This window comes from Gasterosteus aculeatus, chromosome 4 (genome assembly GCF_964276395.1).
Source record: "Gasterosteus aculeatus chromosome 4, fGasAcu3.hap1.1, whole genome shotgun sequence".
Lineage (NCBI taxonomy): Eukaryota > Metazoa > Chordata > Actinopteri > Perciformes > Gasterosteidae > Gasterosteus > Gasterosteus aculeatus.
Window position 1 is genome coordinate 4289627 of NC_135691.1, and position 126723 is coordinate 4416349.

General features: G+C 45.7%; 2 protein-coding genes across 7 annotated transcripts; one reads left to right on the forward strand and one right to left on the reverse strand.

Moving 5' to 3' along the window:
- Positions 1–230: 230 nt before the first annotated feature.
- Positions 231–88283, reverse strand: htr4 (5-hydroxytryptamine receptor 4). 5 transcript variants are annotated; one of them, XM_040174730.2, is made up of 8 exons: positions 87839–88268; positions 62256–62334; positions 44994–45107; positions 39534–39734; positions 28910–29063; positions 24872–25437; positions 14211–14310; positions 231–4203 (listed from the first exon to the last, which is right to left on the reverse strand). In XM_040174730.2, the coding sequence occupies exons 2-7, from the start codon at positions 62321–62323 to the stop codon at positions 14247–14249; spliced, it is 1167 nt and encodes a 388-aa protein (XP_040030664.1). In that variant the 5' UTR covers positions 62324–62334; positions 87839–88268; the 3' UTR covers positions 231–4203; positions 14211–14246. The 5 variants fall into 5 exon arrangements, with proteins under 5 accessions (XP_040030664.1, XP_040030662.1, XP_040030663.1 ...); XM_040174728.2 differs by lacking the exon at positions 14211–14310; XM_040174729.2 differs by lacking the exons at positions 14211–14310; positions 87839–88268 and adding an exon at positions 71036–71123.
- Positions 88284–108151: 19868 nt separating this feature from the next.
- lman2 (lectin, mannose-binding 2) lies at positions 108152–113970 on the forward strand. Of its 2 annotated transcripts, none has more exons than XM_040174634.2 (8): positions 108152–108569; positions 109694–109812; positions 110099–110216; positions 111067–111149; positions 111780–111941; positions 112037–112151; positions 112282–112401; positions 112578–113970. In XM_040174634.2, exons 1-8 carry the CDS (start codon positions 108434–108436, stop codon positions 112736–112738), a joined length of 1014 nt encoding a protein of 337 aa, XP_040030568.1. In that variant the 5' UTR covers positions 108152–108433; the 3' UTR covers positions 112739–113970. The 2 variants fall into 2 exon arrangements, with proteins under 2 accessions (XP_040030568.1, XP_040030569.1); XM_040174635.2 differs by lacking the exon at positions 111067–111149 and adding an exon at positions 111211–111290 and having other exon boundaries at positions 108340–108569.
- The last annotated feature ends 12753 nt before the right edge of the window (positions 113971–126723 follow it).

A 126723-nucleotide genomic window follows, 5' to 3' on the forward strand; every position in this document is an offset into this window, starting at 1 on the left:
GAGCAGATCAAAATAAAGAAGTCATAAAAATGGTTATTTGACATGTGATTTTTGATTAGTAAAAAAGGTGGTGCTGAGACGGTGTAAATGTCTCCACACAGGAGAGAGAGAGAGAGAGGATTAACCCGGGTTCCTCTGAGTGAAGAGAGCGATTTAACAAGGTTTTTATCTTCCCGCCGAAACCGAGTGGGTCTCTGCTACCGGAGACACAAAGACAGTCAACACCGGGATTATCACCATGTCTTTAATCTTTAATCAGCCTTCATCAGAACTGTCACATAGCAACAGAAAAAAGTCAAACACATTTCAACTCCCTGAAAGAGAAGCTTTTTTAATGTTCTTTTCATACATGAAAATACCCATTTTGTTCCGTCAAAATAAATACTGAAGAGTTTTATAAAAGTTTTTTTTTTAATTTTTACTCCTTTTTGGACCATTTGCAGGAGTTTTTTTTCTTTATATACACATTCATGTTATAAGCTCCAAAACATAAATGAATAAATAAAAAAACGATGGAGGGCAGAGAAGGAATGACACAGACTTTAGCACTTATGACTAACCGTCCAAATCCTGAAAATAAGGGTCCAAACTAGTCCTGGATCCTGTGCATGCAGTTGGCGGTACTCCTTGAATGTTTTATGAAGTAGGATCTAAACAGCGGCTGCATCCCAAAAAGACGGGTGACATGTTGTACAAACATAACACGTCTTTCCCATTTTGCAAATAAAAGAGGCAAAGCGGCCGCAATGAGAACTTCAGGGTGCAAACTCACCTGCGTGGTCACATGAAGTTTACCATTTGAAAAAAGTTGCGCTTGTGCGAAAAAAAAAATGAAAACCACAACATTGACGATTATTCCGGACAAACCCCTGATTCATTCGCAGGAACATTGAACCATCGACTACAGGAAAAGTTTCTCAAAAACAAAACAAAAGGTTATTCCGGAGATGAATTGGAAAGAGGATATTTAGGAGGCAGAAGGCTTTTAAAAGGCTACAGATTCTGCTTAAGTAAAGAGGAAAAAGCATTTGTCTCCTTTGAATTGAAAGCAGTCCCCCCCCCCCCCCCCCCTGTCCTAAAGGACCTTCAGTTGATCTGCATCAGTGGCTCTGGGCCACAACACACAACACTTCTCAGATGTCTCATAACTCGGGCGATAAGATCGATCTTCACTTTTTTAAATCTGGTGATATGTTTAAAATTTTTATTTTTTTGCCTCACTAAATTTGTGATAGTGGGCGAGCTTGATTTTTCAAATTATTAGACGGTTGGGTAGCCGCTCCCCCCCCAGACACACACACACACACACACCTCCACATGACAATGCACATACACACACCGCCTGGCATTCGTGCACAGATGTCATGGAAACTGCGGCTGTGGAAGTGGGCGGCCATCGAACAGCAAAGTGGGGAAGAAGCCACAAAGTCTCCTTTTGTACTTCTGGAAAAACAACAAACAGACGTTTGTTTGAAAAGAAAATTGTGGGTTTAAAGAAGCTGAAAACATGAAGGTTTGCTTTAAAAAAAGGCTGAATATGCAACCTCCAAGGACTGAACATCTCTGTGGAGTTTCATTTTGTTTGTATTCTGCAGAAAGACGTGATGCTCAGGAAGGACAGAGTGAAGGACGCAAGGAAACGACTCCATCGGTAAGCTTGATCAAAAGACTCGGAAGGTCGAGCAAATTAAATCCGGGGAACGGTTTTCAACGGTGAGTAATTTATGATCTTAAGATACTTTTAGATACAAATTGTAAGTAAGAGGGAAACGAGAAATGACCATCTCATACTTTTTAATCTACATGTTTTCACTGTAAATATTTAGTATCTAAATATATCAGACTACCTTTACTAAATTGATAAACCATAAAAAAGTGCTTGTGCTTCATTTGTGGAGGTCACAGATCGAGCGCCGTGAACAACAAAATTATTTTACGAGTCCATCACACAGCAGGAAGAAGCTTTCCACTTTCTTTCTGTTCTTTGTTGCTTTTGCCTGTTGACATTCCAGCATGTGGAAGGAACGATGCATTTTCAATTAGCAGTCGAATTGACTTCACAATGTTCGATGAATTACAGCGTGTGAAGAAACAGGCTCCATGTCTTCACCATCTTTCTCCGACTCTTTAGGAAACAAGCTCTGGATCTCAGAGGGGGGGGGGGGGGGGGGGGGGGGATCGGCAACTAAACCGAAAATCGCTGGCGATGTCGGGTTATTACGTTTATTGGGAAAACGACGCCGCCTGAAGCCTGCAGGAGGTGAACGACCCTCCGGGGGCAGAATGCGTGTCCCTCAAACCGCCTGTGAAGAAGACTGCAGCGTCTCTCTGTCTCGTGTGTGTCTGGAGTACTTGAAGCCTCAGACTGGATATTTTCGGAGAGATGTGACTTGCTCAACCGGGTCAACGGGCTCTTCTCTGCAGGGGTTTGTAATTAGCTCGTCCGCCCAACGTTTCCAGTCGAGAGCTTTTTGGGCTCGTCTGTAGGTGCCAGTGGATCAGTGATCAGTGCTCAACAGTGTTTGTGTCTGATTAACTGATCTGAGAGTTTGTTCCTATCGAGCTCCTGTAGGAGGGCTCCCCTCCGTTGCTGCGCCTGCTGTCACTGTTTGTAGTTCGTAGCTGCCGTCTGTGTGATGACTGTGTGATGAAGAGGGAACCAGCTCTGCTTTAGAGCCGGGATCGTTTGAGGAACCTGCAGGAGGACGCCAGAACCAATTAATGCAGACAGAAGACCACAAAGGGACTGGCTTATGATAAAATGACCAAACATTTTCCAGCATGTTGTCTGTTCCATCGGTGGATAAGGAGAATTTCAACAAATGCAAACAAGGGTTTCTAAAAAAAAAAAAAAAGCTTCCTTAGCTTTGTTTCTGGAGTTTGTAATCTTAAATTGACAGTATTCTGAGATGCGTAGTTGTCACTGAATAGAATACATTTGCGCATTTGTGCGTAAAAACCCTAAAAAGTTTTAAACATCAGTTTAAAAATGCTTTTGTTTAACTGATCTCTTAGGCTCTACCGATTGGAGAGACGCCATAAGCAGACAGAAGTGTGTGATCACATCCAGCACGTGAAGTTGTGTTTGTGCACCTTTTGTTCCGCTTGTGTCCTCCTGCTGTTTTGCGTTTAATGGCGCTCGACCATCAGACAAATGCAACTGAGTTTCATAAGAAAATAGAAGAAAGGACACGGATGGGGGGGGGCAAAGCTCGGGATGATGGGAAAAGGGCGTCTTCGTACATGCAAACGTCACATGATGACACACGCAGACACACACTCAACCTGCTCACACAAAGAACTTTAACATGTGATCACACAGGCTCGTCAGCAGCGCGCCTCACTGTCCTCACAGCGTGAATCCCTCAGCAGCGGCTTGCAGGAGTCGGGATTCTCTAACTTTTTCCCTCACGGAGCCTCGAGGAGCCCGGAGTGCGAAATAGCTGCCTCGATAATAATGCACTTTGACAGTTTGGGTTAAGGGATTTAACGCAGCCTTGCAAACACACTTTCCCTTTCAGCTTAGCGAGGATTTATTAAAGCTGCAAAAACAACTTCGACCTGGGAGACGTAAAGGTTCTTTGATTCGGTGACAAGTCTAAAGAAAGAAAAAAGTGCGACATTCAGCAAAATGCATATGATTCTAACCGCTTCCCCCGAATATCACTGGTTTGAAAAGTTTTTCCCCCACTTTGTTCTGACTTTGTACTAGGAAACAACAGGGAGCGTGACATAAGAACCACCGACAGCTCCGCATGTCACGCCATATCAAACAGCTTTGGCAACGTCAATCCCGCCATTCAATAATCACGTCTCGTGCGGCCTGCGGGTCTGTGCGGGGCGGCAGGCGGGCGCCATCGGAAAGACAGAGAAGTGGTTTGGTTCCAGTCCCTTGGGCTCCTCCCCCTCCCTCCCACCTCTGGGGACCACAGGTTTGGACTGAATTTTGAAAAAGTCACATTCCACGCCTGGATCCCCCCGCCCACCTCCACCCTCCAAGTCCCACAGGTGGTCTGTTGTTCTTGGGGGATCCGCTGCGTCGGGGGGCGTGTGGTTTGGGATGAGCGGGCGGGCGACGCCGGGAGAGCCGAGGTGATCGGAGATGTTGACCGAGGTCACAAGCAGGACTCGTGGGACTCTCCGACGGCGGGCAGAGACTTCTTCTTCTGCTCCGAGTGGTTCCCGTTCTGAAGGACAGAATACCTGAGAACAAAAAAATAGAATTTAGAAAATGGAGATTAAAGATTTAAGAGTAGAAAAGACAATAACAGGAGAGATGTCAGTATGTGCACTAATTTATTAGAATAGATTAAAAAATGGAAAAATAAAAATAAAAACTATTAATGCCAAAGTTGTTGACTTTCTTCTTAAACTGAAATAAGCTTTTCTTATTACAAATAAACAATTAGATTACCTATTGGATTATCTAATGATTGAATTGTGACAAAGAGGAAAACGTGGTCTTCAGTTAGATGTTGAAGCGAAAACGTTCATGATTCATATCTACTTTGTTTGTGCGAAGCGATTCTAATATGACAGAAAGCTCAACGGAGCAACGTGACACAGAGATGTTTATCCGACATGTTGGTCTGTGTGTGGTGGATACTGCATGTGCACTGAATGATCAGCCACATCATGTGCAGACATGTCTGTGTTTATGAACACGCGTGCGCGTGCGCGCCCCACAGAGGCCTCACCGCCGGCTAAAACCATTACGAGCTGTTTACACAAACACCCCGACCGAACACACTTCCTGCTGCCAAACTGCCCGTGAAATCCACCTTCCAGACGGCCTCCGACATTTAGGGATTCTCAGAAGGAAACGGGCCACAGCGGAAACACCAAATTGCTGCCACATTGCGGCGCTGAACCCTCGGCCGCGGCGTGTGACGTGGAGGCCGCTCAGGCTCGTCGGTGGCAGGCGTGTAAAATTATAAATACATATTACAAATAGTCAATATGTGTCTATTTGTGTTTTTGAAACGTGGAATATACCCAGTATTATTTGTAAATTAAGATTTCTGTGCAAAATATTGGCTTTTTCCTACACTCCTGACCTCGCAGTCACACAACGAACGCGAAAGGGAAGCCAACGCTTCCGTAGAGATGCTACACGGGGATGTTTAGCTAGCTAGTTAGCTACGCGCTAACGGCGTATATGGGCTTGATTGTGTTTGGAAGTGGAGGCAGCAATAAACTCCGTTAGCATCGCTACTCAGCTGCAACGTTTCCTCCGTACTCAAAGTATTATTAAGAACATGAGATGATGATGAAAGTATAATAAACCAGAAGTTTAAAACTCTATTTCTCCTCCATGTTAAAAACTGAACGAGAGGATGAAACCTCAACATGTGAAACTAAACGTGTACAGAAACATCCAAAATAAAGCCAGCCTGTCGGGTGATTTTCATACTTTGCTGAAATGAGGTTTTTCCGCAGGACATGTGGCCTCATCCACTCGGTGTTTACTCGTGGTCCTGTTTGTACACAGCTGAGCCAACAGGGCAACTGGCAGAGCCGGAGACAGGACGGAGATCTGTTTAATGAGGCCAGCGGGGAGGAGGCACAGACGGCCCGGATCGCCAGCAGACTAAACATTCATGCATATTCCGGCCAGCAATATGGCAAACACATCATCTGTGTGAAGTCCCCTCGAGCGAGGCGGCGACCCTGACGTCCGAGGGAAGCGTGGGAAATGGGCGCCTGATGAAGGTCAATACGGTGTAAACTGCTCCAAAATAACAGAGCGTGAATGTAGTTGGCAAAGTACAAACACCAAAGCTGAATAATAACATTTCGCATTTGCTTGTTTTTTCGCCGTCTTCGGTTTCGTTTTCCTGGAAACTGGATGCAGGATTCCTTACGAATGCAGCTTTAAAACACGTGAATTGGACCCGAACAGAAACGCACCAAAACCACCCGGTTAGGATGAAGCTCAACACACGAGAAGGTTGCCCTAGTTTCTGTGGAATTAATGAGGCATAAATGAATAAAGTTAGTGATTTCATCATTAGCGTTAGCGGTCTCAGGCTTCAGTGTTTGACCTCCCAGCGCTCAGCATGAGGACTTCCCAGTTCTCTGACTGGATTACCAGGATTAACCGGAGAACTGACCTCCTCAGAAGAACTGATACCGGGAAGAGCTCGGCCTCGCTGAATGATGATGGTTTGTAAAAAGTCAGTTAAAAAACACAATTCCCTCGCAGGAGATTTACGAAAGGGTTCATTTACAGTTGAATACTTTAATAAGCTTGCAAACAATACAACTTTTGTCCCGGAACAACAACCGGAATGTGAAATATTTGTCACCCATCCTCTCCAGAAGAGTCCCGGTCCCTCACCCTCTCTTCCGTCCCTCTCATCACACACTCGGCCTCCCCCTCCCTCTCCACTCCTTCTGATGGTCCCACTCAGTCGCTCCGTCTGAAGTTCTATAATTGATCATCACGATCAGGAGGCCATTTCCCTCCTCTTCCCTTCTTTTCTTGAGCTCCGTGTTCGGCTCGGTTTTTGAAACCCGGTCACCAATCTGCCACAACAAGCGAGCCACTCGAGGCAAACACTCGCTGTGATGCTGATGTGAGGGGGAGGTCGGGACAGGAAGTGGAGGAAGAAGACTTTGAATAGGAAAAGAGATTTCACGGCAACACAGAAAGTTTGGTTCCAGCTCAACAACGAGGCGGGAGGAGCACGACCTTCCAGGACTAAAAAGTTTGCAGTTTGTTTCCAACCTCCAGCTCCAACCCAAAAGTGCAAAAGTAAGCGAAAGCATCCCGAAACAAATTAGGTGTGTGTCATCGCCTCAATTACAGTGAGAGGGAGTTCCTGCCGGTGGGTAATTTGGGGCGAGGACGGGCGAGCGGGCCCGACAGAGGAGAGGCAGAGATCATTCAGGACGACGAGGGAGATTTAATGTTTGCGATCTTGTGGCCCCCGCGAGTTCTTGGCCGTGTTCCGAGTCACGACGTCCTTCTGCACGAAGCAGCTCCAGAATAAGATACAAATTAAAACTCTCAAAAGATGTCCAAGCATCAACGTTAAGGCAGTGGGGGAGAGCTGCGGCGAAGAGGATTATTTCAGGCACATGAAACGATGAATGGCGGCGGCCCCACCTTCCCTCCGTGAGGACCCAACGACCAGCCTCCCCCAATGAGCCGCGTGGGGTTAGAGCTCCTCCCTCGCTGCAGACAAACAGCCTCCTTCCCTTTTCCGCCACAGCGAATCTCAAGCTTAGTTTTCAGAGAGGGGGGGGCGGTTAAGAGTGTCCGTCACAACCCTGCAGCGAGGCCTCTTGCCGCTTCGCACCGGGCCGCCTCCCCCAAAGACGAAGGCTTCCATTCAGCCGCCTACTGGGGGGTATTTTCCTTCATTTTCTTCCTCCCCGATAAGAGTTTTTTGGACCCATGAGGCCAATCGGAGCAGTTCTGACAGCGCAAAAAACTTAATTCGAAACGGACCTGGCACTGATAGCACAGGCGCTGCACAGTCAACGTCATTTCGTTTTAAAACACAAGGACAGGTGTCACTCTGTTCAACATGTCCCACTTCTGTTTTCATCCACTAGATCAGAGGCCTATTAGCCCTTTTCATGTCAGGCAGCATGTTGCGGTCTTGGAGGTGGGGCCTTCGCCTCTCGGCAGCGGGTCAGCCCGCCTGAAGAGGGTTTTTTAATCTTTTCTGTTGGAAGTAGCCACTCAGATGGAGGCGGACGGAGCTCACAGCACTGAGAGCACTGAGCCTGAGCCCTGAGCATTAGAAGAGGCTTCGGCCTGGACACGGGCACTCAGGCGTGAGCGTGAAGGAGGCCGGCGGCCTCTGGGGAAGTCAACAGAAACACACACGCGCGTGCGTGATTGAGGGTTTGTGCGCGTGTGTGTGTGTACTTCAAGCAACACACCCTGCACTGCTGGCTCTCAGTGGATCAGAGGTTTGATTATTTCTGGATGACTGACGCCAGCGACACGCCATTCCACAGCAAATTGCTTACATGTCTGGAATAAGGAGATATTGCTACTGTGTGTGTGTGTGTGTGACAGCAAGTGCACATCGTGTCATGTTGCGTATTCTAAGAACTCAAGTAGGTTTCTGTGTCAGACTATGAAAGTAGTGAGTCCATTAAGCTTCTCAGGTAAATAAACAGATGTTTTATTGATACTAGACATACTTAGAACATAGAGCCCCATCAGACACAAGTACCGAGTCTAATGGTCCACTTACTTTATTTAGCAATCACATAAACTGTAGCCGATCTAACAAAGAGGATTATGTCAAACCAAAAGGTGCGAAAAAGGTTTTAACCCCAAAATAGTGAAAAAATAATAGAATAAATAAAAATCTTCCAAATTCTAAACCCAGAATTGAAATGAACTAAATTTGAATTCAAACATCAGTCAAGTTAGAAACCATTGTTTGTCGTCTCTATTTGTGGTGCCACGTCAGTCGGACAAATGAGATCCTCCGACATCGAGTAAAGATGTTTTTTTTTGTTTTTCACATCGACTCTCTGCCTGCAACACTGTGCGCGAGAAGACTGCACAGAGCTTCGCACAGAAGAGCAATCGTCAGCCCAAAGAACTAACGGGGTCAAGGGTCAAGCAAATCAATGAGCTGCTGTTTGTGCACAAAGCCAAGATAATTTGTGTCTGCAGTTGCCATTAATGTGCTGTTAATTTTAAAGTGGTGGAAAGTAATATTATAATGTATAGTATTTAGCGAAACATATTTTGTACTTTTATATTTGAAGAATGCGATATTGTACATTTTACTCCACAAGGTACTTTCTTGTTATTTTTCTTTAATGTTGAAGTTTCAAACACACCCTCTTACAGTTACTGTAGTATTATTAAGCATCTGACTCACCTGCTCCTCAAGCACACAGAAGATACACAAGAGCAGACAAAACTTGGGCCCAATTCTAAAAACATGGCTCCTCAGCACCAACAGTCAGAACCTTCACAAGCTGCCTTCAAAAGTACTCAACTCAATCCACAATTAGCAGCACATCTCAACATAGCGACGGCTAACAGCGCTAACAGTGTTTACCTGAGTGAGCCACTCTCGCGTGCACCAACATGGACTAAATGCACGCTCGCGTGCACCAACATGGACTAAATGCACGCTCGCGTGCACCAACATGGACGAAATGCACGCTCACATGCACCAACATGGACTAAATGCACGCTCGCGTGCACCAATATGGACTAAATGCACGCTCACGTGCACCAACATGGACTAAATGCACGCTCACGTGCACCAACATGGACTAAATGCACGCTCACGTGCACCAACATGGACTGAATGAATAAATGTCAGAAGTGACTCAGTTGGTTTGATGCTCGTATGATTACCTAATGACTCACCACGGGTCATGTGACAGCTTAAGTCAATGCTGACTTTTAACTTCACATGCAATGTAAAGTCTACACTGCGTACTAGCTTGTTTTAATCGTAAAGATAAATGCTATGATTCCTATCAAGTTGCGAGTTGAAATGGCAGGACTGAAAATCTCCACTGTACAATCTGCTTCACAGACAAGCCACCATTTATATTCGTGTAAACACTAGTGTTTGCCGTGGTGCTCTGGGGACTAAAGCCCATGTTTACTGGGGACAAAAACCCGCCATCAGCTCCGCTGTCGAACCCCACAGAGCCACGAGGAGAGGCCGACCAAATCCTCTACAGATGGCCGCCGGTTCGCCTCGGCTTTGCTTGCCAGGAGTGGATCCCTAACGAGTGGACATGCACACAGAACTGTCAGAAAAACAACTTCTGCTCAGCGGAAAGAACCCTGCACGTAACCAGGACGAGCACCAATCGAAAGAGGTACACAACGCAGCACTAATAAGGCCACTCATCCTTTAAATCAACAAAATGTGACCTCAGAGCCCTTATATTTAGCTAATAAATATTTAGTTAAACCCTAATCCTGAAAATGAGCTCAACCCTTTTGTAATCATAGGAGGTCACTGTCATAGGAGCAGAGGCTCATAATTGATAAACTGCTCTTATGGACGAGAGCAGTTGAGCTGAAGCGGGTTTGTTTTCCAGCGAGTGAACGCAGGGACATCTGTCTCCACTTGGACACACGCTGTCCCTCCGCCTCTGTCCCCACAGTCTAAGCGGGACCAGTTTAATCTGACCCCCGATGTCCGCCTGTCCCTCCGTCTGTTTCCAGCTGCAGGGAACGAAGTGCTCACAGCCGCCAGACAGACGGATACGAGTCAGTTTGGGTTCATATGAATAAGGAGGATTAACGATGATTAACAACGTCACCAGCGATATTACTTATTTTAACAACGCTCGTTATTAACGGAAATAACATTGCACACGACGTTGGCTGATGACCTTTAATACTATTTAAATACCACAATTAACACCACACAATTCTTGTTTTCACCATTATCGGTATTTATAATGAGCAGATTAACTTTCTGATAAACACCAACGCTTATCCTGCCGTACCTTTACAGGAGAAAACTCAATTTAAGGTCCTCGCTTTGGGTCTGAGTCACGCGTCATAATGAGCTTAAGGAATTTGCTCAGTTGTCATGGAGATGATCTCCAAACGAACAGCAACAAGTGGGTGCATCTCCTTGACAACAGAACAAACTGTCTGAGGAGGAGCCTGTGAACGGGAGAGAAGCTCGTGAGCTGAGATTGTGAAGTCAAACCATGTGTCTGAGGGGCTTTTGGCTTTTCTAAATATCCTTCACTTGGAGTGTGTATATGGGGCGGCACGGTGGTGTGGTGGTCAGCACTGTCGCCTGTCGCCACACTAGCAAGAAGGTCCTGGGTTCGATTCCACCCAGTGGCCTTGCTGTGTGGAGTCTGCATGTTCTCCCCGTGTCTGCGTGGGTTCTCTCCGGGTTCTCCGGCTTCCTCCCACAGTCCAAAGACACGCTCTGGGGATCAGGTTGATCGGGGACTCTAAATTCCCCGTAGGTGTGTGAATGGTTGTATGCATCTGTGTAGCCTTGCGATTGGCCGGCAACCAATCCAGGGTGTACCCCCGTCCCTCGCCCCAAGTTGGCTGGGATAGACTCCAGCCCCCCTGTGATCCTCCGCGACCCTGTGTGCAGGATAAGCGGTTTAAAGACGATATATATCCTCAATATCCTCAATTATGGTTCAGCCCAGGTCTCTGTGTGAGACGCGGTGGCAGCCAGGAGGAGGGAGATGGAACATCTTCTACCTGAGGGAGGATTACCCTTCTGCAGCGCAGACTCCCAAGAGACCAAGCGGAACTATCTTCACCCGAAGCTCAGACAGAAAACGGATCTTCCCTCTCTCCTCTTCTCCTCCTCAGAATCATGCAGCTGAGCAGCATTCAGGGAACCTTCACAGTATCTCCGCGTCCACTGCTTAAAATCCAATGTCCGAGTGGAACCCACAGTGGCAACAGCGGTATCCACGGCAACACGCACAGCTCTAAAGCACACGTTTTATCCGTCGTTATGGCATCTTTAAACAGGTTTTCTGAAGAAGAACAGAACAACTGAGAACTTAAACATGTCTTTACAATCAAATTAAGTTCTATTGAAAAGATAAACAAAGGGGCAAACAACGATTGTTTTTCTTTTTGAAGGAACCGTTAATTGAAGGACTGTTGGATGGAGAAAAATCTGATGATAATTACGTGTTCCTACATTTCTCGCTGTGATGAACTGTATTCCTTTGTTGATTGTTTGAAGAAAACAAGCTTTTAATTCCGGCCAGCTGTTTTAGGGGTTATCCATGAATAATTTCTATAATAATTTAATTAATTATTAATTTCTATAATAATAGAAACTTTGCATCGATGTATTTGTTTAGGATTTTGCTCTACCTTCATCCCTTTTGAATGGATGTCCCACTGTAAGACCCCTAAATGCTTGTTAAATGCAGATTGTCTTTTCAGAATAACACACACACACACACACACACACACACACACACACACGCAGCAGCTGTGAGCCACATATGGATTGTTTATGCTGAATTCATATGGTGTGTGTTTGCAGATGTCAGCCAGATGCATCCGTATTGTTTATCGCCGTCTTTCATCCCGGCAGAGTTGAGAGACGAGCGTGTGTTTGTCTTCGAGAAGGACGGACGGAGGAACAAAGTCACGGAGGCAACAACCCACACCGATTCGATTAGGAAGTGAAAATCCGTCCTGACCAGTTTGATGTGGCCTCTGATTGAGAACAGCTCTCTCGCCGCCGACTGCAAATCAGTCTTCCTGGAATCGGAGCGACGGAGACACCGATGGCGGCCGACGGAGCAGTTGAACCTGCAGAAGATGGGCTTTTTGTTCGACATCAAACCGCCGTCTGGTGTTATTAAGACGTGACCTCAGCAGGCCACTAAACGAGCAAAGTCAACATGCGTAAAAAACACACAAGAACGTTCAGAAGAAAGGCTCCTGCTGTAAACTGGACAGTATCGTGTCCCAAACGGGAAATCTATCACGCACAAAGAAATAGAACCTCGGCGTGGTTTTGCTCTTTGACATTTAACTGTCGATGAACTCAGGGTGGAGGACTCTGATAACATTTCACATTTCTGGCACAAAGACACGTGAAGCGCTCAGCACTTTCCTGTGAAGGCGAAGAGAAGGAGAGGACCAACGCTCGCTTTGTCTTTCCTTCAAACATGCTGCGTGATGTTTCATTCATCCACAACAGCTACTAAGGCGTCACTGTCACATCCACGAACCGGGGAATCTCCTTCTGATCGGGCTGTTTGTCTGCGTGTCCTTCTCACACCTCCAAAACTCTCTCATCCACTTCACGATTGCCGGTTGTGTCAAACTCGCTGCAATTTGGACACGCAGCGCATTCAGAAGGTTCTTTGAATAAACACATAGCAGCAGTGGGGAAGCGGAGCTTCTGCTGCTGGATGCTGGGTTCAGAATTCAAGGTGGTTTCAGGCAGGTGGCTCAGAATGGCATGAAGTTATCGTTATGTTCTTATTCAGCGTTACCACCAGCAGAACGCCGAGAGAAGACGTCCTCCACGGGGGGCGGCTGGTCTGTTGAGTGCACACGGCAGTACCATTTAAAGAGCTATGACCACTTCACACTTATAGCTCTGAAAATGGCGCTGCCGTCCACACCGATTGCAGGAGGCGGAGTCTTTGGCGCGTCGCTCGCGGGGAACATACGTGCAGAGAGGCGGAGAAGTCAACACACATTTTGGGCATTTGTGTTCTGCAAGTCAGCAGAAAGTCTGCGGGATGAAAGAAAACTGGGTGTTCTCAGTGAAATTTTAAGAAACTTCCTGCTTCCTGTTGATCCTGACAAATACCCAGCAACTCTTTCTCCACTTCCTACACTCATTTTCAGTTTTATCAACTACTTACTAATTAATAATAAAGAAATGACGCATTTTGAACATGCATTCTCTTTCTTTTTCCTTAAAAAAAAGCCTCCTTTTTTGCCAGCGTGTTTTAGAAGGAGGACAAACGAAGTAGTGGCAGCGCTGCTTTTCAAATCAAAAGAGGCTCACAAATGTTCTCACGCAACGTTGTCTGACAACAAGCCCTCGTGTCTTCTTGCTTTCCATTCAGCATTTGTCCCTGTGGGAAAACGAATGGACACACGCGCACTTCAGACGGATCGGCCGTCAGATCCGCGTGGTGGAAAATAAAAGCCTCTCCGCCGGCAGACTCATCTCCACCTCTCTTCTGCCGCGTGTCGCAGCGACTCACAAACAGTCAAGGAAAAACATTATTCATGTCGGCCCGCATTCAGCGGCGCTTTGTGAGAGGCAGAGCCTTCGGACGGGACTTTTGAATCTACGGAGTACGAGTTGATTCGGGATAAAGGAAGCGAGAAGTAGAGAAGCAGAGGAGTCTTTTTCACGGCTCGAGGGAAGGACGACCACGCAGGGCTCCTCATAGCAGTGATTCCCAAACCTTTCCCTTTAATGACACAGGAACATTGAAGGCCCCAAATCCCAAAGAGTTCATACACACAGACACACACACACACACACACACACACACACACACACACACACACACTTCATCCATGCTATCAAGCCAAGCATCATCCCCTTCTCTGAGAAATGAAATCATGTCTTTTGTTCATTCAGCACCGCATATTTACGCACAAGGAAATTCTAAATAAGCAACCGGCTAACAGCTTAAAACATCTCAACTTAAAGTGTGTGTTTTCCTGTGTGTGTGTGTGTGTGTGTGCGTGTGAGAGAGAGAGGCGGCAGACTCACTTGACAGAGCCTTGAGACGCCCTACACACACTGCAGCTAGACAGGCACTGGCCTGGTGTTGCAGAACCAGAGCAGCAGCTTGGAGGCAGAGGAGCAGCCGCTGGAGAGACAGGAGGTTGGGGAGGAAGAGGAAGAGAAGGTAGAGGAGGAGAAGGAAGGGGACGAAGATGTGGCGGTGGGGGAGGGCGAGCAAATTAAAAGAGAGAAGGAGGAGGAACAAAAAAGGAAGAATGCCGCAAGAGTAAGATAAAGATGGGCGGAGTAAATAAGAAGGGAGGGACAACAGGAACAACAAGGGGTGAGGTAATGAAAATGGGGAGAGAAAAAGTAAGAAGAAAAATAACCAATTGAGAATGTAAATAGAGAAAATAAAAGTTTCAATAACAAGTGGAATTGATAATGAAGGCAATTAATGAAGGGATGAAACGGAGGAGAAAGGTTCAGTTCAGTGAATGAAATGATGAGAAAGAAAGGAATAAAATGACGAAAGATGATAACAAAAAATTGTTAGAAAACAAATTGATGGAGCAAGAAGTGGGAGGAGCCAAGAGACAGGGAGAGAGAGAGAGAGAGAGAGAGAGAGAGAGAGAGAGAGAGAAAGGGAAAAACAAGGTTAGTTTACACCCGGACGACCCTCAGCCATCAGGAAAGACAACCGTGTGTGTGTGCGTGTAAATGGTGTGCGTGTAAATGCCGTGTCATTGTGATGATTACACGCAGACTTTCAACACACGCAGCGCTGTAACCCCGACCAGCAACCTGCTGCACAGAAAAGTAAAACACCTTGGAGCTGCGTTCTGCTGCTCATCAATGGAGGAAACATCAACACCGTCAATCAGCTGTTTGTCACCTTTAATTGATCTACGATTTATCAGTGGCTCTTAGCTTAAAATGTATTTCCACATGGAGCATGTACATACTCTTAAATAGCTCATAAAGTATAAAACAAATAAATGCGCTGCTTTGTCAATTCCTCCACATACAATCGTAAAATAAAAGACTGACAAAGAATAATAACAGAATCTCCTCAGTGCATGAGGATCGATTGAAGAGTAGATTGGATTATCTTGTGTTACAAAAGGGGCTTTGAGGCTCCGGGGGTCCTGGACGTCCACACACATTTCAACGTCCAGCGTCTCCCCATCGTGGATTAAATGTCCATCACCACAGAGACGTGGAATCCTCCTCCGGTGAAAAACATTTACAAAAATCGCATCCAGAAATCCTGAGCCGAGCCGGAGGTTTGGACAAACCGACTCATCCATCAGAGGCCGTAGCCGGCGGCGCGGCGGCGTGACATCTAAAGAGCTTTGTCAAAGGGGGCCGAGGATCGGTCCTGTGGACGAGTAACAATTTACTTCCCGGGTCACGGCCGAAGCGCCATAAAAGCAGACACGCGAGACGGCGTGCGTCTGCGGCGGTAGCAAACACGGCCGAGGCCGAGACGCTAAAGAAATCCCCCCTGCAGCTTGTTAGAGGACAGAAAGCGAGAGAGGCTGAGAAATGAAAGAAAACCGCGACAGAGGAAATAAACAGGCTGTCAGAAGAGAACCGACCCGACGTCTCATCTGACAAGGTGTCTATAACCGTCTCCTACTGCGGGTCCATTGTCAATGTCTTTCACAAGTGAACAAGCAGGTCTTCCTTCAGCACAAGAAAATGGCTTCTCCTACCACAGCTATGCCGATGACACCCAACTAATTCTCTCCTTCCCTCACTCGGACACCCAGGTGGCGTCACGGATCTCTGCCTGTGTGACTGACATCTCTCAGTGGATGTCCGCCCACCATCTGAAAATCAACCCTGACAAGACTGAACTACTTTTGTATCCTTATGGTTGAAATGCATCGTAAGTCGCTTTGGACAAAAGCGTCAGCTATGTGACATATAATGTGATTCCCGAGGTAATCTTTTTTTATTTACCATTCAGTGATTTTTTTCGGCGGACCCACTTCAATCCGCCTCATCAGATTGTGACTTCCAGCCAAAGCAAACATGCTGCTTTACTCATAACTCGGCGTCTGGAGGCTGTAAGGCATTCTGGTCTATTTCCTGCTCCCGTGAGAGTGACAGATTAATATCAGAGCCTCTTCGATGATGGATTTATCCTTGGATATTTGATGAAACGGCAGCAGCAGAAACAGAGGCCCGGTTGTTTGATTGTGAGGTAAAGGAACACCTATTTAACAGGCAGTGGAGGAGGGGCCAAACCATTTGGGGGAGGGGCTCAGGCGTGAAACCGAACACGGCTCTGAAACATTAAGTTGGAATGCGTGCGGTCACGTGACACGGAGCTGTCCGTGGTGCTGAAGCCGCTCTCTTTTCTTTCTTCTCCCCTGAGTCCCGCCCTTCCGTCGGCTACTTTTTACGCGATGGAATTGTATTGTTTGCTTGAACTTGCTTGATGCTTTTGGGAGAGAATCGGATGGATTAAATCATTTTGATTCTCAGCAAGTAATCGGTTTTTTTAGGGCCCCCGTCTTGGCATCTACTTACACACCCACAAGTGTTCTAGTCATATCGTTCACTACCCTTCAGCTTTTCACCCTCCACATTTGTCTTTCGAAACCATTTCCTCCTCAGTGGTAAATAAATCACGTTTTTGTTTAGGAAACTTTTTGGGGCTTTGATTGAAGGAGCTGCATCTTCTCCCCCCTCGTAATGACATGAAAGGATAAAATGAACCACAGCTAATTTTCATGTGGTTGATGAGACGCTCAAAGTGCCAAAATTGATTTCCATCTGAGAAGACAATTAGGTTTTAATTGAAGCACAGAGCTCATCAGTCAGAGAGGCAGAGCGTGTTTTCACAAAGCCAGCGAAGGCGTCGCTCACAGGAACCGGAGCCCTTTGTGCTAAAAAGACAGAAAGAAAAGGATGTAATGACGCTAAAACAGACACAAAGCTGGACCCTCCGGAGGTGGAACTTCACCGCGGGAGGCCGTCGGGCCGCGTGGGGCAGCAGTGTGTCGCCCATGATGGAAGAGTACAATCAAGTCGAAGGCTTCGGAGACACTCCGACCCGAGTTAAGACGACCATAGTTCACCGGGAGACGCAGAGGTCCAGAATAAATATTATGATAAATAAAGAGTCTCCGGCAAACTGTGGTTTCTTTTTTACCGCATACTTTGTCTTCTCCGTCTCCATCTCTCTTCACCTTTCCCTTCGTTCCCTTCCTCTCCCACTCACATCTTTTTTATTTAGAGTCTTCCTATCAATCACCTCCTCTTCTCACCCGTTTTATATTCTTTCCTTTCTCACTGTCCTTATGTGTCCTCGCCTCTTACCCTTTCTTCCTCTCCTTTGTCTCTTCTTTTCCTTCTCCCTCTAATATCATTTTCCTCTTCCTCTACCTTCCCTCCTGTCCTTCTTCCATTTCTTTACCTCCTTCTTTCCTTCCCTCATGTTTTCCTCTTCTCTGTCAATAAAGAATTGCTTCTTGATCCCAGTTTGTTCGCTCGGCCTTCAGATATACGACTCCAATGGGACTGTACAACACTCCTGCTGGTGTGAGTGTGTGTGTGTGTGTGTGTGTGTGTGTGTGATGGAGTGCTTTAATATACCTTGGGGGATAAAGGTATTATGTGTTGTACTCTAGGCCCCGTACATCATATCCGTCTTGTATTTCATCCTCACAACTCTTCACACCGACTTTAAGTTTTACAGAAACTGTCTCACATAAGGAGGCTCGTCGGAGGGCCCTTCACCTCCAACCACGCATGTTTCATGTTCCGCTACATGCGAAAGGTTGCGGTTAGGTTTGCTTGCACTCATGAAAGTTGACCGTAACAAATAACTCTGAATAAGTTGTTGTTGCTTATCAAGAAAGTGTCATGAATCAAAGTCACCACCTTGTCATTTAACCTTCTCAATGCTTTGAGACCTTTTATCAACCCCTAAAAAGTTTTGAATTTGGGACAGAAAGAGGACATTTGGCGATCCCTCTGTAAAACAAGCTCAAGTAGCATGAGCGCGTTGCAGCGTATTCTGCTACGTTGCATCATTAGTAACTTTAAACGCTCAGACTCTCCCACGCGCTCTGTTTACGCTGTAACACGCTGTATCTCCCGACTGTGCGGCCGCGCATGTTCATCCGTGAACACGAATCAAAGAGATAAACTTCTGCAAAACTTGCATAACTTATCCAAGCTGTATTTCTAAAATACACCTTTAAAAAGAAAACGCTGTGATGTGGGCTCCACTGTGAGTGGTCGTCGTGTGAATCACGGGCGGCGGATGAGTAATTTGTTGTCCCTGAGCGGAGCCGAGCGACGGCCTCCTTCTTTCTCCGAAAGTCTTTCAACGGTGAGATGAAAACATTCTTTAATAAGTGAGCAGCAGCTTCTCTTTCACGCTGCCCACTGCTGCCTACGGACTCGTCCGCGGGTGGTCCGGACAATTCACGGCGCCATTAAACATTAAAGGTGGCGCGGGAGAGCACGGGAGGAGAAACACTCCTTTTTTACGTCTCTGGCTTCAAGACCACAGAAGAAGAGAAGGAAAGCTGCTGCAGTATTTATTGGCATGCAACAAAGATTTTATTATTATTATTGTCATCATTCAGTCAGTTTTATTTTCCATCCTGCATTCAACGCATTTTATTCAATCTTCTTCAATCTTATCATTTGGGTTTCATTTTATATCTTCATTTCCCTATTTTTATGCTCGTATAAAATTTCCCCGATAGCTATAGAAAGGTACAATACAAACAATTTTTAATTACTTGTAGAAGTATTAGCACATTGCGTTAACAAACATAAAATATTAGATTTCAGCCTGATATAATAATAAAAATCAATGTACAGATGAGTAATGAATTATAGATGATATTATATTGTATTATATCACCGTAGAAAAATCCATAGGGACAAAACGCTGTTCAGTATTTTTATTCTCTCATCTAAAAAGCTCTATAATTACACTCATTGCTTCTTTTTTCAGACTGAGTCAATCACGCTCTCAGTCGTACAAAGAAGTGCAACAATAGGCCTCGTCAGCCCACATCTGTGGGCAGGCAGTGAGTCATGGCCGATGATTAGCCGGGAGACGGAGGCCCGCGAGGGTCACGCGAGAACAAACTCCAATCTGTGCAGACCGGGCGAGTGACGGAGCGCCGCCGTGTTTCTTTCGTCCGCTTGCCGCCGCGCAGCCCGACCCCCGCGGGGGCGGATCGTCTCTCTTTTAGAAGAAGCAGGCGGAGGAATATTATCCGCCGTGGATGGAAACGGGTGGACTCGGGCACGCGTTTGACCCCCCCCCCCCCCCCCCTCAGCTCGGGTCCCGGCTCTCAGCCAAAGGCGGCCCTGGCATTTTGAACGCCATTACCCGAGCCGGCGCCGAGCCCCTTTCACTCGTGCTGAATGGCCTCGCCGCGACGGGGCCCAGCGGCAAAGGTCACGTCGAACAGGGGTCGTGCACATGCGACTCCCCAGTGGGACGCACGGCTGCCTGTTAAAGACCCGAAAAAGGGAGTGAAATTGTGAAACCCCCGCCTGTGTCTGAGTGAGAGACGCCCCCACCCGCGCTCACTTCCTGTGCGTGGCGTTCCTCTACGTGGGAGGTGGACGGATGGAGTATCAGAGTTGCGTCGTTATACGGCTGAGTATCCTGATATGTCCATGGGCCTGATGGGTTTTTAATAACAACACCATCAAAAGCACTTAACGTTCCAGTGAGCTGGTTTAAAGGCATCAATTAACCATGACTGTGATAGTGGATGTAATCTCATGCTGCAGCAGCTCCAGAATTAAGCGACACGGCAGTTTAATGTCACAATGAGACAATCAGGATGTCCTCTTTTTTTTTTTATCCAAGACGGATTAAAACGCTTCACCCACATTACAAATAAGCTCTACATCATTAGCATTTGTACTCTCATTGGGAGAGACAATGTGCATGAATTGATTTATTATTAATTGTTTTTACAAGATACACTGGATAAATTACACCGACAGGATTTGTCCATTAAAGAACACTGATGAGTAAATCATTTCCAGGCATGAGGGCCGAGTGAGAGATTCCATCTGCAAATCCCGATCATCGGGTGACACAATGATCCGGTTATCTGAAAAGCTGGAGCAATTTTCTGTGATTATGAAAATGATGAAAATGAAAAACACATTGGCTCAATAATCGCCGGCGAGTATTTTTCATTTTCATTCTGATTATTTTCCAGATAAGAGACTATAATGTGACCTCAATCTTTTTCTAGTTGTAATCCATTTCTTTTTAGGTGTGTAACCTTAAAAGGTTTTCTTTCTTGCCTCCCCGACATCATCGACGGTTTCGAGACGTAGGTCACATTCGTTAAGAGAAAGAGAAAAGAGAGAAAATATGTTTTACACAAATATACACAAAACAGTAGCGTGGAATATGTAACTGTATCGTGGCTCAGGATCTCCTGGTAGAGAACAGGCCGATGAGCACCAGAGAACCATCGAACCAGCCGATCCGTGTCTGCATCGACCACTTCGCTTTCTTCACGTCCTCAGGCGTCTTAATCTGTCTTCTGATCTTAATTAAGAACAAACCAACTGGAAAAGAGAATTACAGACCTTCACCTCTTTTCAGAAGAAAGGGGTTACGCTGCTTTTACGTAAACCACAAGGACACACTGACGCAAATATTCTAACTTTTCTCTGGCTTTACATGAGAAGTGGCATCCAACAGTCTCATTGCTCTTTATTTGGGGACCATCAGGCATCTTTATCGGGCCTTTATCCAATCAGTGAATTCTAATGGCGCCCGCTATCTCCTGGACAATCACAGCCCATCAAGGAAACCTCTTAAAACACGCTCACTGTGTGATTGCATCGTCACGGTTTACAGATTCATGTATTCTGTTTCTTGCTTGAAAGGGTTGTTTTGAAGTAAAGTTGACTAAAGTATTCTGTTTTTAAACCGAAATATAAAATAAAAGAAGGGAATTAAATGGAACCCGCACTGTTCCGATTGACTCCACAGACGTGGATGCAGAAGACAAAATGTGCCGCGTGTCCTTCGGCTGAGCAGATTAAGGGAGAAGTTGGGAGAAGTTATCCAGCAACATGGTTCCTGTCCATCCGTTCAGGGCCGACGCCTCTGTTCATGTTATCGAGGACCTTTATCGACCTCAACCAACTGTAACCGCAGTGGCACAGAGCGGTGTGCGAGTACCGATCGGCTTTTTATTGATTAACAGTCCCATCAGTCTCCTGTGAGTGATCAGTTTCTCTGTTCCACTGGCGAGCTTTCTCCCCGAAGCCAGAGACGTGAAGGACAAAGGGACGCAGAGGAGACCCAGACCTCTCCCGTCACATGCAGATGTTACATACTTTCATCCGGCTGCCTGGCGTCTAGGAAACAAGTTTGCGTGTGTCAGAACAGTCAAAAATCTCAATATGTTTAATTTAACAGCTTCCCTGGGAGACTAAAGCAGACTGCGGTTCCCGAGGAGAGGTCCCTCCTTGAGGTGCGGGAATAGCCGGATCTTCGCGGTCCGTCCCAGTCGCTCGTTTAGTCACACGGAACCAGCTCGCAGACCTTCATTCCTACGAGCTGAACTTTAAGCTACTTTGACACATGGAAGGTGCTGGAAATCCCTTCTTCTTTGTTTACTTTGTCCACGTCGGTCAGCGGAGCTTACCGCCAAATTGCCTCGCCGCCGTCGGCGCCTTGGCGTGCAGCCTTTTGGTTGCTTAGTAACAGTCGATGAACAGGAGCCTGGGAACAGGACGACACGTCCACATGTTTCTAGACGCCACATATGAACGTCTCCCGAAGGACGTCTTCCAGAATGAAGCCCCCCCCAAACCACTGATGTCTGGGCCGGATGAGACGCCAGCGCAATACGAGGTATAATGAGTGAGGAAATGTGGAATAACTCCTTTGTAATATGAAATTAAAAGGCTCGTATTTTCAGGAGATGTGTTAACGTTCAGAAGAGGAACGCCGTCCCCCCACAAATCGTGTGTAGAGACTGACGCTCCAGTCCTGCAGGCTACATTCTGAATGCACACACTTTTTATTTCTTCTCAAAACTGTGGAAACTCTGAAGCTGATGTCTGGATGGTGAAGAAAGGCCTCAGTTTGAATTGATAACGGTTTGAAGTGATTAAAAGTATGAGTCACAGCGACAGGCAAACATGCCACACCGTGACCAGTACAGTACATAGATAAGCATAAGGTGGTTATCGATGCCACCAGTTAGACTCCAACTGGTGGCATCTATAACCATAGCTGTTCACAAATGACCTGCATATGACTTTATTAATTGCATTTTCTCGCAGGACTTCCCTCCTATTTCTACACGTACCACAGTGTGGTTTGTATTTTATTCATCATTGGATCTAATCTCATCTTGGTAACAACACGTGCAACCGAGGGAATGTTGCTACCACCTTGGTAAAACACCGCCGACAGAGGCCTGGTATTAGATCACATCTGCTTTGGGTTAAATCTACTTGGTAATTTGCAGGAGAATTAAGGATTAAGTTCAGATAATATCACAAATCCCCAGTGGTCTCCTGGTATTACCATGAATATATATAATACATGTAATTTAGCTAGTGTATAGATGACTTCCATATGAAGCGGCTCACATTAATTGCTTCCTTTCAAACCGTAGTAACAACTCTCCGGAGGACGTCCATGAATGTCAGACATTGATTGAAAATATTGCACTTGCTTTGGTCAGGGCCACCATGTTGTAATAAACGCACTTATTGATTTAATACAACGAGCGCCAACACCATTTAAGATGAATATCGCACATTTGCTGTCTCAATATTACAACAGCTACTTCAACAAAAGTCGAGAGTCGAATGACTCAGAAGAAACTGAAAGAATCTAATACGAAGACATCGTATTAGACGGACTCTTTCATTTCTGCCAGATAGTTTGTTTTTGACCTAATATACGTGTAGTTCAGTTCTTTTTACCATGACTTCATCTGCGACGTGTGGCCATTGCATGTAAAGAAAGGGTGTGAATTCATTACGACCTGTTTTAGACGTGTCTCTGCCTGAGGAGAAAACCTAGTTTGCAGATGTGTGAATGGTTCCTTCTTATTAGAAAAGTCATTGTAAAGTGAAGGGAAGTCATCTCTGACCTTTATCAGGCTTACTGGATGGGAAAGTAAGAAAAAGGACCACTGCGACTTGATAAGGTTACTGGAAGTGACTGATTCCCCCTGAAAAGGCTGCCGGCCGTAATGAATGTGTGTCTTCTAGAGGTCGTAGTAGAAGTTTAGACTCTGGGGTTTAGGCTTAAATAAACTGCATATTAAGGTCATATGGAACCCTTTATTTGATTACAGTTGTGTTAAAAAGCCTCCTTGTAATGTCACAAACATGAAGCCTTCAGGTCAAAGGAAGCGCAGAAGACTTAACATGCTGAAAATGTTCCTCTTCAGGGGAACTTCATAGAAGGCTCTTTTTTAAAATCTACAACGAATTGATGGTGAAGCTTTCGGGGCTAAAGATCAAAAACGAATGTCCCAATACTCCAGCGGTCTCCAGCAGAGGAAGTCTGCCTCCGGTCCGTATTCACTTTATGACCTAAAGTGTTTCAGGCTGAACAACACAAAGCAGCTCCTGGTTCCTACTCTTTAGAAAGACGAAGCACAACCTTTATGAATAAAGGGAACAAAACAGGGGGTCTTCTAGAGACTGTTCTCTTTGGAAGCCGCTCATTGGGCAAAGCCTTTGTAACTGCGGGTCAGTTATACCACATGTTTATGTGCTTTAGCCACTTAGCCAATTGGTTCGAGCTCTGTTTTACATTCCCATTGAAAAAAAGAGGGCTTATTCCTCTGTAATTATAATTATTATGCCTCAGGAGATAATGAGACCATGGGTCTCTCTTTGTGTGCATCTCTGTGTCTGTGAGCTGAAGGATATTTTGGGTGCACATCTATGGCTGCATGGCCAAGGACTTCCTGTGGTTTGCAGGAACTCACACTCACACCTTTCATCATATTCATTTCATCCAACATTACAGCAGAGGTGGTTGCACGCACACACACACACACACACCTGGAGGAGACACATTTTTTTTGCAATTCACACACCGAAGAGGCTCATGGAGGAGAACACAACTGAGTGGGGGTCTCAGGGTTATGCCCACCACTGTGGTCCTATACATTATTCATACATCCCCATATGTGTGTGTATCTGTACTACTCCCCGTGTTCGCCACGGCCCACTTCAAAGCACACGTCTCCTACACCGCCCCCCCCCCCCCCCAACAACAACAGCGTGATGTGGCCATTTCACGGCGCTGAACATTATTCCCTAATAATGTTCTGCAGCGATTACTGCCCGAGCGGCACAGGGAGGATGAATGGCGCCCTCTGTATGCTGTGAGCTACATCCATGTAGAGAAAACATGAGCAAGTCGTGGTTGAAGTAAACAAAAACAAGAAATGCAACTGTGAGTCGGCTGAAATGTGTTGCGCACCGAAAGGACTCGTGTTGCTGTCGGTCTTCATGAATTTTGAGAGGAAGCTGAGAATTCTTTGATTTGAGCCACATTGTTAGCTGTTGTTTGCCATGTGTATGTGCCGTTACAAGGACAACAACATTCCAATCTCATCCAAACAACATGTACTGAGCGTTGAACAGCAGCTCCATTCCTTACAAACGCCGTCACGTTGAGCGGAACAAGGAGCGCGGGGACTTACTTGAGTACATGCGTGGAGCTGTTGATCTGCGTGGCCGTGCAGGCGGCGCCGGCCCCCAGGAGGGACGGCCTGCGGTACCTCTTCCTCCCGCAGCACAGGATGATGAGGAAGGCACGGCGGAAGGACTTGTTGAGGAAGGCGTAGAGGATGGGGTTCAGCATGGAGTTGATGTAGCCCAGCCACAGGCAGGCCACCCACAGCTTGTCCGGCACCGTGTAGTCTATGAAGGGGTCCACCACGTTGGTGATGAAGAACGGCGCCCAGCAGAGGCAGAAACACCCCATGATGATGCACAGCGTCTTGGCCGCCTTGGTCTCTGTCCGCATGCGGTGGTTGCGCTGGTGGTCGGCGGAGTCCGCGCCGACCCCGGCCCCGCCCGCCCGCTGCAGCACGCTGATCTGCAGGGCGTGAGCTCGGGCCGTGACGTAGATCCTTTGGTAGGCCAGCACCATGAGGACCAGCGGGATGTAGAAGGCCACCACGGAGCAGGTGAGGGCGTAGGGTTTGTTCACCATGAAGACGCAGGACGTGGAGTTGGTGCCCTCGCTGTAGCGCCGCTCTTCAATCTGGCGAAAGGAGTCACATCGGGGGGGGACGAATGAGACAAACGGCTCGTACAAAGTGCACCACTTGAGATACCTCACTGGAAACACGGAGCTCTGGCTTCTATCCGGGGGTCCTAGTGGTATTGACTAATCACGCTCGAGGGAGCCTTTGCGGATGTGGTGACGCGAAGAGCTCGCTCAAAGGACTTGAGAGCCATCATCCTTCACCGACGGCACAGTGCGACCACACATCGCTCCATCCCGCTCACACGAGACGCGGCAGCGGGTCGGGGTTAAGTGTCACTTTGAGAGCATCGACGTGGACTGAATCCAAAGTCTTTTTTAATTGACTCATTGACACATGACCAACCGGAGAAGACTTCTGACTAACGTATCCATCGCTAAACCGCTCTGCTTGTTCCTGTCAAATCCAATTCTTATTCAAGATAAAGAGTGTGAATATAGTCCATACTTTGAACGCTAATTTGTTTTAAGGAACTACATTTATGTTTAATGCAAGCACGATTCCTCTCAATCACACAAACTCACATCTGAGGAACAGAAGGTGGATTGTTGTGATTCATAAGTGGGTTTAAGCATCCCTGCTACAACATGGAACACCTTCAGACGAAAACCAGCGCTCTCCTCAGTTAGTCTCCACCGGCGGGGAACACAGGCCCTGAGGGAGACGGAGGTTCTCCACGTCCCCATTCATCACGGCGAGCGCCCGTCTCAGTTTTCTGTATCTCATCTGTGTGGAGAGGAACTGGGACTGCGGGGCTACGGGATGAGTGACGCGCCGATCGAGCCATTTCTCGGCATGAAAACGCTCCCTCGTCTGTAAACAGAGGCTGGTTTTTATGAGCGGCTCGAATGTTTAAGTGATTCCAGGTGAGCGTTGAGGTTATTCCTGCTGCTGCGGGAATGCGGACAATACACACGTGATAAAAGTGATGTATTAGAAAATAGATATCTATTTTATCTGTACTTCATGTGTACGGTTGACGGAGGTGTTTTTCTGGTGTGTGGATTTATTCTGCTTAGCCAAAGCGCACATGGAAGCAGTTCTAATTAACACATCACTCATTCCAACCTAAATCCGCTTAGCCGGGGGAAAAATGAGGAACATATTCCTCATCTCTGGAAAAGTGGATGGAATTTGTTGGAGTATTCTCGTTGTAGATCCAAGTCGACTGACAGCTCATTAACGGAGCATGTGAAGACACCAATAAATGAGGGGTTTTAAATGGAGACATCTTGATTGTTAATTTATGCTAACACGAGATATTTTCCCTGAAGTGAAACTGCAAAAGTATTTGCATTAAAATAAAAACAGGCTGTGCGATTGGCGGCTTTGGAATAGTTTGCAGCAAACACCCATGACTGAATGATGAAGTGTAACCATAGCTACAAGAAAGGGCCGACGATGCAGAGATCTGATCATTACATGTTGTAAAAGCGTGACATCTGAATTATATCAAGAGATTAATAGATTATGATAGCGCCGGCTATGTCTGCTTTTGACTAATCCATTCTTCATCACGCTAAGGTAAAACAATCCTGTGATTAGAAAGGAATCCTATGATTAAACCAGAGACTTTCAAAAGAGAAATACCACTTAATGAGCAATTTGGGAAAAAGCTCCATAGTTAAAAGAAGAAGCTTTTCCACACGACCACGGGACGTTTTTTCTCAGAGTTTAGGAACCACCGACAGCGCAGCAGACACATTGTTTCCTACAGTTTCTTCACTTGCTGCATCGTTCCCTCTCGTGGGGACGTAACCGCTTAGAGCTTACGTTGATATGTGGAGAAGTCCATCAGGTCTTGATCGACTATGTTTTTTTAAAGTTGAGCCAGGCTGTAAACACAAGTTGTACTTGAGAAAAGAAATGTGGACTTGTCCTCTTAGCGACCACTTTTAGAGGTCCACTGAACCCCAGTGGACCTCTGGACCTCCACCATGTGATTTGGTGAGGAAACCATAGGCCGATCCCTGACCAATCAGAGTGGAGTATTCCACAAGGGGAACCGGTACAGACAGACGGTGTGACTCTTTGTGCCTTTGTGCCACTTTGTGCCAGAACTGACTGACTGCTCAGAATATTCAACGGGTCTAATTGGACCCGAAGAGGACGCCGCCACTTCAGACTGCGCCGGTGAACTCCTTTGTGTGTGTGTGTGTGTGTGTGTGTGATGGTTAGCTCGGAGGAAGCTTGTACCTGAGACCTATAGTTCTTTCAGTCGTGTTTATGTGTTTATGTCTATTTTAATATTGCATCCAAAAAAAGAAGAAGTGAAGAAATGCTTCAAATTAAAGCGAGACGGCAAAATATCAGTTTACAGAAGTAAGACAAAAGACATTAAGTTAAATCAACCAAAGAGACCGATTAATGTAAAAAAAAAAGGTGACAAGATAAAGGTGAAGCTTGAGAAGAAAACTGAAAATGAAGAGGCAATTGCTTGGTCCACCTTTGATTTAAGAATTCTCTACACATTTTGCACTCGAGTGAAGTACTTTGTCTTTGATATGAAGAAAAAAGGTTTGCAGCATTTTTAACCCTCTTCAACAGTTCCTTTGCTGAAGCAAGACTATAGTAAATTACTCTAATCTATTCGTGTACACACAGTAGCCAGAGTTCCTTGTTCAGTGCTTCCATTGTCCTGAAGAGACGGGCTCTTCTCGAGTCTTTCTAGATAAGATCCATCAACCTATGGAGCTGATGCTGTGCTTCCATTGGTGCAGGGCCACACTGGGGTTAGAACTCTCGGCCAAATGAATCACAACCTGCCTCCTCCATGTTATTCTGTGTCCAGATATCGTGCGTTACTGACCTTTTTACATGTTGACGACTGGAATAAGAATGGAATAAAAGTTTCATAATGAACCAACTTGTTTTCCCTTCACGTTGATCCTCACCCCGGGTTGGGGGAAGTTCTCTTCTAATACCTTCAAAGTGCTTTTTTGCACTTCGCAGCAGACTATTTTTTTCTCTCTATTTCTATCTTGAGTCCTTATTGACATCCTCAAAAAACCTCACCGCAGTGACTCATCCTTGAAATACTTGAAATAAAGAAAGAGCTCGACTCCTCGTCTGCGGCGTCAGTGGCCCCGTCCTTCGGGTTTCTGTCTGACGGTGTGGACGTTGTTGCCATAGCAACAGGTCAAGCATGTGCGTCTCGTAAACAATACAAAGTCCTGAGGAAAGGAATTTGTTTATCAAGCAATTCTGGTAGTAATTGTGGTTTCTGTTTTTCGATGGTTTGTTTTGCTTCTTCCGCCTGCTCTTCTCATTTCCGCGCAACTTTCTTTTTCTCCCCCTTCACAGAACTTGAATCTTCCCCTCACAGTATTATGTTAATAAACTTTTCATTTTGTGTGGGGGATTTGGACTATTTCCGGCTCCATCGTCTAAAGAATAGAACCAACGCGGGCTGCTCGTTTTAATCGCTTCCCCCCCCGCCGGTGAGCACGCAAACGCTGAATGACTCACCAGGTGGTCGATGCCGATGCTGTTCCAGCCCAGCATGATGGGCAGGAAGGAGATGAAGGTGGGAATAACCCAACAGCCGCCCATCATCAGAGCCACTCGCATGGGCGTCATTTTGTTCTGGTAGACCAGCGGCTGGCAGCAGATAGCGTAGTACCTGCACACCGACGACAGGAAGAAAGGATCACCGATCAATACGTCGATACACTGCCGATAGATGAATCGTCATTTTGCTTTATTTTGAACTAAATGGAGTCAGCCTCATCCCACCGCCGATGTCAGCACGTAAAATATGATTTTTGAGCTTCTCTCAGGACCTCGGCTTTGCTCAAAGGAGATTAGAAAGAGCAGTTTTAAGGATTTCATTTAATTGGCAAAATGAAAAAGACAGAAAGATGAGGACAACATACAACAGAGACAGATGTCCTTATGATGCTAATACAATTATACAAAATGTAAATGTCTCCCTGGATGTTTGTCTCCCTCACTGGCAAACCCCATTACCATAATATTTCATAATCTCAGGGAATTATACCAAACACCAAATAAAGGCAATAAATGAGGAGCAACTGAAAAAAAGGGTAAAAAGCCTCTTTATTTCTGGGTTTTTCACTCCGCTTCTGTCTCCTTTCTTTTTAACGAGCCCTTTTGGCAACACAAGAGGGGGTTTCTGCCAAAGCTTTTTGCAATAATATGCTAACCACCAATAATTGAGCATTAGAACCCCTCCGTCGCCCATACACGTTTTACCGTCCTTTCTCTCAATCCGTACCTCATCCACCATTCCTCACGGTTTTTGAGCACGTTTGACTTTTTTGTCATCGTCTCTCTTTGAACCTCCAGCCTTCACTAAAGCTTCCTGCCTTTAAAACAATCAGCAGTTCTCTCGTCTTGAAGTGAAGGGTGACGGAGGGTAGAAACACCTGACATCACCAGAGTCTGAAGACTCTTTGTGGAGCAACTAGTCAGCAAATCTTTCATTCTGTTAAATCTCTCAGCTGCTACATCCATCACTTGTCCTCCATGCCAGCGATTAGCCGGCACCTTCTGTCCCCTTTGAGCACGTATGAAGCAGGTCAGCACGTGATATGTTTGACTCGTCAAGAGAGCTTTCGATACTTGAAATGCATTTTCTTTTTTCTATGAGAAGATTTTACAGTCGACAGTCCCGCTGCCCCAGATCTCTCTCTTCTCTTGTCCACTTTGGTCTTTTTCCCCCGCCGCCTCAATGCTTTTACTTTGGTGCTCACGAGCCGAGCAGCTCGGTCCTTCACGCTCAGGACCTCGTGTTTGCGGCCCACTTCAGGCGTGTGAACCAGAAGGCGGGTTTCCTCGCGTGTGCCTCCTGGTGAAGCAGGACTCCGAGCCAGACGGCGACATCGTTTTAAAAAAAATCGGAATCTGACTTTTTCAGTTGAGAGAACACGAAACCGTTCACGCGTTGCAGATGAAGCAGCCACGCGGTGTTACAGTTGACTCCTCTCCTGCAGTTGAATATCGTGGGCTGCACTCGGCCGCGTCACAGCGCTTTGCTGCAGCGCACTAGTCGATACGTACCTTCCACCACTGAGGCCCAAAGAACACATCAAATTCGGCGTCACTGAACTGTTGTTTTCGCTCTTTTGGACTTTTTTTCTGATCCGTGACAGAAAGAGGGAAGGAGGTCCGTTTGGAGTGTGCATTTAAACGCTTGCCACGTGCGTGGGGGGAAATGGCGCTGATTACCCGCCCAACGGCAGGTCACAAATGCGGCGTATACGCTCGAGCATCACAGCGAGCGCTTTGTGCGCCTCGGCCGCGGCGCTGATCCCCCCCCCACACACACACACAGCTGGATTATCAGAATAAGCACGTCTCAAATTTGTATTTCCCTTCGTATCCGTCTCATTCAATCTGTAACTTAAACCAGAACACACACACACACACACACGCACACATCTGCGCCAGCGAACGTCTGCATGTGTGTGTGTGTGTGTCTGTGTGTGTGCGAGCGTGATATCAGACAATGCGGCGGGAAGCGGCACGCTGTCAGCCGGTGATAGCGCGCCCGGCGACGCTGGCTCGGAACCGCATGAATAGGGCGGCGCTGAGAGAGAGAGGAGCGCTGTGAATGAGCCCCGGAGAGGGAGGAGAGGGAGACTGAGGGGAGAGAGAAAAGGGGGGAGAAATGGAGAGGGAAGTGGGAGGAAAAAAAAAGAGGGAAGTAGGACAGAAAATAGAGGAAGGAAAGGGAGGAGGAAAAACGGAACGCGTTTCAGAAAATAGAGAAGGGTGTTGATCCCTATTAAAGGGCAAATGGCAGAGGCTGAATTGCATATTGTTACAATTCCTCACTGGAAAGGCCTGTCAGTTCCCTCTCATCACATGCATGTTTTCCAAAAAAAAAAAAGAAAAATCAAAGCAACAGATAATATAGTACATTGCAGCGGGCACCTTTTTACCCCTGATTGAGGTTCTAACCCCGAAAGTCGTCCTCTCCGGAGCAGAGCATTCACGTCTTAACAAAGCGCGCTTGTCCTCAGAGGACCGAACACTCTTCGGCATTAAAGCTAATCCGCTCCGTCCCCGTCGTCAGTCTCGCTTGATATTTCACCGCCTCCCCCTGCTATGGTCGTACCTCATTAACTACTTTTAGTGCGTGGCATTTCGCGGGCATCTGTAATCTGGAGAGGCTGTGTGTATGCTGTGTGTGGTCTGCATGTGCTGTGGCTTTAAAACAAAAAAAAAAAGGTCAAGAGGCCCTTTCTGCTTGAATCGCCCAACTGGACGTCGCGAAAGGCGTCTTTGGGAGTGGGTGTGGCCTGAGTGACAAAAGCTCCAACGCAAGTAAGACGTCTTGCATTGCACGAATAGAGACCTCTGAATGCACAAAAGGCACCCGCGTGCACACGCACTCCCAGAAGCTTGAATATTTACAAAAAAACATTAGTATGCACTTTCCCTCTCACACACACACACACACGGACCTGGGTTAGATTAGAAGCAGACGGAGCACGGTTGAATGACAGCATGTCCTGACCGCGAGCACTTTAAATGGCCCCTGTTTCCTTTTGATCTACAAAACATTTCTCTCTGTTTATTTCTGTCATTTCTATTCAGACATTATTTATATCGGGCGCTGGTTTCTGAGAACGGCCGAGCCCAAAGTACGTCGCCGTCCTCCGCGTCCACGGGCTGCTGCGAGAGATTCCACTCTGCCTTCACCTCAAACAAAGCAGCTTTGTGCAAACTAAATGCTACGATACGACTTCACCTGCACCGTCAGGAACATTTCCTGGTTTCATTTGTGATATTTTTACTCACAGATGGAAATGTTGGGCTCTGCATCTCCACCAGGTTATTCTGTAGACGTCGTAAAAGCATTGATAAACTCACAGAATGTTGATTATAAAATTAGATATTCAGAAATGAATAAATCTGTGGCACTTTTTCCTTCAAGATGCAAAAGCAAAAAATGAAACAGCTTACGCCGATCATCTCATGAGCCTCTGACTTCTCTCTGGCCGACACATGAACTCGTCCTCCACCGACACTACCAGGAGGGAGAAACAAATCAGGACCATGAGAGTCTACACTAACATGAGGATGTCACAGCCAAAGAACTGCTTGTTTATCACCTGCAACATCGGAACCCAGTCCGAACCAGATGGTCCGACGGATTAGATCCACCTGGTGAAGCCAAGCGGATCTAATCAAACGCATCACATGTTGGGACGGAGGACCGGCAGCAGTCTGGATGTCGGCGTAAGGAATTCAGAACAACCGCATCAGGCCGAAGGGACGGGCTGAACACGTGATCTCAAGTGACACAAGTCGCATACCTCATTGCACTGACCGCCACAGTCAGTCATGTCAGTCATCAGTCTCGGCTCCCTTTCCTTCAGAACACGCTGATCAATCTTGACGGGCGTAGTTGCGAAAAAACAGGAGGCGGGGCTTAGTGCCGTGCAGAAAAGCGGCATTGGGGGAGGCAATGGAGTGCAGAGTAAATGGAGACATATCTTTGCAAGCGAGCAGCCACAGTCTATGACAGGCTTCGCTGTCTTCAGCCTCCTGGGTCCCTCCGCTCCTTCGCCTCATCTCTCTTTTTGTCCCTGTAGCTTTCTGGGAAGCCTTTGCCTCTTGAGTGAAGCACTCAGTCCTTCACAGAGCCGCTGTGATGTAATTCATATTCCGTCTTGCTCTGTTTTGTCCCTTTCTTTGTCTACAGAAAGCTTTTTTCTCCATACAAGTCTTCATCACATATTCTTTAATTCAAATGTTAATATGCCATATTATAATCCCTGCTACTGTACTTTTATCATGACGTGCAGTGATTTGCATTAGCCTGTAATGTGGCCCCAGAGGCCCCCAATTAGAGCTTGATGTTGGTTTGGTTTGAGTGGAAAAGGAAAATGTCTTTAAACGAGAAACTTAAACTAACTTTGCTCATGCAGGATAAGCTAATAATGCATCCTCAACGGCACAATGGCGGTCCCCTTAACTCCGCCCCCTGGCCTTCGGTCCAGCCCGACCTTGATGTAAGTGAATGGGGGGCTTTTTGGGCTAAATGCCAACGCATTACAGACCAGTTTGTTAATGTTTTGAACTCTTGCTGGAGGCTTCGTCTTGAAACAAAATGATCAGCTTAAGCCTGACCAGATGGAAGCTGGTGTGACTTTGGGAGGATCCAGCCATTGTGCAGGGGGACTTTTTAATTAGTGGATTAAACCAATTTGATAAAACCAACTGTCAATGAAAATGTCCTCCACTCGTTCTGGCAATCCAGACATAAACTGTGGCTTTGGATTTCAAATACACACATATTTATAAACCATTTTTCCAATTAGTTGCATTTATACTTCATGAACTGAACAAAAATCTAAATAAACTCCACTGAAATAGTGGTTTTAAATAAAGTTGCTGATCAGGAGTTCTCCAAATGTGAGACCATTCAGTGTTGTAATCACGTTTTTATTTTTCCTTCGTCACTTCATCTAGTCCTTCAGTTGTCTCAGGCTCAATGTCTCTTGGGTGTGTTGGCCTCTTCACTCGATGCCTTTTGTGTGGGAGCATCCTCTTACTGGCGCTTCTGGTATTATTTAGTCTGAATTCATTTCCATTCAGCTCTTTTGAGCATCTTCAGCTGACGTTGGGTGAATGAGAAGCTTTATCCCGCAGATGTTCTCTTATTCTCTACCTTCTCTCACTTTCTCCCTTGTTTTCTTCTCCGTTTGCCTCTCTTTTCTTTCTCTTCCTCTGTCACGTACACAAGCTTCTATCTGTCAGACATGTTCTTTCTCGCTGCCACCTTCAGCTGGTTCAATTCAGCGTTCTGCTGTTTTCAGTTTCAGCAGCTGCCGCGACCTCCGACCTGCTTCAAGGTCAGATGGGAGTAGAGCTACGATAAGCTTGAACTGAGGAAACGTTAACAGGGCTTTGACACAGGACAGAACGTGACCGGTCACAGTAGTAAAATACACAATTAATGATTGCTGAATACAGCTGCTTTCATTTCAGGGTAATGGTGCTGCTCACTGTCACACCGTCATGGTGTACTGGGCCGCCTCATGCATGGCCATTTATACCAGCAGCATCTGTGCTTGTCCTGCAAAGAGAGGTCAAAGTCAAAACTAAATACTTTCACCTGCCCTGTAACAGGCAGGACTGTTAGAGACCCAAGACCCAAACTGATGGTTTGATAACGTTAATACCCGAAAAGGGCATGGAAGCTACGTGCGCCCTGTGCTTTTAAAACCTGATAAATACAACGGACGAATGGGTATTCATCCTGCTGTAGTTAAAACAATCCAATTAATTGATTACGCTTAATGTGGCCTACGCTTCAAAAAGCGGGGGCTTCCACCACCGGGAGCTGAACAGACCTCGTGTGTCGCAGAACAACGTGGTTCTGGATGTTTACGCCACGTTGTGTTTCTGCAACGCTCCGTCGACAGCTCAGCAGAGCATCGTTTTGGGGTCGGGAGAAATTTTCTCCATGCGGCGACAGAATTTGACAGCAGTAGGAAACAAATAAAATGGTAATGTGGTGGAAATGTTTGTCATTTTTTTTTGTTGTTCTCTAAATTCTTTTATATTATGTATTCAAAGGTTCCTCATTGTTTCCTTCTGTGTTTATTCTCTTTCTCCTCCAGTGATGCGGTCCACAGATGCTTCCTTTTACAGCTTCATTAAAATAATATACCAGAGAAATGTGTTTGTCTTCTGCCCTGGTCTGTTATTTTCTTCTTCTGCTCTTTTTTTATTCAGTATGCTGGAAGCTACAAATGACTTCAGCAACCTGCCCGAGCCTCCCCTGCTCTTCATCAAAAATCAAAAACCTCTCGGGAGGAATTTTTTTTCCATCCGTTTGTCATCAGCAGGTCTGAAAACGTTTGTGTTGTTGGGAAAGAAATGCTGACTGGACCTCATGCTCGACATCCTCCCCAAGACCACAACCGTCCCTTACATTCAGTCAGAAGACGAAGTTTCACTGATTCATTGCCTTGCTTAAGCACATCTTGGTGGTAGTTCATAAAGGACAAAAGGGTTTCTTTGCTCAATATTTCCGCCATGCCTTTTTGGAGGCGTCTTGCATGTTGAAGGAAGATCTTTGTTGTTGTATATTAAAGCTTCTCCAACCACGGCAGACACTCTTTTCATGGGGGGGCGATCACGGCAAACGCGTTTGCAGATTCCAACATAAGCGGAGCCCTGGGAGGGTCCTTGAGGGACCTTCATGAAGGTTTCAGTGCTGAGGGAAAGCGATATTGCCAACTTTATTAATTGCTTTAATATTTCGGGCTGTTTTGTTCTCCTCCTCACATGTTTTTTACTCCAGGCTGCGGAAAATACAGAATTCAAACTACTGCTGCCAGTTATTTCCTATGTATTTGAATGGTGTGTGTTTATGAAGAGAACAGCCATGGATTATTCTAAAAATGTAACATGAGAAATTTTGGACATTTTTCGGGGTATTGGTAAAGGCAAATAGCCTGCACCTTTGTGTACCAGCTGCTTTAATGGAACAACAAATGTATGAACTGCATCACCCATTAAAGTAAATCTATTATCAGCAATTAAGTAAGACCTGCAGCAAAAAAATGTGGCAGGGGTGAAATCGATATTTCCTTAATTTTGTTTTTACTAATCTTATTAACGATGCAACGTCGCGGTACGATGTGTGAAACATGCAGAATATGCAGTGCGAAATGTCGATTAGATGGATGTTGCTCGCTCCGCTCTCACCACGGAAACTAACCCGTTCCTACGGAGCCACTCGGTCACTGTAATTCGGCGGTTCGGCCTCTGGGGCAGATCTGCCTTTCGGGGGTTGAACAGCGTCAGTTAAAGGACCAGGTTTGATAAATCAGGGATACTTTACTCTGCTGCTGGCTATTTCTAATGTATGCTGTGTGCAGTTCTAGATATTTGAAGGTGTTTTACCTACATGCACCCGTTGACTCATTTCCATTCCATTCACTATTTGCTCATGGTGTCCCGTGGTCCGATTCAAGAGAAGAGAAGCTTTGAGTTGATGGATACGGTAACAGGCGCATGTCGGTCACCTTGAGTTCCCACTACGGGTTTTCAGCAGCAAACTGTACGGGGGCTAAAACACTATAGCGAGAGGGCGCAGGCATCAGGACGTCACCCAGCGGCTGATGCACTACAGCACTGAAGCCTCAGCTTTGCTGATATCAGCGTCACCATCTTGGATTGCTGCCAACAGCATGTCGATTTTCTTTTTTCTGACCTGTCAATCAGAGTAGCCTTGCACTAATGACTGCAAATGGACCATAGTTTACCAAATGAACATCATGAAGTCTGGAAAGTCTGGAAACTGGAGATTGAGACCATAAACTGTTTATAAATAAACCTAGTGAGTAGTCATTTTGTTAATAACTTCCATACAACCAAACTTCTCTTTGGAACCGGAGAAGTTGGTCCCTGATGGTCAGTAGAGAGAATCCAAGTTTAAAGACTTTTGGCTTCCCTCGGAAAGCTCTGGTAATAAAGGAGGATTAACAAAGTCTTTCACGATGTTCCACAGAATGTTGGTGTTTGTATGTCCTGGTTGGGTTTTTTAAATATCCAGCAGATCGTACAAAGCTCTCTAGTGTTTTACAGCAACTCACTGACAGTTTCATTAGTTTGTCGTCTCCTCCTGCAGTTTAACATGAAAACAGAATTTCATATTCTCTTTCTAACAGTCACAGTGCTCAGGACTTGGAAGGTAAACATGCTGTTTTTTACTACACCTGTTCTTAGAAAAATTTGCATTTCGCTGTAGAATAAGAGCACCTTTAAAACGTATTCATATGTTTATAGCTATGGAAGAGCTGGCTGTGGTCAAAAGCATTTTTTATTAGAGCAAATATGTACTCATGGGGACAAAAATGTAGGATAATAGTTAATTAAGTGATTGTTTATTATGCATTATGAATCAGTTGCGTGCGCTTTCCTTGATTGTTATTGATTTGTTAGGAAGGTTATTAACGACAGGCCATATGGAAAAAGGTTTTTAAAGATAGTGGGAGCTAAAATGTGGTTGTGTTTGCTCATTTTGTTGAAATTAACTTCATGATTGCTTCAAAAACTAAATTAATTTTTTTTAAGAATATGCTGATAATCACACAGAAAATAAATGCATAAATAAAACAAAACAAAGGATGCTGATTAAAAAGTGAGCGAGGAATAAAACAAATAAAAAACGGATTGGTTATCACGATTGTATTACTATTAGAGCTCTACCTCACTTAACTACCTAATTATTTATCAAGAAATAAAACTTTTGTTTTTCATTAATTAACTCATTTTTAATAACTTAAACGGCTTTGGTTTGGTTTGGTAATGGAAGTTGCCCTCTCCCAGGATGCGGACGCAGCTATAAAAGAGTACAAAGCTCCTCCGGCCGGATAATCACATGGAGAAACAATCTCCTCTTTCACAGTTGCTGAGCTTTGCATCTTCAGAGTGTCTAATTTGGAAAAGGATCCTGTGTTTGTGAGAGTCTAAAAACGCATAAATAACCTGCTTCAGTAAATGCTTTGTATATACTGTAGTGAGAGGCAGCGGTTCTCCCTGTATTTCCTGGTATTCGTATTGTGGGTGCACCACGACTAAATGATAAGCAGTAAGAATCACATCATAGCGGCACAATCATTTCTCTGCATCCAGCTCAGGTGGTGCCGGTTTTGCCTAGTGGTGCACACCACTTATTTTACCAGGAACGTTTCGGAGATAAGGAATCCCTGCAGGCCGAATGCGTAATTCATGAACTCTGACTTTCAGAAACCTCTAATGCAGAAAGTTTCCTTCGCATCGCTCGCTTCCTTTCTTGGGAGCTTGCAGTCTTACTGCATCGGCTTGAGAAGTGACTTTACGCGCACGAGCGGGAAGAGAAAAAGATGACCAACGCGTATGCACGGAGTTAGAGGTCCCAAAGTCCCAGCAGGCTAAGTGGCTAACGAGGGCTAACCTGCTAGCAATCAGAGAACAGACTTATCAAGAATAACTCTGGCACATACACAACATGTTTGTGTATTCCAGAAAGGCTGAGTGAATAACCTTTGCCGTCCTCGCCTGCAGCTTCAGTTGTTCTTTAGATTCACGTTCACTAGCGCTGAAACTTGGTGGAGTAAATTAGAAAGTATTGTTTTTTTGTCCTCGTCTTGAGTTGAGATATGTTCCATCCGTCCGGCTGGAGAGGCAATGAAAATAATTTATCCCTTCTACGTCCTGACATGGACGCCGCTATCAGTCTGGATGTCCTCTCACTCCAGTTAATATCGAAGCTGTCAAAGCGAGAAGCATTGCTTGGGTCAGATAACATCCGTCAGCTGCTACCGTACACGATTCAGCTCCAAACCAAGTGGCTGTAAGGAAGCTGTAAAGTCAGTCTTCTTCTCACATTAAATCTTTTCCTGTAGTTTGTCTTCAAAATGTCAAACAACTTTTGCAAAAAAAAGTAAGGTACTAGATACTCTCAGTAGATTATTATTTTACAACGATTGGAGGCAGAATTCCACCTGGTGCAACATGTTGAACTGGCGACTCTTCTCGTGCACGTTGCTCTCAACTCTCCGTAATTTAACGTCTGTGTTTGAAGTGGCAACAATCTGTCCACATTTATCCAGGACGTTTTCAAACCACGGCCTTTTAGGGACACAGTGGTGGTCCTCTGTAGTCTGCGCGCCGCGCAGCGTTAAATGGAAGTAGCACGGCAGCTAGCTTAGCCGTGCAGCTAGCTTAGTCTAGCGACTCGTCCCCCTTCAGTGTGACCCAGTTCTCCGCTGTGTGTCGCGCCTCTGGTTGTTTTACTTCCAATGTAAAAAGCTCTGTCCATCTTCGGCTAACGTTACCGCCACAGACTCTCTGGACTAACTGCAGCTAGCGGCGGTTTAGTTTTCGGGGTCAAAGCACAGCGGAAGCGAACAAACTTAACTGCGTAAAAATATTTACGTAGTATTGATTAATTCCTTCTTACAACCCTGCTAGAGACTGTTTAGCTTAGTGTTTGGCAACTTTTCTCCCTTCATGAAATCCTCTTCAAAACCTGATCCCGTTCTTCTAGCTTTACTTCCTTTCATCGCTCCAGAACTTCCTGGGAATTACACTGCGTCAGCATGGTAACACAGTGTCTCACCTGTCCAAGGCGATGCAGCACAGGTGCAGTATGGACGCGGTGGTCAGCAGGACGTCCAGAGACGTCCGGACCAGGCAGAAGGTCTCGCCGTAGATCCAGTGCTGGTGGACCAGTTCGATGGCACCGAACGGCATCACCAGCACCGAGACCAGCAGGTCGGCGAACGCCAGAGACACGATGAAGTAGTTGGTCTTGATTTTCCTGGTGAAAGAGGAAGAGTGAGCGGAGGGGTTTTATAGGAACAGATCTAAATGTGCATTTGTTCATCATTCTGGTGGGACACCACCAGATGTAATGGTCACCACAGCTGTTATGACAGTTTTATGAGAAAAACAAGATCATTCAGCAAAATGTTTATGAGGGAATAAAAAGTCTGACATTTTCACTGTCAAACTAAGGACCTCGGACCAAAAACCATAACAAACCCAACTTTCATTTTTGCACTCAATCCAAATAGCGCCAATGGAAAGTTTTACGGTGCTTTTTACAGGTGGGAAGTGTGTTTTTGAGGGCAGTATGATTGAGTGCCGTGAAAATCAATTATAGAAGAAAAACCGAACAGAGGTACCTGTGATCATGCAAAGAAAAGACAAAGCGCATGTACGTGATTGGACACATTCTCCTCTATGTCACTTTAATGGTCAAAGACCTCGTTGAATATAAATGCTCTAGAAGGCTGCTGTGCAAGCTGTTACAGATCTCACAGGCGGTCTGTGAGAGCTCAAATGTGTGCAGGTGTTTTTGCATGCAGGTGCTGATCTTGTGTCTGACCTGTGGATGACCTTATATTTTTATATACAGCTGAAACAGCAGGCTGGTGCTTGGAGCTGCACCTCATCATGTTGTTGTTTTTCCATCTGTGAGATCTGATATATGTAATCAAGCATAAATCTTCTCTCGATCTCCCACTGCACTGTCGTGAATATCTCGCTCCCTCTTTCTGTGACAAATACCAGAGCTGCAGGTACAGCGAGAGGATACCCGTATTGGACAGCTGATCTGAGCTCCAGGTTTTTGTTTATTTCCACTTAAATCTACAGAATCACTGTGACCAGGAGTCTGGCATGACAACGGTCAAACGCTGCTAAAAGTCATGTTGAGGCTTTGGGTCCACAAAGCTGTCAACTTGTTGGACAACTCGAGTCAGTTTATTATCAGACACTGCCGCTTCTCGGTCGGTGGTCCTCGGCGTCTGGACACCAACACACAGATGGACCCTCTGACGTCTGTGTGAGACGCTCCACGTGCCACTATCAGATGGTTAGAGTGATCTCCGCCACGTCCAACGCGTGAGAGAAATTACAGGAACTGGAGGAACTAGAGACACCATAGAAACTAGAGGATTTAGAGGAGCTAGAGAAACTATAAGAAACAGGGAAACCGAAGGAACCAGAAGAGCCAGAGGAGCTAAGAGAATTATAGAAACTAGATCAACTATAGTAACTAAAGAAACTGGTGAAACTGGAGGAACTATAGTAACTGGGGACACTGGATGAACTAGAGGAGGAACTAGACGAACTAGAGGAGCTAGAGGAAGTAAGAAACTAGAGGAACTAAAAGGAACTAGATAAACTAGAAACTAGAGCAGGGGGGGCACACTTATTCCGCTCAAAAGCTACTTTTCAATCGACCAAGTCCCGGCGATCTACCCCACCAATTGGTCCAATGGCAGGCGACCGGCTCTGCCTTGGCAATCGAACTATTCGGCAGCCCTGAACTGGAATAAGAGGTGAACCTGGAGCGAATCATCAGTCCATCAAGATGTCAAATTGATGTGTAGTAAATCTTTTTGGGAGAAAGACGTGAGATGGTGAGTAGTTTGTTTTGGCGAGTTCACTTGGTTGGGTTTGGTTTCCCAGATGAACCACCAACCCACCAGTGGACCAGTGACAGAGTGAGGTGGTCTGCGCTCCACGCCGCGTTCTATAAATAGTCGGTCACGGAGGCTTTTCCATCTGCCTGTCGCTTACCCAAACAGCCCCTTACAAACAGGCCGTGCAGGAACCAGGCAGCTGTCTGCTGCATGTAAATCACGCCGGACATGCACACACACACACACATATATGTTCACATAAGAAAACACATAAAAACGAACGAGAAGACTTCTGGACGCAAGTGGAAATTTGCACATCTTTAGTTAGATAAATGAGGATTGTATACACACACACACCCCCACACACACACACACGTGCTGCGTGCTCAAACTAACACACACACTCTGTTGTTGATTGTAATTCAGGACAGTTTAGAATCCGTTAACATCGCCAGGGCGGGAGGTTAGAATGACATCTGATGTTTAGCTTAGTACTAAGAATAAATAATCTGCTTTTAAAGAGATTGTGTTACTGGAAGGTCGGTGGGTTTTACGGACACACGTTATGTCGGGTGTACAATATGTGGAGAGTAGAGGAGGAGATACGAGAACTTAAAAGAATAAAATACTGCAAAGAGGAGGAATGTTCTGAATTGTGTAAAATGGATCTTTCCCCGTAAGTAATTCTGGGATTACAGCAACATGGATTCAGAAATATTATCAAATTTTTAGAAGGGAGACAGTTATTTCGTCACAGATCCACTTGTTCGGGCCGGTTGGGTGAATTCCATGGTTAAAAATACGCAAATAAAATAGGCAGTGGGGAGGAAACAACAAAAAGCATTAAACTGTTTTTGTTTTTGAAAAACACTTCCTGAGGCGTTATGGTTTGACGGTATGAGTTTTTATTTTTATTTTTTTATTCTTGCATGAACAGCCATGACACATTGGAATTCGTGCACAGCGCTCTCTCAGAGTCAGTAGTTGAACAACAGTGTGATTACGGCAGCAGCAAGTGGAAATGCTAATCTGTCTTAATGCCTTCAATTAAAGCCACTTTGACTGCATTGTGTGTTGATATTTATTCACGTAATTATTGCATTCATTAAATTCTCAAATTAGGTGGGGGGGGGGTTAAAAAGAGCTCAAGCCTGCGTAGAATACAGAGCTCCTTTTCTGATAACTAATGGTGAACGTTTTTTATTGTTTGACGTATCACAATGAAAAAACAGTGGCATGACTGTCCTTGTACTCTTGTGGAATATTTTCCACAAATTTCATTCAAAATACAAAGAGTCCTGCTGAGATCCTGCAGCTCACATGGTTGCAGGCAAATCACTGCTCACAGAGCTGCATGATGTCCAGCGTAAACACCATGCAGACTCTGTGTGTGTGCGTGTTCACGAGCAGTAAGTGTGTGTGTGCGTCATAAAAAATGGAGATGGCTAAAGTAGGCCAGCAGCAAAGGCGTCTCAATTCCCTCCCATGCTGCCTTCCCCCTCCTCATCCTCTCCTGTACTCTTGCCTCCTTTCCTCTCCTCTCTTCAGTCTGAGGACTGAGAGTGTCGTGCAGATTGTAAAGCTCTTCAAGGGGGAATTTGTGATATGGTTTTAACTATATCAAGAATGGCCAAATTGTTTGGCTTGTGGGCCATAAAAAGCAAAAAATGAAGAAAGAAATCATGGCATAAACAGCAACTTTTGATTTGAAAAGTAAGTACAAAATAAATAACACGGCACACCTGTTCAATGATTGATTCCATACTTCTAAATCCTAAAAGTGTTTGTGATGCAAAACATCTGTAAACAACATGACTGCAACAACTGCAGCCAGTTGTTAATTATTATTGTTAGAAAGTATTTTCGTACCAGTCTTTTCAAGAAATACATTTGAGATTTTTCTCAAAATGTATTTCACATTATATTAGGATTTAAAAAAGAAAAATGTGTTGTAGTAACTTTGTCCGAGCATTTATTTATTACCTATTTTTAACGTCGGTGAGCTGCAAACTTTGCTGGAAAAATGTAATGGCTGGATGTGAGGCGCGGTGATTATTTTGTTTTAAATGAACAAAAGGGATTATGTTCCTCCTAATCCTTCTAGAATAAGGCTACAATGTGTGTGTGTGTGTGTGTGTTCCTTGTTCTCACACACACATAATGTGACACACTGAGAGAAACGAGGTGTTTGTGTGGAGGTTATTGATGAGCGGTGCAGGACCTTCTGAATCCCCCCGCTGGTGTCAACTCCCTGCAAAGGACCCCCTCTATCTGAGAGTAAACCCTCTTACTGGCAGCTTTCCTGTCCTAAAGGCTGCTGACATCTTCTTTACACCTTCTTGATCTTCCCTCTTCGTCTTTCATGCGTCTTCCTCCAGAGGTCCAGCCTCACGTGTCCATTTCGTGGTTACGTTTTCGCACATCGGGCGGTAAGATTCATCACCTGAGGCCGACGGTGAAGCAGCGCGACCCGCTCGTCGTCAAGACCTTTGGTTCCTCCGAGAACTCAAGAGGAACCCGCGGTGAGGGATTGGAATTGAAAAGCGGTGTTTTTCTGGGTGAAGAATTGCTTGCTGAATTAAAACTGGCCGTCTGTTTCCTGCTCGATCGAAACTGTCTGACGGACGTTGTGAAACGACATTGTTATTTAATGATGTGCTCAGAGCTGCGCTTCATATTTGGACAGGGACGCAGTCCCCCGTGGGACGCCCCGATGCAGCAGCAGTGTGTCTGTTTTTCTTTATAATTGCGCGTTAGCAGTTCACGTGTACCAGGAGTAAAAACAGTGGCTGCCTCTCAATGTGTGTGTGTGTGTGTGTGTGTTTTCTCCAGTGGGCAGACAGACAATGAGGCTGGGACAAACAAAGATGGCTCATCATCACCGTCTCCTTGGGGAGACATCACAGGGGCGACTTTGTCTCTCATCCATGTTCTTAATTACACACACACACACACATTCATACACAAAAATGAAAGCTCATTTGGATTTTCTTTTCATTCCCACGTGCACAACAACACACCTGCTTTTCCTTCTTGGACGCATTCATCCGTCACACAGCAAACACACACACACACACACACCTGCATGTGAGCATCGCGGGGACAACGGTCAGCCTGAGCGTCACAAGACACAACAACCGACAAAGAGACAGTCCGACTACCGGAGAGTCGGGACGAGAGAAATGAGGACAGAGGAAGACGAGGAGGAGGAGAAGAAGAAGAATGAATGACGGCGGCTCCCCGACGACCGGCCGTCCTCAGGATGACCCGCTGTGTCCGGGGACGTGGATGTTTCTCATTGGGATTCACCGTCCACAGAAAGAAAAGAAGACAAAACAAACAAAAACAGAATGTTCATGCAAGCTATTGTGTGTGTATTTATATTCTTTGATTCACGGCTGTAGTGTGCGTTCTGCTGTCCCTCTGTGCTCTGTTTTTGGGGGGAATCCACCTTCTACATTCCTGTCCCCTTCCTGGCTCTCTCACAAACGTCCGTTTCTTGTCCCCGTCTCCCTCAAACACGACAGGGAGACGCCACCATTCATTTTCACCGCACCGAGTCGTGAAGTGAGATCCTATTGTCATCTGACAAAAACGCTGGAGATAAAGCGGCGGGAGAAGAGAGTAGAGATGGAGCTCCGTCCCACCTGAGTTGTCGGTCCTTGCAGACGGCCACCATGACCAGCAGGTTTCCCAGGATGCTCATCAGCATGACGAGAGACAGGAAGCCGATCAGAGCTATCCGCTTTGGCATGCTGTCGCTACGGAAACAGCAAAAAGAAGGGGGACAAAAGAAGGACACATCAGCTCAGATCTGCACAGACGAACCGCAGGCTGCAGCTTTTGGCCAAAGAAGAAGGCAATCTGGTCCAGCTGCACTTTTGATGAGATTTATTTGATTTGATTTTATCAGCCTACATTTCGTCGCATCAGCAAAAAAGAGAAATCCACGCTCGTTCAGGACGGAGGGAGTTATTGGCAGAAAAAACTAATCATGAGACGGAGGGCAGGATTTATTTGTAATAAGGTTTATGCTGCTCATGAAGCCAAACACTAGCAGCCTATGATGGAGAATCCATAAAATATGACATGTAAAATGCATTTCCAGAAGTCCATGGTCTTTTTTTTAATGTTTTTATATCAGGAAAACACCATCAGGCCGCAGGAGGAGAGTGCATTTCACATCCGTGCTCGATTAGGAACGGCTACGTTAAAAAACGGATTTTTTTCATAATTTTATGTATTACAGCATATATTTAAACTCACCACTATCATCAAAATGTCAAAGAGTTGATATCTTTCTGTGTCGTCTCTTGTCACCACTATAAAAAGATGATTTCCTCTCCCATTATTCAGCCTCCAAAAGTCACCTTGTTTTATTTGAATATCAAAGGTGGAGCATTTCCACTCATATAGGAGGATAACATAAGATACTGCAGCTCCACCCAAGCATCCACCTGTACACGGGGACGTAGTATTATGATGAGGTCCCAGCCTGTCGGCCATTAATAGGCAATATCTACTTTTACATCAGCAAACAACCCTGAAATGAGTAAAGTAAGGAAGGCCTGATGGAAGCTAATTCACCACCAGGAGCCGTAATATATTTTACGCCATAAACTGCACGCGTTGCATTTCCGCTCCAGCAGGTCTACTACAACCTCGGCGCGGCTTCAACAACACGTCTCGGCAGCCGGCGTGAGTTGTGGCTCGAAGCCCTCGGTGCGAGTGGCGTGCCTCTGGTGGCTTCATCTGCTTTGACATTGGTAATACGTCACGATAACAATCCCCCTGAGGCTCGTGGTCCCTCAAGCGCCAGACTGACGTCACTCCAGATGTGCGATATATCGGTGGCTTTATTTTTTTTTTGCTTTGTATGCTAATGGGCCGCCTCAGTGAGCGCGGAGCTGTACTTCTGACCCCATCTGCCAAATGATCCATCTCCCACCATCTGAGGCTCCGACGTGAAGTGATAGTGTGCAAATGAGGCCGGCTCTTTGATCCGTGGTGGCAGCACACTGATCAGATCAAATCGGGCCGCTGACAGCTTCTGAGCAGAAGCGTCATTATCCGCCCCCCCAACGCAACTTTACAAAGGCCTCTGCAGCAGCACACTAATCCTCTTTCATCTTGAATTTGTCCGGCCTCGATACATTGGTGCCAGTGAGATCGCGGCAGCGACCACCTTTAACAAGGCGGCTCTCAACTTCCCCGCAACGGATCCGACAACGCTTGAGCCGCCAGTCATTAGTGGTCCTAAAGCGGCTTCCGCTCGACCAATAGTCAGGGATTCCAGTAACGTTTACCTGACGGTTCACAGACTCGTCCACACAGTCTAATATTTTCACTCCACTCGAGTGACCACCGTGTTTCCATGCGCACGGGACCAAATCAATTGGTTTCCATGGTTACATGAATCGTAAAAAGGTCGGCCGTGAACTCGACTGTATTCGTGTGGATCACACATGGTCTTAAATTGCTCTGCGATGACAAGTCAACGTTAAAAAAGTAAACTAAAAAAAGAGATCTAAAAAAGTGTGAAAGGTGTTTATCAAATCCTCTTTTATGATCCTGCGTTATTTGAATTATTTATCCGGGCCGTGCTTTTCATTCAGCGTCACCTAAATGTGTTATTCCTCCAACGATGCGTCGCATTCCTCTCAGGCTTCTGTGTGCCGGGTTTGTGCTTCGCTAAGCAAAGACCCGACGCACTGACAGGTGAGATGTTGAACAATGCGCTGGGACCTGATTTCCCAGATGTGCGCGGCGCTCTCTCTCTCCGCATACTTTCATTTGCTCTTAAGCCGGTGTGACTGTGGAGGAGATTTGCAGGAACTCGGGAGCCGGAGGTCTACCGAGGGAGGACTGAGCTGAAACAGAGAAGTGGTAACTCTTGATACCCGTGAACTTTGACCTGCGGCTAAGCTGAACCTTTGCAGCGCAATCAGGAAGCCGGCAGCGCCAATTAAGGCCAGATGAGGATTGATGGGGGAAACGCCGTCTCCAGAGCTTTAAGCTTTAAAAATCACCAATTTGTCATTGGATTCTCATCAATTATCCTGTGCACACACACACATCATCGGCTTTATTCCCACATGTTTTTTTAGGGGCTGAGTGATGTTGATACCTCTGCTTAAGGTGAGGTAAAAAAAAAAAAAGGGAGAGGGAAAATGTAATGTTAGCTGCCACAGGAAGGGGAAAGAGACGCCCTCCTCTGCCTCAGAATATCTTCGGCATCGCAGCTCTTCTTAAGCCCTCAGAGCGGCTCCGTGTCAAGTGCTGATTGGATCCAAACGCCACGTTTGACTTCCCGGTGGTCCGCACAGATGGCCTGGAAGAGTCTGACTGAGCACCCCAGTGGCTCCGTACCGACGCATTACGTCAACCGGACGTGTTCACTGCATTTCATTTTAATTTAAGTTTAATTTTCTCCTCAAGTGACAACAGAAGTGTGTTAGTTTCACCGTGGCTCACTCTCCCGACTGCAGATGACGTCTTTAAAATGTGCAGCCAGTCTTATCTTATTATATCATCTTGCCATTCGCTCATTTTAACTCAAAGTTTGTATCTTTCTGCTGCACTTTTCCACCTGGTTTCACGCCCAACTCTTCAGACTGACACCGATGCACCGGTGATTTCACTTATTTACGCTAGTTATTTTTCACGTAACAAATATACTGATTCCAGAAACAAACCACAATCTTCTCCCGAGTCGTTTTGATGTGTAAGCAAGTCTTCAAACAAAGTAAGTCGGAAGACACTATGAATGTAACAACACGACATGCCTGACTCATCAAAAATGTACGCCGAGCATCAGTATTTGATGATTCGGGAGTGAAAATGTGTCCTTAATTTATGCTTCCCTAATTAAAATTACAAGCAGAAAACTGCTGGAGCGACGCTCTATTTAAGCAGACGGTATAGTTAATTAAATAATATAAAAAAAATCCAAGCTTCAAGATAAAGGAACATCACGCAGAGTTGAGTGCACAGAGGCCTCTGATGCGCCTTTGAACCTTCTTAAATGAAGGACGGGATGACCACTGCTGAACAGGACGCTAACTGCTTCTTAGCCGCATCAGTTTGACGAAACCACATTTCCCATAACAGAGTGATGATGACGATGTTGATGAAGTGTTCTTCATCCCAAAATGACCAGATCTCACCGTTCTCCCACATTCCAATCTGTTTTCTATTTACACATCAGATACTTATCAGCAGGAGTGGCCTCGTCTCGCCCCCCAAAAAAACCAAGACCTTTTGGCTGGAGCTGATGGCCTGAGTGGGAATCCCTAATTGCAAACAAAAGCAGTTGGGACCCGGCGTTCCCTCCCAGCAGGCAGGGACAAGCCGGCTATTATGCAGACGTCTACTCTGGTACCCGACGCCGCTTCTCAGCATCACGAACAAGGGAAATGTGTCAAAATGGACGGCTGGGTCACGACAGATTCCCCCGCTGAGTGGGATCGCTGGGTTCTCACACAACCTTTCAATTAAATAACTCAGTGATTAAAAGTCTGAGGATGAAATGAAAATAAAAGAATACTTTGGAGACTGAATGACTTTTTTTTCGTTCACATCTGGATCCATCTCAAACCGCAAATGTATGGACATAAAAATAAACAGTCCCTAGAATGGAAACCAACCCATGTACGCGATCTTTTTAAATAAAATCCCCACCAGCATCAGGATCAATAAATCAAACATCATTTATCGTTTTTTTCCGCCTCAAACCTGAAACTACACACCTTACAGCAGACGTATTGAATTGCCAATCAAGTGTTGACGTGGTGTTTGGGTCTCGGAGAAGGCGCCCGCCTACAAACTGTCGGTCCGGCCTTTGCTCTTCTACCCGCCGTCAGTTTTAAAAGTCCCAGAAGATCAATTTCTCTCTGAGCGACTGCTCCTCTCCTCCGAGCCGAGGGGTCAAACTGAGGTTTCGACCCGGTGGGTCTCTGTTGTCTTCGCCTCGCCTCGGAGAAGAAGGTTTTCCCAACGGCATCGGAATAAAAAAAAAAAAGGAACGAAACACCGTCTGCTTCAAAAGTGTCGGCGGTTAAAAAGCTTCTGGGAGCATGAAGGTGTTGCTGGCGGTTCCAAATGACAAATGAAATTCAAACCCGTGTTGTTGCTCTCAGAGCTCGTAGTGGGACGAACACAGCGAGCGAGGGGAGTGACCGGCCCCGGTGTCTTTTTGTCTGCCTGCTGAGCGCTAATGAGGAAAGTCAAACTAAAGAAACACCGGCAGGCGCACAACAACACGGCTTGTCAACATAACCCCCGGTTTTGAACTCTGACCTTGTGTTCTTGCTGTGGTTCTAGTTTCCTGTGTAATGAGAGAATGTGACAAGCCATTATTCCTTCAAAATACAAGTCCAATGTCCAGTCCCAACCTTCAGCGCTAACGAGTGCTACCGCTAGGTCATCTAATTGTCACGCAGGAGTTCATGTTGTGTCAAAAGCCTGCAGTTATTTATAACTCGATTTATAATGCAGAGTTTGTGGAAAATGAAATAACTCACTTTTGTTTTACCAAAGATTCTAAGATAGTTGCGTTTGCAACCGATTTGATATAATTACTTTATCAGGTTTCATATTTCTAATGTCAGACATCTCAGCTACAGTATTTACAGAAAACTAACAACCGACAATCAATGACAGTCAGGAAGCACAACGTTGCCACAAAATGACAAACAAGGACCTGACATTTAACCTCCATGTTGGAAGCAGCCGCGAGCTCAACGATATCGGCCCAAAAGCTTTTACCTGCACCCGTCCCCGTGATTATAAATGAAGCTTAGGCGAAAATTCAGTCAGGAAGACTGGACAGGCTGTGCCGCTCCCTGGTGGCCTCGTCTCTCCCTGGGGGGGGGGGCACGGCCAGCTGATCAGGGGCGGGGTCGGGTAGTATCAGGAGTGGGGGTCGGTACCGTAAACCAATCGCATTGGCGCAGGCAAACGTTAAAAACTGTTCTCTCTTTTGCTGTCAGTTCAGCACGCTGCAAAGGTGACCCGCCACCACCCTGACACCTCCAATCTACAGCAGAACCTGGCATAGCAGGAGAGTTATGCAACTTGGGCTCTACCACGGAGCCCGGCCCCCGGGTCTATCCTGCGGCAGGATGGAGTCCAAGCCCCAAACAACTTGCAATATCATATTATCCATCCATCCATCCATCCATTGTCAAACCGCTTATCCTGCACACAGGGTCGCGGGGGGGCTGGAGTCCATCCCAGCCAACTTCGGGCGATAGACAGGGTACATCCTGGACTGGTCGCCAGCCAATCGCAGGGCTACACAGAGACACACAACCATTCACACTCACATTCACACATTTACGGGCAATTTAAAGTCCCCAATTAACCTGATCCCCAGAGCATGTCTTTGGACTGTGGGAGGAAGCCGGAGAACCCGGAGAGAACCCACGCAGACACGGGGAGAACATGCAGACTCCACACAGAAAGGCCACTGGGCGGAATCGAACCCAGGACCTTCTTGCTGTGAGGCAACGGTGCTAACCACCACCGTGCCGCCAATATCATATTATGCCTGTTATAATAAAGCATTGTTCAAATTTCAACAAGTCTCTCCGGATTGACATGTCATTTAACTCTCTGAGCCCCCCCGTAACCTCCTGCAGTGTTAAAACCACAAACGGCCTGAAGCTCCTCAGATCGACTCCTCCGGCCGTCAATATTTGAAAGCTTCCCCGCCATCATCGATTCCACCTCCCAGAAGCAGAGCCGAGTCAACACAGCGCCGCGTGGACGCACAAACTGTAGGAGAATCACACAAACCACGGGGGGAAAATAAAACGGGATCTCGTTAAAAAAAAGGGGGAAAGCCCCGTAGGCACCAGACACACACACACACACACACACACACTCATCTGTATGTCAGTCACAACCCAGTCACTCCTCTACCTTTCTCTTCCTCTCTCACACACACACACACACACACACACACACACACACACACACACACACACACACACACACACACACACACACACACACGCACACACACACACACACACGCAGACACACACAATGCTTCTAACACATGCACGTGTGATGTGAACTACACATTTCACCGTTGCTTCTATTCAGTGTAAATCATAAAGCGTCCGAAGGAGCGTAAAGGCGGTTCTTCCTGTTGTGGGATCGGGTCGGAGGAGCAGCCGCGGACACGAGCGCTTTGCTATTTCTGGGCATTTCAGAAGAAGTCTCACGTTGCTCGTTGTGTTTGCAGGACGGATTCCCTGAGTCAGGGCGCTGTCAGCTTCCAACGTCCAGCCGGCCGGACAAAGGTCTGACGGGCTCTGCGCCTCGGATGAATTCAGTACGTGTCCGCGTTCTGGCGCCGGAGAGGCGTGAACGCCGTCTGGAATGACTGAGATCTGTTTAGGACGATGAGTCACGCTCAACTTCAGTGAATATTCATGAAAGTCCCCTGAAATCGGCTGAGCTCAGCCCATTCCTCATTAATAATGACCTCATTTCTTAATCATCCTTCCTGTTTGATGCTTCCCTCCCGTGAGACGACCCCGATTGCTTCCACCTGGGCCTCCTCAGCTGTGTCCAGTCGAGGGTTCACGCGACACAACAACAACAACAACAACAAGATGAAAGTCATTCAAGTCGGCGACGTCCAGTTGGTGTGTAAAGAAAGAAATAGGGGAAAGGGAGACGTCGGTGTTTATTGCGGCATCAGGTTCACTAATATGTCGGGCGCGTCCTCGTGTAAACACAACCGGCAACATCGAGTTCAGCGACAATGTAACAAATATCGTTGAGAAATTGTTGAAAGTCTGCTGGGAAACGAAACAGCTTATTGGTGCCTCAGCTAACGGTGGCAAAAGGCTCTGAGCTTTATTCTACGGTTACCTGCAACGACTCGCCGACTCCTCCATCTCCCCAAAAGGAGCCAGAGCTGTTTTTTTCGGTCAGAAGAGAACTAAACTTTTCTTTTGCCGTTGATGAATTTCAGTCCTGATTCAAAGCCGCATCAGAAAAGTCATCGGACCGCCGCCTCCGCCTCAGTGATTGTGGGGAAATTGTCTTCAGCCACGGTTTCTCCGTGAAGGCTGAAACCGGCCGCTTCCCAAAAGCCCCCCCGCGACTCCACCCCCCCTCCCCCACCTCGCGAAGGAGTTCAGCTCCATCCACTCACTCCTCTGGTAGCACGTCCATCTCCCCTCCAATTACCAACGGCTCACTGGCTTCGCTCCGTAATGAAACCGCGGAAACCTGTTTGGTACCAAGACGGCACTGAGACACGTGAACCTCCAACCGCCCCCGACCCCCCCAACCCACCCACCCCCATCAGCCCCATCAGAGAGAGACGTGCTCCGTAGGTGAGGCCGTACACTCTGACTTTTTTTCTCAAGGAGAAGATGCAGAGAGACAGGAGCGCCTGTGGGGTTTTGAGCTTTTAGTGAATGATTGCTGAACATAATTAAAGGCGAATTCGTCGCGCTAAAAAAGTTGTTATTCACAACTTCTAACTCAGGAGAATACCGCAAATGTTTTTTCCGGGGGTTAAACTGCTGCAGCGGTTTATTTAAAACGGCGTGGATTCAAAATATTTGAATAAGTAAGTGAATAAGTTTGATCTTTGGTGTCAAGTATCAGGTCTTGTAAGTAAGAGTAAAGCTCAGTAATTCCCAGAAATAAGTCAGTATTTTGGTTTCCTCGGCTCACGATCAACGTCTTCTCTAATGAAAATAAGCCAAAGAGATTTTAACGTTCTATGATATAAAAAATGTCCCAAAATTCCGCCTTTCATCCATCGCTCGGTTCACAGACGCATCAGGAGGGCTCCATTTGTGTTGCAATCTCATGACTAATTTACTGTGTTTGTGTTTATTTGTGAAATTCAACTAAATGGTAAAAAAGCATCTTGTGAGCAGGCCTCCGACGCTTCCGGGACTTTGTGTCAAAACAACGCCTATTGACGATACCTCACCCGCCTCTTCCGTCACTCAACCTAAAAACATGCCTTTAATGTTCGGCAGGCAGAGATGAGCTTAAGCTGTGTAATTATTCTGCTGGATCGGATTCAAATCTGCTCAGTGACATTTTTTCTATCTGCTCTTCGCAGCTGACGCCAAAAAAAAAAAGAAGTGAAAAGAATGAAATAGTTTGGGAAATTGAGTGAAAGCTCATTTTTAAAAGTTGTGTTTCATGTACAAATCCCTATAAAGGGGGGGGGGGGGGATATGAAACTAAAACCCCAGCAGAGCCGGTGTGTGTGTGTGTGTGATGATCCCTCCTGGTTTGTTTTTGGGACTCTGGGAGGTTTTGGAGTCTTCTGCCTCGGGACGGACGTCCGCTAAGGCTCTTAAGATCCGAGTGCAACACCGCCTGCACACATTAGCCGTAGGGATTCCCGTACCGGATTTGGTGAGCCCGGAAAACTAAGTAAGTAAGTTCAGATCAAAGAGCCGGAGACACTGAGACGCTCATGAAGGGAAAGAGAGACACGACGTGAAGTCAAGCTGACATAAAAAGGTGGTTTGACTGACCCACTTCAGTCCGTCACTCAACTCAGACCGGCCTTCAAATATCAACGAGGAATACGGGGTTAAAGCAGACAAAACGTGTCCCTGAGGGATTATTGTATCGGCAAGGGACGGGTGCTCACTGACACGGGTGTTGAGATTCATCATTTAAAAGCAAAAAAGCAAAGTGTTACATTGATTCTTTGCCGTGACTCGACTGCACACGCATAGAAAACATTAAATCCACTCAAACTTAAACTTTTCTCTTGTCACCATGCGGTTAAAGTTCACGGCAACCTACTTCTTAGAGCCGATGTTGCATGTTACGCCTTCCAAAGGAATTCTCCCACTTTCATTGTGGTTCCTGGAACATCTCAAACCACAGCATGGGGCTGGTTGTGAGACACCGAGTTGTTCTAATGAATCGGGCGAAGTGAACCTTTAACCCCAAGAGTGTTTCCTCCCGGTCTCTCCTCCACTGAGGCCCAATTCTGATTGATAGTTCCAATTATTTTTATCCAAACAAGAACCCCCGCCTCCCCCCCCGCCAGCCCGCCGTCTTTGTTCAAGTGTCGCATTTACTGTGTTAATGGGACAAATTAACACACACACACACACACACACACACACACACACACACACAGACACACGTGCCAGAATGAGTCAGCTTCCTGCTAAGATCCACTTACTCCAAACACGCCACACGTTTGTGTAACTGTGCTTGTGAGGGTCTCTAATCCGCTGACCCCCCCCCCGTTGGGAGGGTTTGGGCTTCGCCGCGACGCTCAAAATGAATCAAATGCAACGTTGAACTTTCCTGTACTTTTCTTACTGATGCGTTAGTTTCTCACGATGCTTCTTCCTCTGCCGTAGATTGCATGTGTCCCCCTCGTTGCTTAGTTACCGCAGTGTGCTGATGAAACAATAAACATGATGAGCTGTAGAATTGATTAGAAGGTCATGACAACAAATGCGCTGCAATATTTAATCTAAAATAGTATTTTTACTCAATTAAATTAATTGGCTTAGCTTAAATTATGGAAACATTTTAGATTTTGAGAACATTTTCATAATGAAAATGTTAAGCCTCCACGAACGAACAAATCTGAACACGACGAACACGAAATGAACTCCACAGTAAAGTGGGTCAGCTGAATGTGAGACGACTCCGTGCTGCTTCCTCACAATGTTTGAGATGCTTGTGTTGCGTCAGAAGGTGACAATTCATTTAGGTGAAACTGTAAATAGTTCCTCGGTGTCCCACTTTGTCCTTTCCGTCTTTATGACAAAACCAACACATACAGGAGTGTTGCACGTGCACCGCTTTGCCCGAGAGACATGACACTAATCCATTACATTACATTACATGTCATTTAGCTGACGCTTTTATCCAAAGCGACGTACAATAAGTGCATTCAACCATAGGGTACAAACTCAGGAGAACAAGAAACAAGAAAGTGCAATTTCCTCAAATAAGCGAATTTACAATTTGCTATAGATGAGTGACGTCACAAGTACAATTTAAGTGCTGCAATTTGTTAGTCTTTAGTCGAGGTAGAGTCTGAAGAGGTGTGTCTTTAGTTTGCGGCGGAAGATGTGAAGGCTCTCTGCGGTCCTGATGTCTTCAGAGAGCGCGTTCCACCATTTCGGCGCAAGGACAGCGAAGAGTCGAGACCTAGTCGAGTGTTTTGCTCTCAGTGAGGGAGGGACGAGTAGTTTTGCAGATGCAGAGCGGAGAGTGCGGGTTGGGATGTAGGGTTTGACCATGTCCTGGATGTAAGCTGGACCCGATCCATTCACAGCATGGTACGTGAGCACCAGTGTTTTGAACTGGATGCGGGCGGCCACCGGTAGCCAGTGAAGAGAGCGGAGGAGTGGAGTAGTGTGGGAGAATTTCGGAAGGTTGAAGACCAGTCGAGCTGCTGCATTCTGAATGAGCTGCAGAGGTCGAATGGCGGTGGCAGGGAGACCTGCCAGGAGGGAGTTGCAGTAGTCCAGGCGGGAGATGACAAGAGCCTGAATCAGTACCTGCGCTGCCTTCTGAGTGAGAAGGGGACGTATTCTCCTGATGTTGTAGAGCGTGTATCTACAGGATCGCGTTGTCGCAGTGATGTTGGGAGTCAGGGAGAGTTGGTTGTCGAGTGTGACGCCGAGGTTCTTAGCAGTCGAAGTGGGCCTTAGCACAGAGTTTCCAAAGTTGACTGTCAGGTCCTGGGTAAGCGAATCTTTTCCGGGAAAGAGAAGTAGTTCAGTCTTGTCGGGGTTGATTTTCAGATGGTGGGCGGACATCCACTGAGAGATGTCAGTTAGACAGGCAGAGATCCGAGCCGCCACCTGGGTGTCCGAGCGAGGGAAGGAGAGAATTAGTTGGGTGTCATCGGCATAGCTGTGGTAGGAGAAGCCATGCGAGCGAATGACAGCGCCAAGAGAGTTGGTGTAAAGCGAAAACAGGAGGGGACCCAGCACGGAACCCTGAGGAACTCCAGTAGTAAGAGGACACGGTTCCGACACAGATCCTCGCCAGGTTACCCGGTAGGTGCGGCCATCGAGGTAGGACGAGAGAAGGGAGAGAGCAGAGCCTGTGACACCAAGTTCTTGAAGGGAGGAAATAAGGATCTGGTGGTTGACCGTGTCAAATGCAGCAGAGAGGTCCAGAAGGATGAGGACAGAGGAGAGAGAGGCGGCTCTAGCAGTGTGGAGTTGCTCAGAGACAGCAAGGAGAGCAGTCTCTGTAGAGTGGCCTGCCTTGAAACCTGACTGGTGGGGGTCAAGGAGGTTGTTACAGTGGAGATAAGAGGAGAGTTGATTAAAGATAGCACGTTCAAGGGTTTTGGACAAGAAGGGAAGAAGAGAGACCGGTCTGTAGTTGTTTTCTTCAGAAGGGTTGAGGGTGGGTTTCTTCAGGAGAGGGTTGACTCTTGCCTCCTTCAGAGAATTGGGAAAACAGCCAGATAACAGAGCGTTGTTGATGAGAAAGGTAAGGAACGGAAGAAGGTCAGGTGCGATAGATTGTAGAAGATGTGATGGAATGGGGTCAAGAGGGCAGGTGGTCGGACGGGCAGAGGTTACTAGGGTAAGAATTTGGTTAGGAGAGAGGGCGGTGAAAGAGGGAAGTGAGGGCGAAAGAGGTGAGGTCGGTGGGACGCGAGAAGTAGGTGGTGGGTTTGAGAAGGAGGAGCGTATGTCAGCTATTTTCTTGGTGAAGTAGTTGACAAAGTCTCCCGGAAGAAGGGTGGAGGGGGGAGGAGGGGTAGGGGGTTCGAGGAGATTGGAGAAGATCGAGAAGAGTTTTTTGGGGTTAGAGAATGAGGATTCGATTTTGGACTGGTAGAAAGAGCTTTTGGCAGCAGAGATAGAGGCAGAGAACGAGGAGAGGAGAGATTGAAATTCAAGCAGGTCGTCAGGTCGTTTATATTTACGCCATCTCCTTTCCGACGCTCGCATGGTGGCTCTCATGGCACGGACCGGTTGAGACAGCCACGGAGCCGGAGGGGATTTGCCAGTCCGTCGTGTCGTAAGAGGCCAGAAGCCATTTGCTGTGTGAATGTGGACCGGGTCTGAGCAGGGACCGGCGTGTCAGCAGAGCTCCTCGTCTCCCCCAGCGAGTCATCGAAATATGGAGAAAAAAAATACCTGGAGTCCAGAATGTTGTTAAGAAGGAGAGAGACACAGTGACACAAACGTGTGTGTGTGTGTGGGGCGTTTTACTGTTTGCGTTGTAGAGGAGACGCATGTGCTTCTGTGACTGTCAACGTGTGTGCGCTCACTACTTCAGCTTTGTGAGGACCAGCTTGAATGTGAGACCTTCACAGTGTGGACTTTTTTAAAAAAGTGAGGACATTTTTGTGTCATTCCAGACACACAAAGCTACTTTGACTTTGAGCTGCTGTCTGCGGTGCGGACGCTCACATTTCTGCTTCTGTAAGACGACTAATCAGAGCACACCGTGAGGCCCTGATGACCTCAGCGTCTTGCTCAAGGACACTTGGTCCAGGAACAGCGAGCCTCCTTACTATGCCTCACTTCAGCAACTTCAAACCAACGGGGGGAATTCTTTCCACGTCAAAGGAGACTAAATTTGCCTTTTTGTTGCTTTAAAAAATGGGTTGAAAACGAGTGGAAAACTGGAAAAGGTCCGGTTTTAAATAAACACCGGCGCCCGTTTGGGTTCCATCATATACTTCATAGTTCATGGATTAAAAGAGCAGGTGACTGAATTGGATGTCTCAAGGAAACACGACACCCTCTTAACAGTTTGGACAGTGTTCAGTGGAGGATGCGTTGAGCATATTTGGTTTCTGTGTTTTTTTGTTTTTTGTAAATGAGTCTGTGTGTGTTTGGGAATAAGATCACAAACACCCTGCAGCGGCCGTTAGCATGTGTGCATCAAAGAGAACAACTCTGTGTGAAAACACTGAGCAGACTTTAGCTCAGAGCCGCTTGTCAGCACAAATCAGCTAATTGTTCTGCACTTGAAGGAGCTGCAGGAAGCAGGGCAGATTTTTGAGAAGCTCGCAAAAAAAAAAAAAAAAGTCTCAATACATTTTTTGTTTCTCCCTCCGTGTAATAGAAACAACACGACTCCAGTTACAATCTCTTTTTCATCCGTCCCGGGAGGGATATTTCGGGAAGGACATGATGAATGAAGAAGGAGCGTGCAGCTGATAAATGCCTTCAGAGTGTTGGGCCGGGAAAATGAGATGAAAGTATCGCGCACAACCCCTCACGTCTCACACAGGAAGCCAGCGCAGAGTGGTGACCTGTGCAGAACGCTACGTACGTACAAATGAAAAGGATGGATTTACAAGGCCCTTTAGAAAATGAACATCGCGAAACTGTGTGTCAGCAATCTGCAGAATTAAGTGAAAATGTGTGGAGGAGACGCCATGCGTTGAAGAAGACAACTAACTGAAAGTCCTGCAGGACATTGGATGTCTTCTAAAACCCGCGCGGGGGGGGGGGGCAAGGGGGGGGGGTGCTATATGTGCTATATCAGTGACAGAAGGGATGAATCACTTTGTCAAGCATGAATGGAAACGCTTTGGAAACACTGTGTGATGACAAACACACACACACACACACACACACACACACACACAAGTGAAAACAGATTCAGAGTTTTGACGGATGTCAGTTTTGGGGGGATTTTGACTGAAATGATTCTGCTGAAGTTGAATGAGGCTCGCGACATTGTTCTTCAAGTGCCTTGTGTGTGTGTGTGTGTGTGTGTGTGTGTGCACGCTCAGCCTCATCCAGATGCTTATTTCTTTAACGTGTGAATGCGGGAGCTCTTTTCGATGTTGCATAAGCAGTTGCTGAATGAATTATTCAGTCTAAAAAGCCGCGTGCACTCTGTCGGCTGCCAAGTCTCTGCTGAGGGGTCTCGGCTGGGAGGCCAGAAAAGAAAGAAAAGACTCGACGAGCCAACGGGACGATTCTATGAACAGCTCGCCTGTTATGGAGGCCGATGAACGCCTCCCTGAGCGATGCAGCGGGTACAGCGAGCCGCCCCACCCACCCGGCGCGTGTACGTTGCAAAAGGAGAGACGGTATCATCACCTGGGGGAGACGGGGGGGGGGGGGGGGGGGGGTATTTACGCCACTTACCCGTCTCTTTGCTACGCCCATGAATGGATTGCATGGAAGGAAGCGTGAATAAACGCTGAACGAGTGAGCAGGCGAAAGAACGAGCAAAGAATCGACAAACATACTGTAGCAGCGCGAGTGGAGGCCGAGGGGGGGGGGCGGCCCCCTCTGTTTGGCTTCACGCCGTCTGGAACATGCTCGTTGAAAGCGTTCATCCGGAAAAGCGGATCTGTCACAGGACACCTGAGGAGGCGAGGCGGGGGGGGCGGAGGGGGCTGTTAGCTGGTCCAAGGATGGGAGACGCGGGACGTAGAAGTGCTGCAGGACATGAGCGATTACGTTGCAGGATGTGTTCTGCCTTGTGAAACGTAAGTGCCGGTCGAACGCGGCCGCGGCGCAATGCTCCCTCGTTATTAGCGGAGGTATTTCCTTCTCTCGCTGGCTGGGGGAGATTTCAGGGTCTTCTTCAAGGGCAGATGATGCTCGACTTAATGAGATCTGCCCCCGAAAACGCGTGCGGTGTCCCTCTGTCATCCCAGCAGTCAGTGGAAGGCCCGCGCCCTTTCTCAATTACTCGGTTCCCGAGCCTCCTCGTCTCCTTGATCCTGCGGCTCAGAGCTGCATCTTGAAGGACGACACACTCCCTAAAACGCATCTCGCGCAGGCAGCAGCCTCAGATTCTGCTGAGGGAAGACAAATGTATGTATGTTCTCTGCTGACCAGCAGGGGGCGACTCCTCTGGTCCTATGGAAGTCTACGGGAGAACGACTTTGACTTGACTGATTCCCTGAATAAACATGTTTATATGGTCTCAATCTCTAGTTTCAAGTCTTCTTCAATACATACGTTCGTAAATTATTGTCCATTTTTAAAGTCTAAAATCCAAAAAGTTTTTTATGAGTTTTTAAAAAATTTGGGTCATAATCTAAAGCTGCTCCCAAACTAATTACGCATAGCTGACATATTTAATATCTCATGAAGGAAAGCGAGCATAGCTTGACGTTAAAAGGTGTAACTGTGGAGTCATCCCAGCCAGAGGACGCACTCCGGCTCACAGTGAACCGAGCAGCCTGGATGAATGCCGGAGGAGCGATAAGACGCCTCACCGCTGCACAGGCTCCGTTTCCACTAATCAAGAATTAGTGGGTTGATGATTGAGAATTATGCTAATGTTGTCAACTTTGCATTGAAACCATCCCTCTCCCAACAGTAACGGATGCTCGCTAATTCATTTTGATTCGATTCTGCAGAAAGTTTCTTTTTTTCTTAACGGCCTCAGTCCTTGATTCTATCTGCACGTCTGCTTTGTTTTAAACGATTTGTTTCTTTCTGACGAGGCGAATGACAGTGTGCCACGGGATGCTGCGTAATGTGCGGCATATGTGACAGTCGGATGTCAGCAGGATGTTTTGAGTCATGGATCGTGTTGCTCCTGCTGGTCGAGTTGCTTCTCTTCTTCTGTTGCTTCTTGAGGCTTTTTATAAATCAATCGCCTCCCATTCGTAACATCACAACGCAAATCATGTGATAAACCAGCCGGCCCTGCTGCTCTTTTTAAAACCTCTGGCTTCGACATTCATCCCCGGATTTTAGGTCTTACGCAGACTTGCACAATGACATCATTGCAAATTTAAGATGTACTTCAAGTTTAATGTGCTGATAAGCATATGGGGGGAATTGGTTATTTGGTGTTTCTTGTTCGGGTCATGAATATAATTCTTTACATTCTGCTGCTCTCTGTTTACACTATAATCAATCCAAAATGAACCCTAAAAATAAACCAGTCCTCTATTCATATTTCTGACCAAAGATGTGCACAGAAATGAGTTTTTATTTATTTTGTCAGTACCACCTGGCGTTTGCTCCTCGGCCTCCGGGACGCCCCCATCCTCTTCGCCCCCCCCCCCTCCGTCATAATCAATATGTACACGGAGCAATAAATTGCAATGGACATTGGAGATGACATTATCTCTGGAGAAAGTAAGCCATGTTGATCCCAGCCAAGCATTTGTACATTTGTCGGAGTGAGTCGAGACGCACACAAGCGCTGGATTCTGTTGCCGTTTGTTTCCTCGTTTGAGTTAATTTATGAATTTATTCTGTCTCTTTCACTCTAATCAAAGTAGAGGAGCAGTCACACGGCACCTTCACACTGATGACTGGAGAGGAATCTAAATGTCTGCACCCTCAGGGCCAAGGAGACGTTTTCTCAGGCGGAGGAAGCACTTTATTTTTCAGAGCAGAGCGAGCAGACCCCCCCGCAAACACCCCCCCCCCCCCCCCTCCCTCCCTCCTCCCCAGCAGCTTCCATCCGACCAACCGGCCCGAGGGCGCGATGACTACGGAGGCAAAGCGCCTTAACGGACCATCGTTTCCGCGGCCGAAGATGAGCTCGCCCTTGGAAGGAGGAACCAGTTATCCTGTTGTTGGTATAAATGATAAACATACTGTCTTTTTTAAATGGCAAGCCTTTAATCTGTGACATCTGTGACATACGTCACTCAGAAATAATGTTGGAGGTTTTTGAGAAGCCAAGTTGCAAGAAAAAAAAAAAAAGTGAAGTGTGAAAAGTTGCAAATGACTTATTGTCAATTATTGTAAGTTAAGTGGTATAATACAGTTTAAGAGATACAGGACTTTCAGAATAAAAGGTGTTGTGATTCAGAGGCATCGCCTTTAGATGAGCGATTACCTTTTAGAGGGAACTCCTGATCATTCAATCTTTTTTTCTTGTCGTGCATTAACATCCTGTCACCTGGACTACACAAGTGTTCCATCAAAAATCTGCCAGTTATTGTATTGTTGTTGGCACGGCCTCACCTCTCACTGACAAGCTCCTCCATCACCGGCATCTGGCCTGCAGCGCTGACGTTCATGTAACCATACATGCAGAGGGTCCCTGCAGGCACGAGATCACAGTTAGCGAGCCCACATCGTCACTCGTTCCATTATGAGCACAACTTCTAACTCATTTCATTAACATGAAAGTGTCAAACCGGATCAGAATTATGGAAATAAAGCAGTTTTCTTTGACATTTGACATCTACAGGCGACTACGTTGGCTCCAGTGTGCAGTGATTCCAGGTTCAGCAAAAGGTATATGCTGCCGCTTCACGTTAAATCAAACGCCCCGGGCTGGGGACAAACTAAAAAGACTTCCGTGGCCCCGTCTTCCCGCCCCCCCGAGAGAGGCGAGTAAGTAAATCAATAAACGAGCAGGTTTTCATTCAGCCGCCGGAGGTCGACTGCTCCGGAGTAATGCCTCCAGGACGCTGTGCCGAGCCTCCATATCGCGACAAGGTCACGGATATTTGAGCATTCCCGCGGCCGTCCGCGGCGGAGGTCGAGGTAGGTCAAGGTTCGGGCTGACTGGGAGGGGGGGAGTCGGCGGCAGAGCGAGGAGGCTCGAGAATAAGAACAGCCGTTCTTCCTCAGCGGCGTGGACACTCAGAGCAGGAACTAAATCCTCCTCGTTCTGAGGAGTAGCACAGAGGCCGGCGCCCGCGGCCTCACGCAGCACTGAGACGCCGCATTGATTCATTTCCTGGTGTCAAATCGGCACGAAAATCGCTAAAAAAACGTTTGTCCTCACAGTGAAGAAGAAGACATCCAGAAGAACGGCTGAAACGATTTCCACTCTGATGCACCCGGGCGAGCAAACGTGCAACTATGTAAACATCGACTCGCATTACTTCATGGGTGACATGTGCTCCAGCTGCTTAACAAAGACACCGGACTCCAAAAATATACATATATTAGTTTAATAATGGATTTACAGACACGACTACGGACTTCCTGCATCCCTCTTGGACTTTAGTTGCACTTTTAAGGTCATTAAACCAGCTCTCCTTGCAACCAAGAGTGTCACCAGTCTCCTAATCCACGACTCAATTTGACTTTCAATTTCATGGTCAGGAAACCATTTCCTTTTTCTATTTGCTGACAACTGTCATTTTCATTCTTTCGTTCTTCTAAATCGTGTGTGTTTTGCCAAACGGGGGACTTCAGAGTAGTCTTTTTTCCTCCGTCATCCCCGTCTCAGCTCCGCGGTGCTTTCATTGAAATGTTTAATTGGGAAAATCTAAAAATAATGCAAAGGGCAAACGTTTGTTTTTTTGCCCGATTCGCGTATGAAAAAGATCTGAGGTCCCTTCTTGCAGCGAGCTAAAAACGGCCCACATTTGAACATTTATCTGAGTGTGAGGTTCTCACGCTGAAGCGAGCGATTGACCGACGGTGGTCAAAGAGAACGTGTGATTATGTAAATGCATGTCCTTGATGATATCACACTTTCTCTCCTCGTTTGCTGACACCTCAGTGTTTCCATTATCATTGTACACCCTTACATCATCATGCAGTCCTCACTTTTGATCTTTGAAATGACAGTATTTGGGATGAAGGATTAGGATTAAAGAAGAAGACCTTCATAAAAGCACCGCCCCTGTTTCTTTTCTCCAATATGTATAATCAGAATCGACAGTGACTCTCGAGCACCAAATGAAGCTCCGGGACTTAAAACAACGGCGTGTTTCCACGGATCAACTTGATCGCATCAAGAGATGACAATCGGAGGATGCTGGAGATGAGAGGTCAAAGGTCTTCTTTGTAGATGGTTTGCGCACAATGGCTTCTGAGAGTGTCCTGCTGAATAATCTTCATGTACAACTGCATACGGTTGCCTGTCAGGAGACTTCATCCTCAGATACTGGTGGACGTGGCCTTCTACACACGAACACAGGCTCATGCAAATCCATAAGACGTACCGGAGTGTGCGTCTGTGTGGAGTTAAAGATGTGGATGCAGAAGGTGCGTCGGAGCAAAGCGATTCTTTACGCCTCCGTCATGCTTGTAGAGGATGAACCTGTGATGTCTACATGTTGGGAGAAGATGAACCCCGGCTTGCAAACCAAGTCACAGCAGTGATGTTTGAACGCATTGTACATTTCCTCTTCAATCTGAATCCACGAGGATTCTTTTTGTTTGTTTTTTAGCTGTTATTTTACTCTCCATTGTTTTGCCATTCAATCCCTTTGGTCACCTCCCATTGCCTTTTACAACGTGCTCTTGCAGTGAACTGCGGTGTTCATGAGCTGCGGCATAGAAATAAACTTCCCTCTACGATGACCTGTGACCTTCAGAAGCCACTGAAAGAGAATTATTTTAAATGAGTTCTTGACAATGGGACAACTGCTTGGTAAGTGAGAATGAAACCCGACGTTCACCATCATCACGTCCACTGGCTGAGTCTCCATCGCGCTCAATCTGTCGGCCCCCACCTGGTACCAGCGGGGGGACTAGATGTGGCTCCACTACACAGACGTTATGGCGTCTCTGAATATAATATAACCATTTAGTGCTGCTGATATAAACGCACATCTTTCTGTTAGTAAACCCGTAGTTTGCATGAGGAACTTTTGTACCTTGAATGGAAATATATGTATTTACATTCCTATCCTTTTCTACAGCTACGTTGTATATATTGAAAATAAGGAAATATCATAAATATTTCTTCACTATGCACAAGTACAACAAATGCATTGTATGCTAAACAACCTACTTAAATTTAAATTTAAATAATTCAAAACTAAGCTGATAATATGTTGCAATATCCTTAACAAATGCAATCAACATTGATTTTTGCAATTGCTGATGTTAAGAAATACATTACATTACCCAGTAACATATAGTGCGTTCATTGGATCAGGAGTAACGCAACATTTTGCATAAAGATTTGCTTTTCCAACGAAAATAGCAATTGTTGCAAAATCTGTGCCGACCAACAGAACCAATTGGACCATGTTTGCATCGTGCACCCGCATTTACTGTTAATATCATCACTTAGAAACTGCCGTCCTCCTACATATTAACCCAAACCGGAGCCCTTTAAATAAGAAACTGAGATCACTAATATACAGGAATGTGTGAGGGACGAATATCAGCTCACGCTGTGATTTTCCCACCTTCTTCCTACACATGTGCGATAATCCTGCACAGATTATTATATCAGACGGATTTGCCACCAGACTAAAAACTCTCCCTGCTACGGTCTTTGCGTCCCCGTTCCATAATAGACACGCATGCCAGAGCTAATGGACGGGGCCTCGGGTGGGGGAAGGCGGGGGGGCTGTCAGCTCTCATCCAGTCCCACTGAGAGGAGGGGCAGGTGAACCACGAGGGAACCGATGACAGCTTGATGAACTAATGGAGGAAAAGAAAAAGAAAAAAATCGCAGGAGGAGGAAAAACAAAGAGAAGAGGGTTAAAAACTGTGCAGGCGGAGACGATAAAGTTGAATAGCTGCATTTTAATGCACTTCTGCCTTGAGAAGCGACTCAGACTACACAGGTTCCGGTACGACGCCTGAAAAGAAGTACTAGCGGCAGGCTGGTACTCTACTGCAATGAGTCGCCCTGCCCTCCTGCCCTGCTGCGGCCGCGTGGAAAACCTCTTAGCGGCTCGCTCTGCATTGTGGGTAAAAACCCAGGCAGAGTCGCCACAAAAGGCCCCTCGCTTTGTTGCAAGTGGACAGAAATATTCTGTCAAGAGGTTTATTCGCTACGACTCATCAGAGCTGTTTGACATTACAGGTAAAGACGGCCGCTCTGAAGGGGAGAACGTGTCGATGGTGGTAATGTGCACCAGTCGGCATTCGAAGGACCACCGGTCCGAATGGAGGGGCTTTAACAAGGTGGACTAAAGGTTTAACCAGATGTTTGGGACGGCGTGGTGCCGGCCCGTTAGAGGGCAGCTGATACCGACCGGTGATGTTTGTTCCCTCAGGTTTACACACACACACATATTCATATTTATGCTCCCATGTGGAGACCCTAACTCCGACCAGCACCCCGAGCCGCAGACCAGGTCCACAGTGCAAGTGCTTTTATTGTGAAAGGCAAGTTTCACAATAAAAGCACTTGCAGACCACATCTGCACAATCCTCTGGTTGTGTATTTGTGTGTGTACACATTAGCAAATCCTTTGTACGTTTTGGCCATAAACTAAGTTTATTTGTTTGTGTTAGAGAAATTGAAAAAACAAACTAAAGAAATTGATTTTTAAGATATAAGAGCATAAAAAAAAAATTCTGTTGAATTTTGTCGGATTAAGATTTGCACGCGATGTGGACAGAACGAGAGACAAATAGATCAGACATCTTTCCAGAGAGACTTATGATTCAATCACATCAGAATACATAAGCCAGCAGGAGGAGAAGCTCGTCTCAAATCACAAAGCGCTCCCACTGGAGGGACCACAATCGGAAGAAAAAGTGATTGAAAGCTGCCATTACATTAATGGCACACACCGTGCTGCGGATAATCTAAAAGAGCGCTTTGACTTTATTATGAAACAAGTCCAGATTTGGGTGATAAACCGCACAATGTTTAGTCATCTTTGACGTCTTTCAAATGGACTCAATGGGGTGAACACATCATCTTTTGTAAAAATCCAATGTTTCCACAATCCACAATTTGTCAGAATAATATTACACCTACAGCGTTGATATTTACAACGTGGAGACTAAATATCTTCCTTTGTTGTGCTAATGTAGGACAACGTCTAAACAAAAAATTATTTTTACTATTTATTTTTACTGAGATTTGGTGGCTAATGGGGACCAAATTGTTGTTTTAGCATTTTCTCTTTTCTGAAAATACAGTTCTGAGTCAAATATTAATCCATTTTTGGATTGAAGCTAATTGAAGATGGCTCTGAAGATGTGGGCGGAGCCACAGACGTCGATAGAAATGTGAGTGGACATTTTTTGAATCGATACTCAGTGGGTGGGAAGATCTGAAGGTCAATCTGCAGCTTCTCAGAGTCTAACGCATCCTAATTCACCAGGAAAGGAAACCTACCCACTCAGTTTGAGGTCAAACAACTCAACTTTAATTAGATTTCTGTTGGCTCTAAATTAACCTAAAGTCAATTATCAATTAAGATTGTTGATCTCGTTAGTAATTAATCAGCTGAGGAGTTGAGTTGGAGATCTTTCATTTGAGCAAAGGATAGATGTCTCATAACGTGTTTAAAAGTGTCTAATTGCACGTGAAAGCCTGTCTTTGTAGTTCGGAAACCTAAAAGACAAACGCATCAAATACGGACGCTTGGTCAACGTGTCTTTTCAAAATGATCTCCCAAACGAGGTTTACTTGCTGAGTGGGAAAAGACTGAGGTTTGCGTTTAGAAGGAGTACATTTGTTAAAAGAATGACATAACTGGTGTTAGTTAGCTACGGAAGACACGTCTAAAACATCTGGACACGAACAGCTGCCTGCTGGCTGAAGGTCCTGCTCTTTATTAGTGTCCTCCAGGTTTCATTTCATCCTCCAAGCAGCAGCCTGGTGAGCCGACCGCATCCGTCTACATCTCCGGGCGCCAGCAGGAGCTCCTTGAGTCCGGGCGCTCGGGAGTCAAGCGTCACGACCGACACATGGCGCTACGCCGCTGCTTTCATGCGCAACGGGGGGGGGGTCCAACGGCGTTAATGAGATGAGGCGCTTGACATTTAGACCGTGGAAATGCTTCCTTCTCAAATTTTCTCGGGCACTCTGCCAGTCTCATGAATCTTTCAACGGCGCACGACGGGGCAAACACCCAGCGGGACCGAAGCCATGAGATTACACACAATGCAACACGGCCTTCAGCGCCTCCGAAGCAGCCGATTACACACGCAGTTCATATGGGAATAAGTCTGGTGGTTGGATGCGACACCATTATTACAGCTAATTACATTTTTGTGGTTTCGTAAGCTTAATTTTTATTCAGAGATTTGGTTAACATGGACTGGGATGAAAAGGTTTATTGTGGAATTGACTGTGAATCAGCGTAGAACATTTAGTACCTTTGATCAGTTGGGTTTCAGTCTAAGAACAGCAGAATATTAAAGACTGGCCTTCGAATAAAACGCAAAACCTTGCAACGAAAATCAAGATTTTCTTTAATCCTCTGGAGTTGGTGGCGACCAAACAGGAGCTAAAAGTAGAGTAAACGTTGGGCCTGCAGATAAACATGACTAAACAAGATGATTGTTAACCTTCATGGTATGTTAGTGTAGATTCTTTTTTCAGACAATCCCTGCATTTTGGCACAGAAGGACGTTTAATAAAACTGCCTGAATGAAGGAGAGAACAAGACGTGGTTTCCTACTTTAATGTTGATAATCTCCCGTCTACATTTAAAGCGTTTTCTAACAAAATCTCATCCTAAAAGCTTTTGATACGATTAACATTAGCCGGAAGAATATGTTTGTCACGATCCAGCTGTGTGGGTTTGCCCCCCACTCATGAACCCCCCCCCTCCCCCACCTCCCCCACACACACCATCTGTTGCCGGTCTCCTCACTAACAGGCCCATTAGGCCTCGTTGCAGAACACACTGTCGAGGGAGGCGACCCGAGTCGGTCTCCGTCAGGGGACAACGAGCTCAACCAGGACCTGACGGGGAGATCACCCCCCCCCCCCCCCCCAGACTGTGAACCTGTGCTGGACCCCCACTGGGGGAGGATTCCCCTCCGCCAACTGTTACCGCTGATAATATAAAAATATCGCAATCATTTTAAATGAACGATATAAATAACCAGGGGCATCAGGGGAGAAGATGGTCTATTTCTACAGCAGGGACACTGAATGTAATCAAGGGGCTTTCATTTCAGTTATGTTTTTTTTAATCAGTGCTACGTGTATTTTAAGACTCACTTTTGGAAGTTGCTATAGATTCCTGATGAGGAAGATCCTAATTTTTAAGAACGTTTTCGGAGGGTTTACAGTCTACTGGTTTGACACCAAATGGACACAATGGACTGGAAATCCATCATTGACCACAGCGATCACGTTCTTCCTTCAGACAAAGGCCACGCCCCTTAATGCAGCCGCCATCCTTTGCGTACGTCTTTAAAGGCGTTTTGCCTCTTGCTGCATCGTGCACTCAGGGCGGCAAAGACCCGATCCAAGTCCTGTGCACGCAGTTTAGAACCATGCTGATCCGTCCCACAACCCTGCTACCCCTCCTGGGAAAACTGACCAAAAGTAAAGCGATTCACATTCACCAATTTTCTTCTACACAAGCGAGCAGCGCGTGTATTCAATTCACTCAAGGTTCTGTATCTAAGTTGGGACATTTTCTTTTAATGTGATTCTGTTTATGGAAAAACAAAGATCTTCAAATGGATAAAAAAACAGCTTTACGATGAGAAATTTGCACAACAAGGAAACTAGCATTGGGAAAAAAAACCTCAAAATGAAACACTATACGGCCCAAAGTCCAAAGTTTTGAATAAGGAAGGAAACTGCAGAAAGCTCACGCAGTGTTAGATTGAGTGTAAAAGCTAAAACGCTATTTGTCAAACTAAGACTTCCTCAAAATAATGTCAGCGAGTTAATAACCACTGAGAAGGATCTAAAACCTTGAATTGATTCCCTTTGCTAATGACCATTTGTTGGGGGGGGGGGGGCTTGAGGGGGGGTGAAGGGGTTTGTTCGGTGATTAAGACCTCGACTGCACTCAGTCTCAGGTGGCAGAGGACGTCTGTCCCTGCAGCTTCTACGCGCCAGCTGCCGTCCGACCTTGGATTCCTCCCTTCTGTTCCACCGCGGGCCTCATTAACGGGGCCCCCTCCCTCGTTCTCCGGCTCGCTCCAACAAAAGGCCCCCCCCTCGTCACTCACGTCCTCCCCTTCGCTGTGTCTTGAGGAGCAACAACAACAACAACAACAAAAAAAACCTGACCCTTCGGACACCTGGACGCGTCTGATGATCTCGAGCTTCCCCTTGAGTGCGGGGGCGACTGAGCCCGGGTTCGGGGGGGGGGCGATGAAACGTGCCTGTTGGCCGCCCAGCTGGCCGCTGCCCGGGTCTCCAGGCGAGGTGGTTCGCGGTAACCAAGGACACCGAACGATGACACGCACTTCTGTACCTACTTTATTAGTTTTCCTTTTTTTTTTTTTTTAAATGCTAATTTGAGTTTGACGGCGTCCTCGACTTCACTTCCTGTGTTTCTGCAGAGCGCGGACGCGCACGGGGGGCTCAGCAGAACCAGCGGTCGGAGAGCTACGTCTAATTTGCTTAATTGATAGCAATTAACTTCCTGTGGTCTCCGGGTACACATGCGAGAAGCCTCTTCAGCTGACATGGTGTATTTACTCTGCGGGGATGACATCCAGCGGGCCGCTTCAATTTACGTACCGCACCCCCCGAAATGCTGCTCCTGGTTCATTAAGCTATCGATCCAGCAGTCGGGACGACGCCTCGAATCCCTCCGCGGCAATAACGGGGCGGAGGGGGAGGGGAGAGAAAGGAGGACGGAGAAACCAAGCGGTATGCAGCCATGGAAAAAGGACATTTTTGTACCTTGCCCAGAGTTATTTGAGTGTGTGTCTCATCATGTTATTGATTCATAACGGCAGCTGACAGTGGACGGCACCTCAGGGTCACTCGCCCACCGCTAAATGTCACAAGGGTCTCAGTTCCAGTCCTCTGACTCAAAATAATCCCGATTAAAGACACCGAGCAAAGAACAGAAGGATGAAACACAAGAGCCAGCAGCTTAAAAGGTGGATTCCCTCATTCTCTCCTTGATCTTATTGAATTCAAACATCTGACTCACCGGTTCCATTGCTACTCCTCTGCCAAAGTCCACCAAGCGAAGAAACCCAAGGTCCATCGGGGCGAGCGAGCCGCCCGCTTCAGTGTCCTTTGCACTGTGAAACCACACGTTCAGTGCAGCGAGGCGCCTGTGAACCAGGAAGTGGCTCCGCGGGGGTCGAGTGGGGGAGTTCAGGACAATTGAGAACAGGACTTCATTTTCAGTTCCCCAAAGTCATTTCACCAGTTGTCCGACGTTCTTCCGAGTTCATCAGTTCATTTCGGTTCCCCGCGCGACCCCCCCCCCTCCTCCCCCCCTTCAGGGACCCCCGGGGTCTCTTCTAAGTTGAAGCCGGTGAGGCCTGCGGGGAGTCTGACGGCTGCGCTTCCTGTCGTGGATAACGCGGCGTGTCACGCGTGCTTGGATCTTTTCAAGTTCAAGTCTTTTAGAAAAGCTTTTATTCTGCTCGGGGAAAAGAAAGCACTCCAGATAAATTAAACTTGGATGAGCTTGGGTATAAAATAAAACCTGAGTCGCAAAAAGAAATCTGAAGAGACGAGGGAAGCCTGTTTTTTATCTGGTAGCTTTTGAATAGATTGTTATGATATTCAAAGGGATGGATCACCCTTTGTTTCAGTGAGTACTATGGGTTTTTTTATTTTTGAAAAGCTTTTTATAGAAAATACCTGTATAGTAAGTATATAGTTGAAACTAATGCAATTTGAGTAAAAAGTAATCATGTCTGTTTTCTATAATTATTTTAAAATATGTTTTTTTTATAATCATACACCATTTGAAAACAAAAATATTTGGGTTTTGGACTGTTGCTCAAACAAGAAGTGCGTGAGATTTAATAAATTGATGATTTATTGACAGATAAATGCAGCAAATAAGCTGATAATCCTTCGTTGGACAGATGTTATCACTGAGCTTCAGACGACGTCGGAGACGTCTGAGCGCCGGCTGGCGTCTCGCTCAAACATCGGCCTGGACTGAATGTCAGAACACTCAATAACACAAGTAATCAGGAGTAGTCATCACAAAGCGACCTTTCACGTCCGTCCGTCTGTCTCTCGAGACTGGTGTTCAATAGAAAAAGTCCTAAAAGCTGCTTGAGTGTGTAAAGAGCAAAGAGAGAGTGACTCACAACTAAAGACACACAAACATTGAGAAATCCAGAGAGCTCCTTTAAAACTACCAGAGAAATGAACGTCTGCTTAAAAGCTGGTTGGGTCGGAGCTTAATAACGCGGGACAGAGACGGGGAGGGGAGAAGATGCGGAGGGAGGAACTGGTTTTAGCTGAATGGAGCCCTCACGAGATTCTCCTTTAAGTCTCACGGAGACACACGGACAGACAGTTTAATACTCATTACATGGTGTCAGCTCCTCCCTTCGCTGCAGGAGGCGCCGCAGAAGAAACGTCTTGTTTCTTTAACACAAGTAATAACAGCCGCAGTGACCTCAGACTCCCTAGTTTTCCCATAATATCACGTTCTCTAACAGGAAATCAGAGCTGTAAAGAGCAGAAACAACATTAATCTCGCTGATCGCTGAAAAACAACAAGTGGCCAAAGACATCAGGATCTCATCCACGTGGCTTTAGGTTTATTTTGTGGATGTGACGTCTTGAACTTTGGTAAGAACCAGAGAAGATTTTAGAACGAGGTGTTTGTGCAATTCAGTAAAAAGCAGTACGACAGTCATCGTTTGATATGAAGTCAAGTGCAGAGAAAAGACCATTCTAATCAGAAAAACAGGGACGTTTGAGCTAAATACTAATAGGTTATAGTAATAAAAACCTAAGACTCACACCCCCCAAAATGTGTATTCTTATGCATGTCACCAATAATTTTCAAACTAAAGTGCAATAGGCTGACAGAGTGGAGACGAAAGAATCTCCACGTTCAAAGTTGATCCAACGGTTTATTAGGTAGTAAAGCAATGCGCCCGCTCTCTCCCCCACATTACTTAACACATGATATACTTTTACGACCTGACCCTCCCCGACAAATGACAGAGCCCCGGCTTCTCCTCGTCATCCGAAGGCAAAGTCCAAGGCCGGGGCAGCTTCCCCAAACAGCGCACCTGTTGGCACGCCTGGTAGCACTGCAGCTCTCATTGGCTGATACTTGGAGGTGGACGTACCTCTGGTTGGGCTCGGGGGCATTTCATCCATTTGCCTTTCAGACTGACCTTATTCACAGACAAAAGGCCGACCACCAAGTCTTTTCTCTGGGCTAGAAAGCCGTTAGAAAACAATGATGAATTACTTCACACCCACACAAACTTTTGCCTCTTATTTTGAAAAGTTATTCAGAGTATTCAATGTACTTCTTGTTTATTTTATTAGTAAAAGCATTCCCGGCCCCGTTGACCCCAGCGGCTGTTTCTGATCGATGGAAGCCGCACGTGGGGTCACACACATGCACACGCATGGCTGCAGCAGCGCTGACGGAGGCTCAGGTTACACGGACGGAGATCAGAAGCCGGCAGTGGGGGAGGAGGGAAGGGGGGGGGGGGGGGGGGGCGACTTCCTGCTGACCACTCGATCCCCGTGTCAGTGTCCGATACATACGGGACGATTTCACCAGGGTTCGAAGGACATGTCCCTGACATGACATGACAGATATGAGAAAAATACGTTTAGGCCTTTCATACATTTAACTACCGTTAAATGAATAAATCAACAGTAATACAAATTATTTATAGAGAAAGTAAAATTTTCCAGCAAGTGAGTTTCATTAATAATCCCTCAAATAACCTGTTGGATTAAAAACAATAAATGTCATTTGAATAATGTAGGAGCATGAGTGGAGGGTGTGTATGAATAACCACGGATGTCTCCGTGTGGATATTTGTCCTTAAATCACAGGTTTTGAGCTGGTTTGTCTTTCAGCTGTGTGTTGTTTCCTTTGTGTGTGTGTTTGCGTGTGCGTGCGATTCCAGTCGCCGTAAAACGAGCGCAGCCTGGCACTGCGGAGTCGATAACGCGACTCGACCTCCGACCCCTCGGCCGTCAGGTGGGAATATTAAAAGCGACTACCTGCTATCTGCTAGATTAGATCCTTTCTTCTGCTGAGGGACGGAAACTCGGAGCAATAAAAGAAAGCTTTAAATAGAAAGAACTCTCTGACCGAGTTGGATAACATTCATGTGAGGAATTGATCATCTACCGAGGATGAACTTTGACCTGTCAGCCGCCCCGATGCTTAAGGGGCGGCTCCAAGACAATTAAGCTCTGTCTGAACTTTCAAACTTCTAGATGCTGAACGTTCTCCTACTTGTGCTTAGCAGGTGGTGGTGGGGGGGGGGGGCTGGAAACACAGTGGGACAGTAAATAAGACGAGAAATACGGCTAGGGCTGAATACAAAGCTGTGAAATCAGTCTGTGCGTTCCCCGCCGGGACCCCTTTGACATAAATTTTAATTTTAAAACACAAAATGAGGAATGGAGCGCAGATGGAACATTTCATTGAACATCCCTGCACCATAAAAACACACGAGCAGCTGCTGCTTTAACACAATAAATCACGGCTGCACGTTTATACTGCGGCTCATTATTTGTTGTCTAATGCAGAAGTCGTTCACCTGCCAACTGCAACACATCTTTGTGACACAGTGTTTATTTCCAAAGTTTCCCATGCCAGTTTCCCATGGCACAAGTTGCAGGAGGGGTTATTTTAAAATAATTCATTCTTGGCTTTGACTTTAGGTCGTTTCCAACATGACAACATATCTTTTATTTCTGGCGGTGCCTGATGCTGCAACATTCATGACATGACAATCCTCAAAGGAGAAGCACAAGCTCAAATCAAGCCCCGCCCACTGGACGCGCCTTTTCCGTTCATTGGCGAGATTTGTTAAAGGAAGCACCAGGGAGAGAAGAAAGTCAATACAACTCAGTGAACAGACAAGCGATCCGTTTCATTGATTCATGTTTTTAGAATCTGCATGAGGAATAAAGAGCAGAACGTAAGGCTCGATATGAAGGAGACTCAGAGAGGTTTCCACTGGAACACAAACTATCATCAATGTGTATTTGACCCGATTCATCTCTGTCCCCTACAGGACATCTCACCCATCTGGCAGCATTGTGCGCATGACATCACCGCACGAGGGCCTGTTGGGACACCGGTCAACGCAGCGGATCCACTGCGTTAGCTGATTAAAGTAAATACCTCCCTCGGATGCTCTCACACTGCTCAACAGCTGATGAGACCTTAAACTTGTTGTCATAGTCGTAACATACATAATACATTATAATGGACAAATGTATTTTACAGAGTTTGACAGAATCATTTCGGTTAGGATTTGTTTGACTGCTTCTATTTTTCCAGACAAATTTCCTCGGTGCTCTTATTATATCCATAAATAAACATGATTAAATATGCGGGGGTGCCTCACTCAGGGGGACGATGATGTCTAATTTTAGGAAGGAAACTGCTCCACGGGATTCAAATATCAAAGGGCTTTTCCTCCCCTAAACGTCTTGCCAGCGCTGATTTGACTTTCAAACAAAAAGTGATCACTTTTTGTTTTATTTACAACCCCGCCGGCTCTCGGGTCACAGAGATCCCACTCTTAAATCAGAAGACCAAGTCACCGGATGGTTGTTAATCTATCAGCAGCTGACAGTGAGCTCTCCCAGGGACCCGTGTGTGATGGGAACCACGTCGCCTTCATTCATCTCATATTGGAGCGCTGCTAAATATAAAGCCCTCCGACGGAGCATCGCGGACCCAAACTGCAGCCTCCCACAGGGAGGAGAGCGGAGCCGCGTTACTCCAGGCTACCGGTTCAACGGTTTGAAGACGGAATAAAGGAGAATCGGACTTTTGGTTCTGTTATCTTTCTGAATGAGATATTAACTCTAAATCGTGTTGACAGGAGATCAATCTCAAACAGAATGAATTTCATGACACTGAGGGAAGCACGAGTGTGGGAAGCTAATTTGAAGGCAATGGGGTCCAAATGTTTTTGAGACGTTGTGCAGAGCAACAAGACCCTCTGAAAGCTTTCAGGGTAATAAGACCTGTGCGGGACGTAATACTTAAGTCTGCACTAAAGCAGCTGCAGCCGACATCGTTGCACACATCAGAATGTTAGATGTGTGGGACCTAAATACCAAAAAAGGGTTTGCATGCTTTAAAAAAGTGGAATCCAGGAGAATTCATTCAAGTCTCTGAGAAACAAACTGGTTTCCTGCGTTTCACCAGGTCATTGAAAGGTCACATGCAGACTCGTGTGGGCCGTCGATGTGCCAGCAGGTGGTCGTCTGTAATTCTATAGCGCAGATAATTATGTTTACCTAAAAACTGAAAGCCTTTTATTACACACTTTTTATGATATCGTTTTTTGTTTTTGATGTTGTCAAAACACTTAAATGAAAGAACTTCTGATAATTGATTTTTTGCCACAGTGGCCATGACTATAGAAATATAAATCCCATGTCCCATCCAATATTTTATACATCAGGCTTAGACGTTTATAATCACAGCCTCTGATTGGTCAACAGACCCCAAAGGCCTCGGCAGCTTGGACGCCAACAGCAACAAGAACTATTATTCACATGTTCACAGAAACATTTCAATGTGCGACTTTTATGGTTTTATTTTAAAAGTCTCAGCAGTTCAAAACTGGATTATAAAGCTTAAGGAAGTGATGCGACGGCACCGCAGCCCTCCGTAAAATAGCTTCTCGCCTCTCTAATAAAACGCCTCAGTGGTCTCAAGCACGTCGTAAACAACATCATTAGACCAGCAGAACCACAGCGCAAGTGATGTATTAGATTGTGTCTTTGCAATTTAAAATGCAGCCGTCGAAAAGGTCTTTTGATTGTCCCCACCGTTTCTAGTTACGTCATCTTTAAAAAAAATAAAAATCCTGGAATGTAGGTTCACCCGACTGCTGCAGTTCTTGTGGCTCTCGCACTCAACATCATCAAATTTTCGACCGAGTGAGTTTACCGGGGGAGTCGGGGTCTTGAGGTCTCGTCGGTGCCACTATTGACCAGTTCTCACCGAGCGGCCAACCCAAGGAAGACACTCGGGCAGCTGGCAGACAGACGCAAACAGGTGTAACTCTGCTTTCACTAAAAGGAAGCATTGAAGCGCCTTTTCCTTACTTAATGTTGGAGGTTTCAATCAGCGTCCTCAACTGATTTTAAATCAGTTTCGATGCTTTATGTGAAGCGCCTTTTTGTTGGAATGTGCTGAACAAATAAACTCGCCTTAGTATTTAGAGAATCCGAACCGCTCTTGGCGGTCGCTTGAAAATGACTTTTTGACCAAAGCTGAGCCCCCCTCAGGCAAACTCTCACATATAACCCTCAAATCGCCTTCTGTTCGTGCGTGTGGGCGGAGACAGTTCTCTGTGGGAGGGGCCTGTCCGCCCTCCTCTCGGGCCGGTGCGTCCAGGCCAGTGGGGGCGATGAGTGCCGGCTCTGCTTACGCTGCCCGTGGTGGGCGGGAATAAAACATTTCCAGTTCGGTTGATCAACTGGGGGAACACAGAGATGCGGAGACACACACAAAGAGAGAAGAACAAGTAGGTCAGCTGCGATAAACTGCCTCCAGGTCGCCGAAGCTTACGAGGCTGAGTTTAAATGAGGCACAAAGAGGTGAAAGTGTTGAGCAACAAAGAAGCAAATGACTCGTTCCCCGCAGCGTGCGTCGTGTTAGATTGGTCACCGAGGACCTGCAACGAGCTAATGGATGCCTCGTGGCGATCACCACATGCGACACCTCAGATTCACTGATCCCTCGTATCGTTTAAAATACCCAGCTCGGGGGCCTCCACAATCATTTCATTCAGAATTGTTTCCTCTTGCAACAGTTCGTATGATCTTTCCAAAGGAATTGTGTTTTTCCAGCAACCCAAATTCCGCTTGTTATCTTAATATGGTCTTTTCAAAATAAATGTCCATCTTTACAGATAAATTAACGCAACAGAATTCCTAAGTTAGGTTTCATGATCCCGTATATCCCCCCCTCCGTACATCCTTCACAGATCCCTCCTCGGACTGGGACTCAAACACAAACACGAGGGAGGAATTTCACTCTTCCTCGTTGACGCGTATCACAGCATCGATACTTGCCCACGTAGGTGATGAATGGTATCGTAAAAAGGTAGATATAAAGTGTCAAAAACTATTGAACTCAACTTGCCTGAAAGTTATTTCTTGCTTTGGTTTTAATTTGTAATAATCAACTGTTCCTTTTGATAAAACAATATGTGTACGTCTATGTGTTGGGCTTTTATTGTGAAAGGTAATGGAGTAACAAAGCTTAGTGTATTTATCCTAACCACGTTGTTATAGACTATAATGTTAATGCGGCCTTATCGCACAATGTCATTGGTTGTTGCCTTTATTCGGTCTGCTAAACGTCAACCTTCTCAGGACCAAAATATTAACGCTTCTTTGTTGCGTGATATTAACATTGTTTCTCATGTTGTTCTCATGACAAGACAACAGTTCAAAAAATAGATCGATGTGTAAATTTATCACCAAAAAATATATTTTTTAAATAAAATTGCTTGTAGACCCGTAAGATTGTATTTCCTTTATTCAGCTTTTTTTTTTTTACATCTTCTTAGTTTTAAAGCGGCCTGTAGCCTGAGAACAAAATGGTTCATGAAGCTTTGCTTTAGCCTTCACACCAATGGGTATGCAGAGGCCTGACCTGGATCCTCATTAGAATTCAGGCTTTGAAGAGATAATGTAGCTTTTGTTTGCTTCAGAAACCCAACAGAGCTTCAGCAAAAAATCCACCACTTCTCAATTAAAAGTTGATTTTGAAACACGTAATTATTCATGTCCACCTGAGGCGCTGAGGCTTCCTACTCCGCTAGTGTTGGTTGCTTTGCAGTAAAGTAAATAGTCAAGGAGGCTTTTATTGCATCAGGAACAAGAGGAAGTAATTAAAGGCGCTCATAAAAATAAAAAAAGGCAGCAATAATCACCTGCAAGGTTCTGTTTTCAACTCATGCACGACCACCGATATTAAATACCAGCTTGATAAATTATGTTTTCATCAGACATAACAGCTGGAACACCAACTATAAGTGTTTTCATAGAGATGTGAGAATGTTCAAATACTAATAAAAGGCTGATAAAAAGACTCTATGTGACAAGGGAACCTCACAAGAAGCTGAAACTGTTAAGAATGCAGAGATAACCAGCATATTTATTGAGATCATCAAAGCTCGTCAAAAGAAACACGATGGTTTCATAAAGAATCCAGGTTCAGTTCATCCATATTCATTAACAGATTTAGTTGTTTTTTTGGAGATGTGAGTCATAATCAATAACCTCTTGAACGATGACTCATCGGAAGATTATTCTAAGGAAAACATCCCACAGCGTCTCAGAAGTTTTCTGTTGGACAAATAAGCTGAGAGAAACTTTGACAGCGAGAGAGAGAACTTTAGAGCAGCTGCTTCAACAAAGGACCAGTTCACGAACCCGCTGATGTCAGCAATAAGATGAACACGCACACAGAACCTTAACTCACTTCCAACGAAGATATGGACACGCGCGAGGCAAACATCAAGCGTATTTCAGGTATCACTGTCTGCTCGAGGTGGCTGCGCTGATTCACAATTTTAAAAGTCGCTTTTATCGATCTTTGAGTGCTGACTCCTGTTAATCGGCCAGTTGCGGCTGGCTACCGGCCAGCGAGTCAAATAAACTGGACCTCTACAGCAACCTTCTGCCTACCATCGTAAAGCTCAAGCTCAATAGATGCTCTGGGTTTAACTAAACACGGTTAAGCTTGAAACAATCACGCTTGCTCAATATGACTCGTATCAATAACGTGGAGTAAAAGCAAACTTACAAAGCGGAACCCAAGCGGAGGCCAAATATTCTAAGAATTTATACAAGTACAGAATTTCGATCTCATTTATAACGGCAAGTTAATCCGGCGCCCGGCGATGACACGATTCCTTAAAGTTCGGCCCTCGACGAGATGAATGAATCTACTTTGTGTTATCGTCGCCACCATCTCGACCGTCCTCATGCACACGCAGGCTAATAACCCCACACACACACACACTTGTGGTGTGTTTACTCTGCAGCGGCTCCCACAGCGATTGTATCACTCACACTTCTAACTCGGACAAATTCCCCGAAGATTTAGATGTTCATCTCCCAGAGAGCCGACCGCCCGTTAATCCGTCAAATCAAATCAAGCCGCTCACTATTCAACAAGTATGAATGAGGCTTTGGTTTTAATCCATCTACGAGTCAGAGCTTAGTTTAGTCTTTTTGCGTGTCCACGTGTATATAGAAAATGTCAAAAATAACAAGAACATCCTTTTTTCTAAATATTCTCTCACAACATCTCCCAACTAGCTCCGGGCAAGAGAACAGAAAGTGGAATAAATTATATTTTGAATTACTTGATGTTTCTGTTCTTCATTCAACTCGTAGCTCTCACAACAAAGTCACTACAATTCACCATCGACGGTGGCGTGTCCCTTGAAGTCCGAATGACGACCTTCATTTCCTGCACGTCAGTTCTCACATTTATGCGCTTTAAAAGGGACACTCGACTAGTTACACTATCTCAATTATCCATTCATTCCTTTGTGTCTGTATTTGAGTTTATTTTTGCATATTGAGATAAACTAATTAACCACACATTTTGAAATGTATTAATCTCGATTAATGGCGATTAATGAATGATGTTGTTATAATGTTGTATTTAATGAATATTTGTTTTTCTTCTTAAGACTAAATCTTACACGTAATGAGTAACCACTTTAGAAAACGTGTATTTTACACAGTTGTTTAACTGTTAATGTTATTTTAAACACAAAACTACACACATTTGATCTTGGAGGCAGAATTTCACCGGGTGGAGCATGTTCCAGCTGGCTTAGCCGAGCAGCTAGCTTAGCCTAGCGGTGGTTTAAGTGCTGTGTTAGCCACTCAGCCCCCGTCTGTTTGACACGTGGAGGAATTCCTCTGCACAGTTCTCCGCTGTGCGTCGCGCCTCTGTTTGTTTTACAAAAAAAGCTCTGTCCACTCTGAGCTACCGTCTTGCTTTCGAAATGACTGCAGCTAGCCGCCGTTTCGTTTCCGCGGTCAACAAAGGTACGTTAACTATGTTGAAACATCCACATCGATCCATTTGACCCATCCATCTCTAGTATGTAGCATATAAAGTATTGTGGCCTTGATCCAATCTATTTTTCTTTTTCCCCCTTATCTCCATAAAGAGTGTAAAAATCAAGCTAAAAGCTTCTCCGTTTACAGTGACGCTGAGTTTCTGAGTTTAAGATGAGAGCTCCGTCTCACGGTGTGTAAACGCCGGCTTGAGTTTCACTTTAAAAGTCCACATATTAAAAACACTTTATCCCATTACTCCGACACTCTGACACCCCCCCCCCCCCCGTCCTCTATGAATCACCTCCTGGCATATCTGGGTAACAATGCAGCCCAAAGGACCGACACACTGCGCCTGGCTGCTCCGGTCGGACCTTAATGAAAGACAAACAGAGCTCAGCGCTCGACTCCCGGCCTCTTCAGGGCGTTTGAGTAAACAGTCCAACGGCGCTTCACAAAGTGCTGCGCCAGCTTTGTAAACCTTCCCTGTCAACACGTTTCTCCGTGGAAGCTGCGAGATGCAACTACAGCCGGTAAGTGGGTCGACTCAGTGAGGGGGGCGCACAATGCCCAAATTAAAAAAAATTCAAAATTGTATTCAGAGATGTTTGATGGTCCACGTTGGAGTCGGGTCAAACATCCCTCCCCTACACCCACAGCAGCTCATCTCTAAATCCCACATGTGCTTTAACGTTGGATTCTCATACAGATGTTCAAAGGTGTGATGACGTCACACGCTGAGGGACAAGTCCAGATTGAACCAATCAAACATTGGAAGGTTGTGTATGTGCGTGTATTTTGGATCCCAGGGTGTTTATCTCCTTCTATTGACGTTACGGTGTGAGTGTGTGTGTGTGTGTGTGTGTGCGTGAACGTATCCTCTGCATGTTGAAGGCAGGTGGGCAGCCTTTAGAACAATATTCACACACTCTTCAGTTTCTTTGAAGTGAGCTTTGATGTAGAGCTGAGAAACACAATTTGGGATTAAAGTGATGTTTCATCAGGCCAGAGGTCTCTCACCCCCCCCCTCTCCCACACACACACACACACACACACACATTTTAGATTTGACAGACAAAGGAGATAACAACTCGTATTTACAGGCAGGTCAATGAATCTTTAGCTTTCAGTTCTGAGTCCGTATCATTTATACCGGTTTCTGTGGCAACAAGGGACATTTCTGGAGTGTGTGTTGGAACCTAACCTATAATTAAGATAAAATGACGATCACACATTTAAACGCTTTGCTTTGCCTCAGTCATCTTTCAAACGTTTCATAATGTATTTTCGTGTTTTCAGAAGAAGCAATAACAAAATTTCACTTTTTAAATTCTCCAAAATCCTCTAGTTGCAGTTTGTGCTTCTTCTTTTTCGCTGCCTGTCCTCCGAGTCGGAGTCTGAGGTCTTTGACATCTTAGAGAGGAACATCTCCAGTGGCAAGAAGATCTACAACTCGCTGTCACACTTACAGAGGAGCTACTGCAAAATTGAATTATTCAAAGCCGTTACAGAGCTCCCGAAATAACAGCTGAAGTTCAAGAGGTTTGAACGAGAGACATAAACTTAAACCACTATGAGACAGAAAACAGGGCCTTGTGATGAAAGAACCGGGCCAGAACCAACCAGTAGAAGCGTTGCTCCTTGTGTTCCAGCTTGATGAAAGCGGCTCACTCTTATTATCGGAGACGAAGAAATGAAAAAGAAATTATTTCGGCCGCCAGAGATGCTCCGCCTCTGATAAATATCTTTATTACCAAATCAACTCAGTGTGTCGTGTTTGATGTAAACAGCTTTAAAAAGGGAAGATTATCGCCGGCTAATTGACTGCCAGAGGAAAGCATGAAAACATTTAAACAGCAATTAATCTAAAAGTCATTTCAGACGTTACGCTCTGCTGGATTTGTAATCGCGGCGTGTAAGGGCGGCACACACACACACACACACACTAAAACAAGACACATCCAGATGTGTGAATAGACAAACAGACACACGCTAAGATGATTAACAAAATCCACAACAGTTTAGCCAAAGACGTGTTACACTACAAGTTACTAAACTTCAACAGTCCTCAGAGACAGAAGTGCACAGACTCTTTGATACAGACAAGTATTTACAGTATACGGAAAACGGACGTCACAAAAGCAGATGTTTTTTAGTCCGTTCAAATCCCCAAAAAGTTCCACAATTCTCGAATTTGACACCATGGTGAAAAACCAGTTGAAATCCTAATTCATCTTATATTGCTGTGACATCATCTCACTTAAACTCCTGGATTGATTGAAAGTGTCTTGGAAAAAAAAAAACATTTATTAATTTGCACCATAATCATTTTTACTACACAAAGCTTAAACGTGCCGCATTTGCCAGTTTGCATTTGTAGGAAGAGACTCTCGACACACGCCGGCTGACACGCGTTCCTCTGTACTGGAAGCCATCCGTCACCGCGGGGCTTCCAACGCGCTGTCGTGAAACCGTCACTTTTGGCCGAGTGAAGCTGCTCAAGCGGAGTCTCCCTCTGCTCTGAGACGGGGAGGCCCGAGGTGATACGCCTAAAAATAAATAGCGACTTTCTCTCCTCCGCACTAAACCACCGTCTCTCTTGCTCGCCGCTTCCCTTTTTCTGCCTTCCCCTCCTCTCACATCCTTTTTCTCAAGGATGTGAACTATTGATGCAGCGGCTGTACGAGCAGTAAAATAATAAAACAGATCTTATGCAATCATATTGAAGTAGGCGACAGTCCAAAACAACTTAAGTAGTGTTGTTTGCCTCCAAAAAGGACCTCAAGGTTTTGGGGAATGTTCAACAAAGTTATTTTATTATGTATCGATTTGTGTTTTGTGATTTGATTAAAGTTTAGTCTAGACAGACAATTAGGTTTAATTAAGGATCAATTTATTATTTAAATTGTTTATCCAAAAATACCAGAGTTCATGTGAGTATTCGCTGCTGTAAACTACCATTAAAAACAACTTTGTATCCTGGGAAACTACGATGACGGATTTCTTCAAACCGTTTTCTCATGTTCAGGTGGATTAAGTCAACTTGCACCTTTCCTCCTCACCGGATTCAATTACGACGGCAACAAATGTCTTTTGTCTTTAAGCACCTTTCTGTCTTATCGCGGCCTCCGTTGAGTGAAGCTAAAAGGTCAGCAATGAGAGTAGACTGTGATGACAGCGCATCACCTGCACGTCTGTTCCATAAACACACACACGCACACACACACACACACACGAGTCCGAGGCTTCGTTCTCATTAAGCATTTATTTATTGTTTGGTGGTTAAAACCTCCTTGAGACTCTTCGCACGGAGCCTCGGTGGGTTGAGCTGAAGCCGCGTTTCGCATCGCTCTCTGGTGGTAAATCGCCTCTTCACAACGTCCTGCGACAACATGCAAAACCCACCCATGTGCGTCTTTGTGCGTCTTGTTTCGACTCATTTCAACATGCGACTCATTTGTAAAGGATTTTGTGGAGCCGTTCATTCTGGCGCAAAATAGACAATTTACAAGATACAGATGTTCAAATACGTAATACCCGATTTCACTTCTACAACCAAGAGCAAGGAAACTTTTTAGTTGATCAAACCTCTGAGGTGATGGAGACGGCAGTAAAGGTGCAGCCCGTGACCTTCAGCTAGCAAAGGAAGATCTAACGTTAAGAGATGAAAGTACGCGCTCTACAGATGTTGAGCGTCTATGATGAATACGTGTGAAATGTCCACAGCACATACATTACTTTGTGTATCCAACAGCCGGTGTGTGTTTTCCTACGAAGGTTTAGGAGGCGGTTGTTGTTGAATCCAGCACAGACGTTACTGGGCTCTGTTAGACGGACCGATTCTTTATACAGCTAATTATGAACCTCCAGCCCGACGAGAGAGCGACAGAGAGAGAGATCAATATGCATTGAGGTGAATATTTCAGACTCACAGCCAGTTAGTCTGGATTACATCGTCCAAATGGAGACCGAAGACGCGTCCAACCGATCACTCGAGATGTTTATTGGTCAGATATTAGTTACAGTTCAGAAAAATCTTTAGCAAATGGATGTGAAAGTAATATGTGGCAGAAGTAAACGTGTGTGAGAGAGCCGGAGAGAGAGAGAAGTGAGGACCCTGCAGCTCCTCTGGTCGTCTTCCTGATTCCATCTGACTGAACTCGCGGTCTTGTCTCGTGTTGTCCTCTGCGTGAACTTCTCTTACAACTCTTCAAGGATGAAGACGAACGCAGATCATCGTCAGCGCCACAAGGTTTTTTTGAGCGACATAAACCGGATATTTAGAGATGAAATATGTGTCTGTACAGAGGCCGCCATGTTGCTACGGTAACCCATAAGGGCCAAACTAAACAGTCTAGAAAGAGCCTTTCACGATTTTTATGTTTCCAGAAGGAATAAATGATAATTTATCGTCTTTCAATGGAACCGTTTTGTGATGAACTCGTATACCGTGAAACTCAATAAACAAATCGCTGAGATGCCAATATCACCTTCGATTTCTCAAAAATATAATGTAGAATATTTTGAGGATAGATGTTATCAAAACATACTAAGGAAAAGATTATTGTTCAACATAAAATACTTTTAAAAACTCCAACTTACATCCTCACTTTCTCCCCGCAGCACCTGAATGCCTCACGAGTTCCATGTGATTTGTAAAAGACTGTAAGGAAATCTTACATTTTCCCGCAGGTCTTCATCCATGTATCCCATCATGCATCATGGTCCAATGCACCTGCCCGAAGCCTCGGTCGTACTGTGCATAATGTTCCCAAAGGTACACAATGACAACGAGTGGAAATATGTTCACTGATATGCAGCTGTGCATGTCAGCTATCGATTACCATCATAATCAATGCGAGAATCAGTGTCTTTGTCGAGCATGTATTGACGGTTCTGTCCACTAACACACAAATGGACTCTAAATATAGCTTTGGACACGGGAGCAGCAGGAAATCTGTCGGAATCAACCCTAAAAACTGAGTCAGCGTTCAGACTTAAGCTCTCACCCCCCCCTCCCCACCATCCCACCAACACACACACACACACTGCAGCTATTCCATGTTATTGTTTTGGAGAGCTGATCCATCCGTTTATAATCCAACAGCTTTTACCGACTTTCTCTACGTATCAGCCGGTTCAGACAAAAGGGCCGAAAGAGGCTCATCGCCAAATGTTGGATCCATCAAAAGCTTTTGACAAGTCTTGGTTTGTTTCTTTCTGTTTTAAAGTCAACATTCTGCCCTGTAGTGGGATTCATTCAACCCCCCCCGCCTACGAAACGAAACAAGGACCACGCAAATCCAGTCAGGCAGGCGCCACAGTGTGCATGAGGTACTGGTACAAAGAAACCCTCTGGACATTTCTTCTGTTGGGATGCTGCACGTCGTGAAGATCAAAATGAATAACGACAAAAGGAACTTCAGAGGGGCACAAAAACAGACCCAATCCCACGTGTTCATCGGAAGCTCCTTCAGCTCAGACTCAGGGGGGGTTAAAGAAATCTACACCAATGTAATGTGACTCTCATATTAATGTCCCCTTTCCGATCTGCACAAATATCACATGGGACAAAAAGGTGTCATTTTTTACTGAAAAGAATCAACTGCGGGTTTTAACCGCATCTCGTGCACCAGACTTGAGTCTCTGGCTCCCAAAGTAGAGCCAGAGAAAAACCATAAAACCTTTCTGAACAAGCACGCTCGTTAATATCGAGAACTTCCATAAAAATACTGCGGCGCGACTCTACGGGAAAACAACCCAATGGAGGTGGACATCTGAGGAGTGCCCAGCCCCATGTCAGTCAATAGAGAGACACCTTGTACCCGCACCTTTGATCACCTGCACGTCTGTTCCATAAACGTTACATAACCAGAATAATCAAAGTCCTCAAGCAACAGGACAGGACGTGTCAAACGCTGAATTTAAAGCATTGTTTCAAAAAGGGAGAGAGGACTTTAGAGGAATCTGCCGAGAGACTGCAATCAATTCTTGTGAAATATTCCTTTCAAATACTAGAAAAATCCTTTCTGGCGTTGGTCACTTTGTAAAGTCTGACGTTTTTCACGCGAGATGGAGGGAGAAAAAAAACCACATTGGAGACGAAGCAGAGACAAAAAGTCCACCACCAGTGAGTTGACGTCCCTCTTAAACGAAACCCACAGGGGTCCCGGTGACTTCCCACGATGCACCATAGAACTGATTGTACATCTGCGATGCTGCTCACTTACAGCCTCCTGTACATGTGGACCTATAGGTTCCTCATCGATAGATTACCGACGTCCCGAACACACGCAGAAGCTGCAGTCCACATTGAAACCGGTCGATCTGAACTGGGGGGAAAGAGTTTTAAAATATGGAGGTCAAAAGACCCACAGCCCGTCAGGTTAAAACACACAGTGGTGTCCTTTCACCTTATGGTTCGTAACTGAACATGCAAATGACCTCACGGATTTGACCTGACATTCCTTTCACTGGTTCCTGTAACAATAGTCATATTATGAGAGCTGATCATCGGATGTGGTTATCTGAAGTGGGAATGGAAATAATCGAAGTGACTTTAAACTCATTTGAAATTACAGCCAAATTATCAGAATATTAACAGTCATTTATTTGTTCCTTCCTTCAATTCGGGGAAGGTCAGGCTCCTCTACAGAGGTCAGCACAGCACAGCGGGCTGATGATCTGCGAGAATAAAGCAGCTTTAACTCACCATTTCCTCGTGGAGACGCCGGGTCCAGAAAGCATGTCACGACGCTAAATCCCCGCGAGCCGGCAGCGCATCGTTGTTCAGTCCGAGCGCAGCGTCACGCAAAAACACCCGCCGCCAACTAATTAACGAGCCCTCAGGGGAGGAGGAAGCCCGGCAGCCCGGCAGCCAAACGACGAGCGCGGCGCGCCGGAATGTGGAGAAAGCGTCCGTGCGCACGAGACCACCGACTGGCGGTGCGCGCCCGGAGACACCGGAGAGAGGACGTGGGGAGGGACACAGAGAGAGGGAGGGAGAGAGACCGGGGTGGGAAGTGCAGAAGTCTCGCGGAGAGGTTAGCGGATCCTTTGGAGGGGCAGCGCGGAGATGTTGGCGCTGTGCCGCTGCGCCTGAACTCGCCGCGGACACGGAACCCGCTCCGCTGTAGTCCCTCCTCCTCGGGTCCGGGGTGAGGGAAGCATGCGTGTGCATGTCCCTCCTTCCCTCCCTCTCTCTCTTGTGTCATTGTTACTCTGCATTGGTCCATCGTGATGCCTGGTCCCCCTGACACGGAGAATGTGCGCGCTTGAGTGAAATGAAGGAGAGATGCGACTGTAGGTCAAAAGTTGTTCCTTTTCTTTTCGAATGAAATCAATACGAGGAGAATGTCGTTTTCCTAATTTGACCTTGGATACAGATGTTCTTTAATCTATAACAACTGGTCATTTTAAAGCGACAACCCCCTTCTCGCTTCTCATGTGCGTTGTATAATAAACACGTGAAGGGTCAAAGGTCACAGTGTGCCAATAAATGAGTGTGTGACGCGTGATTAACGTTTGTAATTCAGGAGAATAACATTCCGGTTGGGATTCAAATAGTTTCAAAACTCCAACCGATGTGACATCCAGACGGCAGTCTGTTGAATCTGTTTACAGTGGACGGACGGGTCAAACAAACACAGGACTTTCACCCAGGAGACGGCTCTGCATGTCCCACGTCCAGGTTTACTTTGCTCATAACTTCTACAACGGTCTAATTGTCAGGGATGCAGGGAGGCAGGACTCAAACGCAGACGTCGAGTAACAAAAGACTTTAATAGTCAAAAGGCAACAAAGAAAAAGGCCAACAGGCAAAAAAACACACACGAACTAGGGCAAAAAGGCAGGCAGGAACTAACGAGCAGGCAGGAACTAACGAACATCCAGGACGACGGACAAGGAACATCCAGGACGACGGACAAGGAACATCCAGGACGACGGACAATGACGCAACAAGAGACAGGAGACACACAGCTTAAATACACTACGGAGGTGCAGGTGATTGGACACAGGTGGAAACAATCAGACAATCACAGACGATGACAGGACCAGGCAGGAAGTGAAGTTACCCAGGGAGACAAGAAGCAGAAAACTACAAAATAAGACAGGAAATAAAACCGCACCGTGACATTAATAGCTTTATGCTACTGCTACGGCCCTAAAACCGTCTTTCTAAGCGCTGTGGCTGTTTATCGGTCCGTAACACTGTAACATCTGGCACATCTGAAGAAGTGGCCGAGGGAATCCCATTTCCCTCTTGCATTAATTGGCATTCACAGCTGTTTGGAGCAGAAGGACCTCTGCTGAAATCACCCCAGAGAGAAGCAGATAAACTTCGCTGCGCTGCCCTCTGTGGGCTCAACGGTTCCGGTCGGTTTTTACTTCCGACCCCACTCACCTGTGATGTCATGTTGCGCCCCAACGTGTGGTGAAAATGTCAACACGTTGCAAACAGGATTAATGGATTGGAATTCTTCCCTAAAATATCTCAAATATCAACAACAAAACATATTTTACGGCCATGCACTCGGTTTGGATTTGCTTAATTTATCTGATCTGCTGAGGCTCCTGCTGCCGTCCTGATACTGGGTGGTGGATTTGAGTTTGTTCATGGACCTTGTTCCATTTTCTCTGTCAACTCTCCACTGTCAGATATCTCCATTATTCCATCTTGGGTCGTGCGGTGCTAGTTTGACTGCATAAATGCATGAGAAAGATCAAAAATCACCTCTGAGACCAATGCAAGTCGGTGTTGTGTTGAAAATGAGAAGCCACAATGGAGGAATATTGCACATTATTCGTTTATGTTCTTTCAGATCAGTGGTTTCTGAAGATAATATGTGTGAAAATGACATTACATTACAGGTCATTTAGATGATGCTTTTATCCAAAGCGACTTACATTACATTTGTAACCCATGGCTTTTTTTTACATTATTTGCCTGGGGAGCAATACGGGGTCAGGCGTCTTGCTCAGGGACACTTCGACATGGGGCAGCCGGGGCTCGAACCACCAACCTTGCAGTTCCCAGCGTACCCTCTCTACCCCTGTAAAATAGTTTCAACATCTGATGGCACATTACATTACATTCCCTCAAGTGTTGTCATCGATGCACGACGGACGGACAGATGGACCAAGGTCACGTGATTGTCTCACCCACGATTTGTTCATCAAAGGCGGTGAACATGGAGAAGAGGCTGCGAACCACTTCTCCCTCTCAGAATGAGTCCAACTCCAGTCTGCCAAATATCTAGAGTGCACGTGCTGGGATCTAATAAAATGGGCAGGCATATGAAAGTAAACATGCACTTTATGGAACGGATGAAGAGAATAGGCTTCAGGAAAGAGTTGGACTGTCCTTATCCTCAGGATTTGGGACATATTAGAGAAGGACTGTCTCGGTTTCTTCGTCTGGTTCTATAACTCATCCTAATCATTCTAATAAGCCATTAACAAGCTTCTCGAAAAGCATCAAAAGCCAATCCTGGATTCTTTTTCAGTGAGTTAATTCAGTCAAGAGGAGACTTCAGGGGAGCAGACGGTCTGATGGACTGAATTCCAACTCGGGTAAGGAAGATTACTGTGTTTCTAAAAAAAGCTTTATGGACTCGCTTCAATGGTTCCGCGCATTCTGTTGAATCTCATCTTGTCCTTTAACCTCCCTTCTAATCAAAATGGATTTAAAGCCATCGGAACATAAAGCTTTGAGCCGCATATACGTGGACTGCATGTGAGTGTGTGCGCGCGCTGGTATTTGCACCGTGGGGTTTCTGCTGGCCTCTCAGGGCTGTACACTAACCCCCCCTCCTTCCCCCCCAAGGATGAAAAGCATCGTAATGAATCCTAACCACCGAAGCACCAGGTGCATTAGAAGTCGGAATGGTGGTGAAGAGGGAGAGAGAGCGCCAGCAGACTTTCATCTTTCCCCGAAATGCAGAAATGCTTGAGGGCCGGCTGCAGGTCCGTGCGCCGCTCTAATGGCTTTCTGTGAGGAGCTTCCACCAATTTTCTTCTGCCCTCTCTGTTTTACCAAAATCGATACGTGTCGGTCTGTTCCCTGTAACCACATTTTACTCTGAGTTCACTGCGGGGCGTCTCGCTCAGGTAGCTGTCATCGTAATGTGTAAGTTATGAGGCTTTGTCCCAATTATCATTTGTGCCTCCTACAATTTCACACTGTGTTCCCGCTGACCTTTCACCTCGGTATCCCTAACAGAATATCACAGATATATTTTTGTTTTTCTGGTGCAATATTATGCTTTTGGTAAACACTGTGCTCCCGGTCAGGATGTCACTGAATTACACCGGCATTCAGCAAAAATAAACGTACTCAAAGCGAGCACTTACCAAACACTCAGCTACGGCCTCAAAGACACGAGACAAAGATTTATTTTATCCACAGAGCGAAGGGAAGGTACAGGAATACATGAGGTGAATGCAGGCATGCAGCATCTAATGCAGCGAGCAAAGTACTCATCACACATTTCTCCTCCAGTGTGTAAGAAGCGTGCACAGGACCTTTGCCTATCTGGTGTTTCGAGGCTCGAGTGTCCTTCTGTGTGGATTCTAATGGAGATCTAAAGCTGCAGGAAAAGAGAGAGACCTCACCGACTGCGTATTTACAGTCAGAAACCGCTCAGTACCTTTTATTCACAGAAGCCAAACAAAGAAGTGAAGGGTAACACAACAATAAATATTTACATATTTCTGTGGTTTGGCATTTTCATGTGTTTCATTTGGGTAAAGGGTTCACACAAGGATGAGGGTTTTAGTTTTAAATATTTACATTGAAGTTCCACTGGACAAACCCTGCACCCTTCCGTGCTTTTACTTGACGTCCCACAGGCATCTGGTTTAAAGAAAAGCATCAAGGACTATTTTATTTGAAAAATATTATTTGAAAAATATTATTTGAAAAATATTATTTGAAAAATATTATTTGAAAAATATCATTTTCAGAGACAACAGCGAAGCAAATTGAGTTTACATGGTTTTGGGTTCTTTGTTTGATTACAGTATTGAAGCCGTTATGTCATTTTCAATATTAACCTAAAAATGTAGCTTCATAGAAAACAAAATTCAAAATACACGGTGACTAAAAATGTCAGCAGTAACAAAGAGAACCCAATGCATAAAGTCAATGTCAAGCCCTGAATGGAACAACAAAGTATATTGTACAATTGCGGCGACAGCGATCGAAGGGGAATCGCGCTGAAGATCTGCTGAAAACAATCCATCATTTATGAGGGATGTTTGGTGGGTTTGATGACCTTAGACATGGAGATCAGAGGGTGAGGCCTCAGTGCTGTGCTGTGAAGCGCTTTAATGGGTCTTTGGGTTTTGTTCATAATGAAACAGAGCCCCCCCCCCCCCCCGTCAGATGCTCGGCCCCGTTATTAGTGAGAAAGGTCAACTCTGAAAATGTCAAAGTAATGCGCTGAGATGCATTCTGACAGTTGCAGCTTTGACTCAAAAGTGTGTTGATGAAACCGAATTTGTGTCGATATTTGAAGTCGTTCAGCTGATTGCAGCCTTTTGTACGCTGACGTAAAAGTATTAAGTGTGTGTTTCAAATAATCCCAACGTGGAGCTTCGGAGACGTTTTTGACGACAAATCACTAAAATAACTGTCCAGCGAATGCAGTCAGGAAATTGTTAAATTACTGGCAAAAACCATCACGTATTTGCTTTTTTTCCCCTCTACCCGTCTCCCCTGGTTGCGGCCACTTTATCACCACCTACTGAAAATGAAACTCATATCGGTGGCCTGGCTGTGACTCCCTCGGAAATAGACTTTTAGCTGCCGCAGACCTCCGTCCTTGTCGCCCATATCGGGGGAAATGACTTCAAACAGCAGAGCTTTCAAGCCGGGCCTCATTTAATCCAATCAGACGCTTGCATCCTTACAAACCCGCCGGTGCTGAAACCGTTTTAAAAGGCTTGTGATCCATTAAAGTGAAACGATGCCCACGGACGACCTCTGATCACAGGTTTGGCTTTAACGTTTGTACCGAGCGATCTTTCCTTGCGGGTTGAATTATTTGATCATGAGATGGGTGGTTCACAAAGAAAGCTGAAACATCTGACAAAAGGAATTCCATTAATCCTTTTGCAAACCTTCCAAGACTTCAGGGAGAAAAATGATGGATTTGATCATTAATGACGTTTACATTGATGTCACGAGGCCAACGCGGCGTTTGATTTTCTGCCTCCTGTTACTCACGCAGGATCACCGCTGACTCCAGGCAGATGTGGCAAGGCCTACAGCACATCACCGACTACAGGACCACCACCAGCTCCATCAGCGCCACAGACAGCCTACCGCAGGACCTCAACGCCTTCTACACCCGCTTCGAGACCTCCAGCTCCAGCACAGAGAGGCACACACACACACCGGGAAACAGGACTTCAGCCAGCATCTTCACCATCGGCACCCCACAGGGTTGTGTCCTCAGCCCCGTCCTCTACACCCTGTTCACCCACGACTGTGTCGCCTCCCACAAGGACAACATCGTCCTGAAGTTTGCTGATGACGCCGCAGTGATAGGACGCATCACTGGGGGGAACGAAGCGGCATACGGGAGGGAGGTGGCCGGTTGGGTGTCATGGTGCGAGGATAACAACCTCACCCTCAACACTGACAAGACCAAGGAGCTGATAGTGGACATGAGGAAGGAGAGGAGACCTCATCAAGCACTTTTCATCCAGGAGCTTGAAGTTAAGAGGGTGAGCAGCTTCAAATACCTCGGGGTCCACTTCAGCGAGGACCTCACCTGGAAGTTTGGGATGTCTCCCAAGATCCTCAGCAACTTCTACAGCTTCATCATGGAGAGCATATTGAGCAGCTGCATCACCGTGTGGTACGGCAGCACATCCAACATGGACCGCAAACGCCCGCAGAGAGTGGTGAGGACAGCAGAAAAGATCACCAAGACCCCGCTGCCCTCTCTGCAGAGCATCTACCACCGCAGGGTTCACAGGAGAGCTGCCTCCATTCTCAAAGACCCCACCCACCCCCAACATGGACTGTTCTTCTACCCTCAGGCAGGAGGTAAAGTGCCAAATGCAGGACCACCAGACTGAAAACACCTTTTTCCCCCACTGCCATTAGAGCCATCAACCGCTGAGAGGACTCTATAACCTAATCCACAACTGGTCTGCACAGGATTTCACTCACTGTTACTGTACTGTTAATTTATATTGTACACATTTAATTAAATTTAAGTTTTTCTTTTACAACCTGCTCAGTTTTTCACTTTTCCCCTACCTCATTTCTGCCGCATCCTCACCTCATTTTTATTTTTATTTTGTATTTATAGTGTATTGTATTATTGTATTTTAATTTTAGTTTTAAAATTGGTCGGCTTTCCAGAAAAGGCAAGCACAAGACTGTACATACACAGGGCGTGTGTAATTGACAATAAAAATCTTTGAATATTGAATCTTTTGTGTTTATTTGTGTTGCTGCCTTATCAAAGCAATGCAAAGAGAACCCATACGTCTATAAAGGCATCAGATATACACAGCGACATCTATATCAAATGCACATTTTAATTGTTCTTTTTGGATAAAAAAATAAAAGCATGCATAGTTTGCGGTGAAGTCGGAAATATAAAGAAAAACAGCGGTGCGCCATGTGAGCAGCTCTGACTCATGGTTTCCATGGTTTCAGTGACTGCTGCTGGTCAGCATCTCCGAATCGTTGATGTCCTCCTGCTCTGAATTATGAGGTGGTTTTATTTCTCCCTCTTTCATCAACATCAATATCGCAACCAGAAAACGCTGCTACACTCTGAAGTTATGGCTCTTCTTTCATTCTCTCTGTGAGTATAATGGCTGTGAAGTGCGTGCGCCAACAGGCGTGATTGCATTTCTTGGAAAAAGTTATTTCTTTTTCGGGGAAAACATTTTTACGCTGTTATTGCCCTACTTCGCTTTCTCCGTTTCTCACATCGCCGATGATTCATCTCGTACAGCCGCTCACCCTGATGTCACGACCCAAATGTTTTTCAACTCTGGGAAAAAATATAGATGATTCGTGTGGATGAAGGTGTCAGGTTCAATTAGTAGAAGTTCACAAAACAGCACACTGGGTTTATTTTTTTAACTATTACATTGGTAAGAAAATATTTGAATATGCATTAATAAAAAAATTGAAATGAAGACCTGTTAAACCTCTGGGACATAAAGTCTCATGTTTGTTACTTTGTTTGGCAAAAAGCGGATTGAACGCGTTTGAATTTTGACTTATTGAAGAATGTTGATGGGAAAAAACCCGTTTGTGCTTCAAGCAGACTGGAGACGTTTTCATGGACACATCCATGGTACAACAAACCCGACCCGACCTAATCTGCCAACATAAAACAAGTTTCCACAACAAATAAGGACAGTTTGACTTACTTTGGTATTTAGTGAAAATTTTAAGCCCAAACTCAAGTTGCATCAACAACATTTAGTAACAATTGTTACTGTAAATCAACATGTTCCTTGTTTAAAGGTGCAACATTTGGGAGAAAGGAACGGAAATCAATCTAGAAGTAATTCCAATCATTCCAACTTTCCGATATTCTTTTCAGCCATCAGTACTGGAAAATGGACAGAATGTAATGAGGCTGATGCCAACTTCCTCTCTCTTCTTTCTCGCTTTGTCTTTCTCTCTGCGTTTGAAGTGAAAAGGTTTTGTTGAAGGTTTGCGGCCGATAGTCCTACTCACTTGATTCCCAATAAATAACCGAATAGTCGTTGAGTTTGCCGTTGTTCCGCTTGAGCGAACTCGATGCAGCGTAGATGAGGTAATTAGCCAGAATGAACACACGCACACACACACACACACACACACTTTGGAACCTCTCTGAGAGCAGCGTGTTGCTAAACTTAGTCTCTCTTTTCTGTGACTCGTAAACAGATGAACCTCATGCAGGTTCCTTCTCCTCCAATAGTGGTGCTTCTTCTTTCTGGTTTTGTCTCCACCAACCATGATTTATTTCTCGCTGTTGGGAGGTGGTCAGCAGGTGTTTCGATGGAGGTTGTTTGCTGCATGTAGCTGCAGGAAATAATCTAAATGAGAGGTGAGATTGAAGATCTACGTACTGTGAAGCTACGTGCAGCGGTGTGTGAGGACATATTGTGTCTGCACACATGCTTATGTGTGTGTTTGTTTGCTAGTGTCTGCTTATGTGTGTGTGTGTGTGTGTGTGTGTGTGTGTGTCTGTCACAAACATAATTAGCTCTTTAATCTAAATCTCAAAAAAGAAGAAGGAGGGAATTGAAAGACTTTAGCATGTCTAATGTTTCCCATTAGTCGTTCCAGTAGCTGTTGGATATTAAGATGTAGTAATTAGTGCAAAATGAGTGAATGTATCTAATATTTGTGTGATGGTTAAAATGTTGCGAAAAGAAAAATCAATATGTATTTAGTCAAAAAAATATATATATTGAGTTACCAAAATTAGTAAATACAATAAAGTTAGATCATGATAGTTGGGGAAAGTCATGGAGAGAAATAAATCAATGGTAGGTCATAAAAGGTCAAAAGATATTTTCAAAAAAGACATTTTATGGAAGAAAAAGATTTTAAAAAGTTATTCATTTTAAAAATGAAATATTAGGGTTATGGGAAAAAAACATTTTCGGTCCAAAAATCTGAATGGAACTATTTATTCGAAGATAAATGTCATGGAAAAAAAAGATTGATGTCATGGCATTATCCCTTATTACACCCGAAATAATGCATTAATAGTGGCAAAACACAGAGGAAAAAAGCAATCTGGAGCCATGTGGACCTTGGAGCTGCTATAATCAAACATCTGGATTTCCCCATATCGATCAGCAATAATGAGCCATTAGTCTGCAACAGCGTGATTGTTGTAACAGGGTGCAGCCTGGGAAAAGTTCTTCTGGAACTTTGAGAAAGCAATCCAGAACCAAAGCCAATGAAACAATGAGAGTAAAAAGCCGCCTTCTCTCCGTTTACCGCACTGGGAAAGACTTTTGTTATTTCTTTTCATTTCCCTCACCAACATTTTTCTTTCCTCTGAGTAATTTCACAAACCACCGGCCATAAAGTTTAAAGCTTCTGCTGTTTCGCCCATTGCCCCCCCCCCACTGTTTCATCGTCCTCGCTTCTCCCAGTTACACAAATATTTGCAGTCGTTTTCTCTAACGAGTCGGCGGAAGGTCTCTGAGTTTGACGAAGGCCAGAGTTCCACATTTGATTGAGCGCCTGTAAGGAGACACTTCCGCTCCTGCTGAACTTGGTTTGACGTCTCCCAGAACCTTCTCAAAAAAGCTCCTGATTGCTGCAGACGTAATTTTTGCGGCTGAACGTCTTCGCGAACACCATCTGTGCCGTGTAGGTGGCAAGAGGCAGAAGAATGATTTGCCGCATTTATGATTTTCCCGTTTATCCAGTCGGGGGAGAAGATGATTGGGACGTCTGATGGCTCAGATTTACATACCGTCGCTACGAGAGGCAGCGTGACGCCTCTCAGACTCCCGACTTTATTCACGGGACCTTTTCGCACAGTCTGCTCCTTGTCCTCTTTATTTCACACTGTTTCAGCCTCCCTCTATCTTACACCTTTGTTTTTTGTTTCACCTAATCAGTGAAAGGTTTTAAGGGTAATGAGGACTGAAAAACAAAAGCGATATGTTTTGATGTTGTATTCATCTGGTTCGCTCTTTGAATCTTAAGAGTTACATTTTCCGGGCTCTTTAGGTTTATTCTCCAACGACTCCTGAGCAGAAATAAAGCAGCAGAAAAGCAAAACCGTTTTGATGTCACATATGCACCATGGTTTCACGTAGAGCTTTGACAGCAGAAATACACGGGACAAAAGCTGCAATCAAAGACAAAGGCTTGACAGGTTATTCTCTATTAAGTTATTCAGTGAGTTTAAAGGTCAGGATCAATAATTAAATATATGAATGGATAGATGGTTATATGGATAGATGGATGATGGATGGTTGATTGATAGATGGATATATATAGACATATAGATAGATAAACAGATGGATGGATGATTGATAGATATATATATATATATATATATATATATATATATATATACATATAGATAGATAGATAAACAGATGGATGGATAGATGATGGATGGATGATTGATAGACATATATAAATATATATATATATATATATATATAGATAAACAGATGGATGAATGGATAGATGATGGATGGTTGATTGATAGATAGATGGATATATATAGATACATATATATAGATAGATAAACAGATGGATGGATGGATAGATGATGGATGGATGATTGATAGATATATATAAATATGTATATATACATAAATATAGATAGATAAACAGATGGATGGATGGATAGATGATGGATGGATGATTGATAGATAGATGTATATATACATATATATAGATAGATAAACAGATGGATGGATAGATGCCTGTTTAACTGACTGACTAATGTCAATAACCTTGCAGAAGTGACATTTGGCAGCAGGCACTATGAATAGCAACCGCCTAGAGTACCCATAATGCATTAGTGTTTTTATTGTGACAGAACAGTAAGGGTGAAGGTCTTTGTGTGTCCATCTGCACACAAGTCAGTGTCTCTATGTGCTCTATGTGTCTGGTGTGTAGCAGCAACGATGCCCATGAAGCAGCCGGTGCTCCGGAGAGGGGGGGGGGGGGGGGGGGGGGATCCGTGGCCCGGCCCAGCAATGCTCTTTATTTGATCCCCGAGGCCGTCCGCCGCTAAGTGTTCCTATATGCTGACCTCAACGTTCTTCACTAGAATGTTACTGAGTGCACTAATGCGACCGGGCAGGTTTCATGATGAGTCGAGGGCACCGGGTCCACGTCGCAAGAACCACTTCATGCTAAACAAACGATTGCTTACTTCTCTGCTCCTCTCCTCTCTCCCCACAAAGCTGAATTCCTCAGTGTGAACGTCATGTTCTGCTCATACTGCTTATGTGAATTCTAATACCCTCCAAACGGCATTCATAAAGGGGCGGGGAGCCGCCGTGCAGGTTGATGTGCAGCTCATCCTTGTCTCTGCTGCCTCTTCACAATGTTGCTGAGCTGATGAGAAGGAGACGGCTTCTTCTCATGACTCCACAGAACCGTCCACGACTCCTTAATCCTCGTTGTCTTCGTCATACCTGCCCAATTGCCTCAACACACTCAGACACTTCATTTCCTCCGCTTGGTATGTGGGTACAAGGGTAGTTCATAGTTCATCCAGTAGGATTTGAAAGGATTACGTAAATCGAGGCGGTCTCGTACACTTCCAGACCCAGACTTGACTTGACTTACGCATACGTTATATAAATGTGTAACATCTGATGGGATGTTGGTGTTTCATTGGAGGGAAGGTCCTCACAACCTTTGTATCGCCAAACGGGGAACTTAATAATGAAGACGATGATGGTCCACTTCTACACGGCCATCATCGAGTCCATCCTCTGCTCCTCCATCACCGTCTGGTACGCTGCAGCCACAGCCAAGGACAAGGGCAGGCTGCAGCGGGTCATCGGCTCTGATGAGAGGGTGATTGGCTGCAATCTGCCGTCCCTGCAGGACTTGTTCGCTTCCAGGTCTCTGAAGTGAGCTAAAAAGATCGCGGCCGACCCCTCCCACCCCGGACAAAAACTGTTTGTGCCCCTTCCATCTGGCAGGAGGCTGAGGTCCATCAGGACTAAGACCTCCCGCCACACGAACAGTTTCTTCCCGTCGGCAGTCGGGCTCATCAACAGAGCCGGTCCCCCACTGACTGACTATAACACTCCACCGGTCACTCCCCCTCACACTGCACACGTCACTTTAACTGTCATTCATCACTTTGTCACTTGTCACTTTGTCTCTTGTCTGTTACTTGTTTGTTAGTGCACTTTATGCTTAATACTTTTCTTTAACTTTTTAATATTTAACATTTTTTAACTTTATTCCCTTGTTTTATACTAACCCATAGCCGTAGCCTTATTCTACTAACCCATTGCACTAGCATTTCATTCCACTTTATTTTATTACTTGTGCACTGTTGTCTTGTCTGTCTACTGTCGCGCACTAACCGCCAAGACAAATTCCTTGTATGTTTGACATATTTTGGCTAATAAATGTTTCCTGATTCCTGATTCCTGATTCCTTATGAAACTTTAAACGGGGGCAGTGTGAACTTGACTTGGACTTTGGCATGAACTCTTTAACCAACTCAAACGTCGGCATTGGACATGAATAAGGTTTTGCAGATTGATCCAATACCAGCAGGATTCCTTGGGATGGTCGTCTTGTAAATATTTGTATTATTCCATTTGACCAATAGTTGTTGAGATATTTGCAGCCTGGGGCGAAGTGTTGGATGCACACGAAAGTCTCATACTACCTTCTCTAAAAAAAGTCATTTATCAAGCTTTACGTCGTGACCGTTCATGGAGGAACGGATGCGGATCGATGCGTCCATGCGATGAAAACGGTCATTTTCTGGGCAGAGAGAGGAAAGAGGAGATGAACTGCAGAGTCTGGCGCTGGCATTTAACGACTCAAGGCGGCTGACTTCATCACACACACACACAGTACTCCCTCCCAGAGGACAGAGGGAGTTTGAGGGGTCCAAATGTCTCTGTGTGGTCTGGGGGTCAGGCGTCAATCACTCTGCTCTGATCCGTTAAATGTGGGTTTGATTCTTGTCCTTTGAATTTGTTTTGACGGAAGAACCTGCTCAGCTGGTCGCACACAAACACGCACACAAACATGCAGACAAACACCCTAAATGTCAGCCTATCACAGGGAGAGGACATTTCTATATATTATTTATTTTATGTGATAGAACTGCTCATTTTCAGATCTTTTCCGTGAGCTTTTACAAGTGCTTTGTAATTACAATACAAAGCTTTCTCCGCCATAAACCCTTTTTATGAAAAAAAAAAGAGGATTAACCTTTTTCTAAAAAAACCCTATTTTTGGCTGAGATGCTGCATCGAAGACCACACAAAACCAGCCACACAACACCAGCCTAGTGTCTGAACTTTTGGTCAGGTTGAGGAAAACACTTTTACATCGGCACAATTTTAAAATCTCTGCATTTAAAGCCGCATATTGGGGGCATATTAAGCTGCATAACTTGTGGGAAGATTGTCTGCACATTCAGAAGCAAGAATTACCCAGGAGATGTTTGTTTTAACCACTTGGCCCTCTTCTACTTCAAAATGCAAGCGAAGAACATCACTTTGATGGAAGAGTTTTAAGAAAGATGCAAAATCAACAAATATTGGTGGGTACATTACACTCAAACTAACAACTAATTAAGTCACAAACAGACTTGTCACGCATCATCCCACGACCTCCGACCTCCGTCAGACTCTTTAGCACAGCTCGGCATTCATTAACAGTGGCGTTTAAAGGAGCTCAGTCACTTTATTCCACGTTAACACAAAACCGTTCCTTGTGGGTGACAACATCCTTTTTAGCGGTCAAAACTTCTTTTGCCTCCAGGGGTCAAACCCCTGAGAAACATCGTGAATCCTCAACCTAAACACCAGTTCAGTTGACCCCCGCGTACAAAAAAGGGAGCGCAATTCCAACGTCGCCACCGTATTTGGCTCCTGCTATCCGGCTCTCCCGTCGTGGCTCCGCCGTGCGTGTAATTACCCGCACGGAAATGAGAATGATTGGGAGCTATTTAATGTTATTATGACACCGTTTTTTCTATTATTGTCCTGCCCAGTCTTTACCCAGACAGCAAAATGTATTTGGGCCAGGTTTTTATTAGCATTTGGCGCGGATCCACTTAACGGACCTGATCCGGGGTCTTTTTTTCCAACGGCCCAACACCATAACAGGTTGGAATTACGGATCAGAGACAGATCTGGGCCCGCACTGGCCCAGTACAGTTATTAACCCCATGACGTGTGGTGCGGATCTGGCCCAGATCCGCGACACATATTTGACATCTGGGGCTCACCTGGCCCTGGTCTGTGATAGCCCAAACAAATACCCACACAATTTGTAATTTTCAAAATTGTTTTTTATTTTAATAAGGCAAAAGAGCACTTACAGCATGAACAGCGTGTACGTGTGTGTGTGCATGCAGAAAAAAAGTGTGTGTGTGTGTGTGTGTATGCTGTCTGGGTAGAAGGTTCAAATGTGCCGCGCAGCTGCACGACCCACCTGTTGGCTCGGTCGGCCATTTATAGCTTCGCTAACTCTAACAAATGAAAACGTAATGATAGAAATACGCACTCTGGAAGCTCAAAAAAGAAGTCATGGATATGTAAGTGTGAGCCAGTCGAAGAAAAGATGTTTTATTCATCACAGAGCAATTAAACAGACACAGCAGGAAGCTCGGAGCTCCTTCCCTCGTCTGGAGTATTGTTCTGTCGGGAGGAGCGCGCCACTTCAGCTCCTCTCCGACCTTTTTGTGAAGTTCCCTTTCATCAAATGAACAAAACCTACCCGAAGAACAAAGTCTCCTGCTGCAGCTCAGTGTTTGACATTATTATGATTTAATTAGGAACGTCATCTCATCCCTGCTCTCGATGTGCCGCCTCTTTAGCAGAAGCCTTGTGTGAGATGCATGTGATGGTAAAATATGTTATAACATTGTCTTGTGCTAAACCCGTGTCTCAAGTGTCCGTATTTGACCCTGACGTGCAAAGAGCAGCAAGATACAAAATGTTTGTTTGCAGCTGTGTCCTGAAAAGACCTCGATCTCATAGACGCTTCAATACAAGAGACTTCGGTTCATGGCCTTGGTTCATATCTTATTTGGTACGAACGTTTTCAGATCCACGTCTCTACTTTGTGTCAATTAATTATATTTTGCACCGGCCACTGAGGATGATCTTGCTGTGTGTGTGCTATCTCATCTTGTCCTGACCTGGATTCTTATTTCAACTTGGTTTGCAGCTTCTCGTAACTGGCACTGAGGATGGTCTTCACATGTGTATAAAAACTCAGCGTTTTTACTGCTCGGAGACGCCATTTACACGGAACGCTGAGATACGTGCTCGTGTATTCGACCTCCTGCTTGCAAGCAATAGTTAGAGCCAGATATCTGCGGAGAATTGCTCATGTAATCTTTTTCTCTTGTAAATAAGTGTTAACTTTTTGACTTTAATTGATCAACGTGTTGCGATCCTTCTCATCAACCAACTCGGAGGGATCGGAGATCCCGACACTTGTTACCTCTAAGCACATGCAAGCTGTATCATCTCCGGCTCTGCTCTGCGATACTCGCATTGGTTGATTTTGTTGCACTGTGCTGAACAGTGTTAGTTTGTTAGAAGCTGCCTCATGCAGTACTTCTGGTGGGAACTGAAATGTTGATTCATGTGTAATTTCCTATTGAAAGAAACAAAAAATATAAAAGAAAATGAAATGTGGTAAGATTTCAATTCATTAACCCAGAGGAAAATTATTTTTTGAGAGTGTTATTGAAAATTACAACACAAGAACAGGAAAAAACAGTAGTAACTAACTAATTGCAAACTAATATGAACATTTCTAAGCAATGATAATTAAGTATAAAATAAATCCAACTGACACCATTGCAAAATGCAGTAAAAATAGGAGTAAGATAAATAAATAATAACAGTAAATAAAGTGATAAATTCAACTAAAAAAGGTAAAAGAAAGCCAAATGGAATAGTTGAGCGCCATGTTGCCTGGAAACCCATTAAAATAATGCACATGACATTGAAATGTTATAAAGCACGACATTGAAAACAGCACAGTGGTTTTAACTGTTGAAGCAACTCACGGCTTCGCGATAGTTGTAAAGTTAACTACTGTAAATGTCTCACATGTCCTCGTCAATCATACTCAAATAAGCGCTGCGTTAGCTTGACCCGCCCTCCCCTAAATGCTCCGAGCGTCTAATAATAGTCCCACAGACGCTCGGGGGGGGCATCCGATCCGCTGACCCCAGGCCGCAATTAGAGAAACTCTCTCTCCCCTGCAGGAGAAGTTGGGGTTGCGTACCGGAGGAACTTCAGAGGTCACGTTATTTCGACTCCCAGCAGGTGGAACAAAGCTCTCGCTCTCCCGCTGTTCCACAACTCTGTGCCTATTTGAAGACTGCGGGCCGGCTTCGAGGACGGAGCACATCTGTGCGCGTTCATCCCGTGACCTTTGTTCTTTCTGCCGGCTCATTGCGCCTCCTTGCAGTTAATGACGCGGGTCCGTCACGTGACGTGGTCAGCGTGTTCCAGTAAGCCCCTGTCGCCCCCGTAAGGTAAACCTCCCCCCCGAGGGAGGGAGGGGGGCGATCGGTTCCAAAGATACCGGCAGGGAGGCCGCCGATGCAGCTGTTTTCAAGGTGTAGCCTCTAGCTGAGGGCTTTCTCTGGTGCAGGACCTAAACCAAACTAAACTCAAGTGAACTTCAGGGCACAGGAGGAGGTCGATACGTGCATGTGGGCCGCGTCTCCCTTTGTCCTGCGCCAGTCTGTCCCGTGTCACAGATTCTGTTGATTCATTCATTCTAGATCCTTTTGTTCTTAGATTTAGCAAAGGGCCTTTTTCCTCTTCCCGAGAGTGATTTTCGTTTGCTGCCCTTTTGTCAATAAACCTTTGAACGTCGTCTCAGGAGTTGTGCATTTGGGTTCGGCGTCATTGTCCGTTGGTGAGCAAAGGCTTCTTTCCATTGAGGGAGTTACTTGTTCGTGGCTCTTGTATCTCTTGTAGTCTGATCTGCAGATGTTTTTAATGTGAGCAGAATGTGCAGATAAATCTCTGCGCCGTCAACTGTGGTGAATTCGAAAGACAACTGCGGCATCTAAAGCACTTCAGAGAAGGTTAGACGTCCAAACAGACGTACGTCTCTTTGAGAAGAACTCAAAAGGTTGAATCCTAGACGAGTGTTTCTTCAATTAACCGGAAGTCTCACATTCCTGCAGAGCTCCGCACCGGCCCAACCCCCCCGAAACCAAATGGAGTTGGGAATTTAAAACCACTATGGGTAAAAGTTTCTTGATAAATCGCATTAAAGATAATCCGACCTGAACTCAAACCTCAAGCGGGAACCTCCTTCGTCCAGACTGCTTCCCACATAATTGAAAACACACACGTGCGCGCGAGCCGAGGAGACGAAAGGTGTCGGGTTCCTGATTATCTTTCCCTCACTGCAGGTCTCGCAGGTTTCTGAAAAACACAAAGGTTTTGTATTTATCGTCAGTGTTTGTAACAGATCGGCTGTAATTATCTCCCGTTACTCACGGGGCGTTTCGCCCTGAAGTAAGACATCAACTCAGACAAAATGAGGTCAGCTGCTATTTTAAAAGTGACTGACGGGCGTCGGATTAAAGCAGTGACTGGAGGGTGTACCAGGCAGCGGGGGAACGAGACACACACGAGCTGCTGGACGTCTGGAGAGCTTTTCGTCAGCCACTTGGTCTCATCTAAAGGACACATCGAGGCCCTGATCAATAGTCGATTATTTAGGCCGGGGGACACTGATCACGGTCAGCATGCACACGTCTCGCACACCGGGAGGGACCAAGACCACCAAAGAATAAAAAAATAAAACTCCTGTGTAACCGGAGAACCTCTGCACTCATTTAATAAATTGGGTTTCTTCGCGGTCAGGATGCCAACGTGAGTCAGGCGTCACAGCGCCGTCGGCGTCATGTGACATTAAAACACTGACAGGTGAGGGAGCAGAAGTTCCCCCGTTGTTGGTTTTTAATAATAAAAAGCTAATTCAACCCGACATTACCGTATTCTGACTCGAAATGTGAATGAACTACACAGGGTTTCTCATCACATCACCGAAAATGAGCGAAATGGGGTCAGCTGCTATTTCAAAAAAAGACCGACAGAGCATCAGATTAAAGTAGTGACTGAAAGGTGTAACAGGCGGTGCAGTGGGGGTGAAAATGAGACCAACCACAAGCCGAGGCCTAAAAGGCACGAGCTGCAGCGAAGGTTCTACTTCCTGCACCAGCTCACACGCTTCCTTCAAGAGGTCTATTTCCGCTTTTCTGTTCTTTTTTTCAGTACAGCTTCAACAAGCTGAAAGCCTCTCGTGGCGTGATTGAGATACGAGATTAAAAAGAAAACAGCAGCGCTGACAGGAGAGAGGAGCGCGGGCAGAGGTCGCAGGAGATGGACAGGAGATGGATGGGGTTTGTGGTCCCGTCAGGCGGCGCGCCCGGGGGGAGGTTTGGGGGTCGTTGCGTCCGTGAGGTGACGGGAGTATGATGAGGGACGAAGGGGGAGGGGGGGGGGGGTTGGAGAACGGCCTCCCTGCTGATGTTCGGAGGACTCAGACCTCCAGGTGGATTCACGCAGCATCACACACCCACACGGGGCACCTTGGCCCGGGCTCCTCGAACCTCGCCATCCCCCGCCTGCTGAGCATCCGCAAGCCGCCGCAAGCCGCCAAAAGCAACCGCTGTGTGCCGGCGTTGCGCAACGATGGCGTATTGGCACGTCTCGCCGTCCAGCTGGAACAGACAGAGGTTCAAAAGTGAAACGGAGGAGCGGATTCAGCCCAATAAAACCGGGACGCTCGGCTTTTAAAAGCTCACTTTAATGTGATTCTCTTTTTTTGATGGGTGGAGCAGCCATGACATTTATGGTGATCCGGGTGGAGACGAAGCCAGACGGGGAAATGGGAATTCGGGACACTTAACTGAGTTTGGCCTCGTCTCTCAGGAAGAGACCGTCGGCCGCTGGCTGACGCAGACGGACAGAAGTGGCATTTTGCTTTCCTGTGTTTTGGGTTTGATGTCGTTGTTATTTTTGTGCCTCGGGCTCCTCGGGCTGCTCGCACACAGCACAGCGTCACATGTGTAGATGTTCCACTGAGTCTATTCATGTTGAACCCAGGTTGTAAAGAACCAGGAAGCATGCAGGCTGCGACAAATGCCCCACAGAGTGGGTGGGAGGGGAGGTGGACGGGGGGAAACAGAAGCTGGAATTTGACCAAGGAGACTAGTGTTACTGTTTTGGGTGAAACGACATGTCAACGCTGATTTATTTTGTGAAATAAATGTCTTTTCCGAAAACGAAGTAGCTTTGTTGTATAAACTAAACAAAGTTGCGTAGTCGGACGTTCGTTTTGAAAAGATTTGTAACGAGATGAAATTGGACTCGTGTCATTTGGGTTCAGTAAATCAGAGTAATTCTCCCGTCTGATTTGTTTTTGCACACAACTGTGGGTCCAATATTATAGGCGCGCATCCGAGAAGAGAGCCAGCAGAGTGTCAGGGGCCCGTCGGGACAGTGAGACGCGTTAAATGACGACATGGACACATAAAAGTACTACAAAGACACGCTCAACGCCTACAAGGCGACGATGATAACTAAAAGGTGTCATTGTTTCTATAAGATCTTCATCACGACTACATGAGCTTTTTGTATTTGCATTGAACGAGGATTTCTATGTGTTGCGATGTGAGGTTGTTGATTACCTTTGATATCATCGTATACTTCTTGCAGGTCTGCTGACACTCGATTTGAAACAGCAGACTGTTCTGTGTGTGCTGCTGCCTGCTGCTGCCAACAGTAAACAAGAATAGGGGTTGCGGTGCAGTATATAGTACATGAAAAGAGCATCTGGATCACCAGATTCAAGGATGAAGTGGATGCTCTTTAGTGTTTATTTCATATACTATATACTGCACCGCAACCCCTATTCTTGTTTATTGTTTTCATTTCTGTTTTCACTTTATTGTTTTTAAACTTCATTTTCTTTTTCTTGGTTGGTGGTTTTATGGGAAACACTTTGGGAAACAAGTTGCCTTGTTGTTGAATGTACTTTACAAATACATTTGCCTTGCCCAATGCCACTTCCCAGAGGGACAATTCAGATTATATTCATCCGGTGGCATTATTCTGAAACGGAACATTTTCCATATGAATTTTTGAAACCAGAGAAACTACAGAAACCTCTACGTGTTTATATTGACTGCTTTCTGCCGTCATCTAGTGGCAAACAATTGGACAACAAGTGCTCCCTGATTGGCTCAATTTGCGATGTGCTTTTCTCTGGTTGGCTGGTAGGATTATTGCCGTCTGCAAATGTCTTCCGTGCGGAAACACACGCAGTTTAAAGTTTCTAACATATTATTTCCCTTAAAATACGACAACAAATTCGATTTATTTTAGTAAAAAGTAAAAATAGTTCTTTATAGCATAATTATTAACGTAATAAAAGAGCGAACGATTTGATCCTCCACGAAAAATAAAGTGCGGTGACCAGTCCGACTTGTCTTGTGTCTTTCCGGAAGACAATAGGGAAGGACCTGCTCGATTTATGGAGTTTCGAGGAGGAAATTTGTTTTGAGAGTTCCTCTCGGAGGCTGTTTGAATCAAAATGGGAAACTTTAGAGCATTTGGGAACACACCGCTGGTCTTGCTGATTTCCAGATTGTTCCTGGTGTGCTGTGACATCACGGACGGGAACGCGGAGCATCTGAAGCGGGAGCACTCGCTGATGAAGCCGTACCAAGGTAACGCGGCTCAGCTAGCTTGTTAGCTAACGAACGATGCTACCGCGACGCCCCTCAGCTCTCTTCTCTTTTATTACACATTCATAGTCTGGGTTATATATTTGAAATGTATTTAAAAGAGTTGCGTTAACTCAACACAGAATACACATAACAAGTGTAATTTGCAGAAATTCCATTAAGCGCCATTAACATTGTTTTAGTTCTTTGGATGATGAAACCTTTTGTGAAAGAAATATATAGATTTTACATGATGGAAATTCACAAACTATTTACGGACCCCACTTTTAGAGTCACTAGTGTGATTCCTTGGCTTTACCACACAAAAAGAAAACACAAAACTTCCACTGGCTAATAATATTAATGCATTTCATCTATATAGCGCTTTTCCAAAGACACTTTTCAGAAAATTTTAAAATATTCTCAAAGATAAACAATATGAATACCAAAACCAACGAAATATAGAACACACACAGTCACCTTGGTCTACACATCTCTGAGGAAACATGAGAAAGTTACTTTGTTGCGCTAAAATGTACATTTTTGTAATTAGAACTGAAGGGCGGTGGACAACACGAGATATTTTAAGTTTACAAAGCCGCCCATTCGATGGTATTTGTGACAAAAGCCTTTAAGACTAAACTGAAGCGGCTGGAGTCAGTCAGCGTGTTTACATGATGGTATAATTGGAATCTTTTCTTAGTCGGACTATGCTGTCTTTCGAGGCAAGTGCTATTATCCCAAGATACATGGCAGTGAATAAATCGAATCATTGGCCGAAAGCATATCGTCATATCCGATACGATAGGTGGCGCTGTTTTCATTACAACTAGTTGTGATACAGTCATTTCCGCTTGACCTCTTCACCACTACCAACAACAACCAACAACATCAACATTACGAGATAATTCGATTTCAGTCTGACTAAGCCAGTTATTCGAATCCATGTAACCACGCTGAGTGTTCTCGAAGCAAACAAATCGGCGCGTATTGTGTCATTGTAAATGACGACGGCCCTCAGTCCAACGATGAGCTCATGTGCAGATAAACTCCGAAGCCGCTGAGTGACCGTCACGGTCAAACCTTCACGTCTCTCTTCCCAGTCTGATTGTGTCTTGTCCTCTCAGGTGTCGGCAACAGCCCGAGTAGTCAGTGGGACTTCTGGGGCAGCACGTTGGTGACCAGCTCCTACGTCCGACTCACTCCGGATGAGGGAAGCAAACAGGGATCCATCTGGAACACAGTGGTGAGGAAAATCTGCAAAACGGCAGATATGTTGTTTAAAAAAAAAAAAATCCCCGATAATCATTAGCTGAACACATTTAGACAGTGTCCTGGAATATAAAGTAAAACACCTAAGAACGTCTTGACGGCTATGAGGAACAAGGTCCGGATTATTATGTATCCCTATGGTTGAATGGACTAATTGTAAGTAGCTTTGGATAAAAGCGTCACCTAAATGACATGTAATGTAATTTATCTCAGCAAGCTACTTCACCAAGTCGATATTTACTTCTGTTTGTGGTCTGCAGCCGTGTTACCTGAAGGACTGGGAGATGCATGTGCAGTTTAAAGTTCACGGGGCAGGAAAGAAGGGTCTCCATGGCGACGGCATTGCTCTCTGGTACACAAAGGACAAACTGCACCCAGGTAACGTTGTCCTTTTCCTTTCCAGCCTGGTGGGTCTTTCCTGCTGAGGTAAACTCATCCAGCTGGATCTCACTGCACATCAGTTGGGCAAAGTTGGGATTTACCCAAAATGCAATGTTCTCCCGTCACCTGCAGCGCCTCACCTCATCAGGTCCATTTGACAGGCGTTTTTATGTCTTCAGATAAAGATTTAAACACTTTGATTTGCTGTAAATTATTACTAGAAAGTGTTATCAAAAAAACAAAAGGCTACTTTATTTGGAATCTATTACATATTTACCAGAGGCCTTTGTAGTATATTTTAAATAAATACGTCTGACTTCACAGGGAGGGAGCTTAGGGAAATAAACCCCCGATTTAAGGTTGACCTGAAGCCAAACAATCGTGGTACTTATTTAATAAATTATGTCTTTATTCACGGTAGCTTTTCTTCACTTTCACTTGTTTTTGTTGTTTCACTTGTTTAGTCTTTTTTTCATCGCTTGTTTCCTGCATGCACACATTAATTTGCTCACATCACGGCCACTTGTCCAAAGAAAGAATGATGATCATTCATAAAACCGTGTGAAATCTACAGGATAAAGGAGTCTGAGAGGTGTTTTCGTAGCAACCGAGACGACTGAGGGAGCGCCGTCGCACATTGTTTTAAAAAAAGACTAAATCAACCCAACTGCAGTCCCATTGTCCCGCTTACTCACTTTGGTGTAGATGAGCGCCCTGCCGGCGCTTTTTTCTTTTATTCTTCCATTGTCGTAATCACATCCACATGTTTGTGTGTGTGTGTCCCCCCCGGCATCCCTGCCAAACGCCGCTCACGCCTCGCCTCATCTCTGCCTCCACTCCATCCTAGGTCCTGTGTTTGGAAACCAAGATCAGTTTCATGGCCTGGCTTTGTTTTTGGATACCTTCCGCAATGACCTCCATGGGATGGATGTAAGTGTGTGTGTGTCTGTCTGTGTGTGTGCGCGCGATTGACCGGCTTGTTTCTTTGCAGGGCCTGTGTTTTCCAACAATGCCCTCTTCCAGGGGCTGGCTGTGTTTATAGATACTTACTCTAACGACGATGCCACGGATGTGAGTGGTTTGCTCCACGTTTACTCATCAGCATGCGTGTGGTTTGATTTGGCACGTTTGTCGTGGCGCTTTAAGCATGTCAATATTGGCCAAACCCCCCAAAATTGCTTTGCCGTGTTTGAACGTGTTGAGCACGAGAGCTTCCTGTTTAAACTCTCTGTAAGGGAGGTTGTTTGTTTGCACCGAGCGCGTTATGCTACTTCCACATTGCAGCTGATTTCTTATCGGACATGAGAGCCATGTGCACAGATTAATAATCTACATGCAAACAAGCTCCTCAAGCAGAGGACTTAATATGTAACAATGCAACAAAAGTGTGTGTGTGTGTGTGTGTGTGTGTGTGTGTGTGTGTGTGTTCCATAACCTAAAATATAACTACCACGTAGGGCTTCTTATATTTCGCTTTCTGTTTGAAGCATCGTCTTCATGCCTCATTTGTTTCGCTGTTCAGAGGTGCGTGTGTGTTGATTCTTTGCTCCCTGTGGCCAGCGCTCCTTCCCCTACATCTCGGCGATGGTGAACAACGGCTCGGTGAACTACGACCACGGCAAAGACGGCCGCTCCTCTGAGCTGGGGGGCTGCTCGGCGGAGATCAGGAACCGGCAGCACGACACGTACCTCGCCATCCGCTACTCCAGAGGAAGACTCACGGTAAGTGGCGAGCGAGGGTCCCCCCCCTCCACCCCACCCCCGGGGCGTCTTTAAGTCTTTTCTTGGATTGTTCTGAGCAGCTTGATGTCCTGCAGGTGATGATTGACGTGGAGGACAAGAACGAATGGAAGGAGTGCATCGACATCGGGGGGGTTCGTCTTCCTACCGGGTATTTCTTCGGGGCCTCGGCAGCTACAGGAGATCTGTCTGGTGAGTTTATCCCCCTTTTTTTTTACACTTTGAGTTTTTGTGTTTTTATGTATTTCTTCATGCAGTCGGACCCTTTTGTGCGAGTTGTATGACTTCACATGATCTAATACAACGGATGTTGTTCTCCCAGATAACCATGACATCATCTCAATGAAGCTCTACCAGCTGATGGTAGAACACACCCCCGAGGAGGAGAACCTGGACTGGACCAAGATCGAGCCCAGCGTCAGCCTCCTCAAGTCCCCGAAAGGTAGAACATGTTACCCCCTCCCCGCGCCTGAACCTGGAAGAGGAGGAGCGTTATTCTTCTCAGAATCGGCTTTATTTATCGTGCCGTTAGTTCATGCTGATACTAAACATCCGTTTTTAGCTCATTGGTTTGTGACGATCTGTCATGCATTTCTTTATTCTCTCCTTCCTCCACAGACAACATCGACGATCCCACCGGAAACTTCCGAGGGACGGCGCTCACCGGCTGGAAGGTCTTCCTGCTGCTGCTGTGCGCCCTGCTGGGGATCGTGGTGTGCGCCGTGGTGGGCGCCGTGGTCTTCCAGAAGAGACAGGAGAGGAACAAGAGGTTCTACTGAGGAGCAGTTGACCTTGTTAACGGAGGTGTTGTTGGCGGAAGGAACTGCTTCCAGATGACGGCACATTCAATGTGAATTCTTTTAAAAGATTGTACAGATGTTTATATCCTTTTGAAGCACTGCGCTGGCAGCGAGGTGAGCCGCCCACCGGCCCTGATCCAATCTCCATCCTCCTCCGGGTTCTCCTTCCCTTCAGACGTCCTTTACAAACTGTAAACTACAACTGATGATAGATGAGTGTTTAACAGAACCGTAGCCTGGGTTCTTGGAAACGGGGCAGAGAGCTATTTGCTTATTTCTGTGTTTTCATCTAAAAACTCTAGAAGAACGACTAAAAATGAACTCGCTGCTCACGTTGACGTTCTAGTGAGAACAGAGCGCTTTGCTCATGTGGAATTTTCGATTCTAATGAAGGTGTCTTCGTCAGAAGCCACTGTGTGTGCGTGCAGCTAGTTTCAGATGGAACTACCTCGTCAGCTGTCCGCGACGTCCTCGTCCCTCGTGTCCTGCGGCTCTTCACCTCTGATGAAACACAGACCACTAGTTCTGCAACCAGCGAGCGTTTAGTCAGTCTGGCTTCTCAAAAAATTAGATGAAATTCTATAGAAATATATACTCTCAGTGTAAAATAATCAGCACAATCCCACAAATGCTTCTTTTGTAGAGATTTTGTTGAATCTGGGAGAAGAAATTCACATTCTATCAGCTAGGTTTTTTTTTGTGGTTTTGGTATGATGAACCATTTTATGATTTATTATTAATTTAGCTGCTTTTACAAAGTGAAACATTGGCGTTCGGGGGGGGGAAGGGAAGGCGCTGTATCACACGGCAGATACCTGGATGGATTGATCTGGATCCGGTTCCTCTAAAAGCTTCAGTGCACCACAAGATGCACCTCCAGACCTGAACAACCTCAAACATGTTACGCTCTCGCTTCTCGTTTCATCCAGGATATCTCTTTGTTGTTGTTCCACGTCTGTCCGGGTTATTAATGCGGAGGCGGGTGACTAATGAGATGCTGTTGCCGGCGATAAAGCTGCAGGAAAGCCAATGAGTTACTGCTCAGAAACATCTACATTTGAGGCGACGCCCTTTCATCGCTGCGGAGATGCAGCCACGTTTCCTGTGATCTTCCTTTCTCGTTTCCGCCACACGGCATGTTTGTTTCCTCCGCGATGGGACGTGAAGCATCTCGTCTCTGCAGAAATAAAGTGTCAGATTACAAGACGAAACCGCTTGAACGTGAACTGTGGTGTTTATTGAACTGGGACGATCGTACATGTTTTGTGAACCATCTGGTCTCCTGAACTGCTACAGATGACATGCATTGTATTATAAGCTGTGGTAGAAAGAGGCCCTGTGTGACAAACATCTTTTCCAACACAAGATGGGGACATAGTACAGAGTGTCATCTTCAGGCAGACCAATGCAACAAGTGTGTGTGTGTGTGTGTTTGTTCCTTCTCAAAGCTTTGCTCACAATTACACATTATTCTAGAAATCGTGTTCAACCCAAAGTGATTTATTCATAAATTCCATTTGCCATTAATAACCAGGCTGGCAAATTCAGACTTTTTTTCCTCATTCATTATTAAAAGGAAGCTCAAGGTTGAGAATGATTTATATTTCAAAGCATATCTCTGTGAGTCATTGGTTTTCCCTTTAGCAGCCTCACACACACACGCACACGCACACACACACAGTCTACACATCCTGACCTCACACCTGGCTGGGACTTAATGCCGATCATTTGAAACCTCGCCGTCTCTCAGCTTCCCGTGACTTCTTCAACACGACACCAGAGCAGCGTGTGTGTGTGTGTGTGTGTGGATTGAAATAGCCCAGGGTTCATACCTCCACCTGGTAACTGTGATTGACTGGAGACCTGACTGACGGAGCGAGTTGTGTCCTCGGGGTCGACGGCCTTCGTCTCACAGATCCTCCCCACCTGGGACTGAAGGACGCGTCGCTCACGAAGACGGGAACTGAGGATTATTTTATTCATTCATTATTATTTTTTATACCAGATACTTATTTCTGACCTTGATATCTTCACATGGGAGCTTCTGGACCACAAGGCCATTGCTTTGTTTCCGTGTTTCTTTAAATCGTTTTTGTTAACTTGAAAAAGTAACACGAGGACACCGGCTCGGGCTTTCTGAAGTCGTGTTAAACAGATTCTAGCAATTTCTGAAGTTGTAACCAAACAATGACAATGAGAAACAAACCGTCTCCGCAGACTTGAATTAACGCGCCCGTTATTTTCAGCCCATTGATTCTCTGACGACCAAGCGCTTAATTGTTAGTAAATGCTTTACTGCGACGTCAACATGCAGCGCGAGTCTCCGTGCTGCTTTCCTTCAGCGCAACACAATTTGACAACAACACGTTTCGGGGCAGAAGTTGACGGATCTCATGTTTCTTCCGTCTCTTTTTCAGAACTCGGAAGGGCGAAGGTCACTCCAACTCATTTAAACATCTTCCTTTCAAACTCTGCTCTTTATATAAGTGAGTATACGTCAAACAACAAGCCCCGCCCCTCCCTCAAATGTCAAGTTCACGACTTAGCGAGGACGGCCCGAAAGGGCCTTGAAGTCAGTAATTATCTCGTGGTATTTGTGTCGGCCGCGGGCCTCCAGGCGGCTGTCAGTCAGGGTGACGTCCATCGGAGGGGCAGCAGAGAGAGAAAACGCAGCGGAGGGCCGGATGTCGCCGGGGGGCTCGTCCATCACGCGCTGTCCATCACGCCGGCCGCAGTTTCGTCGCAGTTTTCGTCGATGCCATGGATGGTTCATATTCTCTCCGACCGTGGCCTGTTGGGTTCAGCCGGGGCGCTCGTTGGGGGGGTGAACCCAGAGGAGCGTGACTTCAGGGGGGGGGCGTGGAGGCCCGGGAGAAGCCGCCGTCGCTGGCGCTTTGCTACGCTAACACGTAGCTCTCCCGCAGACAGTTGTTCGAATTAGCAAAAGAAGAATGATGAAAAGTCGTGTTTTGTAGCTAAATGCATGACTGAATGAGTCCTTAAAAAGTGATCACTAAATATCTTTCTACACATTTTTTTGTCCTGCCAACTCGGGAGCTGTAGCTCCACTTTGTAGACCTTCCAATAATAATTCACTTTCAGGATTTCACTTCAGGTAGAAATAAAAATAGTCTCTCACTGTGACTTCCTCCTTCTCCACGTTGTTTTAGTCACGTGGGAAATGAGCAAACACTTAAACACAACGCGCTCATGTGGGTTGCCACTCCACACTTGTGCGGCACATCATCAGGACTCTCTGTACTCGCACTGACTTGTTGCACCTTGTTTGTGTGTCTTAACGTCGCGCTCATGAAGTTGCCGGTTAGTTTCTCCTCGGGCTGCCTGCGGGTTTGTTTCATGTGCCGTCTGAGTCCGCGAGACGAGTCACACGTCACATCTCCCCCTGCAGGGCCTTTGAGTTAACAACCACTTCTTCTACAAAAAGAAAGTAACTTAAAAAATGTTATTTGTGGCCGTTAAAAGCATTTTCACTACATATTCTTCTAGTCAAGTGCAGTTAAGTTCTTTGGATTCATGTAATTCTAATAAAAAAAGTTTGCAGGGTTTGAGGATGTCGTCCCTCCCTCCCAAAGTGACGGAGCTTCATTCTCCTCTGCAGTTTATTTTGGTATCATAATATATTTTGACACAAAACTACAGAGACAGCGGCACGAGGTGCTTATTGTCTCGTAAAAAAGGTGCAGACTTCTGGATACGAGGACAAAACATGTTTAAGTACCAGCCTGGTTAATAAAATCCATTCATTGAGTAGAACTTCTTGTAGGACGGATTCTTGGTTGAGTCCTCGTCCTTTTCCTTTCCCTAGTTGACCCCACGTTGACCTCCATTAGTCCATCCAAAGGCCCTTTTCTACTTTGCTTCCTCTGCTCCTTCATGCTGGGACTTAAATGTCTCTCAGTGTTCACTTTAAAGTCCCACGGTGAGACTGAGGTGTGAACCTTCGCGTCCTCAAAGCAGCGTGAACAGCTTGCAGGTAAAATATCGACAACGTCTCGCTTGCTTTCTTCACTTCTACAGTTTGATTATGTGTGTGTGTGTGTGTGTTTGAGTAAAACATGGCTAAAAAGCCTGAAAGCTGTAGAATAAGCTTCCTCTGATCAACAACAAGGTTACAACAGTAATGTGTTGTTTTTAAGACATTAAAAGTAGGTATTAATCCGGAGTATTAATCCTGCCCGAGTGGGATGAAGAAAACACAAGGTTGTTCCTCTCAAGTGAGTTTCAGGTCTTTGTGTGATGACTTTGGCAGCTTCGCGTCACCACTGGCGGATCGGAAGGCAGGAAAGTGGTCTGAAATCCACCCGGAATGCTTTGAAACTCTCTCCCCCGTGCAACGCGCCGCCAACAACCGTCGCATTGTCCTGGGAAATGCCCGGGGTCAAAGTGCACGACAAGGTGAGCGCTAAGCAGGGCCTGACATAACAAAAAAAAGGACATTTAATCTTGTGCTCGCGGCGAGATTTATGTTGGGGAGGAAGGGGGGGGGGGGGGGTTTAAACCAGTGAGTCGCGTTAAGAGGAGCTGCCGAGGAGTGAAGGTGGGATCGTGATCCCGTTAACTGCTTTTGGGGCGGCCCGCGCTGGTGGAGCAGGGAGCTCTCTGCCGCGTGTTTGTACGTCGGTCATGGACCTGAGGGACACGACGGAGACGAGCGCTTTGTTTTCACGCTATATTCATTCATTCGTTTCTTCAACCGTTTAAGGATCACATTTCATCAATCTTGTAGAACAGCGGAAACCAGGCTGGTCCTGAAAAGAATGCGCAGTAATGCTTATACCCGTTTCAATTGAGAGCATTTTTGATGCATGAACCATGCAGGTCTTTACCGTTGCTGTACTCCATACATACAACGCAATGCACCAACTAGCTGCTACGCCCGGATTCAGGATGAAAAAGCGTCTCGTTGCTCCAACGTGTCAAAATCAGCCAACAAACATGTTGCTGACCTTTAGCATCTTCATCTGCTGTTTTCACTAGTCATCCTTCCTCTATGCAGCGTTCAGCTTCCACTCCCCCTTTTTTATTCAGCATCCTTCTTCTCCACCTTTTACTCCTCCTTTTTCTCTTCTTTCTCCTATTCTGTTTCTCATTGTTCTCTTCCTCTTTTTTTTGATTCTTCTGCCATTCGTCTCTTTCCTTCTCCCTTAACCACATCTCCTTCTCTCTCATCCTTTCTTCACCCACGCAGACACACACACACACACACAGACACACACACGGACGCACACGCTGCCCCTCTCGGCTCTGGATGATTGACGGATCGCTCTGTGGAGTCGAGCGTGGGATTGACAGATAACAGATGTCAACAGAGGGCCTGCGTGGACAAACGGATCCGACCAATCCCAAGGCCCGGTTTGTGGCGGCACATGGACCTCATCTGCCTGATCTCGCCACGCCGCGCTCACACACCCGATGGAGTGACACCGTCTATAACTCAATGTAAAGGAGTGAACGTTGAAGCCCTCTGTGATGTTCTTTGGAGACCTCTGTATTAATGTTTAAGTCACGGACGCGTGGTCTCCGCGGTAACGTTAGCACATCTTAAGCCCGAGTCAAGCCAGAGTGAGACAAATCTTATCAAATATAATGTGATTTCCTAAGAATTACACTGTTGGGACGCACGTGCTGACTGGTTTCCTGTCTTGCTTGGTGTGGAATGGAGAAGAGCAGCGGGTGCTGAATTGTTCACTAATGATAGCGCAGTGTTACTAAAGGTTGATGCTTCATTTCACCAAGGTGGAAGAAAACCACTGATTCATTCTGAGGTTGAGGTTCATGTTGAGCACAGAAATGCAACGCTCAGGTGGGCCGGTGTCCTTTGGTCACCGTGCGGTCGGTACAGTCGCAGCTTGGTTGAAGGTTCATGTCAACTCCCACCGGTGACCGCAGGTGATCCGCATCATCTCGCATCATCTTGCAGGTGGTTGCGATCGGAAGGGAGGCGGTGGGAGGGTTGAGATGGCGCAGGCTTCCTTTCTTATAAAGATACAAATGCCAAAAGTAACAGTTGCAGTTGAAATGATCTTTTAGGTGTGATCAGAGAGCGGGAGATTCTTATTGGGCGTCCAAAGGAAATAGAAAAAGGCAGATTTGTGCAGCTACAGACGGAGAGAAACATGAGGAAATAGACTAAGAGGAGATCAAGGTAACAAGCTCTAAATCAGCTTCTAACAGACAGCTTCCATAACTTTAACAAGTTTGAACAAACCCGTCACACCTGAAAAGGCACAGTTGTAGAAAATACTTACTCTCCGTATTGTCTCCGAGCTCTTTGGATCAGAGTCAACTTGTCCGCATCCACCCTTTTCACCGCAGCATCAACGAGGAACAATGATACTCAGTTAGATAAAAAAAAAAAAGACCATTATTCATCTACGGCAAAGGCTGTGTTTGGGGATTGACAGCTGCGATCCCAAAGTACAGCTTTCTCATGTGAAATTACACCGCAACATGACATCATTCCAAACGCCCTGGTATCAATGTAAGTTACCAGAAGTGTAACTGCTGGCATTGATACTTTCTGTAACTCCTGTGCATGTTTCCCTACTGGGGATCAATGGATCTAACGTTCTGCCCACATCGCTCCCCACATGTCATTCTGCCATTATGTACCGTAACTGCAGACATTTAATGAGATAAAGCCTGTAGATCAGGGTAACCGCATGCAGCACCATGCCCTCTGTGTTTATTGGACTTTACAGGTTGCCATGCAACTATTGCCTCACCTTCAGGGATAATACAATATTAAAACGTGGGGGGTTTAAAATGTAGAGGCTTAGAGATGAAGTGGAGTTGACTGACGGCGTCAAAGAAAGTAATTCCCACAAACGGGTTCGTGGATGATCCGGAGATTCCTGGAAACACACAATTTGGTAATTTAAATAAAAGCCCGTGTGTGAAAGAACGACATGGTAAAGCTGTGAGTTATCCCGTCTTTGCCCCCGAACAAAACCTCCACTAGTCATTAGATGTATTAATATATTATGATTGTGGAATGTTCTACTGTGGTTTTGGGTTTAGCAAATCAGAGCTGGACTTTTTTAAATATCTAATCTTAGTTTTTTCAGGGGGCATGAAGACAGACAAAAGACAAAGAATCTTACTCCACAATCTGCATTTTTCCTATTTCATACGTCTCCGACCCCCCCAGGACCCCCCACATCTCTGTAGTCTGTTCCTCGGCTCGTAGTGTCGACCAACGAGAAAGAAACCGGAAAGAAATACTAGAAGGAAAGTCTGTGGAGAGCAGAGAGTTCAGGGGCCTCGTGAGAGGCCACATTCGCGTTAAAGAGCTGGTTTGTGTCCTCCGACGCCGCCGCGGAAATTTGACCTGCTTTCATTTCATATTTAAGCTTCCACGTCACGGGCAGTCAGAAGATACGAGCCAATATCGTGAACGCAGCGACTAAGCTCCCAATAAAACGGTCAAGAGGCGTTTGTGTGTCTGCGGTGTGTGTGCGTGTGTGTGTGTGTGTGCGTGTGTGTGTGTGTGTGTGAGAGACGGCCGTGACATGACATGACAACGACGATGAAGGAAAGTGATTTCCCATTCGACTGTAAAAAATAACAAATGTGAAGCAAATATTTCTGTTTAATGAGTCTCGTTGTGGCGACGCCTGATTTAACTACATTTTCCCGACTATATAAAACGACCCGTTTTGGGCCAGTTTGACACCACCGGGTCTCTTGAAAGGACTCAAAAGTCAGGAGGCCGGAGATTTGATCTCTCTGAGCCTGTGCTGCAGCACAGAGACGCTTTCACGCAAAATCAGGAAAATACAAAACAATGAGGCGAGAGAGAAAAACGATTTGGTTCATTTTACAGCAAAAAGGAACTAAAAGTATGTGTGAAAAAAATAATAAGGGATTAAAATGAGGCAGATGGTGCTGAGGCAGGAGGGCAAAGACCCCCCAGGTCTCCTGTACGTATGTGCGTGTGCGTGTGCGTGTGTGCTTGTGTGTGTGTGTGTGTGTGTGTGTGTGTGTGTTATCCCAGCAGGTCCCAGGAAGCAGAAGCAAATTCCCAGCAGAGATCTGCTGGTCAGACCCAGCGATGCTCCACCGATCGGCACAACTCACACCGTCCCTCTGTCCACTCGTCCATCTGTCTCACTCTGTCCTGTCTGCCTATCTACACAATACTAATACTAATATATGTCTCAGGGGGCGCGAAATAAAAAACAAAATCATTCGATATGAAGGAATATGAGCTTTGAAATTAGTTCAAATTTAAAATAAAATGACGTGGAACCAAGTGAAGCTTTTTAAAATATATTTTTCTTAATGTATTTTCCAACGTGATCTCCAAAACCTGTTAGTAAAAATGTACACGAAATATTTGACATAGAAATTCGTAACAATACATAGGAACTGGCGGTGGTTAACCACGGCCCCTGAGTGAACAACAACATGGCGGAGAGAGTGAACCTCTCTCCGCCATGTTGGATTTTTTGAGGGGGTTAGGGTTAGTATTCTATTCTTACAATTTAACATTGATTTCTCGTTAAAAATGCAATCATAACACGTTTATTTTACATCGTTAGACTTCAAGTGTGTTTACGGGGCGCAGGTCCCCGTTCACTTTGAACAGGGTGACGTTATCAGTTGCAGTTCGTATTTATTTTGTATGTATCACTACGAATTTGTATCTTCAAGATTTTCGTATACATTTTTACGAACAGGTTTTGGAGATCAGGCTGGTATTTTCATGTTTCTTAATGTTCAGTTTGACAGCTACGGTCTTGTGACCTCTCCTCTTGAGTGTTTTGAAGAATACGATGACATACATTTATCATCCAAACACTAAAAACACGTTTATTTTTCTCCATAAAGCCAGCAGCTGAAGTGCAACGGGACCAACAGCACGCTCTGGTGTTGGCGCCGCTATCTGAAGCGAGCAGATTGGCTGAAAAACGCGTCGATGTCTGTCACACATGAAGGGAAAAGCAGCGGCTGAAATAAGCCGATTGTTGAGTTCTAAGTATTCAAACCGTGCAGAGCAATTATCTCTATCAGCACCGTGACAATAAAGCAAAAAAGCGCAGCGAGGAGACGATCCAATGAAAACACGGCCTTTGTTTTATTGTCGCAGCCTCTTATCGCGAGGGGGAAATGCAGAAAGTTCTGCTATCTGGTGCCACAGTGGCTGGGTTGTTTGGTGCCACAGTGCATCTGTTCATATCTCAGCTCCTCCCTGCGGATGTGCCACTTATCGGCTGTTTAAACTCACACACACTCGAGGGATTACGATGAGTTTTAATCTGCGCGGAAGACGCGCGGCGACAGCGCTCTGCCTCGTGCCGTTTGACCTTCTGACGTGAAAATGAATCACATTCCTTCTCAGAGAATGCTGAGGAGCGGGACGCAGCGTTTGTAGACTCTGCACACGGACGCGTCCACACGCCACCGGTTTGCACAAGTCTGTGTCCGGGAGGCCGATGCATGCGTGGGTCGGCGCGTTGATTGAAGTGTCCCTCGCCTTCTGCAGGAGCACGAGGCCGCGGCGAGGACGACACCTGGAAGAGAGTCTTTGTTTGACAGCGGAGCAGACGGCATGAGCCCCGCGGAGAGACACGCGGTTCTGTCCTGGTTCTGACCTTCGTGCGCGCGCTTGTGAAGGATCGGTGATGCACGAACGCATTCGGCGAGCGAACACCTGTGCGTTCCTCCGGCCTGTGACCTTTCCTCTACTTCAAATGCGACGCACCCGGCGTTCCTCTTCCCAGGAAACCAGCTCGCGATCTGTCCCAGCACGCCTCCCTGCGTCTATTAAGTCCCGCCCCCCCCCTCCTGTTTTATCCTGACTCATTTCCTCAACATTCAGTTTCTCAAGTCTCAGGTCGATGAGACAGCTTCCGTTTTTTCTTGTTGGTTTCTTTCTTATCCACCAACGGCAACCAGATGGAGTCTGGAGTTCTGCAGGATGCAACCAATGAACTTAAGATACAGTAACAGGCCCCCGTGGCCACCAGAGTCCATTACAACCTGCTGCACCAGTTGAAACAGTTTACAAACTGAGCCAAAGGCAGTTTTTGCATTTGCCATGAATTGATGGCGGCGGTGCCTTGCAGATAGCTTCCTCTGCATGTTGGGAGACCAAGAACGCTTCGGCCTGCTGCTGCCTGTGGGATCCTCATCAGTCAGCCGCAGCAGGCGCTAAGTGAAGTCGGGGCGAGCGCTGTCAATCAAAGGCACCCCGAAGGGGGTTATTACCTCGCAGCCTTCAGGGACTCACAGAAATGAAGAAACTGAAACACCACTTGGAGAATTCACCCTCTTGTTTTAAACGACGTGCTCCAACATAACTATTTTCGGCTCAGATCAGTCAGTTGCATATCCAGTTTTTTTTAATCGCCTGATCTGTTTATCGTCTGAGTTTTAAATGTACTGAGCTCACGCACTGTGCTTATCGTGATATGCTGTTGTTTGGAGGAATTTAGGATGGATATATATATATATAAATATATATATATATATATATATATATATATATATATATATATATACACTGTACTCTGCACCAAGCTCGGCTTTAGCTCTGAAGGCAAAGTGGAAGAATGCATTTGAGACCATCATCCGGATTAGATCATTCTCCGATAATTCAGCAGTGTGCCAGATTAAAGGGATGAAAAGCTCCAAATTATCAGAGACTTTTAATCCCCTTTGTGCCTTTTTCTGTTGTCTTTTTTGAAAAAGAAAAGATCAGACTTCATGCCCCCCCGTCCTCTCCACGGCCCCCAAATTCCTCGTCTCTTCTGTGTGGAGAGAGCGAAGAAGTGGACCCGTTGATGGACACTTTGACACGCTTGGGAAAAAGGTCAGCGGAGGACTGTTCAAGGGACCTGCGGCCTCGGCCCATTACTGCACCTGCAAGCCCGCTCGTGTCGACATGGCGGGGGGGATCGGGGGGGATCGGGGGGAGGGGGAGGCGCCGACGACACAGTGGAACGTGAACGTGCAGCTCGGATGATGGCTGCCTCTTCACGTATCCAGTTGCATTCTTTGTAAATTGTCTGTCATTCCAGGCGATCTCAAGCGGTGCGTTTTACCGCTCCTCGGTCACCCTGACATGACATGGCAATTTGTCTAATAGCCACAGGTAGTTATTAAGTGCCCCTTTTTTTTTACTCTGCCGTAGGAGACAAAAGAGGAGCACTCGGGTGCCTGAGCAAATAAAAAAAAAAAGAAGGGTACAGCGGTCCGATCCGACATCTTTCCTTTTTCACTGCGTTTTGACACCAGTGCTGACGTACCAGGGGGCGACTCCTCTGGTCCTACAGAAGTCCATGAGACTGATTTATTCCCTCAGTAAACGTTGTAAACATGAGTTTATGGTCTGAATGTCTACTTTCTACTTCCTCAATACAACATGATGTTCATTTAGTGGTTCATTTAGAGTCAGACAGACCATAAAGCAGGGGATGCTTTGGGGCGGGGCTAAACACAGATTGACAGGTTTCTACCAGAGACGTATCCGGTCACCACTCCACATTCCCATCATCTAACTCATGTTCAACGGTTGCACCACGTGCACTGCACGGTCATGATTTCTATGCATTGACATTGCATCCTTTGGTCGTATTATAACACGTGAGCCACAAACAATCAGACCAGCCTTCCTTTCGCCGGAGGCACATATCATTATTTCCTGTGTGGGTGGTGTGGGCTCCTGCCCGGTTCAGGATCCGGCATCTAACCTCGGACAGGTGGCTGAGCGGTCACCTCTGGCGATGATGTCGTGGCCATTTTTTTTCAATTGCAAAAAAGATGGTGAAGTTGTGATGGTGCTTGAGCATTCAGAGAGGACTCCTTGTCTCCTCCTCCCTGACGGATGAACCTCCGACTGACTCCCAACTGTTCAGAAGCAACACGGTGGTTCCGGGCACGAGGCTTACGTGAGATGGATTTGAGCGTCTCATTTCCTCCGGGCTCTGGCGCTCGATGCTCAGGTTCACCTGCTGCCGGTGGCTTCGTGCCCACCTTCTGTTGGTGTTTATTTCTACACCAGCACCTTTTCTCCCCCCCCCTGCCCCGCCTCTCTCCCACTCCCCCTCATCTCCCCTCTCCTTTTATTCGACCTCTTTTCCATCCTTTTCTGTTTCCTTTCTGTCCCTCCTCCACCTATCTTCTCCGCTGACCTGGTCACCTCGTCCCTTCACTCTTCTTTCTTTTCTTTCCATTTACCCCGTCACCCCTCTTCCTCCTCCACCCCTCTCTCTCTCTCTCTCTCTCTCTCTCTCTCTCTCGCTCTTTCTCCACAGGTCCATGTGTTCTACTTTGGCCTGGAAACACTGGACCTCAGGGAAGCTTCTGCTCACCTTCTGTTGCAGCTTTAAAGAGACCATGCGACGCTCGATGCACGTAGGGAGATAAATGTCAAAGTGTATGTTAATGCAGCACATCACAGCAACAAGGACATTCCGAGCGTTTTACATAAAACATTTTTTTTGAAGTCTAATGAAACGCACATTATGAAATGATGTTTCATTAAATCCATAAATGAAGACTGTAAGAAATCTGCTAAAATGCAATAAGATGATATGAAAAACGTTTTCAGTCAGGACTCCTATTTCATTTGAAGGTATGACTAAATGACAAAGATTATAATTATTATTCCGTTATTTTGTTTCTGATGTCTCAGTCATCAGTTGACCTTCACATTACTTCACTCATTTGTTACTAATATGTTCCTGGGAGCCGGGCCTCAAGTTGTTTTTGGTGGTTTCACAATTTAGTAAATCTTTACAATTACTAAATCCCTAAATCTTGGTAAGAGAGAAATTACCTAAAATGACTTGACCACATTCATGGCCCGGGGGTTAGAGAGCTGCATGTGGGTCATTTATTCCTGGTTGTTTTCACAACATGGCGCCTAATTACTTCTCTCTATCAGGCGCGGATGGTTTGTTTGTTGGTGCTATGAGCCACTGATGGGACTCGTCTGCAGAGCAGAAGGCAACAGGTTACCGTTACTACGGCTTGCAATTTCATTAACTTATCAAAAACTCACATGGGACGCAGCCACAGAGACGTTTTAAATGTGTTTAGAGGTAAGTTGTCATTTTCTGGTTCCAGCTTATCAAAGGCTTTTGTCTGCTCTTCATGAGGTATTATTTTAGGGCTGTCAATAGATTAAAAAAATTAATTAAATTAATCGCACATTTTGAAATGCATTAATCTCGATTAATGGCGATTAATGAATGTGAATTCAATTGTTGTTAGAATAGAAGAAGAAGCAAGAACCATTTTTATTATCTATTATCTATTTTTATCTAGGCCCGGGTTGGCTGTCTTTCATAGGGACACCTCGACATGGGACATGGAGCAGCCGGGGTTCGAACCACCAACGGCAATAGAAAATATTTTGTTGCATTAATCTCTGCCTCATTATTTGCATTAACTAATGCGTTTATGTTGACAGCCCTAATTATTTCACACATTTACCTCTACATTGGACTTCTTTCATCACAATAACAGTTTTTACATGTATTTCCGTTGCAGAAGGGAATGGAGGAACATCTCTGCATGAATGCAAGTTTGTAGCTTTGTGTGTAGTTTGGTTTAATTGATCCTTTATTTTTATTTGTTGGTTCAATTGGTTGCTCTTAGAGGTCGATGCGGGTCACAGATGTCCCATGGAGGTCGATGGTCACCATGTTCTTTTCAGTCATTATGAATAAATGTTTAATGGCTGTAGTGCTAAGATTCTCCATTCTGAGAGTAAAACCTGGTCCTTAATAACCAAAGCTGAACAGATGATAAAACCATTTCATTTACTTTACCCAACTTGCTGCATTAGATAAAGCCATGCATGTTTTTTATTAGCTGCGGCGTGTGGCTGTGTTACTGCGTGTGTGTGTGTGTGGGGGGGGGTAATGTGGTTTGCTTTGATCTTATACAATAACCTCTCAGATCTTTTTTGATCTTTTTTTTCTGCAGGATGG

Coding starts and splice junctions, on each gene's coding strand:
- htr4 (XM_040174728.2), bottom strand. CDS start 62,323: ATGTATGGTTACATGAACGTCAGCGCTGCAGGCCAGATGCCGGTGATG. Junction 45,108..62,255: donor GAGGAGCTTGTCAGTGAGAG/GTGAGGCCGTGC, acceptor CTGTTTCCGTAG/CGACAGCATGCCAAAGCGGA. Junction 25,438..28,909: donor GCATCGGCATCGACCACCTG/GTGAGTCATTCA, acceptor TCCTTTCGCCAG/ATTGAAGAGCGGCGCTACAG.
- lman2 (XM_040174634.2), top strand. CDS start 108,434: ATGGGAAACTTTAGAGCATTTGGGAACACACCGCTGGTCTTGCTGATT. Junction 111,150..111,779: donor ATGACCTCCATGGGATGGAT/GTAAGTGTGTGT, acceptor CCCTGTGGCCAG/CGCTCCTTCCCCTACATCTC. Junction 111,942..112,036: donor ACTCCAGAGGAAGACTCACG/GTAAGTGGCGAG, acceptor GATGTCCTGCAG/GTGATGATTGACGTGGAGGA.